General features: G+C 44.7%; 1 protein-coding gene across 3 annotated transcripts; it reads left to right on the top strand.

Annotated features, from left to right (window-relative positions):
• Nucleotides 1–30,859: 30,859 nt before the first annotated feature.
• LOC132821418 (phospholipid scramblase 2-like) lies at nucleotides 30,860–122,901 on the top strand. 3 transcript variants are annotated; one of them, XM_060834003.1, is made up of 9 exons: nucleotides 30,860–30,956; nucleotides 87,028–87,071; nucleotides 92,424–92,773; nucleotides 99,374–99,416; nucleotides 101,656–101,876; nucleotides 104,032–104,193; nucleotides 109,547–109,708; nucleotides 121,992–122,050; nucleotides 122,520–122,901. In XM_060834003.1, the coding sequence occupies exons 2-8, from the start codon at nucleotides 87,059–87,061 to the stop codon at nucleotides 122,019–122,021; spliced, it is 981 nt and encodes a 326-aa protein (XP_060689986.1). In that variant the 5' UTR covers nucleotides 30,860–30,956; nucleotides 87,028–87,058; the 3' UTR covers nucleotides 122,022–122,050; nucleotides 122,520–122,901. The 3 variants fall into 3 exon arrangements, with proteins under 3 accessions (XP_060689986.1, XP_060689985.1, XP_060689984.1); XM_060834002.1 differs by having other exon boundaries at nucleotides 122,252–122,901; XM_060834001.1 differs by having other exon boundaries at nucleotides 122,156–122,901.
• Nucleotides 122,902–144,179: the final 21,278 nt, after the last annotated feature.

Here is a 144,179-nt window from a genome sequence, read left to right as displayed (position 1 = left end):
CACCAGTTCCCCAGCCACACATTCAAGTCCATTACCTCCCTGTTCCTGTCCTCACCAGCCCGAGGAACTGGAAGCAAACTGGTCATTGTTGAGGGGGTAGTCGGAGAAGGGGTCTTTGAGTTGGTGCCTGGCTTCAGTGGTGTAGAGGTCAGTGTGCCAAACCAGTGAAATAATATCTCTGGCTCCCCCCAACCCAGCAGAGAAAATAATATCTCCAGTACCCCGGGCTATACAACTAGTCTACAGGAAAACAACACATACAGACCAAATACTGAACTACAGTAGCAATCATCCCAACACCCACAAACGAAGCTGCACTAGAACATTATGTCAATGAGCCACCACACACTGCAGCACAGAGGAACTACACAGAGCAGAGGAAAATCACCTATACAGTGTATTCAAAAAGAATGGGTACCCAATGAACACAGTCCACCGATTTCTCAGCAACAAACCCAAACAAGCAGACAAAACACATCCTGAAAACCTAGCCATTCTCCCCTACATCAAAGACATCTCAGAAATAACTGCCAGACTACTCAGACCCCTTGGCATCATGGTAGCCCACAAACCCACCAACACACTAATGAACCTGAAAGACTCTCTGTAGACAACAAGCAAAACTAATGTCATTTATAAAATACCTTGCAAGAACTGAAACAAACACTACTTTGGACAAACAGCAGAAAACCAGCCACCAGGATACATGAACATCAACTAGCCACAAAAAGACATGACCCCCTCTCACAAGTATCCTTACATACGGATGAGGGAGGACACCACTTTGACTGGGACAACACATCCACCCTCGAAAAAGTCAAACAGAGACATGCACGAGAATTCCTAGAAGCATGGCATTCCAAACAGAATGCTATCAACAAACACATTGACTTGGATCCCACTGAGAAAAAGAATGGGAAATGACATCACCATATGGAATGATGTCACCACAGGAAATGACATCACCAACCCAAGGAAATTCAAACACAGAAATGGAAAGTGGGCTACACCACCTGTGCTTCATCTGGAGGCTCACTGAAGATGGTACCTAGTATGGTGACGAAGCATCTGAAAATGAAACGTCCAGCTCAGCGAGAAAACCTACATCCCAGTACTAGCCTACAACTCAAGACAGATTGAAACTGATAGAGATAAGAAATACTGACAGGAAGAAACAAGAATTACCTGCAACAGCGAAGGGACAACAGGCCCCACCTGATATTTCTGAAGATGACATTCTCCAAAAATTAAAGGAATACATTGAGCAACAATTTGACCTCATGAAACCATTGACAGAGATCAGTAAGCGGTTATGTAAACTCCGCAGGACAATGGAAACTCCGCAGGACAATGGAAACTCCACAGGACAATGGTCGCTGGAAGATACTAAATGAGGGAGACATTGGTAGTCATCACCTAGCACCCACGAAACCTGCCTTTGTCGTAGAATTAAAACCCGACCTAACATAGACGTTAAAGGTTATGATCCCCATTTGGGAGGTCGGTTGTAAAACGTATGGTGAAACCATTCAAGAGGCTAAACGCTTAGAATGGAATATGGAATCGAACCGTGCGGATTGTAGCAACAACACCAGTCTTGGCAGATAGACGCCCGGGGAAATGTCACGACAGTGGGCAAAATGGACACTGGGTAAAGACCTGCAGGGTTAAGTAGAAAGCTACAGATGGTCATAAGGCTGCTCTGAGACTGGAATCCTACCCATCCGGGGACTCTGCGATTGACTGGGTGTTACTGGAACACATCAAGGCCATGTCTCCCGATCAGCAGAAGGTACTTCACGATATATTGACTTTTGGACCCTGATGCTGAATTGATGTTTACCTTTGATTGACAGACATAATCTGCCCCTTGGTGGTGAGCAGAGGACTGCAATTGGAGTAGGGGGGAAGGGATTAACTCTTAAGCAAACAAAACCGTTGCCAATACGAGTAGGACCACGTGAAATTCTGGCATCAGTGTGGATTGGACCCCCACAACAGCCTTTATTGGGCATGGATGTCTTAACCCAGACAAACTCGTCATTGTATTTTGAGAACAGTAATGTTGTATGATCAATACAACATCTGAGGAAAGAGGAGGAGCAAGATCTGATTTGGGCAAAGGACAAAAATGATTGTGACCTGTTACAGATGACACTGGTACCTTCCACAGGAGTTGCCCTAACCGAAACGCCATTAGTTCAGGCTTTATTGTTGGTATCTTGCCTGTTTTGAAGTGATTAGAACAAGTAAGGTGGTCACTCGACTTAATGGAACAGATTCGACAAAGAAATGAGGTCTTAGAAAAGTCAAGTCATGACAGGAGAAAACAAAATGAGCTCAAAAGCCAATTGGAGGCTGAGAAATTGAAATGCACCAAAAAAGCCAGGAAGAACAAGAGGAAATCTGCCCCCAGGAAAAGAGTCCCAAATGCTCAACCAACCCCGTCCTGACTCTACCATCCCGGAGACTGGTGGAAGACCACTCTGCCCCTTGCTAAGCCAATTGGAAAGCAAGATATGGAAGAGAGAGAGAGAGAGCTAAATCCTCCCCCACTCCAGCGATGATGAGGGGCCCTGCTTAGCCCCCTTACTGACTGAGCAACATGAAACCTGCTCCCAGCAAAAAAAACTCAAAAATGGGGAGACAAATAGTCCAACAGGCTTAAAAAGACCTGATAGCAACTCGAAGGGCTGTGAAGGGAAAAGAAACAGAGAGAGAGAGAAGCTTTCAGTGCTGCATTTCGGAACTAAGTAGATGCCTGCCTTGAAGAAGTTTTCCTCCTCTCTCTACAAGAATCTCAGTGAGTCTACTCTGTAGGCACCCTGCCTCTATTCCTGATGAAGAGTTTTTGCCCGAAACGTCGACTTTCCTGCTCCTTGGATGCTGCCTGACCTGCTGTGCTTTTCCAGCACCACTCTAATCTAGATTCTGGTTTCCGGCATATGCAGTGCTGGTTTTTACCTCGTCGATTTTAACCCTACTGTGAATCCTCTTGCAAGGTTAACTCTTTGTGGTCTGGTTCAAATGCACCCTTGTTCATTGGTTGTTGAATGTCATCTCATGTAACATTGGTGTTTTTGTTCTCTGGAATTCGAGTCCTGGGAATGCTTTGCATTTAGTTTGAATTTTGGGAATCTGTGGTGACTTGAATGTGTGATATGAACCTGTATTAGGGTGGAACATGTTTGGTTAATGTAATGCCCCTTTAAGGAACCATCAGTGGCCAAGTAAAATAAAAATTAGCGATGAAATATTGATTTAAAAATTGGGTCATAAAGCTTGGTGAAACGTAATTCTTGGATTGGAAACTGTCACGTTTGGAATTCTATTTTCTGGCCAGAGTGAGTTTCCGAATATTGTTTTAACATGTGAGGAAATCTTTAATTCCAGATGATAAGATTTGCTCATTCAAATGTACTTTGGTGTGAAAGTTTAGATTAGATTACAATAGAGCACTATGATTAGATTAGATTACTTACAGTGTGGAAACAGGCCCTTCGGCCCAACAAGTCCACACCGACCCACCGAAGCACAACCCACCCATACCCCTACATTTACCCTAACACTACGGGCAATTTAGCATGGCCAATTCACCTGACCTGCACATCTTTGGACTGTGGGAGGAAACCGGAGCACCCAGAGGAAACCCACGCAGACACGGGGAGAACGTGCAAACTCCACACAGTCAGTCACCTGAGGCGGGAATTGAACCCAGGTCCCTGGCGCTGTGAGGCAGCAGCGCTAACCACTGTGCCACCGTGCCGCCTATAAGTGTCCAAGTAAGAGGAAAATTGGAATTTTGGAAATACAATTGTCTTTGGAAAACTTCTGATGAAACTGATATCAAAGAGTTTTTTTTATATAAAAGGAGAGTATAATTTAACAAAGAAGGCTCTTCCTTATAGCACACTTATTTCTCTACAGGGGGAAAAGAGATGGACCATCTAATTATGTCCAAAAGTTTTTACCCCACACCTTAAACTATCACTGATCAACCTATTCTGCTTGAAGTGGAATAAATGGGTGCTTCCTTTTTTAATTTCCAGTGACTAATAGATACCGAAAGGCTTCACTTCTGAACCTGTCTTCAGATTTCCAGTGTGTCAACACAGTGATGGATGAGGTATCCTCAACCTATCAAGCCATTCATTAACAACACCACCCAGCGCTGGAGAGCTACTGTGAAAAGCATTAAATGTATTGGCTATCAGAAATTTACTCCCTTTGAGGGAGTAAACATAATTTTGAATTTGGACAAATTTGCGTAGCTCCTTGAAAGTGGAGTCATAGGGAGATAGGACAGTGAAGAAGGCGTTTGGTATGCTTTCCTTTATTGGTCAGAGTATTGAGTACAGGAGTTGGGAGGTCATGTTGCAGCTGTACAGGACATTGGTTAGGCCACCTTTGGAATATTGCGTGTAATTCTGGTCTCCTTTCTATCGGAAAGATATTGTGAAACTTGCAAGGTTTCAGAAAAGATTTACAAGGATGTTGCCAGGTTTGGAGGACTTGAGCTATAGGGAGAGGTTGAACAGGTTGGGACTGTTTTCCCTGGAGACCCGGAGACTGAGGGGTGACGTTATGGAGGTTTATAAAATCATGAGGGGCATGGATAGGATAAATAGACAACTTTTTCATGCAGAGGTGGTATATGTATGGAATGAGCTGCCAGAAGAAGTGGTGGAGGCTGGTACAATTGCAACATTTAAGAGGCATCTGGATGGGTATATGAATAGGAAGCGTTTGGAGGAATATGGGCCGGGTGTTGGCAGGTGGGACTAGATTGGTTTGGGATATCTGGTCGGCATGGTCGAGTTGGACTGAAGGGTCTGTTTCTGTGCTGTACATCTCTATGACTTTATGTCAAAAATCTAGAATAAATTATAAAGTAACTATAAAAAGTGTGGGTCATCTTAGAGAAAGAATGAACAAAGAATATTTTGGCTGAAGCAAGCAGAAATGTTGGACTTTTGTTTTAAAGTGTTATAAGATGATTTCTGCGAATTCCAAATCTCTGGAATTAAATAGGTGGTAATAGTTAAATTGCAAAATTGGCTGAGTTGAAGTAATTCAGGAAGGAGAGTAGTGGTAGAAGAAAAACAAATCAAAATAATGGGCTGAAATGGCAATTGAAGTTAACATGCGTTTTAGTGAAAAGAAAGTTCAGATGAGAGTACTCAGCTGATGGCTTTCTCCTGGTGATGTTTGTGTCCTTGTCATTCCTTTCAAGAGAATTGAATTTGATAATCAATATGAGGCATTGGGACTATAGGTGGAGAGATGTGTTGTTTTCTACAATAAGTGGAGTCTCACAGATCTTTTGATAAGATCATGCGAGAGTCAGGAATGCATGATCTGGTCTTGGGGAGGATACCGATCTAAGTCTGTCATAGCGATTGTTACCTCGGAAGTAACAAACATGAGGGAATGCTGGGTAAAAAAATTGCACTGAGAGTGGGTTTCAGATACGTGCATCCTCTTGACAAACAGATTAGTGTGGTTTGGAAGAGCACAAAAGATTAGCTTAAATGATAAGACACTGACACGTAATTCATAGAGAAACTGGCTTTCTAACAGCGATAGTAAGCTGGAGGGAAAGGGCTGAAAAATGATGACATACAGATATCTTGACAAAAATAAAAGAGGGGAAGCATAAGCTGAAGATAAAGCCTAATGAACGCACTGTAATTTGTTTGAGCTGTATTGTTTGAGACGTTTGTGGGCGGCATGGTGGCACAATGGTTAGCACTGCTGCCTCACAGCGCCTGAGACCCGGGTTCAATTCCCGAATCAGGCGACTGACTGTGTGGAGTTTGCACGTTCTCCCTGTGTCTGCGTGGGTTTCCATCGGGTGCTCCGGTTTCCTCCCACAGTCCAAAGATGTGTGGGTCAGGTGAATTGGCCATGCTAAATTGTCCGTAGTGTTAGGTAAGGGGTAATATGTAGGGGTATGGGTGGGTTGCGCTTTGGCGGGTCGGTGTGGACTTGTTGGGCCGAAGAGCCTGTTTCCACACTGTAAGTAATCTAATCTAATGCACATTGTAGACATGATGGGACACTTGCACATGGAGGTAATGACCACTCAATCACCCAATCATTGTAAAATCAGCAAGGTGGGAAATATATTGAGGAAGCATTCTCAAGATGGATACAGATTTAGAATCCTTGAACAAACAACCAGTCACTGGACATGAAACTTGAGAAGAATCATTACAACAGGCCAAGATGGGGATGTTAATTGCATTACTAACTAAGTGTATTTTGTGTGTTTGCTTGCCAATTTCCTGCATCAAAAGGGAAGGACTTATTATAGAATGTGAACTTAATGAAACACCTTTTTGTATAATTCTTGCACTTATTCTGTTTTTCTTGTTTATGTTGTTTGAATGTTGTGTTCAGCAAATGCAGAAGCCTAAAGTTCCATGTTGTGGGAAAAAGATCTGCCACCCTCCTCACCCACAGCATAACCACATAAAAAAACACAGAAGCTGGCCTGCAGAACACAGAAATCACACTTGCCAACACATACAGAAACTACCCAGAGTGCCCCCAGTCTTGGTCAAAGAGGCGAACATAGCAACCAAACATGGCCAAGCTCCTCCCAGACCAGACAATACACTTCCTAAAACAGCTTTCACAATCAACTCCCGGCCCAGTTTAGCACTGCAGTCCCAACGCCCTATTTCCCATTAAACAAAACAGCAAACCGAGAGACCCCAGAAGTCTTCACTCCCAGGAGGAACACAATGGACAGACCTGGATGGGAGGAGAAGGAACATTTACACATATTTGCGTGGATGGGAAATACAATGAAGAATCCTCTAGAAGACATTCTCACCCACTGACAGAGATGGCTGGAATCTCCTGTTGAAGGGCTTTTGCCCGAAACGTCGATTTTCCTGCTCCTCAGATGCTGCCTGACCTGCTGTGCTTTTCCAGCATCACATCCTTGACTCTAATCTCCAGCATCTGCTGTCCTCACTTTTGTCTGGTATCTCCTGTTTCAATTACAAATGAATTTGTAATTAACTTCTATTCAGCTTATTCTTGTTTGAATCTCTTTACAATTTTCCCCATTGTACTATAACTGCTTCACAATGACCACTGTTGTGTTGTAACCCTACAAAGCATGCCAGCACCTTTTGTTCTGGGAAGCACATTCTGGCCATCTGTGCAGAGAATCAGTTCTGTGTCAGCCTGGTCAGTTTCTCTTCTGCGTGATCGCTTTGTTAATTAAACTGCTTGTCAATTTCACCGCGATCCTCGTTTGTGATCTCCGATCCATTGGGCTCAATTTCACTGACTGCTCTGCAGCATTCTAGGTGACCTATATACTATTATTAGGCCACCTTGCTTGTGTGATTCTGTTTGGGAAGATGCAAAATGGGGATTTGTGGAGTATATTTAAAATTGTGTGATTAAACCACAGCATACAAAGTTTGTGTTTACAAATGCTGTTGCAAAGAACTGACTTGTGAGTTTGGTGGAGACTAAGGAGATCGGTTTGAAGCAGATTTGAGAGTAGTGATGTTGCCTAGCTCTTAGATTAGATTACATTAGATTACTTACAGTGTGGAAACAGACCCTTCGGCCCAACAAGTCCACACCGACCCGCCGAAGCGCACCCACCCAGACCCATTCCCCTACATCTACCCCTTCACCTAACACTACGGGCAATTTAGCATGGCCAATTCACCTAACCTGCACATTTTTGGATTGTGGGAGGAAACCAGAGCACCCGGGGAAACCTACGCAGACACGGGGAGAATGTGCAAGTTGAATCCAGGTCTCTTGTGGTTAAGATGTGGGGAACAATTTGCATCAAGTTATTGGAGGATGGACTGTGAAGATATCATGGAGTAGATTAACAGAAGGTACTGACCATAGTTTGCAGTTTCTGGGAGGATATTAAAAATGTACAAAAGGTATGAAAAATGCTGTTACCACCGAGTTCTCAACTGGCAATCATGCTGTCTCCATACAAGAAGAAATATAGCTGGATATTTGAAATGATCATGGACCTGCTCCTCGTTTCTTAGGAACCCAACAGCGATGTTCTGTTCTGTTCAAGGAAATCTAACAAAAGTTTTACACTTGGTCCAATTTGTTTCGTGAAAACTTCACTGTCGTGAAGATATTAGCTTTTCTGAATTCGAGCATTCGTTTTGAACAACTTAGTTTAGATCAGTGCACATTTCTTCTCTATATGTAAAGAAAATGTCTTACAGAGGGCCTGATGATTAATAGTGATGGAAAGTGTTTTAAGAGGTAGTAGAGCAAAGTCATAGAGAGAGCCACAGAGTGATGCAGCTTGGAAACAGGTGCTTCAGCCCACCATGTCTATGCCAACCTACAACCACCAAAGTACACTAATCCCATTTACCTGCACTTAATCCATAGCCTTCCACACCCTGACATTCCAAATGCTCATCCAGGTGCTTCCTAAATGTTGCAACAGTACCTGCCATCATTATTCTCCCAGACAGCATATTCTATATTTCTAAAGCCCTCTAAAACATTTACTTCTCACCTTAACCTTCTGATCGCTGGTCTTAAACATATCTGCCTTGGGGAAGAGCTACTCAACATCTACATTATCTTATACTGTCCTTCAGAATGTTTTCCAGTTACTTCCCCACCACTGACGTCAGGCGATCTAGTCGGCAATTACCTGGCCTATCTCTGCTGCCCTTCTTGAACAAGGCGCGGAGGATCCAATGTTGGACTGGTGATGGACAAAGTTAAAAAAATCACACAACACCAGGTTACAGTTCAACAGGTTTATTTGGAAGCACTAGCTTTCGGTGCGCTGCTCCTTCATCAGGTGGTTGTGGAGAATAAGACCATAATACACAGATTTTATAGCATAAGATTACAATGTCATGCAACTGAAATGATCTATGGAACAAATCTGGATTGTCATTAAGTCTTTCATCTTTTAGAACGGGTTGCAGGTTTCGGTTCATTAATATGTAAACCCCAGAACTTCTTTTAAGTCACCTTCTCGAGATAAGTTAAGGTTTTATAACAAAAGGTGACATCTCAGTTCAGACAATGCATTAAAGGTGTGAGTTAGAGCCTGGCTGGAACCCAATCTTGAGCCAGACTGGTTCTATTTCCAAAGTGACTGCCTGCAGGTTTTGCATTTTTTGAGCAAAATAAATGTATCTGCAAATACAAACCTTAAGTTAGCTCGAGAAGGTGACCGAAAGGAAGTTCTGGGATTTACATATTAATGGACCAAAATCTGCAACCCATTCTAAAAGATGGAAGTCTTAACCACATTCCAGGTTTGTTCATTAATCATTTCAGTTGCATGACATTGTCATCTTTTGCGATAAATTCGGAGTCTTATGGTCTTATTCTCCACAACCACCTGATGAAGGAGCAGCGCTCCAAAAGTGAGTGCTTCCAAATAACCTGGTGTTTTGTGATTTTTAACGTCACATTAGCTAATCTCCAGTAATCTGGCCCTTCAGTTGTGGCCAGCAAGGTATTAAATATCTCCACCAGGACACCAGCAATCTCCTCACTTACCTCCTACAGCAGCCTGGGATATATCTCACCAGGACCTGGGGATTTATGTACCTTTATGCCCACTGAAAAGTCTAACACCTCCTCCTCATTAATCTTAACATGTTCTGAAACCTTGCCATCCCACTTGAAATCTCCAGTTACAATCTCTTTCTCCTTTGTGAATACAGATGAGAAGTATTCACTTAAGATCTCACCCAGTCCACTGGTTCCATGCAAAGGTTGCCCCTTCAGTCTCTAATAGATCCCACACTTTTCTGAGGAAAAGTCACTGGACCTGAGACGTTACCTCCGATTTCTCTCCACAGCCTCTACAAGATCTGCTGAGCTTTCCAGCTTTTCCAGTTTCTGCTTTTGTTTCAAGTCCCATTCTTTCCCTAGTAGCCCTCTTACTTTAGAGTCATAAAGATGTACAGCACGGAAACAGACCCTTCAGTCCAACCTGTCCATGCCGACCAGATATCCCAACCCAATCTAGTCCCACCTGCCAGCACCTGGCCCATATCCCTCCAAACCTTTCCTATTCATATACCCATCCAAATGCCTCTTAAATGTTGCAATTGTTTGGACGGCACGGTGGCACAGTGGTTAGCACTGCTGCCTCACAGCACCAGAGACCCGGGTTCAGTTCCCATCTCAGGCGATTGACTGTGTGGAGTTTGCACATTCTCCCCGGGTCTGCGTGAGTTTCCTCCAGGTACTCCGGTTTCCTCCCACAGTCCAAAGATGTGCAGGTCAGGTGAATTGGCCATGCTAAATTGCCTGTAGTGTTAGGTAAGGGGTAAATGTAGGGGTATGGGTGGGTGGCGGGTCGGTGTGGACTTGTTGGGCCAAAGGGCCTGTTTCCACACTGTAAGTAATCTAATCTAAGCCTCCACCACTTCCTCTGGCAGCTCAGTCCATACACGTACCACCCTCTGAGTGAAAAAGTTGCCCCTTAGGTCTCTTTTTCCCCTCTCACACTAAACCTATGTCCTCTAGTTCTGGACTCCCTCACCCCAGGGCAAAGATTTTGTCTATTTATCCTATCCGTGCCCCTCATAATTTTGTAAACCTCTATAAGGTCACCCCTCAGCCTCTGACGCTCCAGGGAAAACAGCCCCAACCTGGTCAGCCTCTCCTTATAGCTCAAACCCTCCAACCCTGGCAACATCCTTGTAAATCTTTTCTGAACCCTTTCAAGTTTCTCAACATCTTTCCGATCGGAAGGAGACCAGAATTGCACTCAATATTCCAACAGTGGCCTAACCAGAAGCTTCAGCATTTCCTTGATCCCATCTGCCAAAGATATTGCATGGCCTCCTTTGCCTTCCAAAATTGCTTTTTCAACAACCTCCTACAATCTCTGTACTCCTGAAGGCCCTTCCCTGTTTTTAAGGGGGATCTTATAGAAACAGATAAAATTATGAAGAGAATAAATAAGATAGAAATAGAGAGGATGTTTCCAGTGGCAGATGAAGGGGGTACCGCCTCAGAATTAGAGGGAGCAGATTTAGGACTGAATTGAGAAGGAAATTCTTCACCCAGAGGGTTGTGAATCTGTGGAACTCTCTGCCCAGTGAACTAGTTGACGCTACTTCAGTAAATGTTTTTAAAGCTAAGATAGATTTTTTTTTGAATAGTAGAGGAATTAAGGGTTATGGTGAGAGGGTGGGTAAGTGGAGCTAAGGCCACAAGAAGATCAGCCATGAGCTTATTAAAGGGCAGAGCAGGCTCTAGGGCCAGTTGGCCTACTCCTGCTCCTAGTTCTTATCTTAAATTAGATTAGATTATTTACAATGAGGAAACAGGCCCTTCGGCCCAACAAGTCCACACCGACCCACCGAAGCGTAACCCACCCAGACCCATTCCCCAACATTTACCCCTTCACCTAACACTCCGGACAATTCAACATGGCCAATTCACCTAACCTGCACATGTTTGGACTGTGGGATGAAACTGGAGCACCTGGAGGAAACCCACGCAGACCCGGGGAGAATGTGCAAACTGAGGCAGGAATTGAACCCGGATCTCTGGCGCTGTGAGGCAGCAGTGCTAACCACTGTGCCACCGTGCCACGGACAATGTTCTTATGTAAGGTGCTATACCTGACATATGCTTCCTTCTTTTATTTTACCAGAGTCTGGAAATCCCTTGACCAAGTTCTCGGGGCTTACCATGCTTTCTCTTCACTCTTGAGGAATATTCTGGCTGTGAATTCTAACATAACAAATGTAGATGAATCTCCAGCTAGCTGCTCCCACTGTGGGCACTCTTCCTACATTTATGATCATGCTTTAAACTTCCATGTCCCTTACAAACAGAGCTTTGTGAAAAGATTAGATTAGACTTACAGTGTGGAAACAGGCCCTTCGGCCCAACAAGTCCACACCGACCCGCCGAAGCGCAACCCACCCATACCCCTACATTTACCCCTTACCTAACACTACGGGCAATTTTAGCTTGGCCAATTCACCTGACCCGCACATCTTTGGACTGTGGGAGGAAACCGGAGCACCCGGAGGAAACCCACGCAGACACGGGGAGAACGTGCAAACTCCACACAGTCAGTCGCCTGAGTCGGGAATTGAACCCGGGTCTACAGGCGCTGTGAGGCAGCAATGCTAACCACTGTGCCACCGTGCCGCCCTATAAAGATGTTGCCTCATAGTCACTTAGCAATGCAGTAAACACTGACAATCACAATCTGTACCAATGTAGTGTCTTCAGTATTGTCATGATGTGGAAGAGCTGGTGTTGGACTGGGGTGGACAAAGTAAAAAGTCACACAACACCAGGTTATTGTCCAACAGGTTTATTTGGAAACACTAGCTCTTTCATCAGGTAACTAGTCATGAAGGAGCAGTGCTCCGAAGGTTCGTGCTTCCAAATAAACCCTTTGGACTATAACCTGGTGTTGTGTGGTTTTCAACTTCAGTAATGTCAAACAGCCCAAGACACACAACAGGTGGGTGAACAAAAAGGGGTTGTTGGAGGTCAAATAATTGAAGTTTGGAACAAGCTTCCAGTAGAATCCGCCAATCCCAAAAATCAAAACACCTTTTCCTTCTAAGCTGGTCGTGGAAATTCCATGATGACCTTCATCTTGGCGGACTTTGGGTCAACCTTCCATGAACGATGCTATGTCCCAAGAACATCATGGTTGCCTTTGTGAATTCTGTTTTCTTTAAGTTTATTACCAGTGTTGTTTCTCTTACAGCTCTGCCAACTGTATCATGTGATCTTTCCATGACTCACTAAAGATCACTACATCATCCAGATGGACTGCACAGTTTGTTAACCCAGCCACAACTTTGTACATGAGTCTTTGGGTGTGTTCTTCATTCCAAAAGGCATCCTTTTGAGTTTATATATCTCATTAGGGGTTACAAACGCAGAAACTTCTTTCGCTTTCCCTGATAAAGGTACCTGCCAATAACCATGCAGTAAGTCCAATGTTGTGATGCAACTTCCGTAGCCAATTTTGAGGGTGGGGTGGGGTGGGGTGAAGGTAGCTAAGCGTGTGATAGGTAGGTGGTGGTGGTGGTGGGGGGGGGGGTGATGGCGATAGGTCAGAGAGGAGGGTGGGACTGAAAAATGGAAGGAAGATAGACAGGTAGGACAGGTCAAAAGGGCAGTGCTGAGTTAATGGGTTGGATCTAGGTTGAGGTGGGGGGTGAGGAGAAATGAGGAAACTGTTCAAATCCACATTGATCCTGTGTGGCTGCAGGGTCCCAAAGTGGAAAATGAGGCATTTTTCCTCCAGACATTAGGTGGTAAGGTATTTGTGATGGAGGAGGCCCAGGACCTGCATGTCCTTGGTGGAGTGGGTAAGGGAGTTGAAGAGTTTGGCCATTGATCATTGGAGTTGATTAGTACATGTGTCCCAGAGATGTTCTCTGAAATGCTCCGCAAGTTTATACCCTGTCTTCCCAATGTAGAGGAGACCACATTGAGAGCAATGAACACAGTAGGTGACGTGTGTGGAAGTACAAGTAAATCTCTGATGGATGTGGGTGGATCCTTAGGGACCTTGGACAGAGGTGAAGGGGAGGTGTGGATGCAAGTTTTGCAATTCTTGTGGTGGCAGGGGAAGGTGCCAGGAGTGCAGGGTGGGTTGGTGAGTGTCGTGGATCTAACAAAGGAGTTGCAGAGGGAATGATCTCTGTGGAATGCAGATAGCGGTGGGGAGGGGAGGGGGGGTCTGTTTGTAAGTGGCAGAAATGGTGGTGGCTGATGCAATGCATCCAGAGGTTGGTGGGATGGAAGGTGAGGACTGGGAGGGTGTTTGTCCTTGTTGCAGTTGGAGGGGTGGGGTTCGAGGATAGAATTGGAGGAAGTGGAGGAGATGAGCTGAAGGGCATCGTTGACCACATTTAAGAGGCATTTGGATGGGTATATGAATAGGAAGGGTTCGGAGGGATATGGGCCGGGTGCTGGCAGGTGGGACTAGATTGGGTTGGGATATCTGGTCGGCATGGATGGGTTGGAGCGAAGGGTCTGTTTCCGTGCTATACATCTCTATGACTCTGACTCTATGACCACATGAGAGGGGAAATTGCAGTCTTTGAAGAAGTCCATCTGCTGTGTTCTTGGGTGGAATTGGGAGCAAATGCAGATGAGGAATTTGGACTAAGGGATAGCATTGTTCACAGGAGGCCGGGAGGGAGGAGGTGTAGTCCAGGTAGCTGTAGCAGTTAGTGGGTTTGAAGTATATGCCTGTGGTGAGTTGGTCACCAGAAATGAAGAGGTCCAGAAAGAGAAAGGAAGTGTCCATGATGGTCCAGGTGAACTTGATGTCAGGGTTGAAGGTGTTTGTAAAGTTGACAAACTGTTCAACCTCCTCGTGGGAGCACGAGGTGATGTTGATACAGTCATCGATGTAGCAGAGGAAAAGGTGGGTAGTGGTGCCAGTGCAACTGCGGAAGATGGACTGTTCCACATAAGCGACAAAGGGACAGGCACAGCTGGGGCCCATGTGGGTACCCATGGCTACCACTTTGGTCTGGAGAAAGTGGGAGGATTTGAAAGAGAAATGGTTGTGGATGAGGACAAGTTCAGCCAAACGAATGAGAGCGTCAGTGGAAGGATACTGGTTGGGTTGGCGTGAGAGGAAGAAATGGAGGGCTTGGAAGCCTTCGTCATGGCAGATGGATGTGCACAGCAACTGGATGCCCATGGCAAAGATGAAGCGTTGGGGGTCAGGGAAATGAAAGTCAAGGAGGAGGTGGAGGGTGTGAGTGGTGTATGAATGTATGTGTAGATATCCTGGAACCAAGGAGGACAGGGCAGTGTCAAGGTACGCAAGATAAGTTCAGTGGGCTAGGAGCATGCTGGGAGAATGGGTTGACTGGGGCAGTCAGGTTTGTGGATTTTGGGTACAATAAACTTTCCCCACAGAGGTAAAATCTTTATAGAGGTCAGGTACTAACTCCATACCCCATCTCCTCCCTAGGCTGTGAACTATCGTGCAGCTCCTCGATTTTTCTTGGGGTTTTCTTTACTACTTTCACTAATGCCACTAGCTTAGCCTCTTTTACCACATCTTTTTCCACAGTGCCGTTCTTTAATGACCAGCATTGTGACTTTACATGTCCCACTTTACCACAGTGGAAGCACCTGAGGCCTTTCACCTCCTGTCCACCCTCTTGGGTTTCTTTTTAACCTGTGGTAAGTTCTTACTAGTGCGCTCTAATCTTTGTTTTGTAGTGTAGGATCTCCCCTCCTCCCAATTTCTACCCCCCCACAGGTTCAAATTCTTGCCAGAAGCTAAGCTTTCCCTTATGCACCAATACATATTCATCTGCCATCTGTGCTGCTCTCCTCTCTTCTTGAACTTTCTGTTCATCCACGTGAATTCTTAGCATCTCTGGAAGTGGGTTTTTAAACTCCTCCAGCAGGATAATCTCTTACAGCCTCATAGGTTTTATCTAATTTTAAGACCTGCACACATCAATCAAAATTACTATGTTTAATTCTTTCAAACTCAGCATAAGTCTGACCTGGTTTCCTCTTTATGTTTCTGAACCACTGTCTATATGCTTCTGGTACCAATTCGTAAACACTTAAAATAGTTTGTTTGACATCTACATAATCTCTTTCCCCTTCATCTGACAGCTCTGAAAATACCTCACTCGCTCTGCCGACCAGCTTAGTCTGAACTAGCATTACCCACAAGTCCTCTGTCCACTCCATCCTGTTAATTTGACTTTCCTGACTAACTCACAACTTCTCAAATTCATATTCTCTCTCATTTTCTCTTTTTTCTCTCTTTTTTTCTCTCCCACTCTTCTCTCTCTCAGCTCAACTAAGAGCTTTCCCTTTTTCCTCCTTCTGTCTTTCTTTCTCCTTCTTTTATCTCGTTCTGTCTCTCTCTTTCTTCTCTCTCTCTTTCTCATTCTCTTCTCTCTTGTTTCTTTATCTTCTAACTCCATTCTCCTCAATTGTAATTGAAGTTTTTTCTAACTCTACTGCATGGAAGGTGCTGGCTATGAAGAGAGCTAGCGTAGGTTAGGTTTGTATTCATTAGAAAGAAGGAGATTGAGGGGGGACCTGATTGAGGTCTATAAAATCATGAAGGGTATAGACAGGGTGGATAAAGGTAAGCTTTTACCCAAGGTAAAGGATTCAATAATGAGAGGTCATGCTTTCAAGGTGAGAGGTGAAAGGTTTAAAGGGGATACACACGGCAAGTACTTCACACAGAGGGTGGTGGGTGTTTGGAACGCGTTGCCAGCAGAGGTGGTAGAGGCAGGCACGGTTGATTCATTTAAGATGCGTCTGGACAGATGCATGAGTAGGTGGGGAGCAGAGGGATACAGGTGCTTAGGAATTGAGCAACAGGTTTAGGCAATGGATTTGGATTGACTCAGGCTAGGAAGGCCGAATGGCCTGTTCCTAGGCTGTAAATGTTCTTTGTCCTCTTTGTTCTTTGTTCTCACTTGTCTGTTTTTCTGACACACCTAAGTGCTTGACTAACTCCCTTACAATTTCAGCTTTCCTTTTGTCCCTGGTTAGACCCAACTCTAACCTCTTTGCTAATTCTAAAAGTGTGGCCTTTTTCTATCTTTCTAAACTTTCTTGGCAAATTTGGGAATCATCTTCAAACCCCACAACCTCTTTAGCAATCTTCAGAGCCATTGCTCTCACTTTTAATTTAACCAACCACAACTAACCGAATTAAAAACATGTCTCACCCACATTTTATTTATTTAAAGATCAAAGGCAGTAATCAGCAATTGTTTAAATCTGCTGGAGTCTTTCCTACCCCAAATTTCTCAAATCTCAGACTGGATCTGTCTAAACCTGTCCAAATCACGGAACCGAACCCCCGCGGCGGTGAACCCTTCTGTTAATTAACCAAACCCCCAGTCAAGCTCACCACGTCTTATAATCCGTTAATGTATGAATGACAGAGAACTCCAAAATTACCCTATTTAAAGAAAAAAAATAATTACTTCCTTAACTGTAAAAGTGAACATTAAACAACAATTATTTACAACTATAAGCCATCTTTCTCTTAATTGCGTGTTACCTGCCCACAACTCGATAACAATATGCTGTTCCCATAAAACCCATAGTAAAATTATACCAAGTTAATTTCAAATCCACACAGTGGCTGCTGTCTCCGGTGTTACCTCCTTCTTTCAGTTATAGATCTCCCTGGGTTGTCTTCGGTCTTTTGCTGCAAAGGTGTTTCATATGAAAAAGATACCTTTGATAGAGTGTGTGTTGAATGATAATCTCTCATGATGGCAGTTTACTCTACTGGGTGGCACAGTGGCTCAGTGGTTAGCACCGCTGCCTCACAGTGTCAGGGCCCCGGGCTCGATTCCTGCCTCAGGCAACTGTGTGGAGTTTGCACATTCTCACCGTGTCTGCGTGGATTTCCTTTGGGTGCTCCGGTTTCCTCTCACAATCCAAAAATGTGCAGGTTAGGTGAATTGGCCAGACTAAATTCTCCATAGTGTTCAGGGATGTATAGGTTAGGTACATTGGTTTGAGGTAAATGTAGAGTAATAGATTTGGGGAATGGATCTGGGTGGATTTGTTGGGCCAAAGGACTTATTTTTACACTGTAGGGATTCTTTCATTCTAGTCTACTCTTTGTCTAACATCCCAACACCTACTTCTTTGTACCCCAAATATTAGATCATGTCATTGGTTTGATGTTGGCAAAATAATAAATTCAAAATTGATTGGGTTTTAGTATCCAGGGTAATAATTCAAACTGAATTGTTAGATTTAGCTTGTTGTCAAAATAACTCAGATATCTATTTCACAGCCCAATGTTACACATTTTCAATTTTCCAGTACACTCTGGGACTGCTAGCTAGTCATAATACAGATGCTTGTAAGCTCTCAGTGCAAAACAGCACTCACTCTCTCAAAGGTACACACCTGCTGCTTCATAACAGAGGCCATTCAGCCCATCATGTCTGCACTGACCTTCCAAAGAGCAGCCCTTCCAGACTCGCATCCAGTCGCTGGAACCCCACATTTACCACATCCAACCCAACTAGCTTACACATCCCTAAGCACCATGGGTAATTTACCATGGGCAATCCACCCTAACCTGCACACCTTTGGACTGTGGGAGGAAACCAGAGCATCTGGAGAATGTGCAAATGAACCCGGGTCCCTGGTGCTGTAAGGCAGTGTTGCTAAATACTGTGCCACTATGCCAGCCTTCTCTGAGGCTTCTCCCAAACAATAGCAAGTAACAATATGGTACAGCCATAAAAATATCAAACGAGTTCACTCACCTTGTCATGACCAACAACACATAGTTAATTCCACTCCTCTGCCCTCTCCCTGTGTTCTTGTTTTGTTGTTCTGGACAGAGTAAATGTAGGAAGGATGATCCCCAAGACCAGGAAATTCAGACTCTGCTGTGGGGTAGGGGGTGCTTACAGTTTAAGGAAACAGGGTAAGCCATTTTGGACTGAGATTTTGTCACCCAGAGAGTGTGAGTCTGTGGAATTCTCTGCCACTGAAAGCCATTTGAGACCAAAATACTGAATTCACTGAAGAAAGAATTAGATACAATTCTTCGAGTTAAAAGGATTGAAATCAGAAACTGGGTTTGGAGCCGGCTGAAACTGAACAGAAAATACTGGTGAAACAGGTCTGACAGCATCAGGGGAGAGAGAAAGGGATTTAACGTTTCAAATCCAGTGATTCTCCATCAGAACTGATGGGCCCTGGGAAAAAAGTGGCATGTACGGAAAAGATAGGGCTGGCCGCTGTAGGGGAAAGCTGAGTGGAGAGATGGAGACAGAACCCAGAGAGACGGAGGAGAGATTGATCTGAACAGGGTAGGCAGACAAAGGGATTTACCTGGGAGGTGTGTTTGGGCCCTTGCATATTGAGGAGGGAGTTTATCGATTTTGCTTGCCTCCCCCGCCTCCCCCGTCAACATATCTGTTTCCATTTCTGGGGATAGCTGGGCGCAAAGGTCCAAACATACCGTTCATGTGAAACAGCTCTTCACCTGCGTTTCACACAGTCTGGTCGGCTGTATTCAGTGTGGTCTCCTCCACACTGGGGAAGTGAAGTGTAGACTGGATGACCACTTCACAGAACATCTACATTCTGCCTGCAAGACAGACCCTGAGATTCCAGTTCCTGTCACTTTAACCCCCCCCCACCCTGTTCTCTGGCCAACATCTCCATCTCAGGCTTGCTGCAGTGCTCCAGCGAAGCTCAGCGCAGGCTGGAAGAACAGCACCTCATTTTCCGCTTGGACACCCTTCAGCACCTCGATATCAAGTTCAATAACTTTAGGGCTTCAGCTCTCCCATGTCCTTAACCCAAACCCCTCACACCAGGCCTTGTTCTCACACAGTCTGCTATTATACCCTACACATTGTTAGCCACTAACAGTCTCCATTAATAGCTATTCACCTTCCTAGCCAGATGGTTGTCCACTCTTTTGCCTGTCCAACTGTTCTTCTCTCTCTTTGAGTTCTAACTATCTACCATTTAGTCCTTACCTCATCCCCCCACCTTAATTTCTGTGAATGAACCAAAACTTTCCTGGCCAGCATCAGTTCTGAGGAAAGGCCACTCAACCTCATACCTGAACTCCGCTTTCTCTCCACAGATGCTGCAGGACCTGCTGAGCTTTTCCAACAATTTCTGTTTTTGTTCCAGTTCTTCAGCATCTTCGGTTCTTTGTTTTATTCTGAGTTGGCTGATCAGCCATGATCGTGATCAACGGCGAGGTAGGCTTGAAGGGCCGAACGGCCTACTTAGAGTCATAGAGATGTACAGCATGGAAACAGATCCTTCGGTCCTACCCGTCCATGTTGACCAGATATCCCAATCCAATCTAGTCCCACCTGCCAACACCCGTCCCATATCCCTCCAAACCCTTCCTATTCATATACCCATCCAAATGCCTCTTAACTGCTGCAATTGTACCAGCCTCCACCTAGCCGTATCCAATTCTGTTTTGAAATTGATATGTGAACCACCAAAGCGTTCTCAGACAGTGCATCATGGATCCTGTACTCTGTGTAAAAGACAATTTTTGTTCCTAATCCGTTGTTCCGTTGTCAATCATCTTGAATCATCAGGAGAAGAAACCTCCTTAGCAACTAGATGCCATTATTCTTATTTATATGACACTGAAGTCCCTTTGTTAGATGCCCATCCATTTTTTAATTAGTATTATTATCATGGTTCTGTTCGCTGAGCTGGGAGTTTTTGTTGCAAACGTTTCGTCCCCTTTCTAGGTGACATCTTCAGTGCTTGGGAGCCTCCTGTGAAGCGCTTCTGTGCTGATTCCTCCGGCATTTATACTGGTTTGAATCTGCCGCTTTCGGTTGTCAGTTGCTGTCCACTGCAGTGGCCGGTATACAGGGTCTAGGTCGATGTGTCTGTTGATAGAATTCGTGGATGAGAGCCATGCCTCTAGGAATTCCCTGGCTGTTCTCTGAATATATTCTCTGAATATATACCCCAATATAACGGCCACTGCAGCGGACAGCAACTGACAACTGGAAGAGGCAGATACAAACCAGTATAAATGCCAGAGGAATCAGCACAGAAGCGCTTCACAGGAGGCTCCCAAGCACTGAGGATGTCACCTAGACAGAGGACGAAACGTTTGCAACACAAATTCCCAGCTCGGCGAACAGAACCACAACAACGAGCACCCGAGCTACAAATCTTCTCACAAACTTTGAGTATTATTATCAATGTAACAGCTGGAATGTCATAAAAACCATATTAATTTGCCAATTGATGACTGAAATCTGGACAACATCTATGACTCAAGAGAGTGGTGCTGGAAAAGCACAGCAGGCCAGGCAGCATCTGAGAAGCAGGAAAATTAACATTTCAGGCTAGAACACTTCATCAGGAATGAGTCTGGGAGCCTTGGGTGGGAGAGATAAATGGGAGGAGGGTGGGGCTGGGGGAAAGGTAACTGAGAGTACGATACATGGATGTGAAGGTGGGGGTAAAGGTGATAGATCGGAAGGGAGGGTGAAGCGGAGAGGTGGGAAGGAAGATGGACAGGTAGGATAGGTCATGAGGGAAGTGTTGAGTTGGAAGGTTGGAACTGGGATAAGGTTGGGAGAAGGGAAATGAGGAAACTAGTGAGTTCCACATTGATGCCCTGGGGTTGGAAGGTCCCGATGCAGAAGATGAGGCGTTCTTCCTCCAGGTGTCAGGTGGAGAGGGAGTGGTGGTGGAGGAGGCCCAGGACCTGCATGTCCTTGGCAGAGTGGGAGGGGAAGTTAAAGTGTTTGGCCACAGGGCGGTAGGGTTGATTGGTGTTGGTGTCCTGGAAATATTCTCTGGAGTGCTCTGCATGTAGGTGTTCCTGTCTCCCCAGTGTAGAGGAGACTGCATTGGGAGCAACGGAGACAGGACAGTCACTTTCTCGCACTGCGCCTCAGAGAACATCTCCAGGACACCTGCACCAACCAACTCCACCATCCCGTGACTGAACACTTTCAACTCTCCCTCCAACTCTGCCGAGGACATGCAGGTCCTGGGCCTCCTCCATCATCACTCCCTTACCATCCGACACCTGGAGAAAGAACTCCTCATCTTCAGCTTCAGAACACTTCAACCCCATGACATCAATGCGGACTTCACCAGTTTCCAAATTACCCCTCCCCTCACCTTATCCCATTCTCATCCTTCCAGCTCAACACTGCCCTCATGACCTGTCCCACCTGTCCATCTTCCTTCTCACCTATCTGCCCCACCCTCTTCTCTGACCTATCATCATTACTGCCAACTCCATCCATCTATTGCACTCTCAGCTACCTTCTCCCCAGTCCCCACCCTCATATATCTCACTATCCCTGAGGCTCTCAGCCTCATTCCTGATGAAGGGCTTTTGCCTGAAACGTCAATTCTCCTGCTCCTCGGATGCTGCCTGACCTGTTGTGCTTTTCCAACACCACACTAATCTCCAGCATCTGCAGACCATACTTTCAACCAACATGATTCATTTGTTCCTGATACATCCATGCGTCAGTAAGAATATTATATCTGAACTGATAATTTCCCCACACCCGGGAGCTGATGAAACTTTTCAAGCGATCCAGCTCACGTGCACATCATCGCTGATGCCACACGCTCAGTGACTTCTGCCACCCCTACTGTTGAGTCCACCACCACTTCCGCCCCCACCAATGCCACTCATCTGCATTCTGCTGACACGCCCCCCCCCCCACAGATTCCACTGTCACTATCCCCAACCCCCAGAACCCCGAGGGGAACGCTACCCCGCTCATGACTCCACCCCCATTCCCCCCCACCGTCACACCCACTCCAGTTACTGGCTCCGACCCCACTCCCAGCTCCACACCCACACCAGATCCCAGCTCCCAGCCCTGCCGAGTTTTCACCTTTCCTCCAGACCTTCCCCTCACTGAGGACGAACGATCAGTCCTCACCAAATGACTCACCTTCATCCCCCTCCGTCCACGCATCAATGAATTTAATACACGCCTTGACGTGGTACAATTCTTCCATTGTCTCCGCCTCCGAGCTTACTTTCACAATCAGGATTCCCGCCCACCTTCTGAGGACCCCTTCGCCCACCTCCAACACACTGCATCCACCTGGACACCCCGCGCTGGCCTATTACCTGCTCTCGACCTCTTCATTTCCAACTGCCGCTGGGACATTAACCACCTCAACCTGTCTACCCCCCCTCCCCCACTCCAACCTCTCACCCTCACAACGCGCAGCCCTCCAATCCTCTGCTCCAGTCCCAACCTCACCATCAAACCAGCAGATAAAGGGGGCGCAGTGGTAGTCTGGCGCACTGACCTCTACACCGCTGAAGCCAAACGCCAACTCGAGGACACCTCTTCCTACTGCCTCCTAGACCATGACCCCACCCCCCATCACCAAACCATCATCTCCCAGACCATACAGAACCTCATCACCTCAGGAGATCTCCCACCCACAACTTCCAACCTCATAGTCCGGGAACCCTGCACTGCCCGGTTCTACCTCCTTCCCAAGATCCACAAGCCTGACCACCCTGGCCGACCCATTGTCTCAGCATGCTCCTGCCCCACTGAACTCATCTCCACCTACCTTGATACTGTGCTATCCCCTCTAGTCCAGGAAATCCCCACATATATTCGAGACACCACCCCCCATCCTCCACCTCTTCCAAGACTTCCGTTTTTCCGGCCCCCAATGCCTCATCTTCACCATGGATATCCAATCCCTCTACACCTCCATCCGCCATGACCAGGGCCTCCAAGCCCTCCATTTGTTCCTCTCCAGACGTCCCCAACAGTACCCTTCCACCAACACTCTCATTTGTTTGGCTGAACTGGTCCTCACCCTTAACAATTTCTCGTTCGAATTCTCCCACTTCCTCCAGACCAAAGGGGTAGACATGGGCACACGTATGGGCCCCAGCTATGCCTGTCTCTTTGTTGGCTACATAGAACAGTTGATCTTCCGTAATTACACCGGCACCACTCCCCACCTCTTCCTCCGCTACATTGATGACTGCATTGGCGCCACGTCATGCTCCTGCGAGGAGGTTGAGCAATTCATCAACTTCACCAACACATTCCACCCTGACCTTAAATTTACCTGGACCATCTCTGACACCTCCCTCCCCTTCCTGGACCTCTCCATCTCCATTAATGACGACCGACTTGACACTGACAATTTTTACAAACCCACCGACTCCCACAGCTACTTGGATTACACCTCTTCCCACCCTATCTCTTGCAAAAATGCCATCCCATATTCCCAATTCCTCCGCCTCGGCCGTATCTGCTCCCAGGAGGACCAGTTCCACCACAGAACACACCAGATTGTCTCCTTCTTTAGAAACTGCAATTTCCCTTCCCACGTGGTTAAAGATGCCCTACAATGCATCTTCTCCACATCCCGCACCTCCGCCCTCAGACCACACCCCTCCAACCGTAACAAGGACAGAACGCCCCTGGTGCTCACCTTCCACCCTACCAACCTTCGCATAAACCAAATCATCCACCGACATTTCCCCCACCTCCAAAAAGACCCCACCACCAGGGATATATTTCCCTCCCCACCCCTTTCTACCTTCCGCAAACACCGTTCCCTCTGTGACTACCTGGTCAGGTCCACGCCCCCCTACAACCCACCCTCCTATCCTGGCACCTTACCCTGCCACTGCAGGAACTGTAAAACCTGTGCCCACACCTCCTCCCTCACCTCCATCCAAGGCCCTTAAGGAGCCTTCCACATCCATCAAAGTTTTACCTGAACATCCACTAATATCATTTATTGTATCCGTTGCTCCCGATGCGGTCTCCTCTACATTGGGGAGACTGGGCACCTCCTAGTAGAGTGCTTTAGGGAACATCTCCGGAATACCCGCACCAATCAACCACACCGCCCTGTGGCCCAACATTTCAACTCCCCCTCCCACTCTGCCAAGGACATGGAGGTCCTGGGCCTCCTTCACCGCCGCTCCCTCACCACCAGATGCCTGGAGGAAGAACGCCTCATCTTCCGCCTCGGAACACTTCAACCCCAGGGCATCAATGTGGACTTCAACAGCTTCCTCATTTCCCTTCCCCCACCTCACCCAAGTTCCAAACTTGGTATTGTGTGATTTTTAACTTTTTCCCTTTAATAAAGTCTTAAGCATGACCATGTGTCATTATTATACCACAGTCAATCTCCGCAGGATCAGCCTTGAAGTCCTGCAAAAATTATTAATAATATTAATGGAAAAATGCAATTAATACTCACCAAGTTAGGTGGACTCTGCAGAAATATGAACAATAAGACATTTCATAACCTGTGACCTTACAACAGAGATAGAAAATGAGCTGATTGAAAAATCATGAAGGGCATGGATAGGATAAATAGACAAGGTCTTTTCTCTGGGGTGGGCGAGTCCAGAACTAGAGGGCATTAGGTTTAGGGTGAGAGGGTAATGATATAAAAGAGACCTAAGGGGCAATATTTTCACACAGAGAGTGTTGCATGTTGTGAATGAGCTGCCAGAGGAAGTGGTCGAAGCTGGTACAAAAGGAATCTGGATGGCTTTATGAATAGGATAGGTTTGGAGAGATATAGAGACAGCGAGGACTGCAGATACTGGAGATTAGAGTTGAGAGTGTGTTGCTGGAAAAGCACGGCAGGTCAGGCAGCATCCGAGGAGCAGGAAACTCGACGTTTCAGGCAAAAGCCCTCCTTCAGGAAGGCAGGAGCTCTTCAACCTGATGAAGGACGTTGGCCTCAACGTCGATTTTCCTGCATTTCGGATGCTACCTGACCTGCTTTTTCAGCATCACTCTAACCTAGACCAACAGCACTATCATAGTCAACATCTGGGTGGCACCGAAACTCAGTGGTTAGCACCGCTGCCTCACAGCGCCAGGGATCCAGGTTCGAATCCAGCCTTGGGTGACTGTCTGTGTGGAGTTTGTATAGTCTCCATGTGGTTGCGTGGGCTTTTCCTGGGTGCTCCGGTTTCCTCCCACAATCAAAGATGTTCAGGTTAGGTGGATTGGCCGTGCTAAATTCCTGAATTATTAGGTGCATTAGTCAGAGGGAAATGGGTCTGGGTGGGTTACTCTTTGGAGGGTTGGTGTCGACTGGTTGGGCTGAAGGGCCTTTTTCCACACTGTAGGGAATCTAATCTAATCTACTGTTCAAAATAGTTAGGATTTGAAACTGTGGGAACTATGAGACACCTCATCAGAGCAGGAGGTGGAGATTACAGTGGGTCAGGCAGTATTCACAAAGAGAGAGAGAGAGAGCAGCTTAAATCTAGATGATGCTTCAGCATAGCTCCAGCTCCTGCCCTGACTGATTTGTGTTTATTCACAGGCTGTGTGGATCGCTGTTCAGGTCAGTATTTATTGCCCATCCCTAATTGCCCAGGGGGCAGTTAAGACTCAACCACATTGCTTTGGGTCTGGAGTCACATGTAGGCCAGACCAGGTAAGAATGGCAGATTTTCTTCCCTAAAGGATATCAGTGAACCAAATGGGCTTCCCCCTACCCCGCCAACAATTCATTCTCATCATTCTTATTGATTTTCATTGAATTCTAGTTCCAAGTTGGGGTTCAAACCCAGGTCCCCAAAACTACAACACTACCCAAGGCCTGATCATTAATTGTAAATCTCCTACTTCCATTTGTTGTACCAAATTAGATTACTTACAGTGTGGAAACAGGCCCTTCAGCCCAACAAGTCCACACCAACCCGCAACCCACCTATTCCCCTACATTTACCCCTTTACCTAACACTACGGGCAATTCACCTGACCCGCACATCTTTGGACTGTGGGAGGAAACCAGAGCACCCAGAGGAAACCCACGCAGACACGGGGAGAATGTGCAAACTCCACACAGTCTGTCACCTGAATTGGGAATTGAACCTGGGTCTCTGGCGCTGTGAGGCAGCAGTGCTAACCACTGTGCCACCCATATAAATTGCAAGACATTGTACTTCTCCAGATTGAACTCTACCTTCCTTATTTCAGCCCATTGACCCATTTGATATAGTGGAGATGTTCAGCTGAGACAAACTATTGAAACAGGTCTCCCAATTACCCAACACGGAGCACTACAATGAAGCAAGTAGTTAGCATATTTCCCCTGAACCCTTCAAGAACTGATGGGTGATACTGTGATGCAAAAGTCCTTGAAGGAACCACTTGTGGATTGTTTATCACCAAGGTTTGTGGAGATGATGGCTGTTACCTGATGCTTATGCATTTACTAGCTTTAGAGGGGACTGAAAGGAAATCGATCTGCTAAGGGAGGACCCTGGGCTGATGTTTCTGAGGGTAAGATTTTAAATCCCACTGTAGTGGGTGGTCATACTTGAGTTTAATATGACGCTAGCCTAATGGTATCTAGGGAACCAATATTTTAAAAATCCGCAAGAACAGCAGATGCTGGAAATCGGAAACAAAACAGGAATTGCTGGAAAATCTCAGCAGGTCTGGAAGCATCTATGGAGAAAAATTGGAGTTAACATCGTGAGTCTGAAGAAGGGTCACTGGAACTGAAATGTTTACTCCGACGTCTCTGCACAGACGCTGCCAGACCTACTGAGATTTTCCAGCAACTTCTGCTTTTATTTCAGGAAACCAAAGTTGTTTGCTGTTAGAAAAAAAACTTTTAATTGATGAATACCCATTAGGGAAAGGAAATTTCCAGCCTTATTTGGTCTGGGGTGTGTGGGACTTGATTTATTATTGTCACATTTACTGAGGTACAGTGAAATGTGTTGTTTTATGTGGTATACAGGCAGGTCACACCATACATAAATACATCAAGATGGTAGAATGCAGAATATAGTGTTACAGCTACAGAGAAGGTGCAGAGGAAGAACAGATACCTACCCTGGTTGGCTCTTACCTATGCATGATTTGGAGGTGATGGTGTTGGACTGGGGTGTACAAAGTTAAAAATCACACAACACTCGGTTATAGTCCAACAGGTCATAAGAGTCATAGCATGGAAACAGATCCTTCAGTCTAACTTGTCCATGCCGACCAGATATCCCAACCCAATCTAGTCCCACCTGCCAGCACCTGGGCCATATCCCTCCAAACCCTTCCTATTTATATACCCATCCAAATGCCTCTTAAATGTTGCAATTGTACCAGCCTCCACCACATCCTCTGTCAGCTCATTCCATACACACACCATCCTCTGTGTGAAAAAAGTTACCCCTTAAGTCTCTTTTATATCTTTCCCCTCAGAAGCTCTAGCTTTTGGAGTGCTGGACTATAACCTGGTGTTGTGTGATTTTAACTTATCCGTGCAGAAGGAGAAGTGCAGTAAATATTGGCTCTTATCTGCGCAGGTGGGGTTGGGACTAATTACTGGCCAAGGTTCACATCTAATGTTAAAACATTGTCAGCAACTTGAGAAACATCTGCTTAGAGCCAACCAGTGGTATGCTTGTACACAACTAGACTAATGACTGAAATCAGAAAAGATCAATTATGTCCCATAAACCACTATCAAATGTTCATGTCAGCTAAAGACAGTTATTGAAGCAAAGATCTTGCTGACAGTGTGGGGGTGCTGTCCTTGAAATCTCCGAATGACTTGCTGCTGCAAATATCTCCAGACTGTCAGAAATTCCTTGCAGAGTGTAGTAGAGGCAGATAGCGGACATTTCCAATGTTTCCCACTGTACAGAGTCCCCAGCTGTGACTGACATGAGACTTTGCTGCTCTCGTGTTGTGGCTTATTTGAACCATTGCTGGAATATTCCTGGATTCAGCCTGAGAATAGTGAGCAAATGTCATCAAAATCGAAATAGGAAGAAATCTTAGGGCTCTTAGGACTGATGGTGGCATTTATTGATTTCATGGTGTTCTATTGAAAATGATAATTGCGGCCTTGCAATGACCATACTGACTATCCGAACATTTGTCTGGCTCAAAGGTTTATAATAATTCTTTTCATATTCTGGATACATGTCCAAATCTATCTTTGCATGGAAACCTCATTTGAATGCTTCTCTGCCACTTCAGTGATGTTTTATATTATTCTTTAAGTTTCTAGTTCCAGATTTTATGTTCCTCCCTCATCAACTTTCCCCTCGATGTCAGGAATATCTTTTGTCTGTTTCTATCCCTTTTTAATTCTCACTTTTAACCTCTGTCCATTTTGACCAAAATACTATGTTTCAGTTCAACAACTTAATGAAGAACTTGGAGCCTCAATCCCAAACTATCATTACTCTCTAGATATGCCTATTCTGAGTTTACCTCCTGCAGGTCATGCAATTACTACAGTGCAGAAGGAGGCCAATTAGGCCAATTGTGCCTGAAAAAGCTGCATTACCGAGTGCTAATCTCCTGCCTTTTGCCCATGTTCCCTGCAAACCTATTTCTATCCAAATAACTACTGCCCTCTTGACTGTCTCAGTTGAACCTGCCTCCACTACAATTCTAGGCAGTGCTTTCCAGGGTTTAGAAAGACTTAGATTAGATTTTTTTTAGATTAGATTAGACTTACAATGTGGAAACAGGCCCTTCAGCCCAACAAGTCCACACCGATCCGCCGAAGCGCAACCCACCCATACCCCTACATTTACCCCTTACCTAACACTACAGGCAATTTTAGCTTGGCCGATTCACCTGACCCGCACATCTTTGTGACTGTGGGAGGAAACCAGAGCACCCGGAGGAAACCCACGCAGACACGGGGAGAACGTGCAAACTCCACACAGTCAGTCGCCTGAGTCGGGAATTGAACCCGGGTCTACAGGCGCTGTGAGACAGCAGTGCTAACTGCTGTGCCACCGTGCCGCCCAAGGATTTACAAGGATGTTGCCAGAGTTGGAGGGTTTTAGCTATCGGGAGAGTCTGAATAGGCTGGGGCTGTTATCCCCGGAGCATTGGAGGCTGAGGGGTGACCTTGTAGAGGTTTATAAAATCATGAGGAGCATGGATAGGATAAATAGTCAGGTTGGGTGAGTCTAAAACTAGAGGGCAGAGGTTTAAGGTGAGAGAGGAAAGATTTAAAGGGGACCTGAGGGGCAACCTGATAACGCAGAGGGTGGTGTGTGTATGGAATGAGCTGCCAGAGGAAGTGGTGGAGGCTGGTACAATTACAACATTTAAGAGGCATCTGGGTGGGTATATGAAGAGGAAAGGTTTAGAGGGATATGGGCCTAATGCTGGCAAATGGGACTAGATTAATTTAGGATATCTGGGTGGCATGAATGAGTTGACCAAAGGGTCTGTTTCTGCACTGTACATCTCCATGACTGAGTAATGGGGAAGAAGGAGCCTGTTTAGCCCATCCAGCCCAACTCGCAATGGCTCTATTAGCAAGTCTGACTGCCTTGTCCAGTCCCAATCTCCAGCTTTCCCCCACAAATCCTTGCATGCTATCACTATCCAAAGTGGCTCAGTGGTTAGTACTGAGCCACAGCGCGAGGGACCTGGGTTTGATTCACCACCGGGTGAATGTCTGTGTGGAGCCTGCATGTTCTCCCTGGCTCTGTGTGGGCGTTCTCCCAGAATAACAAAGCTGAGCAGGCTGGGTGGATCAGCCAGGGGAAATGCAGGGTGACAGGGATGAGATGGGTCTGGCTCGAATACCCTTCAGAGGGTTGGAGTGGACTCAATGGGCTGAAAGGCTTGCTTTCACACTGTAGCCTGGTCCTCAATGGCTCTACTAGCTCATCTGACTCTAATATCCAGGAAATTTAGGAGCAGAAATTCAGCAAATTTCTCAATCCATTCCCAATCCTCCAGCTTTTTTTCTCCATATCCTCGCCCATCATTAACTGTCCACAGAAAGTTAAAAATCACACAACACCGAGGTTATAGTCCAACAGGTTTAATTGGAAGCACTAGCTTTCGGAGCGTCGCTCCTTCATCAGGTGTTCTGAAAGCTAGTGTGCTTCCAATTAAACCTGTTGGACTATAACCTGGTGTTGTGTGATTTTTAATTTTGTACACCCCAGCCCAACACCGGCATCTCCAAATCATGTCCTCAGAAAAGCTGCCTAAAATCCTGTTGCATGTAAAAGAAAACTCCTACACCGTCCCCTCCTTGTTTCATCAGTTTAAATCTATTTCTTCTGCCATCTCCTTCCTTACATCAATGATATGCACAGTCAGGACATCTTTCAGCTTGCATTACACACAGGCTCATTATCGTTCACTTAAATAATTGCTGCTCGCTAACCATTTGGCGACTGGGTGTACAGTGTTACTGAAGGCAAAAGAAACCTGACACCGGAAATTTGAGGCTGGTGTGTGATTTCTAGATCTCCTTGTTAATTTCGCCAAACCCTCGTCTCTAGGCAGCGCTGAGGTTTGACAAGGACCGCCCCTAGGAATTATCTTTAACAATACTGGCAAGTGGCACTAGGAGTTCAGTCAGGGCAGTGCGGATTGGGAAACGTTACTCCTAAGACAGGGGGATTTCCTCCAGAGACAACGTCTGCGTCTCCACAGCAGGTCAGTGTGTGGGTTTTAACACCTCCTTCAACTCTCGTATTTAAAAAAAAATATAGGATTCAGTGACGTTCTGTAATATGTGTGTCTGCACAGAGACAACCTGCGTTTCCTGCATAATTGATCACTTGCTATAATGGAGGCATCCTGGTGAATTTAGTTCTGTCGGTATGGGGGTCCATTCAACCTGTTCAGAGATGCCCCGACCCCAGCCTCTAGAGCAGGGCACTTGCTGAACCCAGGACTCCTAGCTCAGAGGTATGGGCACCACCTGGGAATGTGGGTTTGGGAGTACACACGCAGCTCAGGCAGAATCTGGTTTTAGGGAGAGTGGGTTCAAGGGGCTAAATGGTCATCCTGTTGTGATGTGGAGGTGCTGGTGTTGAACTGGGGTGGACAAAGTCAGAAGTCACATGACACCAGATTATAGTTCAATGAGTGGGCAGCGCTTTGAAAGCTTGTGATTTCAAACAAACCTGTTGGACTGTACTGTGGTGTAGTGTGACTTGATCCTATTCTGTTCATCGTAATAGAAAGCCATTCCCCCCTCCCCCCCCATTGAAATGTAAAGTCTGCATTGAAATGTTGAGGTTGTTATTCAGAAGGGCTTTTGCCTGAAATGTTGATTTTCCTGCTCCTCGGATGCTGCCTGACCTGCTGTACTTTTCCAGCAACACTCTAATCTTGAATCTAATCTTCAGCATCTGCAGTACCTACATAGAACATAGAACATAGAAAAATACAGCGCAGTACAGGCCCTTCGGCCCTCGATGTTGTGCTGACCAAAGTCTACCTAACCTACACTAGCCCAATAACCTCCATATGCTTATCCAATGCCCGCTTAAATGACCATAAAGAGGGAGAGTCCACCACTGCTACTGGCAGGGCATTCCATGAACTCACAACCCGCTATTTATTGCCTATTATTTATAAATCTTACGGTGTGGAGAATTCTGTGATTTTAATTTATAATTCACTTTTCCTTCTACCCTTGATTATTTTTACACTGTCCGCTCTGGTATACCCACTCACTGGGTACTCCCTCTGTTATACTTGTCGTTGAGGGCCGAAGGGCCTGTTCTGCGCTGTGTTGTTCTCTACTTGTTGGAAGTTGCTTGTTCACTTACATGCATTTCACACTCTCGCCTTTCCAATTTTATAAAATAACGACAGGGTATAGATAGATTTAATGGTGGTTGTCCTTTCCTATGAATGGGGAATTTCAAGACCAGGAGGCACATTTTTAAGGTAAGGGGCGAGAGATTGAAAAGAAGGGAGGGGCATTTTTTTTTGACACAGAGGGTGGTTCACGTGTGGAGTGACCATCCTGAGGAAGTAGTGGATGTGGGTACAATTATGATGTTTAAAAGCCATTTGGATAAGTACATACAAAGGATAGGTTTGGAGGGGTATGGGCCAGGAGCAGGCAGGTGGGACTAGGTTAGTTTGGGATTATGTTTGGCATGGACTGGTTGGATCACAGGGTCTGTTTCCATGCTGTATGACTATGACTCCAAGATACTGTTCTCTTTAAGCAAGTTTTCTAACCTACTGCTTTGCTGTTTATGTTTACTGTCTTCTGCTGTGTCTCTCTCCCAGGCTGATTTGTCACATGAGGTTTGCAATCAAAACGCTGAATGTTGTGCTGTTAGGAGTCTTGCCTTTTTCCAAAGACAGTGAGCTGTTCATAAAAAGCAGTTAATTGTTCACACCGAAGCCTTCAGGTAGCAGCTGACCTGTCTATACTTCGGTTCTTCCCAATGATAGCTATACGTGTGAAGTGAATGTCATAGGTGTTCACTAAGACAGAGCTAAATACTTGTAGTAGAGATCGCTTCTGACTTCAAACCTTTTCCTGTAATCGTGTATTCAGTGCCTCCGTGCATTGACTTCCACTCTACAATAAATTACAGCTGGGGGTAAAAAATGAGGTCTGCAGATGCTGGAGATCACAGTTGAAAATGTGTTGCTGGTTAAAGCACAGCAGTTCAGGCAGCATCCAAGGAATAGGAAATTCGACGTTTCGGGCATAAGCCCTTCATCAGGAATGCAGCACTGCTGCCTCACACACCAGCGACCCAGGTTCGATTCCAGCCTTGGGTGACTGTGTGGAGTTTGCACATAAATTACAGCTGTTCATTTTCTGTGTTCATGTGGTAAAAATGAGAGAGAAGCCAATTCCTTTATCTATTTCTCAATGAATACGGCAAACATGAAGCTGTAGGTATTGTGAAATTCGGCATCTAGCCGTGCCATACTCATCCCCTGACCTTTCCTGTTTTAATGGGCTGTATCATAAGACAGTGTTTACTTCATTGGAAATCAATTGCCTATTTGCTTGTCAGAGCAGTCCATGAACTCTTTATATAGCAATGTAAATAAGAGTTGGGTGAGTAAAAAGAGATCCATATATTGTTTGATTACATAAAGCCAAGTTTACTCACATCCTGTTTGAAGAGGTTTATGGTTTTATACAGTTTGAGTTCTAAAAGGTAAAAGGTCACAATTTCAATGGCTTGATGGATGGATACGTCTCTTTAATTTCAACAATAACCATTTTGTGCATTTCGCAATAATCCTGACAAGGCCACAAACCTGATCTTTTTAAAATGAAAACAACAATTGCTGAGATCACAGCAGGTCAGACAGCATCCACAGAGGGAGCAAGCTAACCTTTTGAGTTTAGACGACTCTTCAACAGAATTGACTTCACTCGAAACATTGCTCTCTCTTCATGGGTGCTACGTGACCCACTGTGATCTCCAGCATTTGTCGTTATCAGTACAGATTCCAGCCTCTGCAATAATTTGCTCTGATTAAACTGAATACAGAGTGGGTTTTGGATGTTTCCCTCATGTCACTAAGGTCGAGACTCTAGAAAGGAGAAGTTACCAGTAGCACGAAGTTTGGAAAATCCCAGATACACCCCAACACTTTCAGAACTGGATGCCAACCCCCATGCCAAGTGTAATTAAATTCAACTCAATTAATATAGATTACTATCTGTTACTATCTATGCTACTTAACTCTGTGATCTGCTTGTATTGCTTGCAAGATAAAGCTTTTCACTGTCTCGTTACACGTGACAATAAATTTAATTCAATTCAATTCAATATGCTGGACAGAGTGGTACTGATGTAGGGGTAAAAAATGAGGTCTGCAGATGCTGGAGATCACAGTTGAAAATGTGTTGCTGGTTAAAGCACAGCAGGTTAGGCAGCATCCAAGGAACAGGAAATTCGACGTTTCGGGCATAAGCCCTTCATCAAAAAGGGCTTATGCCCGAAACGTTGAATTTCCTATTCCTTGTATGCTGCCTGACCTGCTGTGCTTTAACCAGCAACACATTTTCAACTGGTACTGATGTAGCCCTATTCCTTACATAGCCAAAACTTCAGTGCAGTACCTAACAATTATTTTCACACACATTTCAGGGTAGGAATTGTCAGAAAGATCTATTGGTGCGCAATTTTGTATTGAAGCTAGTCTTTGTAATAAAAGCAAAATACTGTGGAAGCTGCCAATCTGAAAGGAACACAGACAGCCTTTGATTTTCAGACATGCAAAAAAAAATTACAAATTTTTTTTGTAAAAAACTGTAGCTGCTGGAAATCTGAAATAGGAACAGAAATTGCGAGAGATACTCAGCGGGTCAGGCAGCATTGTCTCTCTCTCTCTCTCTCTCCCCCTAACAATGTTTCATGTCCCAGTATGACTCTTCTTCAGAAGCTGCACTTAATAAAGCTGCAACGTGGATCGTCCGGAACCCATGGTGCTAAAGAGAATTCAAAATGTTAACACTACAGACGCTACTAGACCTGCTGAGTTTCTCCAGCATTCTGTGTGTTTGTTATATTTTTCAACATTATGTTCCTCCCGCACCCCCCCCCCACTTTCCTATTCACTGCCTAATTTATTTGCTGACTTCTGTTATTATAGAGTCATAGAGATGTACAGCACAGAAACAGACCCTTCAGTCCAACCCGTCCATGCTGACCAGATATCCCAACCTAATCTAGTCCCACCCTCCAACACCTGGCCCATATCCCTCCAAACCCTTCCTATTCATATACCCATCCAAATGCCTCTTAAATGTTGTAATTGTACCAGCCTCCACCACATCCTCTGGCAGCTCATTCCATACCCGTACCACCCTCTGTGTGAAAAAGTTGCCCCGTAAGTCTCTTTCATATCTTTCCCCACTCACCCTAAACCTATGCCCTCTAATTCTGGATTCCTTGACCCAGGGGAAAGACTTTGCCTACTTACCCTTATCCATGCCCCTCATAATTTTGTAAACCCCTATAAGGTCACCCCTCAGCCTCCGATGCTCCAGGGAAAACAGCCCCAGCCTGTTAAGCCTCTCCCTGTAGCTCAAATATTACTTTACTGCTACTTGTCTGCACTTTTAACTTCTCCTTCCTCAGCACCTGCCTAAGGAACCGACTGATCCCACACGGACTCCGAACTACATTCCAACCAACAAAATTTGGATGAATTCAGATTTCTCCAGCTTCCTCATTTCCCCTCCCCCCACCTTGTCTCAGTCGGTTCCCTCAACTCAGCACCACCCTCCTAACCTGCAATCCTCTTCCTGACCTCTCCGCCCCCACCCCACTCCGGCCTATCACCCTCACCTTGACCTCCTTCCACCTTTCCCACCTCCATCGCCCCTCCCCCTAGTCCCTCCTCCCTACCTTTTATCTCAGCCTGCTTGGCTCTCTCTCTCTTATTCCTGATGAAGGGCTTATGCTCGAAACGTCGAATTCTCTATTCCTGAGATGCTGCCTAACCTGCTGTGCTTTGACCAGCAACACATTTGCAGCTGTGATCTCCAGCATCTGCAGACCTCATTTTTTACTCTTTGCACTTTTAACTTGAATATTTAGCCTCGTGGAAGTTTTTGATCTAAGTCACACTGGTGCTGACATGTTTGCTGACATGTCACTTTTGCAAAATACTGTTATTCCCGTGAAAAAAAATGTCAGAAATCTGAAATGAAAATTGAAATTCCACAGGGATCCATACTGGGAGCTGTGCTATTTGTGCTGTACATAAATGACTAGGATGGTTTGATCTTGATTTATTATTATCAGATGTGCCTGAGCACTGAGGGTGTCACCGAGACAGGGGATGAAACGTCTGCAACACAAATTCCCAGCTCGGCGAACAGAACCACAACAATGAGCACCCGAGCTACAAATCTTCTCCCAAACCTTGTACAGTGAAAAGTTTTGTTTTAGATGCACTACAGCTAATCGTAACATTAGAAAGACACAGAGATCATGGGGTGATTGAGCAGAGCAAGAAATACAAATTCCAAGTTACAAAGAAGGTGTACAAAAAAGCAAAATCAACGCAGGTGAAAATGTAGGTGGGTGGGTTAGCAAGTTTGCAGACAACACAAAGATTGGTGGAGTTGTGGATAGTATAGAAGGTTGTCAAAGGGTACAGCGGGATATGGATCAGTTGCAGATATGGGCAGAGAAATTGCAGATGGAGTTTAATCTGGGTCAGTGTGAGAGGCTGAACTTTGGGAGATCAAATTATAAGAAAGAGTATATAGTTGATTCTGGATCAGTGGTGCTGGAAGAGCACAGCAGTTCAGGCAGCATCCAACAAGCAGCGAAATCGACGTTTCGGGCAAAAGCCCTTCATCAGGTATAAAGGCAGTGAGCCTGAAGCGTGGAGAGATAAGCTAGAGGGGGGTGGGGGTGGGAAGAGAGTAGCATAGAGTAGAATGGGTGAGTGGGGGAGGGGATGAAGGTGATAGGTCGGGGAGGAGAGGGTGGAGTGGATAGGTGGAAAAGGAGATAGGCAGGTTGGACAAGTCCAGACAAGTCATGGGGACAGTGCTGAGCTGGAAGTTTGAAACTAGGATGAGGTGGGGGAAGGGAAATGAGGAAGCTGTTGAAGTCCACATTGATGCCCTGGGGTTGAAGTGTTCCGAGTGGCAGAGTTGAGGGGTGACTTGATAGAAGTCTGTCAAATTATGAGATGCATAGATAGGGTTGACGGTCAGAAACCTTTTCCCAGAATTAAAATCTAGGGGAATTGCATTTAAGGTGAAAGGGGGAAAGTTCAAAGGAGATGTGAGGGGCAGGTTTTTTACCCAGAAAGTGGTAGGAGAGTGGAATGCGCTGCCGAAGTGGTGGTGAAGGCAGATATGATCGGGGTGTTTCAGGCAATTTTAGGTAAGCACATGAATATGGAAAGAATGGAGGGATAAGGGCAAGGGATTCGTTTAATTTGGCGTCATGTTTGGCACAACACCGTGGGCCAAAGGCCTGATCCTGTGCTGTACTGTTCGATGTTGAAATAGAAATTGCCAGTGAAGCTCAACAGATCTGGCAGCATCTGTGGAGAGAGAAATAGAATTAATGTTTTGAGTCCAGTGACCCTTCATCAGAACACTGGATCTGAAATATTAACTCCGTTTCTTTCTTCACAGATGCTGCCAGACTAAGAGCCAGTCTCAGACTAGGATAGGTGATGATCTGGTGGTATTACCATTAGACTAGTAATCTGTAGACTCATGTAATGTTCTGGGGGGACCTGGGTTTGAATCCCACCGTAGCAGATGGTGGAATTTGAATTTAGCTGAAAATGTGTTGCTGGTCAAAGCACAGCAGGCCAGGCAGCATCTCAGGAATAGGAAATTCGACGTTTCGAGCATAAGCCATTTGAACTTTCCCCCTTTCACCTTAAATGCAATTCCCCTAGATTTTAATTCTGGGAAAAGGTTTCTGACCGTCAACCCTATCTATGCATCTCATAATTTGACAGACTTCTATCAAGTCACCCCTCAACTCTGCCACTCAGAACACTTCAACCCCAGGGCATCAATGTGGACTTCAACAGCTTCCTCATTTCCCTTCCCCCATTTCACCCTAGTTTCAAACTTCCAGCTCAGCACTGTCCCCATGACTTGTCCGACCTGCCTAGCTCCTTTTCCACCTATCCACTCCACCCTCTCCTCCCTGACCTATCACCTTCATCTCCTCCCCCACTCACCCATTGTACTCTACGCTACTTTCTCCCCACCCCCACACTCCCCTAGCTTATCTCTCCACGCTTCAGGCTCACTGCCTTTATTCCTGATGAAGGGCTTATGCTCGAAACGTCGAATTTCCTATTCCTGAGATGCTGCCTGGCCTGCTGTGCTTTGACCAGCAACACATTTTCAGCTGTGTATCTCCAGCATCTGCAGACCTCATTTTTTAATCGAATTTGAATTTAGTAAAAGATTCAAATGGTGACCATGAAAACCATTAGTAATTGTCAGGAAAACCCCTTCTGGTTCACTAATATCATTTAGGGAAGAAATTGCCATCTTTTACTTGGTCTGGATTACATATTACCCCAGACCCACAGCAATGTTGACGCTCAATTGCCTTCTGGACAATGAGGGATGGGCAATGGCTGGTCCAGCATACAGGGGCACCCACATTCTGTGTATGAATGAAGAAAAACTAAATTTTTCCAATGATACTATACGAGAAGAATCATCGATAAACGCAGGCCATTCAGCCCATACTAATCCTCCGAAGGGCACCCCCACCTACATATTCCACAACTAATCCATCCAGCTTGCACATCATGGGCAATTTTGGCATGGCCAATCCACCTAACCTGCACATCTTTAGACTGTGGGAGAAACCCACACAGACATAGAACATAGAACATAGAAGGATACAGCGCAGTACAGGCCCTTCGGCCCTCGATGTTGCGCCGACCGAATCCTACCTAATCTATACTAGCCCAATAACTTCCAAATGCCTATCCAATGCCCGCTTAAATGACCATAAAGAAGGAGAGTTCACCACTGATACGGGCAGGGCATTCCATGAACTCACAACCCGCTGTGTGAAGAATCTACCCCTAACATCTGTCCTATACCTACCACCCCTTAATTTAAAGCTATGTCCCCTAGTAACACCTGACTCCATTAGCGGTAAAAGGTTCTTAATATCTACCCTATCTAAACCCCTAATCATCTTATACACTTCTATCAGATCTCCCCTAAACCTTCTCTTCTCCAATGAGAACAGCCCCAAGTGCCTCAGCCTTTCCTCATAAGATTTTCCTACCATTCCAGGCAACATCCTGGTAAACCTCCTCTGCACTCGTTCTAAAGCTTCCACATCCTTCCTATAGTATGGCGACCAAAACTGCACACAATACTCCAGATGAGGCCTCACCAGAGTCTTATACAACTGCAACATGACCTCAGGACTCTGGAACTCAATTCCTCTGCCAATAAAGCCCAGTACACCATATGCCTTCCTCACAGCACTATTTACCTGGGTGGCAACTTTCAGAGATCTGTGTACATGGACACCAAGATCCCTCTGCTCATCCACACTACCAAGTAGCCTACCATTAGCCCAGTAATCCATCATCTTGTTATTCCTACCAAAGTGAACGACTTCGCACTTAGCTACATTGAATTCCATTTGCCACATTTCCGCCCAGCTCTGCAACTTATCTATATCCCGCTGTAACCTACCACTTCCTTCCTCACTATCCACAACTCCACCGACTTTTGTGTCATCCGCAAACTTGCTTACATGGGGAGAATGTGTAAACTCCCAACAGATAGTTGCCCAAAGCTGGAATCAAACGTGTATTCCTAGCTCTATGAGGTAGCAGTGCTAACCACTGAGCCACCGTGCCCCCCAGGTGTGATTGTTTCACTGGTGCTGTATGAGGACACTATAATGGAGCAGTAAGCCTGTGAACTTAAGGTGGAAAAAAGTGTGACTTCTGAAAGACCTCATATCCTATCTGAGAGTAAACTAGAGCTTAATTCTGTTTAAAATAGCTGGTGTCACCTGCCCTGACTAAAGTTAGGTTCTCACAAATGGGCAGAAATTAACCCTCAAACTATTTCACAAATCTGCAGACTTTCAGAAGCCCCATTGCTGCTTATGCACCTCAAGTTAAGCCATATTCAGCTCATTTGTAATTGGAAGTACATTTTAAATAAAAAGCAAAATAATGCAGATTGACGGAAACCTAAAATAAAACAGAAACGACTCTGTTGGTCAGAAAGAAGAAAGAAGCAGAATTAGTGTTTTTGGACTGTGATTTTGCACAGAATTTAGGTTAATTCCGAAGCAAATTGTTTCAAACATCCTGCAACATAATATCTAACCAGAAGTTTTAATGTTTGCTACTGAAGAAAGGAAAGGCACAGACGGGGCAAGGCGATCACTCTCTAGAAGAGCAGAGATCACGGTATTGTTTGTGGTTTTTGATGGAAGCATTCTTTTTACCTTTTTTTTATTTACCCCCACCCTACTACCTAACTGCGGTAGTGCTTATTTCTTTCACCAGCACCTATGTTGTGTGTGTGCAGGTGTGAGACACAGTAAAGTGGAATCATTTCTCTCTGCAGGCAGTGCATAGCTAATTGAAGCAATTATGGTGCCTGTATTAGGCCCTTTACCCGAATCAACTGGCATTTCCCAGTCAGTAGGTGGGTCTCAGTGGTGGTTGAAAAGAGAGACCATCATCTGAGAATAACTTAACCACCCCACCCACCTCTCAATGTTGGCAAACAGCTGGCTCCCTCTCCTCACTGACTGACAGGTCATTTTCATTGTAAATCGTTGAGAAACTGTGTCCATTTGGGATGCTCGCACTGTTTCCTCATTCCAGATCTGTACTGTCATACTATTTCAACATTGATAAGAGCGATCATTGCAAAGATATTATGGAGATGCACTAAGAATAGTGTTCATCTGATTGTGTGGCACTACCCCTGTGCTAAATCTAATCGATTTAGATCACTTACAGTGTGGAAACAGGCCCTTCAGCCCAACAAGTCCACACCGACCCGCCGAAGCGCAACCCACCCATACCCTGACATTTACCACTTACTTAACACTACGGGCAATTTAGTATGGCCAATTCACCTGACCTGCACATTTTTGGATTGTGGGAGGAAACCCACACAGACACGGGGAGAATATGCAAACTCCACACAGTCTGTCGCCTGAGTCGGGAATTGAACCCGGGTCTCCAGCACTGTGAGGCAGCAGTGCTAACCACTGTGCCACCATGCCGCCCACTAAGACATTTAGCACAAAGCCAGAAGACTTTAGGGAGTAGGTTCATGGTTCCTTGAAAGTGGAGTCACAGGTAGACAGGGTGGTGAAAGCAGCGTTTGGTATGCTTTCCTTTTTTGGTCAGAACATTGAATATAGCAGTTGAGAGATCATGTTGCAGCTGTTCAGGAAACTGGTGAGACCACTTTTGGAATATTGCATGCAATTCTGGTCTCCCTGCTATAGGAAGGATGTTGGGAAACTAGAAAGGGTTCAGAAAAGATTTACAAAGATTGGCAAGATTGGAGGATTTGAGCAAAAGGGAGAGGTTGAATGGGCTGGGGCTGTTTTCCCTGGAGCATCAGAGGCTGAGGGGTGACCTTATAAAGGTTTATAAAATCATGAGGGGCATGGATAGGGTGAATAGGCAAGTTCTTTTTCCTGGGGTGGAGCAAGTGCAAACTGGTGGGCATAGGTTGAAGGTAAGAGGGAAAAGATATAAAAGGGACCTAGGGGGCAAAGTTTTCACGCAGAGGGTGGTGCATGTATGGAATGAGCTGCCAGAGAAAATGGTGAAAGTTGGTACAAATACAACATTTAAAAGGAACCTGGCTGGGTATAAAATAGGAAAGGTTTAGAAGGATATGGGGCAAATGCTCGCAAATGGCACTAGATTAATTTGGGATATCTAGTCAGCATGGAGTAGTTGGTCGGAAAGGTCTGTTTCTATGCTGTATATCTCAATAACTCTGACTCTAAGTCACCCGACCTCAGGTTATCGTCCAACAAGACGATTTGAAATCACAAGCCTTTCGGTGCATTGCTCTTTTGTCAGATGAAGATTTAGAACAGATACGGCAACTCAATCCTGGGCATATATAAGGCTGTGGACCCATCAGCAGCAGAACTGTATGTGACCACTGTCTGTAACCTCATGTCTGGACATACCCCTCACTCTATCGTTACTGTCAAGTCAAGTGAGTAAACTCCCTTCAAAGCGAATGGAGTGCAATTCACCAGGAACAGCACAGTGCATAAGTGAAAATGAGATGCCAACCTCTCAAAACTACAGTACAGGACAACACGAACAGCACTTAATGGAAAAAAGCACTCCAAGGCCAACAGATCACATATTTTTAAAAATATTTTTGATTTGATTTAGATTTAATTGTCACGTTCACTCGAGTACAGGAGTACAGTGGAAAGTGTTGACTCACATGGCACCATCTTGGGTACAAAGATACCTATGTGCAAAAAAATTCTGGTACAAAGTAATAAAAGAAACAAAGAAGGTAAAGCATTACCTTCATAGAATATGTAGAAAAATAAAGAAATAGTTAATATTAAAGTCCTTAATATAAACTACAAAAATGAAGGAATAAAATTAAAAGTTCAACAGTTTTTGAGTCCTTCGTTTACCTCGCGCTCCAGGAGACCCCAGCTGCCTCAAAGAACAATAATAAACAATATAGTACAGGAGCAGGCCCTTCGGCCCTCCAAGCCTGCACCAACACACCTTGCCACCACAGACACTGAGGGACCACCCTCACTGCTCACTCTGCCCGTGCAGCACTGCAATACCATCGCTGAAGCTGCCCTTTCCACAATCTCCCCCTGCAGTCTCTGAAGAGAGAGAACCTTTCAGGACCTTGACCATTTATGAGAATTGGAAAATAATAGCATCTCTAACTATTCATTTTCTCTAAACCGATTACGTCTCTTGAACTTCGGAGAATCTCCTATGAAATATTAGGGGTTAAAATCACTTCCCAGAGTAGTTTGAACAAAATGTAAAATGGAATGTCTCTCCTTTGGCTTAATATCAGTTTCTTTTGGATATCCCTACTGTGAGGCATCCTCACAATGTCTCCCTACCTTGAGAGAGGCTATGTAAATGCACTTTGTTGTTAAACCGATGGTGTCTGTCATGTGCAATAGAGAAATGTGCCTCACAGGGAGGGACAGACAATGCAGCAAGGTTTAGAAAGAAAACTGGTCAGAATTCTGGCTGAGAGAGAGGTTTTCAGGAGGATTAGTTAGCAGATGGGTTAGTATCCAATTTCCCCAAATTGCAGAACCTGGATCATATGCTGACAGAATTCCTTTCAGTTTGATTTTCTCCCTGATGTCTATCTAAAGCAATTTACCACCATCTCTCTCTCTCTCTCTTCTGCCTTCATGTCTCTGATACATATAAATATAAGGCAAAATAAAAACACACACAAGTGATGCAAACCAGACAATGCTCAAAACACTGAGCAGATCAGAGCAAATACATTTAGTGTTTCAAGCATGCATCATTCTGAGGAACTAAATTAAACTGAATTGAATTAGCTTTATTGTCACGTACTCAAATGAGTACAATGGGAAGTTTATATGTCACCATTTACAGTGCCATCTTCAGTACAAAGCTACCCATGTAACTAAAGATGCTGTATAAGGTTATAGAAAACACAAAAATGAAAAGTCTAGCATTCCAGCAATAAAAGTTCAGAACAATGGTTTTCCAACCCAGAACACAATGGCACCTAACCCCCCGAACCACAACAAGCCAAATCTAGACCAAGCTTAATTCAGGATTACAAAGTCTCAGTTTACAAATGTCCAATTTACAAACACTCGTTTTGTTTTACACATTCACAGGATGGGGCTGTCCAGAGGGCAGTTAAAAGTCAACCACATTGCTATGGGTCCGGAGTCACATGCAGGCCAGAATGGCAGTGTCCTTCCCCAAAGAGCATTAGTGAACCAGGTGGCAATGGATTCATGGTCACCATTAGATTCATAATTTCAGATATTTATTAAGTTCAAATTTCACCATATGATGCAGCAGGATTCAAACCCGGGTCCCCGGAATGTTATCTGGATCTCTGGATTAACAATCCAGCGATAATACCACAGGCCATCACCTCCCCTTGCATATTTATGAACTCTATCCCAACAAGGGCATTATTTAAAATATTCAATTTCCCATACTTATGAACAGGTGCTTTCTATTGTCCTGCATTAAGTTCTGTCTTACGTACAAATTAACAGGTAAACAGATTCCAGAATGGAACCTGGAGGCTCTCTGTACACCTAAATGTGAATATCCTTCTATTTGCAATTACTGCATGACAAGGAACTAGACATTACGGGAGAAATTCAACAGGTCTGGCAGCAACTGTGGAGAGAGAAAACCAGGGTGAACATGCAGTTCTGAAGACGAGTCATACAGGCTGGAATTGAACCCAGGTCCCTGGCGCTTTGAGGCTGCAATGCTAACCACTGAGCCACCATGCCATCCATAAACCTTTTATGGAGGTTTATAAAATCATGAGAAGCATGGATAGGACAAGGTTTTTTTCCCTGGGGTGGGGAAGTCCAGAACTCTAGGGCATAGGTTTAGGGTGAGAGGGGGAAGATTTGAAAGGGACCTAAGGGGCGGCATTTTCATGCAGAGGGTGGTGAATGCATGGAATAAGCAGCCAGAGGAAGTGGTGGAGGCTGGTACAATTACAGCATTTTAAAGGCATCTGGATGGGTATATAAATAAGAAGGCTATAGAAGGATATGGGCCAAGTGCTAGCAAATGGGCCTAGATTAGGTTTGGATATCTGGTCGGCATGGACGAGCTAGACCGAAGGGTCTGGTTCTGTATTGTACAGCTCGATGACTCCATGTCCACTGACTGCCCTTAGTCCGGCCTTAAAATTAACCTTCATTTGTTTTTCTCTATTGAAGCTGACAGAGAGGCCACTCTAATTTCACAAAAGGCTCAGTTCATTCCAGCATGTTACACAAGCTGATGTAATTAACTGTCTACCTCTCTCAAACTGCCTACTTATCATGATGTATGAGTTATAGGGAGAGGCTGAACAGGCTGGGGTTGTTTTCCCTGGAGCACTGGTGGCTGAGGGGTGACCTTATAGAGGTTTAGAAAATCATAGAGTCATAGAGATGTGCAGCATGGACACAGACCCTTCGGTCCAACCCGTCCATGCCGACCAGATATCCCAACCCAATCTAGTCCCATCTGCCAGCACCCGGCCCATATCCCTCCAAACCCTTCCTATTCATATACCCATCCAAATGCCTCTGAAATGTTGCAATTGTACCAGCCTCCACCACTTCCTCTGGCAGCTCATCCCATACATGCACCACTGTCTGCATGAAAAAGTTGCCCCTTAGGTCTCTTTTATCTCTTTTCCCCCCTCATCCTAAACCTATGCCCTCTAGTTCTGGACTCCCTGACCCCAGGGAAAAAGACTTTGTCTATTTAACCTATCCATGCCTCTCATAATTTTGTAAACCTCTATAAGGTCATTCCTCAGCCTCCGATGTTCCAGGGAAAACAGCTCCAGCCTGTTAAGCCCCTCCCTGTAGCTCAAATCCTCCAACCCTGGCATCATCCTTATAAATCTTTTCTGAACCCTTTCAAGTTTCACAGCGTCTTTCCGATAGGAAGGAGACCAGAATTGCATGCAATATTCCAACAGCAGCCTAACCAATGTCCTGTACAGCTGCAACATGACCTCCCAAGTCCTGTACTCAATACTCTGACCAATAAAGGAAAGCATACCAAACACCTTCTTCACTATCCTATCTACCTGCGACTCCACTTTCAAGAAGCTATGATCCTGCACTCCAAGGTCTCTTTGTTCAGTAACACTCCCTAGGACCTTACCATTAAGTGTATAAGTCCTGCTAAGATTTGCTTTCCCAAAATGCAGCACCTCGCATTTATCCGAATTAAACTCCATCTGCCACTTCTCAGCCCATTGGCCCATCTGATACAGATCCTATTGTAATCTGAGATAACCCTCTTCGCTGTCCACTACACCTCCAATTTTGGTGTCTTCTGCAAACTTACTAACTGTACCTCTTATGCTCACATCCAAATCATTTATATAAATGACAAAAAGTAGAGGGCCCAGCACCAATCCTTGTGACACTCCACTGGTCACAGGACTCCAGTCTGAAAAACAACCCTCAGGAGGGGCATGGATAGGATAAATAGACAAAGTGTCTTCTCTGGGGTGCAGGAGTCCAGAACTAGAGGGCATAGGTTTAGGGTGAGAGTGGAAAGATATAAAAGAGACCTAAGGGGTAACATTTTCACACAGAGGGTGGTATGTGTACGGAATGAGCTGCCAGAGGAAGTGGAGGAGGCTGGTACAATTGCAACCTTTTAAAGGCATCTGGATGGGTATGTGAATAGGAAGGGTTTGGAGGGATATGGGCTGGGTGCTAGCAGGTGGGACTAGATTGGGTTGGGATATCTACTCGGTATGGATGGGTTGGACCGAAGGGTCTGTGTCTGTGCTGGACATCTCTATGACTCGATGATGTGTGGAGCAGGTGAAACTTGAATCCAGGATACCCAGCTTAGTTACAACCACAACAGCACGTAGTAGCTAATCTTATTTTTTTTAACTAGTTGTGCACACAGTAGAGTGGCTGTAACCAGCCAGCGTGGAGTGAGTGCCCGAACTGAGGAAATTCTAATTTTTAAAAAAATTTTTTTCTTTTTTTCATTTTTTTCTTCCCTAAACAAGGAGAAGACAAAGAAACTGTCCTCCTCAATAACAGCAGCCAGCACAGAGGAGGTTCCATAGACTGAGGGGATTCTAAATCTCCTGGTTAGTTTTTTGTCATCCCCTGTTTATATTATTATTTTTGGTTATTATTTTTTCTTTTTCTTTTTACCCCAACACTACCGCCTTACTGCAGTAGCGTTTATATATTCCCCAGCACCCATGTTGTGTGTGTGCAGGTGTGAGACACAGTGAAAGACACAAGGTGCACAAACCTTTATTCAATTTCCACCACCAGGAAGAAAGGAAACATCCGAGTGGCCAGTGACAGCTAAGCCTACTCTAACAAAGCACTGATTAACCAATTAATTAGTTCTGAAATCACAATCACTTCTCTCATCAACAGATACAAGTGGCAATTGGCTCAATATCTGATGAATGTTTTTTTCTTTTAGTTGGAGCTAAATTGTTTACCGTGGAACTGGAAGAATTCCATACTTTAAATATTTAACACCTTAAATGGGCAGTTACATCTAATTTATGTACAACTTCCACCCTAACCAAATTTCCTTCTAGTATCAATTTTCAGAGTTAAAAATCACATGACACCAGGTTGTAGTCCGACAGGTTTATTTGGAAGCACTAGCTTTCGGAGCGCCGCTCCTTCATTAGGTATTTGTGAGGCAGGAACATAAGACACAGAGTTTATAGTAAAAGGTAACAGTGTCATGTAACTGAAATGATATATTGAACAAACCCAGATTGCTGTTAAGTCTTTCATCTTTGAGAATGGGTTGCAGGTTTCAGTTTATTGATATGTAAATCCCAGAACTTCTTTTAAATCACATTCTCGAAATAACAAGGTTTTATAAAACAAGGTGACATCTCAGCTCAGACAATGCATTAAAGGTGTGAGGTTAGTGCCTGCCTGTATCCCAATCTTGAGTCAGATTGGTTCTATTTCTAAAGCGGAATTTATAAAATATTACATGGACTGACTGCCTGCAGGCTGTATACTTTTTGAGCATCATATCTGTTTTCAATTGTAATGATGTAGAGGTGCTGGTGTTGGACTGGGTGGACAAGGTCACATGACACCAGATGTCATTTCACTTGATGTAGGGGCATTTCTCTTGATGAAAGCTTGTGATTTCCAATAAATCTATTGGATTATAACCTGGTGTCATGTGACTTCTGACAATTGTGGTAAAAATAACAACTTATTCAGTAATCTCCTTTAGGGAAGGAAATCTGACACCCTCACAATGTCTGGTCTGTTTGTGATTCTCAGCAACACGGTTAATTAACTCTTTACTGTCTTCTGAGCCACTCAGTATCACAGCAAGAAGGGATGGGTAATAAATGCCAGCCTCGCCAGTGATAATCACATCCCAAGAAATGATTTTTAAAACTATCCCTGATGATAAGAAGTTGTGTTTCCCACTTGAAACAAAAATGAATTACCCAATAATTAAAATTGACATAATTAACAATGTAAAACAACAAAAGTACTAAAGGTTAAAAAAACCCAACAATTTAAGTGCTTTCCAATTAAGAAGAATGAGTTTTTAGGGACTTGAAATCAAACTTGTTACAATATATGTCAGGGGCAGGTGGGTCTTGAACCCAGACCTTTTGACCCAGAGGTAGGTTTTACAAGATATTGATCCAAGTTATGTGCTAAAATCCACAACAAGTTTCAAACCTCTATCTTTCTATGTTAGAGACAAGCGGGGAGTTAAATTCCATGGACACAGGGATGACACTACGTACGCTGACTGCAGATAGCCCACAACTTGCTGCTGTTTAAATTCTTTTGGTATCCAGCCATTGCTCACCAGACTGTGGGTTGACTGGACACCTGTGTAGGTATTTCTTAATCACCCCGTTTCGATATGTTATGTCACACACTTGGAGCAATTGGGTTTTTAACCCGGGTCTTCTGTCTGAGAGCTGAAAATGTGTTGCTGGTTAAAGCACAGCAGGTTAGGCAGCATCCAAGGAACAGGAAATTCGACGTTTCGGGCCAGAGCCCTTCTCTTCTGTCTGAGAGATAGGCATGCGGCCATGAATAAAACAGGGCTCGATTGGTTAAAACTAGCCTGAACCTTTTCAAATTTGCATTGCGTTTGGAAAAGTCGGATGAATCTGGGCTGTGAAGCATTGACTAATAACAGGACATGGAAGAGTGGGCTTGCAGGTTTCCAGTCACTGTACTTGAGACCCTGGAGAGAGTAGAAAGGACACAGTGCAAACTGCAGGAACAACATCTCATCTTCAGACTAGGCAGTTTACAGTCTTCGAGACTTAATATTGAGTGCAACACCTTCAGATTGTAAACTCATTCCGATTCCTTCCCCTTTCTTTCAGCTTTACTTGTTGCATTCTTTATCACGATGTCCTCCCCTCTTTCCAGTCCGCAGTTAGACACACCATTGTTCTACTATTCTCAGATTCCGATCTCTTAATCTGCACACTATCAGCATCTTTTCTCCCCCAGCTATTGTATAAATGCTGCTCCCTTCACATTTCACGTCAACTCTAGTGAAGAGCTGTCTGGACCCAATGGTAACTCCCTCTCTCTCTTTCCATGGACGCTGCCTGACCCACTGTGATCTCCACCCTTTGTTGTTTTCAATGAGATTTTTCATATCTGGAGTGGATGAGGTCTCCCGGACTCATGCCTAGATGATAGTGGGAGCAGATAACTGAGGAGCTCAATGCCAGAAACTCTTGAGGACCCAGGTGCAGATCAGCAAGGCTTTCAGTGGCCCTGACAGAAATGATCAAGATCAAATATCATATCCTACCAACACTAACCCCAGAGACTACTCAATTTGCAATACAGCAATCACTCACCTGCCAGCATTTTCTATTGATCAGTACTCACACCTGACAATCACATGCTTTCCCACTCTCTGACACACATAGCGCTGTTGTAAGGTTTGCATCGACATGTCACAGCTTGAACATTTTTTGAACTAGGCCAGCATTTATTGTCCATCCCTAATTACCCAGAGGGCAGTGTAGAGCCAACCACATTGCTGTCACATGTAGGCCAGACCAGGTAAGGATGGAATTTCCTTCCCTAAAGGGCATTAGTGAACCAGATGGGTTTTTCCAACAATTGACAATAGTTTCATGATCATCATTTAGATGCTTTAATTCCAGACTTTATGTTAAAATTAGGGATTGGCAACAATTGCTGACCTAGCCAGCTCCACCCATGTCCTGTCAATGAATAAACTACAATTTTTAAAAAATCCATCCAATGCCTTTTGAATGCCTCAGTTGAAGCTGCCTCCATCACCTTCTGATCTTTTTCTCTCTTATGAGCAGGAACAGCTTCTCCCAATATCCTCTGTCATGCCTGGTCATGATTTTGAAAACCTCTATCAAATCTCCTCTCAGCTCTCTTGTCAATAAGAACAATCTATCTTCCTCACTGAAGTTTTCTAGAATATTCCTGCAATCTGCTTCTGCCCCGTCTTCAATGCATCCACATCTTTCCTGTAAGGCAGCCCTGACAACTCTACACAATACTCCAGCTGAGCTCAAACGAACGTGTTCACCTTGAAATCGCTTTTTAATTATAATGTAGGGCTCAGTTATTATGCAGTGCCCAGGAATGTTATGCTCACAGCCCTGCGCCAACAGAATGTTTGCGTTCCTGTTGAAGCTGCGTATTTGCTCTACCTGCTTTTCCTTGGCAAGAGATTGAAATGTAGTTCGTTCTCATTGAGTGGAGATCTGATTGAAAAATTCAAGTCATTCTAAATATCTTCAACAGCACAATTGATTCAATCTTTTATCACTACAGTCACTTTCACAGCCATAGGCAATGTGCTCCTTATCCCACACTTCGGTTGTAGTTGCGTCTATAGCAGGTAATATATTTTAATTCAAGAATCCTTACTGGCATCTGGTCATGTTCTAAGGTATGCTCCAAGGGCAATGCTGATTGGTGCTTGCAAGTGACATTCACTGGTATCACGCAATGACCATCTCCAACAAGATTGAATCTAACCATTGCCCCTTGATATTCAATGGCATCTCCATCTCTGAATCCCCTCCTATCAACAATTCAGGGGCTTACCATTGATCAGAAACTCAACTTCACTCACCATATAAATCAAACAGCTACAAGAGCATGCCAGAGGCCTGGAATCCTGCAGCGAGTAACTCACCTCCTGACTCCACAAGGCCTGTCCATTATCTGCAATGCACAAGTCAGGAGTGGGCTGGAATACTCCCAATTTCCCTGGATGAGTGCAGCCCCCAATAACACTCCAGCAGCTCAACACCACCCAGGACAAAGTAGGGAGCTTGATTGGCACCGCATCCACAAACATCCACTCCCTGTACCACCAACACTCAGTAGCAGCCTTGTGTCCTATCTGCACTGCAGAAGATCATTGAAGCGCTTTAGACAGCACCTTCCAAACCCAGTAAATATATAGGAAACCACTTCCTTCCAAGCCACTCACAATCCTAGCTTGAAAATATATCACTGTTCCTTCAGTGGCACTGGTTAAACAGCTTGGAATTCCCTTCCTTGGAGTACCATGGCTGAATCTGCATCTCAAGTACGCCAGTGAATCAAAAAGACAGCTCACCGCCTTCTCCTGGCATTTTAATACTGGCCCATGTCCCATGAATTAGTAACATAGAAGTCTGCTGGTTTGTGATGTGTTACGACCAGTTGTTGAGGTGTGATTCTAATTCCCTCCCAGTCAACCCCAATAATTTTTTTTCTTTGTGTAGCTATCACACTTCAGTTGAACTTAGTTAACAAGATCAGAAATGATCCAATTTCAAGGTGAGGCAACTGGAGTTTTATTAGCAATTAAATCTGATTTGATTTGATTTACTGTAGGGACATAAATTCAGTGAAAAGTTTTGTTTTGTGAGCAGTATAGGTGGATCATAATAAACAAGGACATAGAGACCATAGGGCGCTGAGACAGAGCGAGGCACACAGGGTTACACTGCACAGAAGGTGCACAAAATCAAGATCAACATGAGCAAGATCAGCATAATTTGAAGTTAGACAGCCCCACCCACAGCATCCAACCTCATAATTCAGTAACCCCAGGGATAGTCAGTGAGGATGGAGGGGAGTGGGGACGGTCAGTGAGGATGGAGGGGAGTGGGGACGGTCAGTGAGGATGGAGGGGAGTGGGGACGGTCAGTGAGGATGGAGGGGAATGGGGACGGTCAGTAAGGATGGAGGGGAGTGGGGACGGTCAGTGAGGATGGAGGGGAATGGGGACGGTCAGTGAGGATGGAGGGGAGTGGGGACGGTCAGTGAGGATGGAGGGGAGTGGGGATGGTCAGTGAGGATGGAGGGGAATGGGGACGGTCAGTAAGGATGGAGGGGAGTGGGGACGGTCAGTGAGGATGGAGGGGAATGGGGATGGTCAGTGAGGATGGAGGGGAGCGGAGACGGTCAGTGAGGATGGAGGGGAATGGGGACGGTCAGTGAGGATGGAGGGGAATGGGGACGGTCAGTGAGGATGGAGGGGAATGGGGACGGTCAGTGAGGATGGAGGGGAGTGGGGACGGTCAGTGAGGATGGAGGGGAGTGGGGATGGTCAGTAAGGATGGAGGGGAGTGGAGACGGTCAGTGAGGATGGAGGGGAGTGGAGACGGTCAGTGAGGATGGAGGGGAGTGGGGACGGTCAGTGAGGATGGAGGGGAGCGGAGACGGTCAGTGAGGATGGAGGGGAATGGGGACGGTCAGTAAGGATGGAGGGGAGTGGAGACGGTCAGTGAGGATGGAGGGGAGTGGGGACGGTCAGTGAGGATGGAGGATGGAGGGGAGTGGGGACGGTCAGTGAGGATGGAGGGGAGCGGGGATGGTCAGTAAGGATGGAGGGGAGTGGGGACGGTCAGTGAGGATGGAGGATGGAGGGGAGTGGGGATGGTCAGTGAGGATGGAGGGGAGCGGGGATGGTCAGTAAGGATGGAGGGGAGTGGGGACGGTCAGTGAGGATGGCGGGGAATGGGGACGGTCAGTAAGGATGGAGGGGAGTGGGGACAGTCAGTGAGGATGGAGGGGAGTGGGGACGGTCAGTGAGGATGGAGGATGGAGGGGAGTGGGGACGGTCAGTGAGGATGGAGGGGAATGGGGACGGTCAGTGAGGATGGAGGATGGAGGGGAGTGGGGACGGTCAGTGAGGATGGAGGGGAGTGGGGACAGTCAGTGAGGATGGAGGGGAGTGGGGACGGTCAGTGAGGATGGAGGATGGAGGGGAGTGGGGACGGTCAGTGAGGATGGAGGGGAGCGGGGATGGTCAGTAAGGATGGAGGGGAGTGGGGACGGTCAGTGAGGATGGAGGATGGAGGGGAGTGGGGATGGTCAGTGAGGATGGAGGGGAGCGGGGATGGTCAGTAAGGATGGAGGGGAGTGGGGACGGTCAGTGAGGATGGCGGGGAGCGGGGATGGTCAGTAAGGATGGAGGGGAGCAGGGACAGTCAGTGAGGATGGAGGGGAGTGGGGACGGTCAGTGAGGATGGAGGGGAGCAGGGACAGTCAGTGAGGATGGAGGGGAGTGGGGACGGTCAGTGAGGATGGAGGGGAGCGGGGATGGTCAGTAAGGATGGAGGGGAGCAGGGACAGTCAGTGAGGATGGAGGGGAGTGGGGACGGTCAGTGAGGATGGAGGGGAGCGGGGATGGTCAGTGAGGACGGAGGATGGAGGGGAGCGGGGACAGTCAGTGAGGATGGAGGGGAATGGGGACGGTCAATGAGGATGGAGGATGGAGGGGAGCGGGGACAGTCAGTGGGGCTGGAGGATGGAAAGGAGTGGGGACGGTCAGTGGGGCTGGAGGATGGAGGGGAGTGGGGACAGTCAGTGGGCTGGAGGATGGAGGGGAGTGGGGGCGGTCAGTGAGGATGGAGGATGCAGGGGATTGGGGTCACTTGTTGGCCTGGGGACCGGTGCGGGTGGTCAGCAATTTGCGAGCCTGGGCTGACCGTGTGTGGAAGCCCCTGCGCTGATCCACTGAAAGACTGTGATTTTATCTTCATTCTCATTTTTCTAACTTATTACTTACAGTTAATTATAGTATGTAATTTCTTTTTTCCTTTCCTTTTCCCTTCATTTCTCTATTTTGTACTAAAGGTCTGTGTGTAGTACTTTGTACGCAAGAGGACGCCATATGGGGCGATATTGTAAACTTTTCACTGCACTCCTGTATTTGAGTACATTTGACCATAAAGAATATTCTAATTCTAATGTTCAGTACAGTTGTCACAATTGTAATGAGACGTGTTACTCAGGGTTTTGTCCTGCACGGTTGGAGAGATAGCTGTCCTGACGGTTGCCTGACTCGAGGATTACTTTGCAAGTTCTTTTATTTACGTGATTGCACCTAATACTGTTTTCTGTGAGTGTATTTCTCACTGGCACAGGCCGTTCCATCCTCTCTTCACATTCTGTCACCCATGGCTGCTGGCGTGATGTCACACCAAGATTGCATCCATTCTCGTTAAGCTACAACTGGTTTGACTAAAAGTTCCTTTAGAATCTACTGTACCTTTCCTTATGAGCTTCGACAACATTAAGTTATTATAGAAAATAGCTGAAAATGTGTTGCTGGTTAAAGCACAGCAGGTTAGGCAGCATCCAAGGAACAGGAAATTCGACGTTTCGGGCCAGAGCCCTTCATCAGGAATGGAGAAAATACCAAGCCCTTTTATGATATTGCAGCAACAACTTGAAGAACTCAACAGTCCACTAAACTGAAAGGGATCATCTTCGGATGTGCAAGCACATATGCTTTCTGCTGCTGAATACCTTTCTTATGTTACACAAGATCAAGAGAAGTTGGGAGCTGGAGCACTGAGTTAGAAGGGTAGGCAATGACCTCGTGGTGTTTCCAGTTAACCGGGGGCCCTGGGTTTTAATCCCTTCATGGCAGATGGTGTAGTTGAACTCAGTAAACCCTGGAAGCAAGAGTTTAATGATAACTGTGAATCCATTGTCAATTGTCGGGAAAAACCCACCTGGTTCACTAACGTCCTTCAGGGAAGGAAGCTGCCATCCAAAATGGCAATGCTGGCCTGGCTTTATTGCTGTGCTCACTTCCACCAAGTGCTTACTAACATCCTCATCACAATGGCACCTGGTGTAATTCACTCCAAACATGGACACGTGTTGAGAGTTTTGTACATTGAACTCAAAACAGAGAAATAAAAGTGATTATATTAGACACAAACACAGAGAACCAAATATGGAGGGCCGAACGGCCTGTACTGTGCTGTAATGTTCTATGTGGAATGCTGGAGTAACTCAGCAAGCCGAACAGTTTCTGTGGAGAGAGAGACCAAGTTTAGGTTTTGACTCTTCAGATGATGACTGAGCTACACCAGCATTGTCTGTGTTCGTCTGCAAAAGACAATGCTGCCAACTCCAATTTTTGTCAAAGATCTCATCCTAATAAGTCCAACTCTTGTTTTTTGTATCATGATGTAAAAACTAACATTTATCTGGGAATGGGCAGTAAACTATCATTTAATGTAATGATTATCATTCTATATATATTTGGTGTATGTCAGAGATGTAACATTAAGATTCCATTTATTATTGTCAGCTACTGAGTAAGCTGGTTGTGTACCTATTGGGAATTGAGAAGTGTAACTTCAAAAAAATGCTTTTCTTAGTACTGATTCCATAATTTTTAGTATCTACCCTTTTAGTATCGCTAATACTGTAAATACATGCATTAATGATTTTGTGCATCATGGTTCATAATTGGGAATTTAAAAACATATTTTGATATTGACTGGGGCACAGCTTTGTTTTTAGTAATGTGTAATTTCTGTTTGTTTTTCAATGCTACAGCCGCGTGGTAGATTTGCACGCAATGGTGTTCATTGTTAGTAGGACCTTATTGAACTAAGATAATTTGCCTCAACAAAATCCTGAACGCAACGTTCCTGAAGAAGAGCTTATGCCTGAAACATTGATTCTCCTGCTCCTCGGATGCTGCCTGGCTTGCTGTGTTTTTCCAGCACCACACTTTTCAACTCTGGTACTCCAGCAGTCCACACTCTCTCCTCAACAAAATCTTGTCAATCTTGAGTCTAACCTTAAGTATCAAAATACACTTTCTGAGAAGTCATTGATCTCTATATAATTTTATGACCTGGAGACTGATCGCCCAACCAGATCAGATGTTTTACCTCTATATTCGCAACACAATAAAACTGAACCATCAAAGACTTCCAAATAGTTGCTCCAATGGTTCCCAACCAATTTTAAAAATAACCAATCTCAGACTTTGTCACAATTAATTCCAGACACTATGTCAAACAAAAGACTTAACTAATAATTATCTTTAACAGAAAGAAACTTAAACACTAAGGTAATCTAAAACATCTATTTTGTGTTCAGCCCCCATTTATACAAAAGTCAGACAGACAACAAACAGCACCAGAGACCTGGGTTTGAATCCACCCTCCGACAACTGTCTGTGGGAAGCTTGCACATTCTCCCAGTGTCTGCGTGAGTTTGTGCAGGTTAGGTGGGTTAGCTATGGAAAATGCAGGGTTACTTGGAGAGGGTAGGGGATTGGGTCTGGGTTGAATGTTCTACAGAGGATCGGTGTGGACTCAATGGGTTGAAAAACCTACTTCCACATGATAGGGATTCAATGAATAAGTCAATAAAAGAAAGTAGCAAAACTGGCCAGATCAGTTCAATGGTTTTCCCAATGTGTTATTTCACAAGCGTAAATGTGGACCCCTTGCTTACTTTTATGAAATGTTAATCAGAGTCACCCTCTCAGTTCACCCAAGCAAAGGCAGTATTGTTCATCACTCAGCTTTCTACTCTTTTAGTTTCCAAAAGTGGGCAGATTAGGCAGGGAGCATTCAAATCTATTTGCTCTCTTGTCAGCAGCCAAGCTCATCTCCACAGAAAGCATTGTTCCAGAAAACAAATTCAACCATGATTCAGCCCTGAAATATAATGACCATCTCCTCCTGAGGCCTCAATTACCATTTAACAACTGCTATCTGCTTGAACATAGTTTCTTCCAGACTTGCCGGAACCAATTCCTGGTACTGACCTTGTTGATGATCAACTTCTGCTTTCTGTTTAAACACAATACTCTCCCTGGGATCGATACATCTGTAGGAACCCTTTTCTTTAAATTAAGGCTCAGACTGCAATTAGCCTCATAAACAAACGAAAACTTATTTGGTCTGTTCTTTTCCTTTTATCATAAGTCATCTTCAGGTCCAAATTAAAATCGATAAAAGAATAAAACTAGTCAGGATTTTTAACAATTTAGGTATTTTGGGGTTCCCTTCAAAGATGGATATGTGTGCAATAAATTACAACCCCTATAAAGAAAGAACATAGTTCAATGTATATAACAACCCCCAGGGTAAGGGAGTCCAAAACTACAGGGCATAAGTTTAAAGTGAGAGAGAAAGATTTAAAAAGGACCTAAGGGGTAATTTTTTCCACTCAGAACGTGGTGCGTATATGGAATGAGCTGCCAGAAGAAGTGGTGGAGGCTGGTACGATTACAGCATTTAAAAGGCCTCTGGAATATGAAGTGTTTTAGGGGGATATGAGTCAAGTGCTGGCAAAAGGGACTAGATTAATCTGGAATATCTGGTCAGCATAGGCGAGTTGGACCGAAGGGTCTGTTTCCGTGCTATACAGTTCTATGTCTGTATAATTTCTATCTGACCTTCAATTGACCCAAAGAGCTTTATGTCCAATGCAGTAATTTAGACAAGGGTAGCTACTCTTGTAAGAAAAATGGCAGCCAATTTGCATATGAAAAGTTCCTAAAAAAAACAACAATTCAGGTATATCAAGGAAAGTTACTCGTGTTGTTGGTTGAGGAGTAAATACTGGTCAGAACACTATGGAAGTCTCAGAACAGTTCTTTGGGATATTGTGCGTTCACCTGAGGGGAGCAGGAATCTGTAATCAAATAATGTTATCTGTTCTGTTGTGGTGGCAGATATGGGCAAGGTGGGCTATAATTATATGAAGTGAGAATTGTTCAGTTGAGATTTAATCAAAGTGCTAACTATGGAAGGGTGGACAGTAAACAAGCACTTGGTGAGTTGTTACAAATACCATGTTTAGAATGTTCTTGTATAGTGCAGTATCCTTTTCAGATGCTGTTATTAAAGAAAAGCATTTGATAGGGAGTCAGAGAAACATTTGAAGGAGAGAAATATTAAAGTAGGTGGGAAGAGGAGAACAGGATTGTGGTAGATGGCCTTGACGTTAAGGCCATGAGGTTCTGAAATAACCTCCTGTACCTCGATAAATTTAAACCTAATTCTTACTCTTGGACCTATCTACTTGGTTCAGATAATCCCAGCTGGATCTATGGTATGTAAAGCTCAAGTTTAATGCTTCACTAAGGTCTATCAAATGAAACATTAGTATAGTTTGTAAGGTTTGGAGTGGCATCGTGGCTCAGTGATTAACACTGCTACCTCACAGCACCAGAGATCCAGGTTCAATCCCACCTTTGGGCGACTGTGTGGAGTTTACACATTCTCCACCATGTCTGCGTGGTTTTCTGCTGGGTTCTCCAGTTTCCCCTCACAGTCCAAAGGTGAACCATTTAGATGGATTGGCAATGCTAAATTACCCTGTGGAGAGCAGATGGGTTAATAATGGTAAATGTTGAATTATGGGGATAGGGTGGATGCTCTCCAGAGGGTTGGTACAGACGTAATGGGCCAAACAGCCTCAACCTGTGCTGCAGGGATTCTATGATTCATGTGATAACTCATTAAAGTATTGGAAATTTAAATACTAATACAGCAAATTGCTTTTGTTGCCATTTTCAATTCTATCTAAGAATGAAATATTGATTTAACTGTTCTTAATTCATATGTCATACTGCCCTAGTAGCTGTTGTCAGTATGTATCAGACATATAGGCCTGTGATATCATTTGTGGTTTTCTAAATGTTAATCTGTGTAAGATATACCACAAAGATTAGGTTTCTTATTGAGCCAGATATCTTGAAGATTATTAACAGGTGAAAATGTCACAGAGTTGCCCAAATCGTTATGGACTGGGCCAGACCACTCAGAACATTCTTAGGCAGGCAACTCAGATCATAACACTGCAATGTGTTTCAGTAAGTGTACAATGAGAATTACCCGGAGTAAGTTAGCTAGGTTGTCTATTAGGCATTAAAACAGACAGAAATTTATTCACAAAATTGCACAATGAAACACAGAACAGAATAAGGGACCCCTACAGAACTCCGTCTATCCAAACTGCGCGCTTCCAAATATGCACAATAAGCAAGCTCCCTTAAAACACAGTGCAAATGGGACAGAGGCTTACTAGTTAAAGTTAGAAGGGCAGGAAAAGAGAGAGAGAGAGAGAGAGTTTCCACACAGCTCATTGTTGAACTCCTAACTAGGTCTGGACTGAACTGCTCCGTCCTCTCCCCTTTCCTTATACAGGCCCCTTCTAAAACATGACCACTTTGGCCTGAAGTCTTACCCGTTTACATTTAAACAAACAGGCCTCTCTATACCCTTTAATCTCTGTACCAGGCCTGTCTAATTGGAGCCGGGAACGTTTTGTTACCCCTCTGGAAAAAAAACCAAGCACACAGTACCCTTGAGAAAAGGAACAGCTTTTAGGAAAAAGGAAACCAGCTTTGTGAAAAAATGTTAGTGCTTATTGATGTTCCCGTACATTACATACTGATTACTGATTGGCTACGCTGAATCCATCCACAAAAAGTGACTGAAAATTGGGCAGGCACCTTTTATACCAGAGTGTCACGTGCTGTGGTGTCATGTGGTTGTTTTAAATGCACAAGCCTGTTTGGCCTGGATGTTTTTGAGGGAAGATCCATCCCTCCTGCATACCCTGAAGCAAACCAAAACAAAGATCTGCAGATGTTGGTAATCTGAAACGAAAATTGCTGGAAAAAGCTCAGCAGGTCTGGTAGCATCTGTGGAGAGAGACCCTTCTTCAGACCACCTGGTTATATATTGTCTAGCTTAGTTGGCTGGACAGGTCGTTTGCAAAGCTGAGCAATACCAACAGCCTGGTTCAATTCCCACCCCCTCCTGAGGGTACCATAAAGGAGTCTCCCTTCGCTTGAGGTTAATCACTGCCAGTCCTCTGTCTCGTACAATAGCAGCGCTATGGTCTGGTAAAACAATGGTGAAAATGTGTTGCTGGAAAAGCGCAGCAGGTCAGGCAACATCCAAGGAGCAGGAGAATCGATGTTTCGGGCAAAAGCCCTTCATCAGGAATTATGCCCAAAACATCGATTCTCCTGCTCCTTGGATGTTGCCTGACCTGCTGCGCTTTTCCAGCAACACATTTTCAGCTCTGATCTCCAGCATCTGCAGACCTCACTCTCTCCTCTGGTAAAACAATGGTGACTTTCCCTTTCAATATGTAATGAGATACCTAAAGGCATAGATCAGCACCAAGAATGACAAAAGGACTCAGGGGCAGAATGGAACTCTTTTGGCCCTCACATCGGATCATAAGTAGCTACGCTTACCCAGGACAATGTGTTGAGAGAGGAGATCACATTGGATGCCTAGGCAGTAATGAGGACTGCAGATGCTGGAGATTAGAGTCAAGAGTGTGGTGCTGAAAAAGCACAGCAGGTCAGGCTGCATCCGAGGAGTGGGAGAATCAACGTTTCGGGCAAACACCCGAACATCACTAGGACACCCGCACCAACCAACCCCACCGCCCTGTGGCCAAACACTTCAAATCCCCCTCCCTCTCTGCCGAGGGCATGTAGCACCAATGCCTGGAGGAAGGACGCCTCATCTTCTGAGTTGGGATCCTCCAACCCCATGACATCAATGGGGATTTCACCAGTATCCTCATTTCCCCTCCTCCCTCCTTATCCCAGTTCCAACCTTCCAGCTCAGCACCACCCTCATGACCTGTCCCTCCTGCACATCTTCCTTCCCACCTGTCCACTCCACCTTTGCTTCCAACCTATCATCTTTACCCCAACCTCCATCCACCTATGGCTCTCTCAGCTACCTTCTACCCTGCCACACCCCCTCCACCACCTCACCACCCCCTGAGGCTCCTAGCCACATTCCTGATGAAGGACTTTGGCCTGAAACGTCGATTTTCCTGCTCCCCGGATGCTGCGCGACCTGCTGTACTTTTCCAGCAACACACGTTTTGACTCTGACTCTCCAGTATCTGCGGTCCTCACTTTCTCCTGTCAATTTTATCCATCAGCTTAAGCAGACCATCCTGTCTGCTGACACGGCTAATTGCCTGGGGGAGTTTGAAGGGAATATTAACTTTCCTTGTGATAGCATTTTTAGCACATCAGCTGGACAGAGAGAGATTCAGGTGATTTCCAGAAAGATTTCAAAACTTGAAAATCTACAATTCTCAATTTTATCTGTATTTATTGTTTTCTGCTATGTGGTTATCACTAACAAAGCTATAATTAACTTCTCTGTCAAAATTATTTGGCTGTATTCACATCTGGCAAAGAGAGCATGGTTCTGCTGCTGATATGTTATTTTTAGTTTTGATCAGCGTGCAGATTAGATGAATTGGCTGTGCTAAATTTCCCATGGTGTTCAGGGATGTGTAGGTGAGGTGCATTAGTCAGGGGTTAATTTAGTCAGGGGTTAATGGGCCTGGATGGGTGACTCTTCAGTGGATCAGTGTGGACTTGTTGGGCCAAATGGCCTGTTTCCACACATGGGGATTCCATGAAGTTGTGTTGTAAGTCTATCCAACTACATGGGATAGCAAAGTTGTTGAAATGCTGGATTCTTCTGCTTCCTATTTGTGCAGATTGCCATCCCTCCACCTTACCAACAATGTGAGCTTATAACTTCAGCTGTGACAGCTATATAATGTCAGTAACTTAGCAAAAAGAGCTCAGAGCTCTAAATAGCTTCATAACTGGTTAGAGTGTGATGCTAATAACACCAGGGTTGTGGGTACAATCCCCGCACTGACCATGGGAAGGGCTGAGGTGGGCCAGCCAGCCTAGTTAGCAGTGCTGTGTCAGAGTTGGCGATTTTCTTGTGGGCAGCACGGTGGCACAGTGGTTAGCACCGCTGCCTCACAGCGCCAGGGACCCAGATTCAATTCCTGCCTTAGGCAACTGTCTGTGTGGAGTTTCACATTTTCCCTGGGTCTGCATGGGTTTCCTCCGGGTGCTCCAGTTTCCTCCCACAATCCAAAAATATGCAGGTTAGGTGAACTGGCCATGCTAAATTGCCCGTAGTGTTAGGTGTAGGGAAATGGGTCTGGGTGGGTTGCTCTTAGGAGGGTCAGTGTGGAGTTGTTGGGCTGAAGGGTCTGTTTCCACACTCTAAGTAATCTAATCTAATCTAAAGGAGTTCAGATGCTGAAAATCTGATAAAACAACAGAACCGTCTGGAGAAACTCAGCAGGTCTTGTAGCATCTGTGGAGAGAAAACAATTGGTTTGATTTGATTTGATTATTGTTACATGTCCCGAGATACAGTAAAAAGTATTATTCGCAAGCTATCCAGGCAAATCCTACCTTACATAAGTACATCAGGGTAATAGAGCAGAATATAGCATTATAGCCACAGAGAATGTAGAGAGAAAGATCAACTCTAATATGTGGAAGGTCTGTTCAAACGCCCGATACCAGCGAGGAAGAAGCTGTTCTTAAATCTGTTAGTGCATGTTTTCAAATATTTGTATCTTCTGTCTGATGGAAGAGACTGGACGAGAGTATAACCAGGGTAGGAGTGGTCTTTGATGTTGACTGCTTTCCCAAGGCAGTTGGTAGTGTCGACTGAGAGTAAATGGATGAAAGGCTAGTTTGTGTGATGCACTGGGCTGCGTTCACAACTCTCTGTAGTTTCTTGCTGTCTTGGGCAGAGCAGTTGACATACCATGCTGTGATGCATCCAGATAGGATGAATTCTATGGAGCATCTATAAAATTGGTAACAGTCATTGTGGACATGCTGAATTTCCTTAGCCTTCTGAGGAAGTCGAGGTGTTGGTGTGCTTTCTTGACCATCGATGGTGGATGGACCAGGTTAAGTTGTTGGTGATATTTACTCCTGGGAACCTGAGCTCTTTACCACCTCCACCTCAGCCCCATCGATACAGACAGAGGTGTGTCCTCCACTCCGCATCCTGAAGTCATTAAGCAGCTCCTTTTTGCTGGAGTTTAATTCAGATAAATGTGAGGTGCTGCATTTTAGGAGAGCAAATCTTAGCAGGACTTATACACTTAATAGTAAGGTCCTAGGGAGTGTTGCTGAACAAAGAGACCTTGGAGTGCAGGTTCATAGCTCCTTGAAAGTGGAATCACAGGTAGATAGGATAGTGAAGAAGGCATTTGGTATGCTTTCCTTTATTGGTCAGAGTATTGAGTACAGGAGTCGGGAGGTCATGTTGCAGCTGTACAAGACATTGGTTAGGCCACTGTTGGAATATTGTGTGTAAATCTGGTCACCTTCCTGTCGGAAAGATGTTGTGAAACTTTAAAGGGTTCAGAAAAGACTTACAAGAATGTTGCCAGGGTTGGAGGATTTGAGCTAAAGGGAGAGGTGGAATAAGCTAGGGCTGTTTTTCTTGAATAGGAAGAGCTTGGAGGGATATGGGTCGGGTGCTGGCAGGTGGGACTAGATTGGGTTGGGATATCTGGTCAGCATGGATGGGTTGGACCGAAGGGTCTGTTCCCATGTTGTACTATGACTCGATGACGTTGAAGGGAGAGATTGCTGTCTTTACACCCTTTAGAACAGTCACTGGACTGGGAACTTTAACTCTATCGTCTCTCTCCACAGATGCTGCCAGAAATGCTGAGTTTCTCCAGCGATTTCTGACTTTGATTCTGAAATGCTTCAAAAGAACCGAGTTAAGCAAAAATTGACTCTGGTCCATGATAGGTGTCCAAAACCCTGAAGAAAATTCTAAGTTTTGAGGAGGTTCTTGAGATAGGTGAAGAGCTAGAGGTTTCTGAACGGATTGTAACCAATACAGCTGAAGTTGCAGCATCTAATAATAAGGCAAAGGGCCACGTGGAAGCTCAGGATTCCAGAGCTCGGGAGGGGCACAAGAGATTTTAGCAGGATTGAGGTTTCACAGTGTCAGAGGAGGTGACAGATAATGAAGAGTTTTATTTTTATTCACTCTTGAGATAGGGACACCGTTGGCTAGGCCAGCACTTATTACCTGTCTCTAGTTGGCCTGAGCAGGTGGTAAGCACTTAGGTTCAAGAATTGCTGTGGTCCATGTGCTGTAGATGGATTGTTACAACCGAGGGGCTTGCTAAGCCATTTCGGAGGGCAGTTATGAGTCAACCACACTGCAGTGGGTCTGGAGTCACATGTTGGCCAGACCAGGTAAGGATGGCAGTTTCCTCTCCCTAAGGACTGGCGTGAGCCAGATGGGGTTTCCCTGTCACAGAAGCAGAAATTGCTGGAAAAGCTCAGCAGGGTCTGGCAGCATCTGTGGAGACAAATTGGAGTTAACGTTTCGGCTTGAGTGACCCTGCTTCAGAACTGGACGGAACGCAGCCCAGTCCCTCACGCAAACCAGCTTTCCTTCCAGTCTTGTTTCTGATTTACAGCATCTGCAGTGCTTTCGGTTTTTATTGGGTTTTCCCTGTCAACTTAGTGGTTTCATCGTCGTCTCTTTGAATTCTAGATTTTTATTGAATTCAAATTTCGACATCCAGAATTGGTGGGATTTGAAATTCGGGTTGCCAGAACATTCCGTAAGACATAGGAGCAGAAATTAGGCCATTCAGCCCATCTAGACTGCTTCCCTAGTTGTCTGGATTAATAGTTCTGCAATAATAACAACCAGTTCATCCTGACTGTCAGCATTAATGAATTAGTGTTATCATTGGCAGGTAATGAAGTGACTGAACAGCTGGTGGTGTCAGATAGAGTGTCAGTGGCAGAGGTTTGAGTGAACTCCAGCTTCTACAAGTGAGCCACAAGGTTTTATAAATGTTGATTCTGGAAGGAAAAAAAAATGATTCATGGAAGGACTCAGCAGATCAACTGAGGTGTGGTATTACGAATTCTTTATGATAGAGAAACTACCAGAAACTCAACTCCAAGTCAAACAAGCCGGAAGACGGAAGCAATGCCAAGGGCATTGGCACTGAAGGCAATTGTCTTGGTTTTCTCAATGGTCAGAGGCAATGCCAGGCTCAGGGCAGTGAAAGTATTGAGGAGATTGGATTGTTATGATGTGGAGGTGCTGGTGTTGGACTGGGATGGACAAATTTTTAAAAAAATCACACAACACCAGGTTACAGTCCATGCTGTACAAGCTTTCGGATTTAATAACAATGTAAGTTCAATACACCACATCAGTTACATGACACTTTTTGATCTTTTACTATAAATTCTGTGTCCGATGATCTTGCCCCACTAAGCTACCTGACAAAGGGGCAGCTCTCCACAAGCTAGTGTTTCCAAATAAACCTGATGGACTATAGCCTGGTATCATGTGATATTTAACATCGTCTGGTTGTTGTTGTAAGCAAACATATGGAAACAAATTACCTATCTTCTGGATGTAGGTTTGCTGGCTGAGCTGGAAGGTTCATTTTCAGATGTTTCATCGCCATTATGGGTAACATCATCAGTGAGCCTCAGCTGAAGCTCTGGTGTCAGTGACCAGCTTTCTATTTATGTGTTTAGGCTTCATCTAAACACAAATGCAAAGTGGGTCATTACACCAGAGCTTCACCTGAGGCTCACTGATAATGTTACCCAGTATGGTGACAAAACGTCTGAAAGTGAACCTTCCAGCTCAGCCAGCAAACGTACATCCAGAACCTCAACCTGAGCTCCAAATCTTCTCAAAACTGTATAACACCTATCTTCTGATAATCTCACCAAGAGGACAGAATCTAAATGAGAGACAGAAAGGGGCCAAAGCTGAGGACTTGAGAGACTTCAGAGGTAATGAAAAGAGAGATTGGCTGGGTATTTGAGAGGTAAGAACGGTTCATTACAAGATAGAGTTTCTCCCTTATACTCTTTATGGAAGAAGCTGGTGGCGTCTGTGTGCTTGATGAGAACACATGAGGCAAAACTTAATGTGATTTACATTTCACAGTTATATTTTGACTGGAACAGATGTATAGTTAAAACAATAGCAAAGTACTTCATAACTGCAAATGTATTGTAATACATCTAATTTGCTCTCAGGTATAAACTTGTGCTGAATTTTGCCCAGTATTCTGTTTACTTCAGCCCAGCTTATCAACACACCCATCTTACTCTCCCAGAATTACCTCTATTACTCCTAATTCTGCAGCCAATTTTGAAGCTTCTGACAAAATATTCCGAAACTCAATCTGTTCTGAAGAAGACTAGAAATATTAACTCTGCTTTCTCTCCACGGATGCTTCCTGACCTGCTGAGTACCTCCAGCAATTTCTCATTTTTGTCTCAGACCTTCAGCGCCCTCGGTTTTTATGTTTCAGTTTGAGGACAAGTTTTTGGTGTCAATTTTGTTTTGAAAACTAGCAAACAATTGTCCATTATACATAATAAAAATTGGCAAAGCACAAAGCAGGATTTTCTTTGACCTTTATGTTAGTAAGGAGCTTTGTATTGGATAATGCAGGTTCCTCACTGAAACTGATGAGTTTCATTTAGCTCTGAAACAGAGTGAAGGAATTCTGCTTATAATCACAAACACGAGTCAAACCACATCCCAGTTATTGACTGTTGGAATGAAAGACCAGGTGAAGTATTTCCTTGTGTTTGTATTTCCTCATACCAGCAATATTCAACATAACTCGTGGCATAATCTTTATATTGCCTCAATATCATTCCAAAAGTATAGAATGCAAAACCCACACACAAAGATCCCAGAGTGATTTATAAAGGCTCGATTGCATCTTAGTTTACATTTCTGTTGTGTGTGAGAAAGCGGTCATGATTGTGCTGTAATTTAAATATTGAGTCATAAATATTTTTATTAGAACTTAAAGTAAAACCTTGTCATTTCTCCAAGCTTACTAGTCACAGCATTTAACAGGTCGAAACACATTTTGTCTTTTCTAACAGCATTTCTTCCTTCTGTCAGTCGAAAGGTGCATTATTCCTCTCCAAAACCATTTCTCTCCCCTCTATAATACGGTGGCTCAGTGGTTATCACTGCTGTCTCACAGCACCAGGGACTCCGGTTCGATTCCAGCCTCAGGTGCCTGTGTAGAGTTTGCACATTCTCCCCGTGTCTATGTGGGTTTCCTCCCACAGCCCAGGTTAGATTGGATTGGCCAGGCTAAATTGCCCTATAGTGTTTAGGGGTGTGCAGGTTAGGTGGATTAACCATGTGAAGTACAGGGATGGGCGGGAGGAGGGGGGTGGGTCTGGTTGAGATGCTCTTTGGAGGGTCAGTGTGAATTCGATGGGCTGAATGGCCTGCTTCCATAGGGATTCTATGCTGTGATTTTATGAAAATGGACCAACAACCTGGTGGCAAGTTTAACCCAAGGGTCACCACCCCTCAGGCAAGGAGCAAGACTGAGAAGGCAGGAAGGTATAGGAACTGAACCCGTGCTGTTAGTATCAATCTGCACGGTAAACCAGCCATCTAAGACAACCGACTAGTTATGTTTCTGCTACAATGCAAATCTTTTGCTTGCTATTCCTCTTTTGATTTCCACACACCAATCACCTTAAGCTACTTTGATTATCTCCCAGGTAACCCTGAGCTTACTCTCACCGAGATGAAGAGCTGTTCTCCTTTCAACTACATCTGGCATCTCCTCAGAAGAAACGATTTGATTTTCAGTCCTAGTCTTCTCATGGGGCTGCTTAAAATTATTTTCCCTTCAATGAGCTGTTCCCATTTCAACCAAGAGAGGTTGGCACATTAGTCCTCATGCCACCATCAGGGCATCTGAACGTGGTGAACTGTGATGTTTAATTCTCCCTTGGATGTGTGCCCAGCATTTCTGCTATGCTAGCCTGATCAACAACTAAGACGACTTGCTTGGCCACATCACAGTGAGGGGATAATGGGAAACATCAATCACCTGTAGCAGAGTAGCTGGTGCTTGTAGGAGGGTGATTATACACTGCATAATCACCCAAGTTTTCATTTCTCCATTGAGATGTGTAACGTCCTTTGCTGCAATAAAAGATACAGGCAGGAGAACATTGTAAAATACACTTTGTCTTAAATTTACCTACTGTTCCCTCCTAAATGATTTTTTAAAAATTTGCATAACATAAAAGAATGTTTCCTTTTGGATTAATTTAAAAGGAATCACTTTTTAAAGCTTTTCCAGACTCACAGAGAGAGAGAGAGAGAGACACTACCGAATTAGGCCATTTGGCCCATCGTGACATTGTTGTAAATGCTGGCCCCTTTAACAGTGACACAGGAGGAACATATGCTAAATTGGGGCATACATTCAAGGGCTGGTTTCTCCAATAAGGGGCTTGGTTAGAAAGGGCAGAGCAGATTGGACCTTGTTAGCACTTCACAGTTTAATACAATCAATTGTTGAAGACAAACTAACTCCTAATTCCAGTTTATTGCTCTGGTAAATGGATAATTATCAAAATCATGTTTCACAAACTTGATTGGGTTTTTTGAGGACGTAACCAAAAAGATTGAGGGTAGAACAATAGATGTTATCTACGTGGACTTTTTCTTGTAAATATTTTTATTGAGAGAAAAGATTTTAAATTTTTTACAAAATAATATAGCAACCTTATATTATAACGACAATAACAGAAAACAATCTACTACGCTACTCCATAAACCATGAGGAGAGATAGAGAGGAAAGAAAACCTACAATTCAATAAATAACTAAGAAAAAAAAGTCAATTAAATCAAGGTAAATTAAGTTTCATTCAGTTAAATTACCTCACTCAGCACAATCCCACCAATGCTCCCCACCATCGGGAGCATCGGTAGACATACCCGTATTTGTTCAGGATTTTATCCCTCCCCCTTCCCCCTCCCTCTCCAGGGACCCCTGGACCACCAGACATGGCCTTCATGATGACACAAAGGCCCTGACCAATTTAGCTGACAAGTCTGCATCGATATAATTCAGAAAGGGCTGCCACATTCCATAAAACAGTTCCATTTTCTGGTGCACCACACTTGTAAGGAAATCCAGGGGGATGTGCTCCATAACTAATCCACACCAGCCTGAGAGTCCTGGGGGATTCTCCCAACAGCCAGCTCATTAGAATGTTCTTCCTTGCACAGAATACAAGAATATTCAACAGTTTCCTCCCATACACGTCCAAAGAGGGGAGATTTAGCAAGTGCAAGAGGAGGAACATCAGATCCACCTTAACCTCAGTTCCCAAGACCCCTTCCAAAACACTCACCATGGCACCCCAATACTTACAAAGCTTGTGGTATGACCACAAGCAATGAGTAACAGTGCCAACATCGATTTTACATTTGGAGCCCACTGGGGACACTCCTGTCTTAAATTTTACCAGCTGCTCCGGTGCCAGATGAGCCCTGTGGAGTACCTTCAGTTGTGAGGCTTGTGTCATGTTATAGATCGAAACCTTCCTTACATTCTCCCAAATATTCTCCCACACCTCTGGCGAGATTTCCACCCCCAATTTCCAAGTCCAGATTCCGCATAGCCGCTCAAATTCCTTTGAAACATTACCTCCTAACAAGTGATAGAGGGTGCTGACCGAGAGAGCGCCCGTAGACTGAGGCACTCTCCTCTCCGTACCCGACTTATTGGGACTAACCATCAATGTAGACTTTTTCAGTATAAAGCTGAAAATGTGTTGCTGGAAAGGCGCAGCAGGTCAGGCAGCACCCAAGGAGCAGGAGAATCGACGTTTCGGGCATGAGCCCTTGTTCAGGAAGAAGGGCTCATGCCCGAAACATCGACTCTCCTGCTCCTTGGATGCTGCCCGACCTGCTGCGCCTTTCCAGCACCACATTTTCAGCTCTGATCTCCAGCATCTGCAGTCCTCACTTTCTCCTACTTTCAGTCTAAAGTTCCTAACCTGAATGTAACGAAAGAGTTCCCTCCTAGATAACACCAAATTTCTGACCCAGCTGCTCGAAAGACATCATGACCTCCCCGTCAAATAAATCTCCCAAACAGGAGATTCCTCAAGCTCCCAGAGCTTAAAACCAGAGTCCAGTGACCCTGGCCGGAATCCTAACATTCCTGCTATGGAGGAAGTTTTTTTGTAAATTGCCCTCACCTTACTGCATCATTCTCTAGGCTTTAACCATGTTCAGGACAATCTGGTTTCTGCAATGGTCCGTAACAGTCTTCCTCGTGTTCCTTAAACAACAACCAACAACTGGAAGGCCTCTGTCCAGGCAAATTGATCGTGGCTTCTGCCAGGCCCAGTCAGCCACACAGGATAGCAAGGAACTCAATTGGTGTTTCTTAAAGTCCAGAAAATCCAAATCTCCCATCCCCTGTGGAAGCTGCAGTTTGGCAAGCTTAATAAGAGGCCACCTATGATGCCAGATGAAAGATCTAGACCAACTATAAAGCCTCCATAGTGATTGAGGAGAAAGTGAGGTCTGCAGATGCTGGAGATCAGAGCTGAAAATGTGTTGCTGGAAAAGCGCAGCAGGTCAGGCAGCATCCAAGGAGCAGGAGATTCGACGTTTCGGGCATAAGCCCTTCATCAGGAAGCCCTTTCCTGAAGAAGGGCTCATGCCCGAAACGTCGATTCTCCTGTTCCTTGGATGCTGCCTGACCTGCTGCACTTTTCCAGCAACACATTTTCAGCTCCGTAGTGCTTGCCCTAGCAGCATCGAAGGGAGCGAGGAAGAACATTCATTTTGACCAGATCTATTCTACCTAAACAGGATATTGGAAGATCCTCCCAACACCAAAGGTCCTGCAGTTAAAAAGAGAAGAACGTCATCTGTATAAGGGGTGATCTTATGCCTTCCTGACCCTACCTCCGGGTCAGTTATGTTGGGTTTCCTCTGGATGGCCCATGCCAGTGGCTCAATCACCAATAGTAAATAATAGCAGTGAGACAGGACACCCTTGTTGGCTGCCCCTGCCAATACTAAAATTATCCGACTGTATACCATTAGTGCGAACCACTGCTTTTGGGTCACTATATAACACTGCCATCCCCCTGGCAAAGACCCCTCTAGGACCAAACTGTTCCAGGAACTAAGAGGTACGACCACTCCACCTGGTCAAATGCTTTCTCTGCATCCAGGGAGACTACCAAGCCTGGGATTGCCCCTGGCTGGCACACCTGGACCATGTTTAATACTCTTCTAATATTATCAGTAGACCTGGAACTCTTAATAAAAGCTGTCTGTTCCTCCAGCAATGCAAAACCCTCTCCAACCTTAAGGCTGGTATTTTGGACAGAATTTTAAAATCCATGTTCAGTAACAATCCTCTAGGGCTTTTCCTTTCTTAAGAATAAGAAAAATATTTGCTTCTCTCTGAGAGAATGCGAGGCAGTGCTGATTGAATGAGTAGTTGTACGTATCCAACAGTGGCCCGGCCAGAGTGTCCATAAACTCCTTAGAAAACTCACTTTGAAATCAGTCTGGGCCAGGCACCTTACCACTCTGGAGCTGCCTCACCGCCTCCTGTATTTCCTGGATTGTCAGAGGGGCATTCAGAAAAGATGCCTGCTCTGAAGTTACACCTGGAAGGTCCAGGGTCTTAAAAAAGATTCCATCTTCATCAATCTGTCCTTACAGCCTTCCAACTGGTACAGCTCAGAATAGAACTTCCTAAATGCTGCATTAATCCTTTTGGCATCATAAGTGAGAGTCCCAGCACTCTCTCTAATGGATGAGATAGACTGGGGAGCATTCTTCTCTCTGACCAGGTACGCTAGACGTCTACCCGGTTTATCACCATACTTGAACAACCCCTGATTTGCAAAAGAGATTTCCCTGTTTGCTGTCTCGGTGAGCGCAGAATTCAGAGTAGCCCTGAGGGCTGTAATCTGCTGCAACTTGGTTACAGACGGTCTGTCACAGTATGCTGTCTCAGCTGCCTTAGGGCGAGCCTTGAGCTAACACTGCTGCTCTCCCCTCTGCCGCTCCCAGTACACCGAGTAAGAAATAATCAAACCGCCTTGGCAGTCTCCCAGAGCACCAACCAATTACTGGCTCGAAAGGTTTTAAATTCCCGCAAAAAAAAACGCTATAAACTTGCTATCTTTCAAGAGGAAAGGATCCATGTACCAATGCTGGTAGCCCGTCCTGTTACCACTGGCCTTGACCTCCATGTACACTGCTGCAGATTGGAAATGGCAATATTCCCTATTCTGCAAAACAGCATCAAATTCAATAAGGTCGATAGGACAAAAAAAACATGTCAATTCTGGTAAAGCACTTATGTAGGTTAGAGAAGAAGGTGAAATCTCTACCTTCAAGGGTGAAGACGTCTCCTCACATGCTGCAACCCCCATTCCCTCTTCAGATCCACCAACTGCCTGGATTGCGGGGATATACCTGCAAGGCCACTTGGCATCCTATCCACCTCAGGGTCAATAAGATGATTAAAGTCTCTCCCTATAATTGTATGACTTGCTCCAAGGACCATCAATCTGGAAAGCGCATCCGTTAAAAATTTGAGGGGATGTGCCGGGGGGTGCAATATAGATTCAAAATCCCATACTCCTCTCCATGTATCAAAGCTTTAAGAATTATAAACCGCCCATATTCATCCTTAATTTGGTCTCTCAGTTGAAATGGGAGATTCTGCCAGATGAGAATAGCAACTCCTCAACTTTTCGAATTAAAGGATGAGAAAAACGCCCATCCGAACCCTCCCTGCTCCAACTTCAAGTGCTCCTTATCAGTTAGATGTGTTTCTTGCAGCAAGGTTACATCGACCCTCTCTTTTCTAAGGCTTGACAGTATCTTTTTTCGCTTTAATTAGGGAATGACTTCTCTTAGCCTTCCAGGTGCACCATTTAAACGAATGGCTAGCCATGACTATCCGAAACAGTCCGTGAACCTCCCACCCCCGGGAGGAAGAACCTCACTCCTAGCACACTGAGTGAAAACACTGAACTGTTCATATAAACTTAAAAACACAACTTCCAAAACAACCAAATCAAAACTTCTAACAGCTGCTTCCACAACAGAACAGTATATAACACAAATAAAAGGAGACTCTCCCCCCTTGCCCACATGGGGCGCTCATACTACCCACTAACCCCTGCATGGCTCCTTCTCTCTCTCTCTCTCTCTCTGAAGCCATGCCCCAGACACCACAAAGTAAGAAAGAATTCTTATAACAGGAAAGTTAAAATTGGGCACTCAACCTGTCCCCTCCATACACTGTAACTCCTGGTAAAACAAAAACGTATCACCACCCCCAACCACCCACCACCCCACAATCCCATACCAGAAGACAAAAACAAAAGAAAATGATCAGGAATAAAGAACAAAGGACAACGGGAGAAGAGAGAGAAAAAGAACAAAAAAATTAATACTCCCTAAGTATATTAAAAAGAAGGCCCCTCCCACCCCCGAACAACCAGGTAAACCAGGCAAATTACAGAAAAAAACAAATTAAACATTATTGTCCATATTATTTAAGCCATTCAGTCTATTTTAAAACATCCAGGAAGCCCTTTGCCTTTTCCAGTGAGTCAAAATTGAACACAGACCCTCCGTGGCTGAAATGTAATATTGCCGGATATCTTACCGAAAACTGGATATTCAAGTCCTTCAGCCGCCTTTTTACCTCATCGAAGGCCTTCCTCTTATGAATCATAATGGCAAAGAGGTCTTGGAAAAGCATAATCCTTTGTATATCAGAGCCTGTGGATCCTTCCCCAGTGCTGTGGAGGCTTCCAGCATCATTTATACATCTCTGCAGTGCCGGAGTCACACTAGTACCGTGTGGGGTAGCTGGTCCGATCCGTGCCTGTGCACTGCGACCCCATGGGCCAGCTCGACACGCACCCGGCCTACCCCGACTTTCAGCTTCAAAAACCGCGGGAGCCATTGCTCCAAAAAGCTGACCAGCTGGCCTTCCTCCTCCCGTTTCAGAAGCCCTACCAAACGGGTGTTCTTCCAATGGCCTCGATTTTCGAGGTCATCGACCTGCTCCTCCAAGGCCCATACCTGCCGTTCCGGGGCCTGGACGTGACCGGTCGAGGATTCTGCTGCGGTTTTGGAGGCCGTGGTCCGCTGCGCCACCTCCCCAACATGCTGCCCGAGATGCTGGACCTCCTGGTCATGCTCCTGCAGCATGGCCAAGATCGGTCCAAACCTGACCTGCGTCTCCTCCATCACTGAATCGATCTTCTCTCAGAGTTTCACATACTTTAAAGCTGGCGTGTCCGTTGTTGCAGTGGGGGGGTGCCCTGCTTGCTGCAATCCTTGGGGTCCCTTCTCTTTGGTCATTTTTCTACTTTAAACTAACACTAAACAATTCTGGGGGTCAAAAAATAACTATTTCTACCCCATTGGGTAAATAAAGGGAGGGTGAGTGCACCACTTTGTCTGGGTTCTGGTGCAGACATTGGCAGGCCGACCTACCGGCTCGCCACCATCTTGAATCCCATCTACATGAACTTTAATAAAGACTTTGCCAAGATTCCACATGGTAGCCTGTGTAGTAAAGTTAGATCACATGGGATTCAGGGAGAGTTTACCAGTCAGATACAAAATTGGCTTGACAGTGGGCGACAGCGAGAGGTGGTGTGGAGGGTTGTTTTTTGGACTGGAGGCCTGTGACCAATCGTGTTCCACAGGGATCAGTGCTGGGTCCAATGCATAAACAGTTTAGATGAGAGTACAGGAGGCATAGACTCCCTTAAGTGTGAAAGCAGGCCATTCGGCCTAACAAGTCCACACTGACCCTTCAAAGAGTATCCCACCCAGACTCATTCCTCTACATTTACCCCTGACTAATGCCCCTAACCTACACATCCCTGAACACTATGGGCAATTTAGCATGGCCAATTCACCTAACCTGCACAACTTTGAATTGTGGGAGGAAACCCACACAGACATGGGGAGAATATGCAAACTCCACACAGAGAGTGACCGAGGCTGGAATCGAACCCAGGTCCCTGGTGCTGTGAGGCAGCAGTGCTAACCACTGAGCCACCGTGCTGCCTGTTTGGTTAATAGGTTTGCAGCTGACACTGAAATTGGTGGTATAGTGGACAGTGAAAAAGGTTATCAAAGATTACAAAGGGATCTTGATAAATTTTGGAACTGGGCTGAGGAGTGGCAGATGGAGTTTAATTTGGATAAATGGGAGGTGTGGCATTTTGGTTAAACGAACAAGGGCAGGACTTATACAGTTAATGGTAGAGTGTTGTTGATCAGAGAGACCTAGGCCTTCAGGTACATAGTTCTTTGAAATTTGCATCATTGGTAGACAGGGTGGTTAAGAAGGCAGTTAACACACTTGCTTTCATTGCACAGACCAGTGAGTATAGGAGTTGGGTGGTGATGTTGAGGTTGTACTAAACATTGGTGAGACCACCTTTGGACTACTGTGTACAGTTCTGGTCACCCTGCCATGGAAGTGATACTAATAAATTGGATAAGGTTCAGAAAAGGCTTACCAGAATGTTGCTGGAACTGAAGGGTTAGGGAGAGACTGGGATAGGATGAATTTATTTTCACTGGAACATAGGAGGTTGATAGATGACCTTATAGAGGGCTATAAGATCATGAGGGGTATGGACAGGGTAAATAGACAAGGTCTTTTCTCTGGGGTGGGGGAGTCCAAAACTAGAGGGCAAAGGTTTAGGGTGAGAGGGGCAAGATATAAAAGGGACCTAAGGGGCAACTGTTTCACACAGAGGGTGGTACGTATATGGAATGAGCTGCCAGAGGAAGTGGTGGAGACTAGTACAATTATAGCATTTAAGAGGCATCTGGGTGGGTATATAAGCAGAAGAGTTTAGAGGGATATGGGCCAAAGATCAGAGTGGTGCTGGAAAAGCACAGCAGGTCAGGCAGCATCCAAGGAGCAGGGAAATCGACATTTTGGGCAAAAGCCCTCCATCAGGAATAAAGATATGGGCCAAATGCAGGCAAACAGGGCCAGTTTAATTTAGGAAACTTGGCTTGGATAAGTTGGCCAGAATGGTCTGTTTCTGTGCTTTATGAACTCTATGATCTAAAACATTATATCTGTACTTGCTTTGTGAAATAATTAACTAGTTATTACTATTCTCTACCCTTTCCTTATGGCCTTAAAAACATTCCCCGTTCGAGAATTCAACTAGTTCCCTTTTGAAACTGGCTATGGAGTCTGCTTCCATCATCTACTTAGGGATTGTATTTCAGGTCATGACAACCTGCTGCATAATCATAAAAAAAGCAATTTATTTTTGCCGATTACTTTATGTAAATGGAGAGAGAATTTGCATGCGTGTGAGTTATGATTTGGATTTATGATTTGCAAAATATTAATATATAGGTGTAGCAAGTGATTTGGAAGGCAAATGGAATGAATGCTTTTTATTTCGGTTGGAATGGAATTTAAAAACAGAGTGTTGCTGAGACTCCATCTGTAACAGTGCCATCCCTCTGTCGTGAGGATGCTCACTGGTGAGTTCCCAATGTTCAATGAGCTGCTTCCGTCAGGACCATTGGCGACTCCTCAAAAATTGCATCATTTACAGCCAGAAGTGTAAAATGTCCAGGCTTGGGCTGACAGGTGGCAAGTATCATGCCAATCTGACAAGTGCCAGGCAAAAATCACCTCCATCAAGCAAGAACCTAACCATCTCCTTCTGACACTCTGCAGCATTACAGCCACAGAATCCCTCACTTTCCCTATTCTGCAGGGTTGCCATTGACCAGAACCTGAATGGAACCAGGTTTATAAACAATGTGGTGACAAGAGAAAGTGAGACATTGGGAATTATTCAGCAAGCATCTTACCTATTCTCTCCCCACAGCTGGTCCACTATCTACAAGGCACACAGTGGGAGTGGGATGAAAAACTCTCCACTTACCAGGATGAGTGCAGCTTTGTCAACATTCAAGCTCAAACACCATCCAGAACAAAGCAGTCCATTGGAATGGCAACCCATCTGTCACATTCATTTTCTCTCTACTGACACTCAGTAGCAGCATCAAGTACCATTTACCAGATGCACTGCAGCAACTCACCAAGGCTGTACCTCCCAAATCTGTGACTTTGATTACCCAAGAATGACAATGAGAGCAGAGACATGAGAACACTGTTGTCCATCTCTGAGAGACAACTCTTAGAGATGTATAGCATGAAAACAGACCCTTCAGTCTAATTCATCAATGCTGACCAGATATCCCAACCCAATCTAGTCTCACCTGCCAGCACAGGGCCCATATCCCTCCAAACCCTTCCTATTCATATACCCATCCAGATGCCTTTTAAATGTTGTAACTGTACCAGCCTCCACCACTTACTCTGGCAGCTCATTCTATACACTTACCACCCTCTGCATGAAAAAGTTGCCCCTTATGTCTCTTTTATATCTTTCTCCTCTCACCCTAAACCTATGCCCTCTTTTTCTGAACTCCCCCCTCCCCAGGGAAAAGACATTGTATATTTATCCTATCCATGCCCCTCATGATTTTTTAAACCTCTAAGATCATCCCTCAGCCTCCAACGCTCCAGGGAAAACAGCCCCAGCCTATTCAGCATCTCCCGATAACTCAAAACCTCGAACCCTGTAAACATCCTTGTAAATCTTTTCTGAACCCTTTCAGGTTTCACAGCACCTTTCCTATAGCAGGAAGACCAGAATTGCCTGCAATGTCCCAAATGTGGCCTAACCAATGTCCTGTACAGCCGCAAGATGACCGCCCAACTCCTGTACTCAATACTCTGACCAATAAAGGAAAGCAAACCAAACGCATTATTCACTATCCTATCTACCTGTGGCTCTACTTTGAGGATACAGCGGAGACACTTAGAGCTCTGTAGAACCATAATTCATTTATTAAGTACGTAAACAAATGTCACACACTTTTAACTACGAGACATATCTCTGTTGCTGTCTTTCACTACCCTGACTTCTGCAACTAAACCCAAATGTTATTACCTGGGGGGGGGTTTGCAGCTGGACAGGCTGAAACTGCTCGGCATCTTCACCACGCTCTCTGATGTAGGGTACTTCTTTCACAACATTAATCTTTGAAGTTTTCCTAAACAAAGGGATTTCTTCAGGCTTTTTATACACCAGTCTCTGTGCCGAGTATGTGTCTTACTTGCAATTATGCATGCACATGTCCAAGCCTACTCCTCCTTTGGACATATTCATGCGCGTGAATAATCCCAGATGTTTTGTCCAAATGTATGCCTTACCTGACAGAGCCAGCAGTTCCTGGTTTTCTGAGGTTTTAACTCTTAGCAGATCTGAGCGTACGTCTATTCACCAAAGCAGCCTATTCTTTGCCCTCTTACCAGTTTCCTGTTTGCTTCCTGTTAATCTTCAGCCTTATCCAGCAACACCAGCCCTGCATGTTCCCCTCCAATTCACTCACCGACCTTACTTGGAACAAGTCATTATCCCGGAACCCCCACCCTCACAGCATTTTGCTGTTCTGACATTGTACTGTACTGTACAAGCTCAGTACTGCCTTCCTGACAGCAATATATCATTGCAATTGCATGACACTGTGATCTTTTGCTATAAATTCTTCTTTTAAATTGTTTTATGATCCTGCCCCACTAGTTATCTGATGAAGGAGCAGCGCTCTGAAAGCTAGTGCTTCCAAATAAACCTGTTGGACCATAGCCTGGTGTTGTGTGATTTTTAACTTTGTCCACCCCAGTCCAATACTGGCTCCTCCACATAATAGCAATAAGTACAGAGGAATAAATGTTGACAGAGGCAAGATTTAATCAAAGGTCACCAGAAAATATGAGAAGTCAGCTACTTGGAGAAACTAGTGAAGCTGGTGGTGTTCTCCTTAGAACAGAGAAATCCAATAAAGAAACATTATAAATTAGGAGCAGGATTAAGCCATTCAAACCTTTTAACTTGTACCATGGTTCCTTTCTGATTGTGGTAATTGCAGTAGACTAGTGAATCCAGGCACCCCAAGCTAAGGTTCTGAGGGCATGGATTCAAATCTCACCATGGTAGCTGTACACCTTGAAATAGAGCAAAGGTTAACCCCATGTTGACCACTGTCAATTGTCAGGGAAATCCATCTGACCCACGAGAGATGGAGCTCTGCAATGTGAAGAAGGATTATTTCACCTGCAACGCTGACCCTGTTTTCTCTCTCCACAGATGTTGCCAGATCTGCTGAGTTTCTCCAACTATTCCTGTTCTTCTTTCAGATTTCCAGCGTATGCTATTCTTTTTTATCGTGTAATCTGCCATCCTTGCCTGGTGTGGCCTGCACGTGCCTCCAGACCCACTCTTAGCTGCCTTTCATGCAATAAGGAAAGGAAAGGGGAGTAAATATTGATCTGCCATTAGATTTAATTTACTAAATGTGTGTATTTAGAATCTGCTAGATTTGCTGGGGTCTCATGTTAGATCCGCTAGTGAAATTTGTGTTTTGCGACTGAAGCTTTTATGGAGATGGATGTGCAGTTTCCCCTGGCCATCCGTCTATATGTGGCCACAATAGACTGCATTGTTCTACCAGTCACAGCTGGTGTCTTTAGAAGGAAGTAGGATTTCTGAGTACAGCACACTTTCCTGAGTATAGGAAGTCTGCAGATGTGTTAACTGCCATTTTTCCAATTGTGGTCACCAAACCCCAAAACCCTCCAATGAAGAATATTCCAAATAACTTCACAATGTGGGTTCAAAATCTTTCATTGCATATGTTTTGAAACAAAATACAAGAGTATTAATTCCCCAATACAGTCAGTTCTGCAATAACGTGGCAATTCCATTCTCGGGCAATCCTGTGTTATAAGAAAATAGTATAATAGCAGCACCATTTAAACTAATGGGGCCGGAATCGCATTATACCCAACAAAAGCTTTAAAAGTTTGTGCTACAGAAACAGTGTCCCCAATCTGACAATCGTGTTACAGAGAACAAAATATGCTACGGTGGCTCAGTGGTTAGCACTGCTGCCTCACAGCGCCAGACCTGGGTTTGATTCCAGCCTCGCGGGACTGTCTGTGTGGAGTTTGCACATTCTCCCCGTGTCTGCGTCGGTTTCCTCCAGGTGCTCCGGTTTCCTCCCACAGTCCAAAGATGTGCCGGTCAGGTGAATTGGCCAGGCTGAAATTGCCCATAGTGTTAGGTGCATTAGTTAGAGGTAAATGTGGGGAATGAGTCTGGGTTGGTTACTCTTTGGAGGGTCGGTGTTGATTTGTTGGGCCAAAGAGTCTGTTTCCATACAGTAGGGAATTTTTACAAAATGTTCATTACAGCAGTATGGCTTGTAGTACCTGGTTGCATCTCTCACATGTATCTTTGGCATTCAAATCTGTACAGTATAGGACATGGCACACAAACATACCCTCCATTTAATACTCCCATCAGCAGCTTCAACTGAATACTGGTTAAAAAGTCATCAACCTAAACCATTAACTTCATTTCTCTTACCTCAGAAACTGCCGGACCTCCTGAATATTTTTTCTGCCTTTATTCCAGATCTCCAGTGTTTTTGCTTTCGTTCTGAGAGGGCAATTGAAAGGGTTAAGCCGTGGCACGTTTCTTTTTAACTTTATTCACTCAAGGGACCTGGAGGTTGCTGGCTGATCCAGCATTTGTTGCTTTTGAGAATTGCCAGCTAGGATATTTTGCAGCTCCTCTTGTGATGCATTATTGTTCTTGGTAAAGTACATTAAATCCATTTAATGCGAACTTCAGCTTCTCTCGTGAAAAGCTAATCTTCCAGAATATCGCACCGTGGTTTAAGTAAGTGATCGTGGGAATGTACAAGAAAACATTTACCTATTTGCTCCGGCTTTGCCATTTAGCAATCACATTGAAGTAGTTTATTCCAGTTGTGTGTACTGGAAGCAATTTAGCAAGTTGCATTGTACAGAACCACAGTAGTACAAATGATTGGGAAGCTTCAGAGCGTGTGTTTATTGTTTTTGAGTTTCAATCGTTGATCTGTGTTCTTACTGAGAAAACAGGATTGGGAAAGCTGCTGTTAAGGTATTGTCTCTCATCCATTCCCCAAGTGAAATGAGTCGTGCGAATCCTGAGATAGATTGCCCTATACATGCCCCACAGTCACCAAATAACCACCTAGTCCCACTAAGAGCGGACAAGCCAAATTGGTGCAAAAACAGAGAATACTGCTTTCTTTTATTGGTCAGAGTATTGAGTACAGGAGTTGGGGGGTCATGTTGCGGCTGTACAGGACATTGGTTAGGCCACTGTTGAATATTGTGTGCAATTCTGGTCTCCTTCCTATCGGAAAGATGTTGTGAAACTTGAAAGGGTTCAGAGAAGATGTTGCCAGGGTTGGAGGATTTGAGCTATAGGGAGAGACTGAACAGGCTGGGGCTGTTTTCCCTGGAGCGTCAGAGGCTGGGGGGGTGACCTTATAGAGGTTTATAAAACGATGACAGGCATGGATAGGATAAACAGACAAAGTCTTTTCCCTGGAGTGGGGCAGTGCAGAACTAAACGGCATAGGGTTAGGGGGAGAGGGGAAATTGGGCAGCACGGGTGGCACAGTGGTTAGCACTGCTGCCTCACAGCGCCAGAGACCCGGTTTCAATTCCCACCTCAGGTGACTGACTGTGTGGAGTTTGCACATTCTCCCCCTGTCTGCGTGGGTTTCCTCTGGGCGCTCCGGTTTCCTCCCACAGTCTTAAAACAAAAAGTGCAGGTTAGGTGAATTGACCATGCTTAATTGCCCGTAGTGTTAGGTGAAGGGGTAAATGCAGGGGAATGGGTCCGGGTGGATTGTGCTTCAGCGGGTCGGTTGTTGGGCCGAAGGGCCTGCTTCCATACTGTAAGTAATCTAATCTAATCTAAAAGAGACCTAAGGGGCAACTTTTTCACACAGAGGGTGGTACGTGGATGGAATGTGCTTCCAGAGGAAGTGGTGGAGGCTGGTACGATTGCAACATTTAAGAAACATTTGGATGTGTATATGAATAGGAGGGTTTGGAGGGGTATGTGTCAAGTGCTGGCTGGTGGGACTAGATTGGGTTGGGATATCTGGTCAGCATGGATGGATTGTTTCCGTGCTGTACATCTCTATGACTCTATGACTGGCAGCATCTGTGGAAAGAGGAACAGAATTAACATTTTGAATCTTTTAAAAAATTTATTCACTCACAGGATGTAGATAACTCTGGCTCACATAGAATTTATTGCCCATCCCTAATTGCCCAGAGGGCAGTTAAGCGTCAACCACATTGCTGTGGGTCTGGAATCACATGCAGGCCAGACCAGGGAAGGGTGGTAGTTTCCTTTCCTAGAGGGGATGAGTGAACCAGATGGGTTTTTCCCAACAATTGATCCATAACCATCATTAGACTCAATTCCAGTATCTGCCATGGCAGCATTTGAACCCAGGTTCCTGGGTCATGAGCTGAGTTTCTGGGTTAATACTCTCGTGATAATATCTCTGGGTTGTTACATCCCTTTTAATGACTCTGCTTCAGAACGCCATGTTTCAGATTTCTAGCATCTACAGTATTTTACTTTTAACTTGATAAGTTAGTTGGCAACAGCTGTCTAGTCTGTGTCTACTAACATCCAGGTATCACAGCCCTGTCCCCTCCCAGCTTGGGTCACCACTTACTGATTGCTTTTTTTTAAGAGTGAGATGCCTCTTTGACAGTGGGCACTACCCCAGCCCAAGATCATCTTGACAAGAGCGACCTAGTTTTAATCATGAGACAAGTATAACTGAGGACAAGGGGGAGAAAGGGAAGGCCACAGATGCTGGAGATCAGAGTCAAAAAGTTTGGTGCTGGAAAAGCACAGCCGGTCAGGCAGCATCCACGGAGCAGGAGAGTCAACATTTCAGGCATAAGCTCTTCATCGGGAATGGTGAAGACCTTATACTTGAAACGTCGATTCTCCTGCTCCTCGGATGCTGCCTGACCGGCTGTGCTTTTCCAGCACCACGCTTTCTAATGGAGGACAAGAATCGACTGTATTTTTTCATTCACTTTTGCAGGCGTAAGCTGACCCATCATTGAGGGGCTTGAAGGTTAATGTTGATTAATGGTAATGTTAATAGTGACCCTTATTCTCTAAGCTTCTTTAAAACTACACAAGACATTAGTCAGGCTGCAGCTGGGACACTGAACACTTTCAGGCCTTTTCGCTAAGAAAAGATATCCTGACATTAGAGGCAGTCCAGAGAAGGTTTACTAGGCTGATACTAGAAATGGAGGGACTATCTGATGAGAGGTTAAATAGGTTGGACTTCAACCCTTTGGAATTTTAGAAGAATTGAGAGATGACCTGATTGAAGCATGCAAGATTCCTTGGGGATTTGACAGAGTAGATGTGGAAAAGTTGTTTCACTTCATGGAAGAGTGTAAGACCATCCATCATCATCTCAGGATATGGAGTCAAACATCGAGGACAGAGATAAAGAGAAATGTCTTCTCTGAGGGTAGTGAATCTGTGGAAATCTTTTTACACAGAAGCTGTCGAGGCTAGGCCATTAAGTATATTCAAGGCGAAGGTAGACAGATTTTTAATCAGGAAGGGAATCAAGGGTTATTGGGAAAAGGTGGGAAGGTGGGCTTGAGGATTATCAGATAGGCCAGGATGTGATTGAATGGTGGAGCAGACTCAATGGGCTGAATGGCCTACTTCCGTTCCTGCATCTTATGGTCTGATTAAGCTGATGAAATGAGGAGGAATGTTCTTCAGTGCCATCAAGCCAACCTGCTTTCCGTCCCTTCTAACAAAGTGGGGTTTGGGGGGGAGGGCAGTATTGGGAGGAGTCAATGTTGTATACTGCACCTGGCTGTTAGCTACTCACTTATTGTGCAATTATGTCACACAGAATGGGTTAGCCTTTCCAAGTTGTGAGAAAAGGAATCATGGAATGGGCCCTCCGAGACTGAAGGGCACTGTGTCAGTAAATCGTCAACCTTGCATGAAAGGCATATCACTGGAGTTGAGGATTAAGTGATCAGCCATGATCTAATTGAATGGCTGAGCAGACAAAATGGACCGAATGGCCCATTTTGGCCCCACATCTTCTGATCTGATAGTCTTAAGTCACATGATGCTGTGAACTAGTATGACTCAGTCTTGGATGATGCAGAAGCACCCCTTTTTTTTTAGATTAGATTAGACTTACAGTGTGGAAACAGGCCCTTTGGCCCAACAAGTCCACACCGACCCGCCGAAGCGCAATCCACCCAAACCCCTACATTTACCCCTTACCTAACACTACGGGCAATTTAGCTTGGCCAATTCACCTGACCCGCACATCTTTGGACTGTGGGAGGAAACCGGAGCACCCGGAGGAAACCCACGCAGACACAGGGAGAACGTGCAAACTCCACACAGTCAGTCGCCTGAGTCGGGAATTGAACCCCGGTCTACAGGCGCTGTGAGGCAGCAGTGCTAACCACTGTGCCACCGTGCCGCCCTTTAGGGTGTAGGTTTGCTCGCTGAGCTGTAGGTTTGATATCCAGACGTTTCATTACCTGGTTAGGTAACATCATCAGTGGTGACCTCCAAGTGAAGTGAAGCTGTTGTCTCCTGCTTTCTATTTATATCTTTCTCCTGGATGGGGTTCCTGGGGTTTGTGGTGATGTCATTTCCTGTTCATTTTCTGAGGGGTTGATAGATGGTATCTAGATCTATGTGTTTGTTTATGGCGTTGTGGTTGGAGTGCTAGGCCTCTAGGAATTCTCTGGCATGTCTTTGCTTAGCCTGTCCCAGGATAGATGTGTTGTCCCAGTCGAAATGGTGGTTTCTTTTCATCCGTGTGTAGGGCTATGAGGGAGAGAGGGTTGTGTCTTTTTGTGGCTAGCTGGTGTTCATGTATCCTGGTGGCTAACTTTCTTCCTGTTTGTCCTACGTAGTGTTTGTGGCAGTCCTTGCATGGAATTTTGTAGATGACATTGGTTTTGTCCATGGGTTGTATTGGGTCTTTTAAGTTTGTTAGTTTTTGTTTGAGAGTGTTGGTGGGTTTGTGTGCTAGGATTCCAAGGGGTCTCAGTAGTCTGGCTGTCATTTCTGAAACTTCTTTGATGTATGGTAAGGTGGTTAGGGTTTCTGGCTGTGTTTGGTCTGCTTGTCGTGGTTTGTTCCTGAGGAATCTGCAGACTGTATCTTTTGAGTATCTGTTCTTCTTGAATATGTCGTATAGGTGGTTCTCCTCTGTTTTCCGAAGTTCGCCTGTGCTGCAGTGTGTGGTGGCCCGTTGGAATAGTGTTCTGATACAGCTTTGTTTGTGTGTGTTGGGATGGTTGCTGGTGTAGTTAAGTATTTGGTCAGTGTTTGTCGGTTTTCTGTATACTCAGGTTTGTAGTTCTCCGTTGTCCTTTCTTTCGACTGTGACGTCCAGGAATGCAAGTTTGCTGTCGGTTTCTTCCTCCTTGGTGAACTTTATGCCTGTGAGGGTGTTGTTGATGATTTTAAATGTCTCTTCTATCTTGTTTCATTTTGTGATGACAAAAGGTGTCATCTACGTAGCAAACCCAGATTTTTGGTTTGATGGTTGGGAGGGCTGTTTGTTCTAGCCTTTGCATTACCGCTTCTGCTATGAATCCTGATAGCGGAGATCCCATGGGTGTGCCGTTGGTTTGTTTGTAGATTATGTTGTTGAAAGTGAAGTGGATGGTGAGGCACAGGTCCACTAGCTTCATGATGTTTTCGTTGGTAATGTGATTGATGGTGGTTGGTGTGTGTGTGATGGTCTCTTCTAAAAGTGTGGTAAAGTTTCCTTTGCCAGGTCGATGTTGATGGAGGTGAACAGTGCTGTTACATCGAATGAGATCATTGTTTCGTCTTCCTCTATATTGGTGTTTTTGATGATTTTTAGGAATTCCTGGGTGGAGTGGATGGAGTCCTGTGACTCTTCTACTAGGTATTTCAGTCTTGCGTGTAGTTCTTTGGCCAGTCTGTAAGTTGGTGTTCTGGGTAGTGAGACTCTGGGTCTGAGTGGGGCTCCTAGTTTATGGATTTTTGGTAGTCCGTAGAATCGTGGGGTATTGGTCCCGTTAGGTTTCATTTTCTGGAATTCTGTCTTGTTTAATTGTCCAGAATTGTGTAATTTCTTTTTAGGGGATATGTAATTTTGTTTCCTAATTATGGGGTCGGGTCCAGCTCCACCTGTTGGTAGGTGTTGGTGTCTGCGAGTAGTGCATCAGTTTTTTTCTATGTAAGACATAGAGAATGACATCACCACAAACCCCAGGAACCCCACCCAGGAGAAAGATATAAATAGAAAGCAGGAGACAACAGCTTCGCTTCACTTGGAGATCGCCACTGATGATGTTACCTAGCCAGGTAATGAAATGTCTGGATATCAAACCTACAGCTCAGTGAGCAAACCTACACCCTAAACCTCAACCTGAGCTACAAACCTTCACAAACCGAAGAGAATTCCTAGAGGCCTGGCACACCATCCACAACGCCATAAACAAACACATAGATCTAGATGCCATCTATCAACCCCTCAGAAAACGAACAGGAAATGACATCACCACAAACCCCAGGAACCCCATCCAGGAGAAAGATATAAATAGAAAGCAGGAGACAACAGCTTCGCTTCACTTGGAGGTCCCCACTGATGATGTTACCTAGCCAGGTAATGAAACGTCTGGATATCAAACCTACAGCTCAGTGAGCAAACCTACACCCTAAATCTCAACCTGAGCTACAAACCTTGCAGAAGCATCCGTCTCCTTCATCCCATGGCTAAACACTCTGTCATTGGGGTCTGCCACTGCTTCTCTGCCAGCAGGAATCCTGTTTCTGGAGATTCCGTATCTGGAGGTTGTTCCAGGTCTCCACCATCCAACCGGGAAGCTCAGCTCCACACAGACAGCACATCACCACATTCTCATGACTGCTCAAAAAGGCCTTCTACTCCACGCCACGCCAGAGAGCCGTTTAACTCAAGGTCTAAAGGAAACATTTCAAAAACCAGATTAATTCCTGAAATGGTGAGGCTGAGGTAATGGGGGAGAGAGCTGGTCACTCGAGTTTAGAAAAACGCATGGGGAATTTTACTAAACTGAGGCAAGGTTAATGCAAGATGAACGTTCCCAATGACCAGGAAGTCCGGAACCAAAGGTCACATTTTAAAGATACAAGGGTCAGCCATTCAGCACTGAGATGAGGAGGTGGTTCTTCGGTGGGGAGCCCATAGAATTCTCTGCCATAAGCAACTGAGGCCAAAGTATTGCATTTGTCCTGAAAGCCTTCAGATATAATTCTTCAGAGTAAAGGGATCAAAGGGTATGGATGAAAAGAGGAACGGGGACTGAGTTGGATGATCAGCCGTGATCGCATTGAATGGCATAGCAGGCTCAAAGGGCCGAATGGCCTACTCTTGATCTGCTTTTCTGTGTTTGCTACAACTTTAAGGCTTCAACTCGTGTGTAAGTGGTCTTTGAAATGGATAATCGCAGAGACATCTGGGAGAAATGATAATCTTTCTCTGTTTCCTTTCTCTAGTTGATCCCTGTGAAAGAGAGTGCATTGACTGATGGCTGACTCAGGTAAGAAACAGAGATAAACTGAACTTGAATAGAATGCCAATTTGTTTGAAAAACAGAGAAATCCCAGTAGAATATATTGAACAACTTCAGCAATATCAGGGGAAAGAAAATAGTGTTTTGGATAAAGGCTTCTATCTTCAAAACAGATACCTTTCCATTGTGTAAATGTTCTAGGAGAAAGTGAGGACTGCAGATGCTGGAGATCAGAGCTGAAAATGTGTTGCTGGAAAAGCGCAGCAGGTCAGGCAGCATCCAAGGAGCAGGAGAATTGACATTTCGGGCATGAGCCCTTCTTCTGCTCCTTGGATGCTGCCTGACCTGCTGCGCTTTTCCAGCAACACATTTTCAGCATTGTGTAAATATATTTGGTAACTTGCTAATATGAATTGCATATTAAAGTTGATGGGGTAGAGATGCTTCCTGAATGGTATATGAGACTGGTCTGTTATTTGTCCTACCCTGTACACAGTTCCACTGAAGAAATCAGAACTCTCTGAATATCATATGGGGTATCAACACTGACAGTGATTGTGATGTCCCCATCATTATCATCCAAAACCAATCACTACCCCAATAATTATTTACAAAATTTGATATTATTTACATTCATTGTGCTGAATTTCAAAGAGATGCTGTGTTTTTAAAACAAAAAAAGTCTGGTGCAAATCAACTGTGAGCGTATGGAGTTTAGTCACTTTGGATTGAGAGAGCATCATGGGAAGGCTCAGCTCCGATTTCCAATAGCAACCGAGGATCTGGCATTTTTTTTATAGAAAGTAAAATGATTAACATTAATTTGGCTATGCAGTGCGATAGCAGCCACTGCTCCTGGGTTCAATCCACTCCATTTCCTTCCTGTTCCTTCTCAGTGCCTTTCTAGCAACCCTCCCTCGTCCTCTCAAGACACCTCCACCAATTGTGGTTTCATTCTCTCAATGACCAGCACAATCGCCCTTAAGAACAGGACACTCCAGCCCCTTGAGTCTGTTCTAGCATTCAGTGTCTGATCTATGGCCTCACTCCGTCGACCTGCTTTTGGCCGTATCTCTTTGCTTAACAAACATTTTTCATCTGACATCCCCCACTCTCCTGCCATTTCCCCTTAACCCTTGATTTCCTGACTGATCAAGAAGCTACCTTTCTCAGTCTTCAATATACACGCGGACTCTGGCCTACACTGCTCTCTGCAGCAAGGAGTTCCGAAGCCCCTCAACCCTCCGAGAGAAGAAATCTCTCCTCCTCGCAATCTTAAATTGGTGCCCCTTAATTCTGAGCCTATTCCCTCTGCTCCTGGACTCTCCCATGAGGCGGAACATGATGTGGAGGTGCTGGTGTGGAACTGGAGTGGACAAAGTCAGAAGTCACCAGGTTATAGTCTAACATGTTTATTTCAAATCATGTGCTTTTGGAGTGCTTCTCCTTTGTCATGTGTACTGAACGTTCGCATCCCTGTGCGCCATGGTCAAGTGACTTGACTGAACAATCCCATGTTTCCCCTCCAATGAGTTGAGTCCCAAACCTGTTGAGCCTATGCAGATAAAAACTTCCTGGGGAGGTACATAGAACATAGAAAAAATATAGGTGGTTTGACAATGGACCCAATTGTCCACCAGGATTTGTGTAAGTCCAGCAGCGCACACTTGGGCAGAGATCAGGAAGGGCAGGGGAGACTGAAGGGCAGGCAACAGGCTATATTGGCTCCTATCAACTCTGAAAGTATCTTGCGAACTTCACAAAAATTGGAGACCAGAGAGCTTAGGGCCTCTGGGTTTGTGATCATTGACCAGCTGAATGAAACACTGCCATCTGCTGATTAATGCTACAGAAATCATTAAACAGCTTCCTGACTCGGTATTAGACATTTTCACAGAGTTTAGAATCTCGACAGTGTGGAGACAGGCCTTTCGGCCCAACAAGTCCACACTGACCTTACAAACAGTAAAGTGCCCAGGCCAATTCCCTTATTACTCAACGTTTACCCCTGACTGATGTACCAAACCTACACATTCCTGAACATTTATGGACAATTTAGTGTGGCCAATTCACCTGACCTGCACGTCTTTGGATTGTGGGAGGCAACCCACATAGACACTGGGAGAATGTGCAAACTCCACACAGACAGTCGCCTGAGGCTGGAATTGAACCCAGGTCCCTGGCTCTGTGAGGCAGCAGTGCTAAACACCGAGTCACAGGTTTACTTACACTGATACTTCACTCCTTCCTGGTTCCCCCTGCTTTATTTCCTGCAAAATAAATCCTCTTAGTTAGCATCCTAAAACATGCACATTCCAGAGATTATCCCCAAACCAACAGTGGACAATGGAAATCTGAAACCGAAACAGGAGTAGCTGGAGAAATGGAGCAGGTCTGGTGACCCTTCTTTAGAACCTTATACAGATTCAACATAATTTCTCTTGAATTTGGAAACTAAAGAGTTGATCTTATGGAAGTCTTCAACATTTAACTGGAAACGAAAAGGGAGATGAAACTATTTCCACTGATTGAGAATTCTACAACAAGGTAATGAAGTATTAGTACTGAAAATGTGTTGCTGGTTAAAGCACAGCAGGTCAGCATCCAAGGAACAGGAAATTCAACGTTTCAGGCCAGAGCCCTTCATCAGGAAACTAAATGGAGTATTAGTACGCAAACAACAGTGAGTATTAGTACGCAAACGACAGTGAGTATCAGAGCCCACAGACACCGTGTGTATCAGAGCCCATGGACACCGTGTGTATCAAAGCCCACGGACACCGTGTGTGTCAGAGCCCACGGACACAGTGTGTATCAGAGCCCACAGACACCGTGTGTGTCAGAGCCCATAGACACCGTGTGTATCAGAGCCCACAGACACCGTATGTATCAGTGCCCACAGACACAGTGTGTATCAGTGCCCATGGACACCGTGTGTATCAGAGCCCATGGACACCGTGTGTATCAGAGCCCACGGACACCGTGTGTGTCAGAGCCCACAGACACAGTGTGTGTCAAAGCCCACAGACACAGTGAGTATCAGAGCCCACAGACACAGTGTGTATCAGTGCCCACAGACACCGTGTGTATCAGAGCCCACGGACACAGTGTGTGTCAAAGCCCACAGACACAGTGTGTATCAGAGCCCACGGACACTGTGTGTATCAGTGCCCACGGACACCGTGTGTATCAGAGCCCACGGACACAGTGTGTGTCAAAGCCCACAGACACAGTGTGTATCAGAGCCCACGGACACTGTGTGTATCAGTGCCCACGGACACCGTGTGTATCAGTGCCCACAGACACAGTGAGTATCAGAGCCCACAGACACAGTGTGTATCAGAGCCCACAGACACAGTGTGTGTCAAAGCCCACAGACACCGTGTGTGTCAGAGCCCATAGACACCGTGTGTATCAGAGCCCACAGACACCGTATGTATCAGTGCCCACAGACACAGTGTGTATCAGTGCCCATGGACACCGTGTGTATCAGAGCCCATGGACACCGTGTGTATCAGAGCCCACGGACACCGTGTGTGTCAGAGCCCACAGACACAGTGTGTGTCAAAGCCCACAGACACAGTGAGTATCAGAGCCCACAGACACAGTGTGTATCAGTGCCCACAGACACCGTGTGTATCAGAGCCCACGGACACAGTGTGTGTCAAAGCCCACAGACACAGTGTGTATCAGAGCCCACGGACACTGTGTGTATCAGTGCCCACGGACACCGTGTGTATCAGTGCCCACAGACACAGTGAGTATCAGAGCCCACAGACACAGTGTGTATCAGAGCCCACAGACACAGTGTGTGTCAAAGCCCACAGACACAGTGTGTATCAGTGCCCACAGACACCGTGTGTATCAGTGCCCACGGACACCGTGTGTATCAGTGCCCACGGACACCGTGTGTATCAGAGCCCACAGACACCGTGTGTATCAGAGCCCACAGACACAGTGTGTATCAGAGCCCACAGACACAGTGTGTATCAGTGCCCACGGACACAGTGTGTATCAGTGCCCACGGACACAGTGTGTATCAGAGCCCACAGACAGAGTGAGTGTGAGTGCCCACAGACAGAGTGAGTGTGAGTGCCCACAGGCACATTGATTATTTCCTGTGCACAGACTGAAGTTGGTGCATGGGAAACACTCAGCAGGTCTGCTCACTACAACTGGTGAGAACCGAGGTTAACACCTTGATGTGGAGCAGACCTGACTCCCTCAATGTTTTTAAGAATGTTGACCTGAACGTTTTCTGAATTTAAAAGGCTGATGGGGAGTGCTGTATTCCCGATGTGATGCGAGTTGGTCAAACTCTTCAACATTAAGCAAAACCCAGTTTATTTAAACACTATAGTTAAACTCCTCTTTCTTTTGGCTGTATTTTATAATGACTTAACTATTGGGAAAATTTATTTGATTAATCGATATACTTCCTCGTACTAATTAACGGTCCCAGTACATTAACATCCAATCCACATACCCCTTGGCAAAAAAGGTGAATTCAGACACAGATTCTCACATGCAGTTCTCTAATCCAGTCAGAATAAAACACCGAGAGAATTCAGAGAAAACAGCAGCTAGGAGGCATTTACTGAAGCTGCCGAATCTTTTGACACCCTAAACAGTTGCTAATGTTACTGACAAAACCAAAACCCAGAAATCCTGATCTGTGAGAGCTGGCCATAACATTCAGGAGATTTGGTTTTCAAAATTCCGCAGCCTCACAAGTTATTTACACAAGTCATCTTCAGTGGCTGGTTTTGCACCTCTGCCTTACAAATTCTCTTTTTAAAAAAAAAATCCAGGATAAAATAACCAGAAAGACATAGGAGCAGAAATTAGGCCACTCAGCCCATCGAGTCTGCTGCTCCGCCATACAGTCATGGCTGATAAGTTTCTCAATTCAGGATTAGTGGTGCTGGAAAAGCACAGCTGTTCTGGCAGTTCAGCTCTTGCCCGAAATGTCGATTTTCCTGCTCCTCGGATGCTGCCTGAACTGCTGTGCTTTTCCAGCACCACTAATCCAGAATTTCCAGCATCATTGTTTTTACCTGATAAGTTTCTCAACCCCATTCTCCCGCTCTCTCCCCGTAACTCTTCGATTCCCCCCGACGATCTAAGCCTATCTATCTCCGTCTGAAATATACTCATTGGCCTGGCCTCCACAGCCTTCTGCGTGGCAGTTCATCGTCACAGCTTCAAGTCAAGCATGACTTCTTCCAGGCAGCATTAACACAAATGCAGTGTCTGTTGGATTAGGAGGGCGGTTTGCTTGCTGTTTTCTGGCGAATAGGTGCTCGCACTATATGTGGTAAGGTTTGATTTGTAAAGACATTTATATATCTCGCTTGTTCATGCCTGTTTCGATTTTAGAAACCAATCCTGAGTCTTCTGAGGCCCCGCCGCCAGTTACTAAACCTCCTGAGCCACAGCCTCCTGTCGCTCAACCGCCTGGGGCACAGCCTGCTACCACCTTTCCAGCTGAAGCCTATCCGTATGGAGCCTACCCTCCTGGTGCTTTTCCACCTGGTGCATACCCTCCTAATGCCTACCCGCCAGGAGCCTACCCACCTGGGGCATACCTGCCTACTGCCCAGCAGCCTGTCATCCAAGCACCTGGGGTCTACGGCAATCAAGCTCCTCTTGGACCAGGAGGTATTCCATTGATGCCAATGCCAGCTGGGATCCCAAATTGCCCACCAGGTCTGGAGTATCTCACGCAGGTAAGTGGATGAGATCCTCTCAATCGTGTTGATCAAGCAGAAACCTTGAACAAACAGAGAGGATGTTGGAGAAACTCAGCAGGTCTGGCAGCATCTGAGGGGAGAGAAACAAAGTGAGTGGTTCGAGTCTGGTATGACTCTGCTTCAGAAACAGTCTGAAGATGGTGCTCTTAACAGAGGCGGGGAGATTTGAAGGAAACAGATGGTGTTGACACCCAATGCAAAAGACAAAAGGATTGCTAACTGCGATTGAAGAGAAATTATGCTTGCGTAAATCGAAATGTGAAAGGGAATATAGTGGCTCCTCTCTACTAAGAGCAAAGTAAATGAGACGCAAGCAAGACAGGATCATACAGGGTCGGGGAAGAGGGGACATGTATGAGAAAAGAAGGACAGGTAGACGTTCATGTGGTTGGGGTGTAACGCTGTGGAATCCAATGTTGCGATCTCAAAACTAAAGTACAGAAAATACAGTGCTGCTCCTCCAGCTTTCATAAGTCCATTTGATGGAGGAACAGAATAAGACCATTCAGCCCATCAAATCTGCTCCACCATTCGGTCATGACTAATATGTTTCTCAACTCTTTGTACCTGCCTTCCCCCCTTACAGCACGGAAACAGACCCTTTCTGTCCAACCAGCCCATGCCAAACATAATCCCAAACTAAACTAGTCCCACCTGCCTGCTCCTGGCCAATTTCCCTCCAAACTTTTCCTATTCATGTGTCCATCCAAATGCCTTTTAAACATTGTAATTATGCCCACATCCACCACTTGCTCAGGAAGCTCATTCCATACACAAACCAACCTCTGTGTTAAAAAAATTAATAAAAAAATTTGGCGGCACGGTGGCACAGTGGTTAGCACTGCTGCCTCACAGCGCCAGGGACCTGGGTTCAATTCCCGCCTCAGGCGACTGACTGTGTGGAGTTTGCATGTTCTCCCCATGTCTGCGTGGGTTTCCTCCGGGTGCTCCGGTTTCCTCCCACAGTGCAAAGATGTGCGGGTCAGGTGAATTGGCTAAATTGCCCGTAGTGTTAGGTAAGGGGTATATGTAGAGGTATGGGTGGGTTGTCGCTTCGCCGGGTCGGTGTGGACTTGTTGGGCCGAAGGGCCTGATTCCACACTGTAAGTAATCTAAAAAAAAGTCTTCAAGGGCAAGACAAGAAGATCTTGATCAGGTGGGCCAATGGGCTGAGAAGTAGCAGATGGAGTTTCATTCAGATAAATACGAGGTGCTGCATTTTGGGAAAGCAAATCTTAGCAGGACTTATACACTTAATGGTAAGGTCCTAGGGAGTGTTGCTGAGCAAAGAGACCTTGGAGTGCAGGTTCATTGCTCCTTGAAAGTGGAGTCTCAGGTAGATAGGATAGTGAAGAAGGCGTTTGGTATGCTTTTCTTTATTGGTCAGAGTATTGAGCACAGGAGTTGGGAGGTCATGTTGTGGCTGTACAGGACATTGGTTAGGCCACTGTCTGGTCTCCTTCCTATTAGAAAGATGTTGTAAAACTTGAAAGGGTTCAGAAAAGATTTACAAGGATGTTGCCAGGGTTGGAGGATCTGAGCTACAGGGAGAGGCTGAACAGGCTGGGGCTGTTTTCCCTGCAGCGTCAGAGGCTAAGGGGTGACCTTCTAGAGGTTTACAAAATTATGAGGGGCATGGATAGGATAAATAGCCAAAGTCTTTTCCCTAGGGTCGGGGAGTCCAGAACTAGAGGGCATAGGTTTAGGTGAGAGGGAAAAGATATAAAAGAGACCTAAGGGGCAACATTTACACGCAGAGGGTGGTACGTATATGGAATGAGCTGCCAGAGGATGTGGTGGAGGCTGGTACAATTGCAACATTTAAGAGGCATTTGAATGGGTATATGAATAGGAAGGGTTTGGAGGGATATGGGCCGGGTGCTGGCAGGTGGGACTAGATTGGTTTGAGATATCTGGTCGGCATGGACGGGTTGGACTGAAGAGTCTGTTTCCGTGCTGTACATCTCTATGACTCTGTCTTTTTAAAATATTTCTCCTTTCAACTTAAGAATGTGCCCCCTAGTTAGGATTTAGAATGTGCTGCTTGGGAGAATAGTGGAGGCGGATTCCGTAGAAGGTTGCAAAAAGAACTGGATAAATATTTGAAAGTAATGAATCTAGAGAGCTACGGACATGCGGGGGGGGGGGGGGGGGGGAGAGTGGGTCTAGCTTTCATAAGCTGGTACAAACACAGTGGGCCAACATGCCTCGTTCTACACTGTAACAGTCAATGTTTCCAATGATTATTTTCATGTTTGCCATTTAGGGAAGACAGGGCTCCTGTGAAGTCCCCACATACTGACAAAACTGCAATATAATGTCATTGAAAGTGTTGAAGGCAAGGGCTTGTAACATCCATCTTAGCCCTAAACATCGCAATTGTTTGGACACCCTTCATGATTGGAGTGTGGAAACTCAGCTGAAAATGTGTTGCTGGAAAAACGCAGCAGGTCAGGCAGCATCCAAGGAGCAGGAGATTCGACGTTTCGGGCATAAGCCCTTCTTCAGCCCATTCCTGAAGAAGGGCTCATGCCCGAAACGTCAATTCTCCTGCTCCTTGGATGCTGCCTGACCTGCTGCGTTTTTCCAGCAACGCATTTTCAGCTCTGATCTTCAGCATCTGCAGACTTCACTTTCTCCCCGTGTGGAAACTCAACCAATGCCGCTGTTCTGAGACCCCTCAAAAACTGAGGAATCCTGTACTATTTCTCCAATGTCATTTCTATAAAGGATTGTTTAAAATTGCACACAACATTTCAATTGTAGTTCATATAAGAAGCCAAATCTCATTTGCTGCCGTACGGCATTTTAAAACCATGCCCCTTCACCATTTTTTAAAGGTCTTTGCATCAGGCAGCATGAAGGCATGTTTCAATTTGCACTCACCATTAAACCCTGCCAGTTAGGACATGTTTTCATTCACTGGTCCTTTAGCCAAATACCTGCCATTCATATTGCTCTGTGACACCTTTCCCTGGTGTTCCTCTGTCTAATGTTGTAGTGCAGGGAGTAATCTACTTCAAATGAGTAACTTAACATCTGCATTATGTTTATCAGCAAAAGGGTGTTCCACTAAACTCCCTGACTATTTAACCTCACAGACAGTAATTATCAGGCTGTAGTTATCCTTAGCTGAAAACCCAACTCTTGGAAAACCAAATCTTTCAAGAAAAGTAATACCAACATCTTGTCTTTAATCACACCGTTAGCATTGCTGTAAGCCCCAAGATGCTTGAGAAAGGTATTCCAAGAGAAATTTGTAACCATACCAGAAGGCTCTATTTGGATAATCATAGAATTTGTACAGTGTGAAAGCAGGCCATTCAGTCATCTGCCCAAACCCACCCTATAACCTTTCATTTCCCATGGCTAATCCACCCTATCCTGGACACAATGGACAACTTAGCACGAACAATCCATCTAACCTGCACATCTTTAGACTGTGGGAGGAAACCCAAGCAGATACAGGGAGAACGTGCAGGCTCCACATAGACAGTTGCCCGAGTTTGGAATTGAACCCGGATCCCTGGCGCTGTGAAGCAGCAGTGCTAACCACTGAGCCAGAAGCAAGAAGCTTGATCAAAGAGGTGAAAGTATTAGAGGCTGTGGGAGGATGCTCTTACACTGAAATGGTAGTGCTCCAATCTCTGAACCAGGAGGTCCAGCTTCATGTCTCAACTATTTTCTATTGTGTCATAATATCTCCAAGCAGGTGTTGAGTGTCGAGAATATCAGTGTGAAATAGAAATAGCTTGGCATTCCAGGACTACTCTGCCATTCTATGGCTGGTGTCCAAACTGAGAGAAGGACAGAATTACAATCAGTTCTTAGAATCCCTACAGTGTGGAAACAGGCCCTTCAGCCCAACAAGGCCACACTGACCCTCTGAAAGGTCATACAGACCCCTAGGTTTAAGGAATGTCTTAAAGAAGAACGAGAATTTCAGGGAAAGGAAAGTAACTTCACGGAACAGTTGGAACTGAGGAACTCTCACAAACCAACACAGAAGGTTGCTCGTGTGTTTGACACATCTTCCAGACCTCATGTGCATTAGATATATCATCGCCATCTAGATTAACGTTAAACTCCAGCATGGCTATTTGAGGTTCCATAAGACTATCTGTAAGTAGGTAACTAGAGTATCTTCCTGTACGGATAGAGAGAGCACAGGACTCATCAGGGAACCATCAATCTGGTTAAATGGAATTCTTAGTTGTCTACAGGTGCTTGGTAGATTATTTTGCAGGGAAGATATCCAACTGAACAAATAAAAGTTCAGAGCTCACCCATGTCTGTCACAAAGCTGGTCCCTTTTTTCTAAAAGCTGTTCCTTTCCTCAAGGGTACTGTGCCCTTGGTTTTTTTTTCCAGAGGGGTAATAAAATGTTCCTGGCTCTGATTAGACTGGTTTGGTACAGAGATTATAGAGTATTGAGAGGCCTTTTGTTTATCTGTAAACAGATGAGACTTCAGGCTAAAGTGGTCATGTTTTAGAAGGGACCTGTATAATGAAAGGGGAGTGGTCAGCTCTCTAGCTGAGCAGTTCAGCCCACAACTAGTTAGTTCAGCTTTGTGGAAACAGGCTTTCTGTCTCTCTGTCTCTCTCTGTCTGTCTCTTTGTCTCTCTCACTCTCACTCTCTTGAGTGAGACATTGCAAAGTTACGGTCTGGATTGCCTACTCAAGAATGTTTAGAGTGGTCTGGCCCAGTCCATAACACACCATGGCTGAAAATGAAACAAGGAGCAATATTTGATTCTGATAAACACAGGCCATGCAAACACACAGCTGCAACACTGGCCCGTTTGCTGGGATCTGCCCGCTGGTACTTGTCAATGTTAGTTCAGCTTGCAAGCACAGTCGACAAACAATTTCTGTGGCAATGTACCCAGTACATTGGAAATCCCAGAAAGGCAGCTTTGAGGAATAAATGGGGGATTCACAGGAGAAAACAATCACTATGATTGTTGCAGTTCACAGCTGTTTAATGTCCACTTTATATTTGGAGACTTGGATTTGGTAGAACTGTGTGACTTTTTACAATGTTAAAGGTGCAATGCAAAGAAGATAGATCCCTGAAAGTTGCCACCCAGGTTGATGGTGCTATTAAGAAGGCATACGGTATACTATGTTTTATTGGTAGAGGGATTAAGTTCCGGAACCGCAATATCATGCTGCAACTATACAAAATGCTAGTGCAACCGAACTTTGAATGTTGTGTCTGGTCGCCATATTTCAGGAAGGATGTGGAAGCATTGGAAAAGGTGCAGAGGAGATTTACCAGGATGTTGCCTGGTCTGGAGGGAAGATCTTATGAAGAAAGGCTGAGAGACTTGGGTCTGTTCTCATTGGAAAGAAGAAGGCTAAGAGGGGATTAGATAGAGACATAAAAGATGATCAGAGGATTAGATAGGGTGGACAGTGAGAGTCTTTTTCCTAGGATGATGACGTCAACTTGTACAAGGGGGCATAACTACAAATTGAGGGGTGATAGATTTAAGACAGATATCAGAGACAGGTTCTTTCCTCAGAGCGATAAGGGCGTGGAATGCCCTGCCTGCTAAAGTAGTTAACTCAGCCACATTAGGGAGATTTAAACAATCCTTGGATGAGTATATGGATGATGATGTGATAGTGTAGGGGGATGAGCTGAGAATAGTTCATAGGTCGGCGCAACATCGAGGGCCAAAGGGCCTGTTCTGTGCTGTGCTGTTCTATGTTCTGACAAAATGTCTGCTATATTAACAGTTATTTGCTCAAACTTGTCCACAATTTTAGACCCGGCACATTAAATAATTAGCTGGAAACTGCAGTAAATATAATTCTAACTCTTGTATTGATAGGTATAGTTCCAATATCAACTATTCCAAATGATCCCAAATGGTCAAAATCACTGATTGAGGATGATCTGAATAAAATGATTGTTTGTTCTTTGTGTAAAAGTGAAGCACTGTGGAGGCTGGAAATCCAAACAAACACAGAGAATGCTGGAGAAACTCAGCAGATCTGGCAGCATCTGTGGTAGAAGAGAGAGACAGTGTTAACATTTCAAGTCCAGTGTGATTCTTCATTAGATACCCCTGAAGATCCTGAAGAAGATTCATGGTGGATTTGAAATTAGATTACCCACAGTGTGGAAACAGGCCCTTCGGCCCAACAAGTCCACATCGAGCCGCCGAAGCGCAACCCACCCATACCCCTACATTTACCCCTTATCTAGCAAGGCCGATTCACCTGACCTGCACACCTTTGTGACTGTGGGAGGAAACTGGAGCAAACCCACGCAGACACGGGGAGAATGTGCAAACTCCACACAGTCAGTCGCCTGAAGCGGGAAATGAACCCGGGTCTCTGGCTCTGTGAGACAGCAGTGCTAACCACCGTGCCACCGTGCAGCCCATTTCCACAAGTGGAAATGTTGACTCTGTTTCTGTCTCCACACATGCTGCCAGACCTGCTGAATTTCTCCAATATTCTCTGCAATTATTCGTCATCACTGCTCACCTTTTCATTTAGATTACAATTTCCTCTTGCATTTTCTTTATAAAGAAGATCTCAACTTTTTGTTTCTGTCACAGGTAGACCAGCTTCTGGTTCATCAGCAGGTGGAGCTGTTGGAAGGTATGTTGGGATAAAAGTCAAGGTATGAATTCAGCTCTGGATGAGGGTAATTCAGCTCAAGATAAACATCCTGCCTGATTTTCGTTTCATTTGCTGAACTCCAAATCCTGTTCAATTGATGGATGAGATTGTGTAACACAGCTTGAATTATTGCCATGTAGCTAGAACTACAAAATCTTTTAATGGAAAGTATTCTGATCAGTAAAAGCCATGATGCCATAATATTACCAGACTATAGAGGTGCTATCTCACTTACTGTGGGTGGTTTAACCTGAGGATTACCATGTCTCAGGGAAAGGGAAAGTTTGGGAATGAGAGAGCATTGTGGGAACCTCAGCTGGTGCAGGAATTGAACCCTTTGCGGTTCATGTCGCTCAACACTACAAACCAGCCATCTCGTGAACTGAGACGGCTTGAGTAAAAATGTCAGCCATGATTGAATAGCGGAGCAGAATCAATGGGCTGAATGGCCTTGTTCCGCTCCAATGCCTTCGCGCCTGAGGCCCCACAAGAACTCAGACAGATTGGGCAGTTGGGCAGATCTGTGAGAGAATTTAACCCTGAAAACTGGGGGGGTGATGCAGTTTGGAAGACATAACAAGACAAGGGAGTACTCAGTGAATGGCAGGACACTAGGAAGCTCAGAGGAATCTCGGGGTGTTTGTTCACAGAACCCTGAAGATGGCAGGACCACTTAATAGGGGAGTGAGGAAGACAGACAAGCTTTTGCCAGTCGTGGCATTGATTATAAGAGCTGTGAGGTTATGTTGGAGTTATACAGGACTTTGGTTAGACCACAAGTGGAGTACTGTGTGCAGTTCTGGTCACTGCACTGTAGGAAGGATGTGGTGACACTGGAGGGGCAGTAGAGGAGATTAAATAGGATGTTGCCTGGGATGGCGCGGTTGAGCTGTGAAGAGAAGCTGGATAAGCTTGGGTTGTTTTCATCAAAGTTGAAAAGTGTGGCATTGGAAAAGCACAGCTGGTCAGGCAGCATCCGAGCAGCAGGAGAGTCGATGTATTGGGCATAAGCTCTTCATCAGGAATGATGCTTGAAATGTCGATCCTCCTGCTCCTCAGATGCTGCCTGACCTGCTGTGCTTTTGACTGTTACATTTCAGCATCTGCGATTCTCACTTTCTCCATTGTTTTGTTCAGGCAGAGAGGGCTGATAGGGGACCTGACAGAGGTGTATAAGGTAATGAGGGATATGGTTTGAGTGTGTAGAAAGTTGCCATTCCCCTTAGTGGAAGGGTTAACAGCAAGGAGGCATCATTTTAAGGTGAAATGCAAGTAGCTTAATGGGGTTTGAGGGAAAATGTTTTCACTCAGAGGGTGGTGGGGGTCTGGAAGGCACGACTTGGGAGGGGTAGATGAGGTGGAAACCTCACAACCTTTAGAAAGTGCATTGATGAGTGCGCGAAGGGTCATAACATTCAACGCTATGGGCCAAGTGCAGGAAAGTGCAATGAATGTACATTTAGAATCAGTGCAGACTCAATGGGCTGAAGGGCCTTTTCTGTATTCTATTATTCTAATTATGGTGTCTCACCCAAGTAAACAGAGTCATGATTGTGAACTTTTTCCCTCTGCTCTGCATTGATTTAGATCAAACATTGCACGACACCAGGCAGGTATTGATGTGTTAAACTCTGTAGGCTTTTTAAACCATGTTTCCTACCTCATCTACCCCTCCCAGGCAGTGCCTTCCAAACCCCCATCACCCTCTGAGTGAAAACATTTTCCCTCAAACCCCCTTTTTAAGCCAGCTGTATTTCACCTTAAAATGTTGCCCCCTTGCTATCAATCCTCCCATTAAGGGGAAGCTGCTGATTTCTGTCCAGGAGAAAGTCAGGGCTGCAGATGTTGGAGATCAGAGTTGAGAGTATGGTGCTGGAAAGGCACAGCAGGTCAGGCAGCATCCGAGGAGCAGGAGAATCAACATTTCGGGCAAAAGCCCTTCATCAGGAATGAGCCTGTAGACAGCTTATACTCAAAACATCGACTCTCCTGCTCCTCGGATGCTGCCTCATCTGCTGTGCCTTTCCAGCGCATCCTCTCTGCTTTCTGTCCACCCTATCGATCAGCCTCCCAGTCCACTCTCTCTCTTTGTCCTGTACTATGGGCTTTGTGCTTTCTCCAAACTATACTCCTTATCTTTGGCCCAATCATGGGCATTAAAGTCAACAGCTTTTCTTTGCTAATCTCCCAATATTTCCACCATTATGCTTGCTTTTAGTCTTAACTGGATTTGAGTCCAACAACAAATATCAGATTAAGAACAGTCTTGGCCAACTGGTCTATTTTGCTGCTGAGGAAAATGACTTCTGCAATCGGAACTGCTGTGGGAACCTCCGTTCCTTTGACATGAAGATTCTTGACAATTTAGGACAGGAAGTGATTAATCTGTACCGCCCGTTGAGATGTGCTGGCTGCTGCTGTCCGTGTTGCTTACAGGAGGTGAGTGACTGGTCTTGGAGATGATTACTTCAGCTGTAATGTTCTGTATGATTGCTTGACCAACTTCCCTCCCACCTTAGATGTTCTTCTGCTTTTGTTGGCCTTATTTATTAACCTTTAGTGCCAGCCAGGTACTGAACTACTGTCGTCACAGTCTCTGCAGCTCATCCTCAAACCCCTTGTCCCATTAATCACAGAATCCCTTCAGGATTGATTGAGGCCATTTGGCCCATAAAGACTTTCCAAACAGCATTCCACCCAGACAAACACCACCCACCCTCCCAACCCTATCTCTATTCCCCATGGCTAACCCATCTATCCTGCACATCCCTGGACACTACGGCCAATTTCCCATGGCCAATCCACCCGAACCAGCACATTTCTAAACACCACCTTCTCAAAGCCATCTCTTTAATCAGGCTAAGGACTAAATCCATGGACTTTCCTACCACAGATGTCATCAACGTGGAGATGGGAAGGTGGCTGGCTCTCTCGCCCTCACTCTCTCTTATTCTGTCTCTCTCTCATTCTCTCTCTCTCTTATTCTCTCTCTCTCTCATTCTCTCTCTAACTCTCTCGCTCTCTCTCTTTCTCATTCTCTCACTCTCTCATTCTCTCTCTAACTCTCTCGCTCTTGCTCTCTCGGTCTCTCTCTCGCTCTCACTCTCTCGCTCTCATTCTCTTTTCCCTGCCTCTTTTTTTCTCTGTCTTGTCTTTGTCCCTTTCACTTGATTTCATCTGTGTCTCTGTCTCACTGTCTTCCTCTTTCCTTCTTTGTCTTTGTTTTTTTTTTAAATCCCCTTGTCTTTCACTCTCTTTTTCTTCGTCTCTCTGCTTTTCCCAATCTGTTTCATTCTCCATATTATTGACTTTCTGACTTCTGCTCTCTCTTTATATTCTTGTTTCTGTCCTTTCTGTTTTCCCCTATGTCTATGTCTCTCTTATCTTACTATTGTTCAAATTCGTGTTCATCTTTTTCTTCTTTTTGTCCTTCCCTCTCTCTCACTGTCTTTTTCTTGCTCTGTTTGTGGTACTCTTTATTTCTTTCTCCTTATCTTTCACTCTGCCTCTCTACCTTTGTCTTAGTCCCTCTGCCTCTCTGTATTAAAATAACTCCACAGAGGCTGGTATCCTGTCACCAAGTCACCCTTTATTTACAGATGGAGAGTCCTTGACACTGACCAACTCCCTCAGAGCCAGCTGTCAAAGTGAACAGAGCCTCTAACACTCCTGTTTATACCTGTCAGCCAGGGCTCCCTGTTAGACCAGGTTAACTGCCCCAATCAAGGAACTCATATTCTGAGGTCCACCTAGCTGACACTGTTTTGATCATTATACCTGTCGGTCTCCTTCTCTCTTTCTGTCTTTTTGTCTCCTGCTCCCTCTCTCTTGTTCTGTCCCTTTCTCTAACTTTCTGTATGACTCTGTCTCTCTCGTTAATCTTAAAATCTCTCAAATCTGAACTTTTTATCCTTGATTTTTCTAATTTGTTACTATGATTTTTGTACTTTTGAATTTCTGTAAGGGCTTCCAATTTCTTTATTTTTCTAATTTTGATGTCCTAAGAGTTTATACATAAGAATCTATATCTAAGTACCTAGATACTGAAGGTATGCTGTAAGTGGAGACTTTTAAGTTTTTCAGTGTACTCCTGTGAGTATGTGACAATAAAGCTAATCCACTTCAACTCAATTCAAATTGGTGCTCTTCTCTTTTCTCTCTCTCTCTCTCTCTCTTATCTCTCTCTCATATCTCTCCCTTTATCTCGCTCTTATATCTCTCTCTTTATTTCTCTCTCTCTCTTTATCACGCTCTCTCTCTCTTTATCTCTTTCTCTCTCTCTCTCTCTCTTATCTCTCTCTCATATCTCTCCCTTTATCTCGCTCTTATATCTCTCTCTTTATTTCTCTCTCTCTCTTTATCACGCTCTCTCTCTCTTTATCTCTTTCTCTCTCTCTCTCTCTTACCTTCAACTTTCTGTTGTTTGGAAGTAAAAAGTAAAGATTACCATTCAGAATTAAAACAAGTTCTATTCTTAATTTATTGATGTATCTTTCTCATCTTCACTGGCTTTAATTCCTGACCTCTTCCAGTGAAGATTGTCGATGACCATCTTGTGAGGATTAAATTTTTCTATTATACAATTTCTTCACAGCTGGAAGTGAGGGCACCACCAGGTGAGCCAATTGGATATGTTATCCAAACATGGGACATATGTCTGCCAAAATTCACCATTCAAAATGAGAAGAAGGAGCCTGTTTTGAAGATTGTTGGTCCTTGCTGTATCTGCAACTGCTGTAGTGATATTGATTTTAAGGTACCCTTCTTATATCTTATCAAAATCTTCAGCTTCCTGTTAGGTTTGTCAATTGTCAACCGTTCTGTAGAGGTAGGAGAAGAAGATTCCCTACAGTGTGAAAACAGGCCATTCGACCCAATAAGTCCACACCGACCCTACCCTATATTTCCCTCTGACTGATGCACCTAACCTCACATCCTGAACACTGTGGGACAATTTAGCAAGGCCAAGTCACCTGACCTTCACATCTTTAGAGGAAACCAGAGTACCCAGCGGAAACCCACGCAGACACTAGGAGAATGTGCCAACTCCACACAGACAGTCACCCAAGGCCGGAATCAAACCTGGGTTCCTGGTGCTGTGAGGCAGCCGCCACTGGGCCACCATGCCGCCCCACTCACAGAATCCCAACAATGTGGAAATAGGCCATTTGGCCCAACAAATCCATGCCAGCTCTCCAAAGAGCATCCCACCCTGATTTACCTCACTACCCTATGTTGCTCATGGCTACGTATCCCCGGACACTGTAGACAATTTAGCATGGCCCATCTACCTAACCTGCACATCTTTAGACTATGAGAGGAAACCAGAGCACCTGGAGGAGAATGTGCAAACTCCAGATGTGATGGTCCTGCTTCACCTAGCCCACAGGAAAGCTCTTAATAGTTCTTGTGACAAGCACTTGTAAATGATTTACATCAACATTTTCTTTTTGCAGTTTGTTCTGTATTAGTTTTAGAAAATTAACCTGGAGAAGAAGCAGAGGTATGAAGAGGAATGCATTTTAGTGGGAGTGAATATGAATCAACTTGAATTAGAATTATTCTGGAACGGAAAAGGACAGACCAAAATTAAATTACGTTAAATTACAGACCAAAATTACATTGAAGAAACCCGTGCTTGCATTCAATCAGACATTGTCAGCACAGAAATAGGTCCATTGACCTCCTGAGACCGCTCTGCCATTCAATAAGACCACAGCTAAAATGAACACCAAAAGTGCTGGAGAAACTCAGCAGGTCTCTCAGTATCTGTGGAAACAGAACCAAAGTTAATGTTCCAGCTCCAGATTTGAAGAAGAATCATAGTGGACTTAACGTTATCTCTCTCTCTCTCCTCTCCCCTTGTGCTTGCTCTCTCGCTCTCTCTCTCTCTCTCTCCCTCCCCCCGCCCCTTCTCCTCGCTCCCCTCATGTGCTAGCTCTCGCTCTCTCTCTCTCCTACCCCCCCACCCACGCGCTAGCTCTCTCTCTCTCTCTATAGCTCTCTCTCTCTCTCTCTGTGGCTCTTCCTCCCCCCCTCTCTCTTCCTCTCTTTCTCTCTCTCTCTCTCTCTCTTCCCCCCACCCCTCACACGGTAGCTCTTTCTCTCTCTCTCTCTCTCCACCCCCCTACAAATTTTTCTGTGTTTCTCCAGTGAATGTGTTTGTTTCAGATTTCCAGAATCTGCAGTCCTTTGCATTTATTTAAGATCACGGTATGATCTGCTTTCTCTGCACTCCCCTGGACCTCTGATCAACCTTTGCTTATCAAAAAACCATCTAACACTGCCTCAGTCATATTCAGTGATCTGTTTTCACTCCATTTTGAGGAAGAACGTTTCAAATTTGCAAAGCTGCTGTATGGTTTAGCAGAAATGGGACAGAAACGTTATTTAGAAGTAAATCAAATATGGGCACAATTCTTGATAATTGTTTTCGGTCTGTCTTTGTGAACGAAGGATGAAGTGGATAATACAGTTAATGTGAAGTGTTGCACAGCATAAACAGAGTGAGAGAAGGACTATTGATTAGTTGAGTGTTTTTTTGCAAGTAATCACCAGTTCTAGGCGAGAGGTACGGTGCCAGAGGACTGGAAAAATGATAAGGATATAACACCATTCAAAAAGGCAGGAGAGGTACACCAATTAATTACAAACCCGTTAGCCTCACCTCAGTGGTGATCAAATTATTAGAATAAATGGCAGAGGAAGTATTGATCATCACTTAGAAAGGAACACTTAATCGAGTAGAGTTAGCAGGCATTTGTGAAGGGACTATTGTGCCTAATTTTGTTTGATAATTTTAACGAGGTAATGAGGAAGGTCATTAAAGGTAACACATTCAATGTAGTACAGGATCGAATTTAACACCTTAGAGATATTGTGAGTGATGTGAGAGGCACAATGGATACTAACTCTTGTTTTCCCTCTGAAATGAAAGAGGGATCAGATTTCAAGTTAGATATCTTGGCGTTAAGATTGGCTAATCTATTCCATGGCCATTATTTTATATTCTAATCAACATATTCAGAGATAAAATTGCACAAGGGTATAAATTATATTTTAGTTTGTTTCAATCAACTAAAAGTGAGTACCATTTGATATTGATCACCGCATGCTAAGGACAGATCTGTTCAGCTTTTCCGTGTAGCGGTTAGAGTCATAGAGATGTACAACACAGAAGCAAACGCTTTGGTCCAACTCAGCCAGATATCCTCAATTAGATATATGGTCCCTACAGTGTGGAAACAGGCCATTCAGCCCAACAAGTCCACACCGACCCTCCAAAGTAATCCACCCAGACCTTTTTAGATTAGATTACTTACAGTGTAGAAACAGGCCCTTCGGCCCAACAAGTCCACACCAACCCGCCGAAGCGCAACCCACCCATACCCCTTACCTAACACTACGGGCAATTTAGCATGGCCAATTCACCTGACCCGCACATCTTTAGACTGTGGGAGGAAACCGGAGCACCCGGAGGAAACCCACGCAGACACGGGGAGAATGTGCAAACTCCACACAGTCAGTCGCCTGAGTCGGGAATTGAACCCGGGTCTCAGGCGCTGTGAGGCAGCAGTGCTAACCACTGTGCCACCGTGCCGCCTACAATATTCCCCGTATTTACTCCTGACTAATGCACCTAACACTGTGGACAATTTAGCATGGCCAATTCGCCTGACCTGCACATCTTTAGATTGTGGGAGGAAACCCACACAGACATGGGGAGGAGGAGCAAATGCCACACAGACAACCGCCCGAGGCAGAGATTGAACCCAGGTCCCTGGCGCTGTGAGGCAACAGTGCTAACCACAGAGTCACCGTGCCACCCCAATTAATCTAATCTTTGCCAGCACTTGGCCCATATCCATCCAAACCCTTCCTATTCATATACCCATCCAGGTGCCTTTTAAATGTTGCAATTGTACCAGTCTTCACCACTTCCTCTGGCAGCACATTCCATACACATACCACCCTCCGTGTGAAAAAGTTGCCCCTTAGGTCCCTTTAAATCCAACCCCTCTCATCCTTAACTTATACCCTCTACTTTTGGACTCCCCCAACCTAGGGAAAAGGCCTTGTCTATTTACCCTACCCATGCCCCTCATGATTTTATTAGCCTCTATAAGGTCACCTCTCAGCCTCCAGCGCTCCAGGAAAAATGGTCCCAGCCTGTTCAGCCTCTCCCTATAGCTCAAGCCCCTCAACCCTGGCGACATCCTTGTACATCTTTTCTGAACCCTTTCAAATTTCACAACATCTTTCCTGTAGCAGGGAGACCAGAATTACATGCATGTTCCAAAAATGCATAACCAGCGTCCTGTACAGCCGCAACATGACCTCCCATCTCCTATACTCAATGCTCTGACCAATAAAGGCAAGTGTACCAAACACCTTCTTCACTATCTTGTCTACCTTCCATTTTGAAGGAACTATGAACTTAAGGTCTCTTTGTTCAGCAACGCTCCCTAGGACCTTACCATTAAATATATAAGTCCTGTTCTGGTTTGCCTTTCCAAAATACAGCACCTCACATTTATCTAAATTAAACTTCATTTGACACTCCATTGGTCCATCTGATGAAGATCCCATTGTACTCGGAGATAGCTGTCCACTACTTCTCCAATTTTGGTGTTATCTGCAAACTTACTAACCTTACCTCCTATTTTCACATGCAAATCATAGAACATAAAGCAGTCCAGCACTGTACAGGCCCTTCTGCTTCTGATGTTGTGCCGACCTTTTATCCTACTCTTAGATCATACTAACCTACATTTTACTATCACCCATGTGCCTATCTAAGAGTCGCTTAAATGTCCCTAATGTATCTGACTCTACTACCACTGCTGGCAGTCCATTCCACACACCCACCACTCTCTGTGTAAAGAACCTACCTCTGACATCTTCACCAATCACCTTAAGATTATGTCCCCTCATGATAGCCATTTCCACCCTGGGAAAAAGTCTCTATCTATGCCTCTCATCATCCTGTACACCTTTATTAAGCCACCTCTCATTGTTCTTCACTCCAATGAGAAAAACCCTAGCTCCCTCAACCTTGCTTCATAAGACATGCCCTCCAGTCTAGGCAGCATCCTGGTAAATCTCTTCGGCACCCTCTCTAAAGCTTTCACATCTTTCCTATAATGAAGCGACCAGAACTGAACACAAAATCATTTACATAAATGATGAAAAGCAAAGGACAAAGCATTCTGCAAGCCAAAATTGACATGAGAGTGTAATGGATTCACAGTACCTTACTGCTGTTTGTATATCAAGCATACTTCGTCTCATTCAGTTACATAGACACCTGATGATGTGGAAGCAGGCCATTTGGCCCATCGAATCCACACTGACCTTCTGAAGAACAGCCCACTCAGACCTACCCCCCTACCCAATCACTGTAACCCCATATTTCCCATGGCCAATCCACCTAACCTGCACATCATAGACAACTTAACACGGCCAATCCATATAACCTGCCCATCTTTTGGTCTGTGGGAGGAAACCAGAGCACCCAGAGGAAACCCATGCAGATACGAGGAGAATGTGAAAGCTCTACACAGGTAGTCATTCGAGGATGGAATTGAACCTGGGTCCCTAGTGCTGTGAGGCAGCAGCACGCACCACTGAGCCACTAGAATGAGCCTGTATTTCGTGGCATTTAGTAGAATGAGAGGTGACCTTACCTTGGAAGCCTTGACAGGGCAGCTGTTAGAATGGAATGCCTTGAACTAGCAGTAATGATCTGAGGAAGAAATTTTAGATTGAGATGATGAGAGATTATTCACCCACATGCTGATGAGTCATTCCCTATCCTCAATGGTTGGTGATGCTGAGTCATTGGGTATCTTCAAGAGTGGGACTGATGGATGTTTGAAACTTAAGCCAGTCAAAGGACATGGGAATTGAACAGAAATGTAAAGTTCAGGTAAAAGAGCACCTTTTGTCTTTTGATTGTCCAAGGACACTCGAGGTGTTGAGTGACTCCTACCCTTAGTTCTTAGTCAGCACACAGAAATGCTGCGAGGTAATTGCCCCTGTAAGGGGTCAGTCACATGTTTAAGGCAAGTCCAATAGATTCAAACTTAATGATTATTATCTTGTTCCAGGTTACAAATCTTGATGAAAGTGAAACAGTTGGGAAAATCTCAAAGCAGTGGACCGGACTCACAAGAGAGGCTTTCACGGATGCCACTAACTTTGGGATCCAGTTCCCCATGGATTTGGATGTTAAGATGAAAGCAGTAATGCTGGGTGCCTGCTTTCTGATTGTAAGTATTATAAAGTCATTGAGTCGTAGAGATGTACAGTGCGGAAACAAACCATTCGGTCCAACTCGTCCATGCTGGTCAGATATCCCAACCCAAACTGGTCCCACCTGCCAGCACTCAGCCCATATCCCTCCAAACTCTTCCTATTCATATACCCATCCAAATGCCTTTTAAATGTTGCAATTGTACCAGCCTCCACTTCCTCTGGTAGCTCATTCCATACATGTACCACCCTCTGCGTGAAAAAGTTAATTGTATCAGAAATGCAGCGTGTTGTATTCGACCCATTCCATACAAACTGGGTTCATCAGTATCCTTGGGAGCACTTCGCTAATACTGAATTACGTAGTCACACCCTCCAGTGTTCAGATTACTGAGTTTTGACCATATCCACATGCTATCATAGCTGATACTGCCTACAAGAACTTCACCAAATTCTGCCCTGTCTTAATTCATCCATCACTGAAGCCTTCATTCCTGCTTTTATTACCCTAGACTTGTGCATTACAGCACACGGCTCCACTCAGGTCCTGCCTTCCAGCCTCCAAAACCTTCAGCTGATCCCAATCTCTGCTATGTGTTTTTGAACGTGCAGCGAGTGCTGTTCACCCAGTGCTCCACAGCTCACTGATCGATTTGGCTCCCAACTGAGCAATGCATGATTTTGAAATTTTTGGCTTCGTGTTCAAATTCCTCCAAACCCTCTTTCATCAGCACGGTGGCTCAGTGGTTAGCATTGCTCTTCACTGAGCTAAGGACCTGGCTGTGATTCCACCCTCTTTGATTAGATTAGATTAGATTCCCTACAGTGTGGAACCAGGCCATTTGGCCCAACAAGTCCACACCCATCCTCCGAAGAGTAACCCACCCAGTCCCATTTCCCTCTGACTAATGCACCTAATACTATGGGCAATTTAGCCTGGCCAATTCACCTAACACTGTGGGCAATTTAAGCATGGCCAATTCACCCGACTTGCACATCTTTGGACTGTGGGAGGAAACCGGAGTGCCCGGAGGAAACCCACGCAGACACGGGGAGAAAGTGCAAACTCCACTCAGACAGTCGCCCAAGGCTGGAATTGAACCTTGGACCCTGGCGCTGTGAGGCGGCAGTGCTAACCACTGAGTCATCGTGCCACCCTTCTCCCTGTGCCTGTGTGGGTTTCCTCCGGATACTCTGGTTTCCTCCCACATTCCAAAGATGTGCAGGTTAGAGTGGATTGGCTATGCTAAATTGCCTATAGTGTTCAGGGATATACAGGCTTGCTGAATTAGTGGTAGAAAGTGCTGGGTTATAGGGTAGGAGGAGGATTCTGGGTGGAATGCCCTTCTGAGGGTTGGTGTGGAATTAATGGGCCAAATGGCCTGCTCCCACACTGTAGGGATTCTATGATCCTTATTGCTGCAACATCCTCCTATCCAGCAACCTGCCAAACCTGGGCTCTTGTTCATTCCAATGTCTTGAATTGTCAAGAGTTAAAACCTGAAATTCCTTTCACCTGTACAGCTCCCCGTCCTCCTTAAGGACCTTCCTTCAAACCCATCTTGTGGTCAGGTATCTCCTGATCTGAAACAAAACACAAAGGGTGGCACGGTGGCTCAGTGGTTAGCACTGCTGCCTCTCAATGCCAGGGTCCGAGGTACGATTCCAGCCTTGGGGTGACTGTCTGTCTGTGTGGAGTTTGTACATTCTCCCTGTATCTGTGTGGGTTTCCTCTGGTTTCCTCCCATTATCCAAAGATGTGCAGGCCGGGTGAATTGGCCATGCAAAATTGCTCATAGTACTAGGTGCATTAGTCAGGTGGGGGGGTTACTCTCCGGAGGGTCGGTGTGGACTTGTTGGGCCGAAGGGCCTGTTTCCACACTGTAGGGAATCTAATCTAACTGCCGATGCTGGAGACAAACACAGAAATTGCTGGAAAAACTTGGCAGCATCAGTGCAGAGGAAGCAGAGTTAACATTTCGGGTTGGGTGACCCTACATCAGGACACTGAACCAGAAATGTTAACTCTGCTTTCTCTTCGCAGATGTTGCCAGACCTGTTGAGTTCTTGCAACAGTTTCTGTTTTCATCTCCTGATCTGGCTTGGTGTCAAATTTTACTTGACAACTCTGCTGTGAAGTACCTTGGGGAATATTATCCTGTCAGAAGTAATGCGTAAATATGAATTGTTTCTGATTGTTTGTTTGAAGCCAAGAAAATGTTTTATTCTGCATTTAACACCCAGAATAGGGACTGGGTGGTCTTTACAATAGTTTTAGATCTGAGAGGGAACATTGATCATTTTGAACTGCTGTGTGAGATTATTTTTCAACAATCCATTAAACCATGAATAATGGAACTGCATTATTCTTCACCATGTACACAATCAGACCTGCTGCTACCATGAAATGGGATTCTGACTAGATTCCCTAGCAGCTGTCAGTGGGGTAGCATTTATATGATGCATTTGTCCCAAACTCTCAAAGAGTAAAGTCTGATTATGGTGTAATTACAACCATTTACTGTTGATTGCAATGCCTGGTAGAATGCTACGGTGCTGAATGGATGCCCCAAGCTCGGTCAGAAAACTCGATTTATGCCCCACTCAGGAACGAGAGATCTCAACTGATAACACAGCAGAGCACCATGGCTGCTTTTTTTTTACACCCATTTCTTCATGTAATGTGAGTGCCACTCAGCATTTATTGCCCATCCCTGAACAACGATTGACAGAGGTCTCCATTAGCCTCATTCCTTTACGGTAAGACTTAAACTAAAGCCTAGTACCTTATAAACTTGTAAAGTTATACAACACGGTGGCTCAGTGGTTAGCACTGCTGCCTCACAGTGCCAGGGATCCGGGTTCGATTCCACCCTCAGGCGACTGTCTGTGTGGAGTTTGCACGTTCTCCCCGTGTCTGTGTGGGTTTCCTCCGGGTGCTCCGGTTTCCTCCCACAGTCCAAAGATGTGCAGGTCAGGTGAATTGGTCATGGTCAGTTGCCCACAGTGTTAGGTGCATTAGTCAGAGGTAAATATGGGAAATGGATCTAGGTGGGTTACTCTTGAAGGGTTGGTATGGATTTATTGGGCCAAATTGCCTGCCTCCACACTATAGAGAATCTAATCTATACAGAGCAGGCATCCCCATCTGTATTATTATGACACAGAAACAGACCTTTCAGTGCAACTCGTCCATGTCAACCAGATATCCTAAACTAATCTAGTCCCATTTGCCAGCACTTGGCCCATATCCCTCTAAACACTTCCTCTTCATATGCCCATCCAGATGCTTTTTAAACATTGTAGCTGTACCAGCCTCCACCACTTCCTCTGGCAACTCATTCCATACACGTACCACCCTCTGCATGAAAAAGCTGACCCTTAGGTCCCTTTTAAATCTTTCTCCTCTCACCATAAACCTTTGCCCTTTAGTTTTAGGCTCCCCTCCCAGGGAAAACATCCTGGTCTATTCACCCTATCCATATCTTTCATGATTTTATAAACATCTCTGTATAAGGTCACCCCTCAGCCTCCGATGCTCCAGGGAAAATAATTCCAGCCCATTCAGTCTCTCCCTAAAAACCCAAACCCTCCAACCCTGGTATCATCCTTGTAAATGTTTTTTAAACCCTTTTCAAGTTCAACAACATCCTTCCTACAGCCGGGAGACTAGAATTTAATGCAGTATCCCAAAAGTGGCCTACCATAACATGACCTCCCAACTCCGATCCACCTTCAAAGCACTATGAACCTACACTCTAAGGTGTCTTTGTTCAGCAACACTTCCTTCTTAGCACAATGGCATATTATGCATTGTCCTATTTTGAAAAGAAAAAACATTAATGGTTTTCTTTAAATGAACTTGACAATGTTTGTGTCCTGGCAAAAGACCTCAGGCGACTGACTGTGTGGAGTTTGCACATTCTCCCCGTGTCTGCGTGGGTTTCCTCCGGGTGCTCCGGTTTCCTCCCACAGTCCAAAAACTGTGCAGGTTAGGTAAATTGACCACGCTAAATTGCCCGGAGTGTTAGGTGAAGGGGTAAATGTAGGGGAATGGGTCTGGGTGGGTTGCGCTTCGGCAGGTCAGTGTGGACTTGCTGGGCCGAAGGGCCTGTTTCCACATTGTAAGTAATGTAAGTAATCTAATCTAAAAAAGACCTCAGCAACAGTGGGGTCAACACCTACACATCGACTTCCTGCTTTTTCTCTTGATGCTCTGCACCCTGGGAGTAAAGTACTTTCAGATATGCTACCTAGCTAAAGGCACCATATCATTGCAAGTTACTGCCCCGGGGAAAACGTCAGACGGACCCAACTTCATTCTTCTCTGCTCAGTGCAGCGTATTGTGTAAAAGTACAGAGGTGGGAAGAACAGAAGAGATTATGTTACAAAAGCAATCCGCTTGAGTCCAGCCTCAATCTGCCTTTCATTATTATAATGATATGATTTTCTGAAATGAGTGTCAGCATGCATCATTAAAGGATGACCTTGTTAATGGACCTGAAACAGGGAGCATGCCCTGTCGATAGGAAACGTGGTTGTAAATAGAAAGCATTGTCAGCTTAAATCAGCCACTGACTTGTTTGATTAGAGTCTTGTTAATCTAATGGAAGACAGGTTTTTATCACCAGATAGAGTGGCACAGTGTTAACGCAGCTCCTTGTCAGTGCCAGGGACTCGGTTTCAATTCCACCTTTGGGTAACTGTGTGGAGTGTGCACGTCATCCCTGTGTCTGTGTAGGTTTCCTCCAGGCGCTCTGGTTTCTTACCATAGTTGAAAAATGTGTTACTTGAAAAGCGCAGCAGGTCAGGCAGCATCCAAGGAGCAGGAGAATCGACGTTTCGGGCATGAGCCCTTCTTCAGGGATTCCTGAAGAAGGGATCATGCCCGAAACGTCGATTCTCCTGTTCCTTGGATGCTGCCTGACCTGCTGCGCTTTTCCAGCAACACATTTTTCAGCTCTGATCTCCAGCATCTGCAGTCCTCACTTTCTTCCCTTAGTCCAAAGATGTGTAGGTTAGGTGTATTGGCCATGGGAAATGCAGAGTTACAGGGTGGTCTGTATTGAATGCTCTTCAGAGGGTTGTTGTGGGCACGATGGGCTGAATGGCCTGATTCAATGAATGTCAGTTGGAGTTGTACAACAAGTGAATTCAGAGGGCATCTTATTTTACAAATTATTTCTGTTTGTTAATCTTGTTCCTGCTCAAAGCTAACATTCCAGCTATGTTTATATAATGGATGTGACATCATTGAATGGCATTTCGTTTCTGGTGAGATTCATTTGTGACATTGGAATGTAGTCCCATATTGCACGGACATTGCTCATTTTTTTAAAGAAATTAATCCATAACGTCCGCAACAAAAAACTATGGAATGTGCAGTAAGTTAAGTAGTAAAATGTTTTAATGTTCACACTCCACTGGGTCAAGCTGTTCCAGTCCAATTACCTACTTGGAAAGGCGGAGAATCACCCAGGTCTGCCCAGTCCATACAAAGCATGAGAACTCCAAAGTCACCAATTATTGCCCATCAGTTTACTCTCAATCAGCAGCCAAGTGATGGAAGTGGTTGTTAATACTGATGTCATGAGGTACAGTGGTACAGTCGCACTGCTGCCTCACAGCGCCAGAGACCCAGGTTCAATTCCCACCTCAGGCGACTGACTGTGTGGAGTTTGCACATTCTCCCCGTGTCTGCGTTGGTTTCCTCCAGGTGCTCCGGTTTCCTCCCACAGTCTAAAGATGTGCAGGTCAGGTGAATTGGCCATGCTAAATTGCCTGTAGTGTTAGGTAAGGGGTAAATGTAGGGGTATGGGTGGGTTGCGCTTCGGCGGGTCAGTGTGGACTTGTTGGGCCGAAGGGCCAGTTTCCACATTGTAAATAATCTAATCTAATCTTACATAACAGTAACCTGCTCACTGATGCTCAATTTCAGTCCTATTCCCCGACCCTCCCCACCAATCCACTCAGCTCCTCAAATTATTTCAACCTTGGTCAAATCATGGCCAAAAGAACTGGTCTTGGAAAAGTGATAGTGTTTTTCTTTAATGTCAAGGCAGTATTTCACGCAATGTGACATTAAGGAGCTCTATAAAGACTGGAGTCAATCAGAATCAGGAGAACAGCCTCAGATTTCTAAGAGTCATATCTTGTACATAGAAAAATGCACCACATCCACAAATATCCACTCCCTCCACCATCAACACTCAGCAGCAGCAGTGTGATGAAGGATTTTTGCCGAAACATTGATTTTCCTGTTCCTCAGGTGCTGCCTGACCTGCTGTGCTTTTCCAGCACCACCCTGATCTTGACTCTGATCTCCAGCATCTGCAGTCCTCACTTTTACATACCATCTACAAGAGCCACTGCAGAAATTCATCAAAGGTCCTTATACAGCACCTTCCAAACCCACGACCACTGGTCAAGAGGAGCAGATATATGGAAATACCACCACCTGCAAGACCCCTCCAAACTACTCACCATCCTGACTTGGAAATATATATCGCCGTTCCTTCACTGTCACTGGGGCAAAAGTCTAGAATTCTCTCCCTCACAGTATAATACTGAATCTATTCCCCAGTCAGTGATTTTCCCTGCACTTGTATCATGTGTAGTTTGTAATGTTACTCTTCTACTGGTCTCACTGTGGGGCTGCTTCTCAATCCACACTTATATGCTCTCCCACTCACCCCTCACACTGCAGCAACCATTTACTTAAGCAACTTCATTTCCCCTTCTGCCCCGAATTCCCAGTTACACTCACTCACCTTCTGTCTCTCACCGGTTATGTCTCCATCACACTTGTCACGTCTCCCTGGGATAGCATGCTGGATCTCAAGCCCCACTATTCCCAGAATCATCACAAAAGTTAAAGACTCTTAAAACTGTGAAAAATTCCCCAAATTACTCGTCTTTCAGACCCACGTTGACAGAAAGCAGGGGCTAGTTCCTTATCACATAAACAGATTAAAAAATAGGAGCAATAATAGGCCATTCAGCCCTTCAAGTCTGGCCCACCATTCAATATGATCATCCAAACCAGTCCCCCATTCTCACTTTCTCCCCATATTCTTAGATCCCTGTATCCCCGAGTGCTACATCCAACTCAATTCTTAAAATCTTACAATGTTTTGGCATCGGTAACTCTCTGGTAGTGACTTCCACAGGAGCACCGTTCTGCGGGTAGAGAGGTTGTTCCTTATCTCAGCCTAAATGGTTTACCCCTTACCCTTACCCCTCTCTCAAGGGAATAGGCACTTATAGTCATAGAGATGTACAGCACAGAAACTGACCCCTCGGTCCAACTTGTCCACGCCGACCAGATATCCAAACCCAATCAACTCCCACCTGCAAGCACCTGGCCCATATCCCTCCTAACCCTTCCTTCCTATTTAACTTCTACTTCAGCCGTTGTCCTGGGAGTGATTTAAATGCCTCTCTTAACCATTTTTAAATGCTTTAATTAACAGTTACCTCTTTTTTTCTATAACAAGCGCAAGCCCACATTGGGTCTTTCCAGGAGATCTTAATGATGGTGAAGTGTGCTCATGTTACTGATTTCCTCATCTTTGATATACTTGACCAACAGTCTGTATAAAATGTGCTGTATTAATCCTCCTGAAATCAAAAGCCATGACCCTGTGTCAGCAAAGGTTCTGTAAAGAACATCTACTGTGTGCTTCAACCTCCGCATGGCCAGTGGTGAACAACAGAAACATTGAAATATCTTGATTATACTGAGAATTCATCAGTATTGTTTATAGCGGAGAATTGCTTCAGTTTATAACCTAGGAGCAGGAGAAGGCAATTCAGCCCCTTGGGCCTAGTCCACTATTTAATACGATCATGGCTGATCTCACTTCAGCCTCAGCTCTTTAAGGGCGGCACAGTGGCACAGCAGTTAGCACTGCTGCCTCACAGCGCCTGAGACCCGGGTTCAATTCCCGACTCAGGGACTGTGTGGAGTTTGCATGTTCTCCCTGTGTCTGCGTGGATTTCCTCCGGGTGCTCCGGTTTCCTCCCACAGCCCAAAGATGTGTAGGTCAGGTGAATTGGCCATGCTAAATTGCCTGTAGTGTTAGGTAAGGGGTAAATGTAGGGGTATGGGTGGGTTTCGCTTCGGCGGGTCGGTGTGGACTTGTTAGGCCGAAGGGCCTGTTTGCACACTGTAAGTAATCTAATCTAATCTTCTTTCCTGCCCACGCTCCATAACCCTTCAACCCATCACTATTTAATGTTCTGTCCTTAAATTTATCCAATTTCCCAGCACTGACCACACTCTGGGGCAGTGAGTTCCAAAGATTGAAGACCTTTTGAGAGAAGCAATTTTCTCCTCAGCTCTGTTTTAAACCTACGCACCACCGCCTTCTCCGCCCCCCCCCCCCCCCCACCACCACCACCACCACCAGCAGCTGAAAACGATGAGCTCAAATTATGGCTTTGATATACAGGAGGACGAAAAGGTAAAGTCACCGTAGTCCTGCCATTGGACAGCTCCTGTGGCAAAGGGAGAAAATTGGTGATGGATTAACTTGAGAGTCACCACCCCTCAGTCAAATAGAGAAGTTAAGGAAGAGAGTTCTTTGTGGTAACCTCAGCCAGTGCAGGAACTGAACCCACGCTGTTGGCATCTCTAGGCATTGCATCCTGGCCCTTGAGCAAACTGAGTTAGCCGATCCCCTCCAGAGAAAGCATTGGAACAAATCATCAAAACAACAGTGCATAATCTCCCCATCGAAATCCATTTTCTGTCCCCAGCCATTGGTGTTATTCACAGACAGAGCTCATGAACAATGCATCCAGCTGTGAGTGCTATCATTTGAATTGAATTTATTGTCACATATACCAAGGCACAGTGAAAAGCTTTGTCTTGCGAGCAATATAGGCAGATCACAGAGTTGAGTAGCATAAACAGTATATAATAGGTAAACAGCAGCAAAAACAAAACCACACGGACAGGTGAATGTTAGTTTGACAGTCCATTCAGTATTTTAACACCGGTCGGGTAGAAACTGTTACAAAACCAGCTGGTGTGTGTGTTCAGGCTTCTGTACCTTCTCCCCGATGGTAGAGGTTGTAGAAAAACATTGCCAGGGTGGGATGGATCTTTGAGAATGCTGGCGGCCTTTCCTTGACAGTGGGCCTGGTAGATGGATTCTATAGATGGGAGGTTGGCTTTTGTGATTGTCTGGGCCGAGTTCACCACTCTGTGTAACTGTCTCCGATCTGGAATGGTACAGTTGCCATACCAGGTAGTGATACATCCAGACAGAATGCTCTCGATGGCCCACCTATAAAAGTTGGTAAGGGTATTTCCTGTCATGCCAAATTTCCTCTGCTGCCTGAGGAAGAAGAGACATTGGGCCTTTGTAACCAGTGCGTCTACATGAAGAGTCCAAGAAAGCTTGTGGATGACCACTCCCAGGAGCTTGACACTCTCCTATCATTTCCATTTAGAATGATAGTGTTTGTTGCCATTTGATGTATGGACCAAGAATGAGTGGGCAGACACCTGAGGTATCAGCCATGTTTGGCACTGGGACTATTAATTGTTGAGACCTGGGCTAAACATAACCATTGAGGAACACTCTGAAGGTCATATCCAGCTCACATAAGGGAGAATATAATGCCCTGCAAACCTTGGATTGTCTTGGCAAGGAGTTCAGTGTATGGAAGTGGAATTGGCAGGTAAGGTACCTGATGGAGTGCCAGTTGCCTTCCCACCACCTGTACACCCTTTGGCCCATTCCCACAAGCCCACCAACTAACTCCAGTGTGAAGGGTACAGACTGAAGTGGTGGTTGGGGTCGGGTGTGGGTGTCTACTTATTGGGGTGCCCTGCAATGCCACCCAACGCACTCGCCCCTTTGGGCCTACCATGTCTCCTGCTATCCCATCATGCACCACTGCCTCTGGTAGAGTTGCTGGAAGTGTTAGTCACTATCTGATTGGCCGGATGATAGCCAGGTAAGTTGCTGACTGATTGGGATCTTAATGTATCCTGCCACAAGTGGAGTTGGCACTGGCTGATGGAAGGTGCCACTGTTATACCCATTAAATTCAGCTCCAAGTCATACAATATGCCCCATTTGCCTGGAATGAGCGCAGCTCCAACAACACTCGAAGCTTGACCCCATCCAGGACAAAGCAGCCTGCTTGATTGACACCATATCCATAAGCATCCACTCCCTCAGCAGTACATACTGTCTGCAATTTGGACTGCAGACTTTCACAGCATCTTCCAAATTCACAACCTCTTCCAACAAGAAAGATTAAAGCAGCAGATACAAGGGAACACCACCCTCTGCAAGTTCCCTTCCATGTCACTCACCATCCTGACTTAGAAATATATCGCCATTCCTTCGGTGTCTCTGGATCGAAATCCTGGATCGTCCTCCCTACAGCCGGATCCACCTACAGCAGGTGGACTGCAGCAGTTCAAGAAGACAGCTCCTCCCACCCCCCCACCTTCTCAAGGGGCAACTAGGAACAGGCAATAAATGCAGTCACCATTTCTTACGTCCCAAGAATGAAAGTTGAAATAACAAAAAAAAACAGTTGTTTCCAAGGCTCTGAAGGGCCGAAATGCAGCCATGAGGTGGATGTTTATGAAAATGCTGCATTTTGTTTTTCCACTTAGGCCACTTTTGGAATATTACATACAATTCTGGTCTCCTTCCTAACGGCAAGATGTTATGAAATTTGAAAGGGTTCAGAGATTTACAAGATGTTCCAGGGTTGGAGGGTTTGAGCTACAGGGAGAGACTGAAGAGGCTAGGTCCATTTTCCATGGACCGTTGGAGGCTGAGGGGTGACCTTGTAGAGGTTTATAAAATGATGAGGGGCATGGATAGGGTGAGTAGACAAGGTATTTTCCCTAGGATGGGGGAATTTGAGCTAGAGGGAATAGGTTTAGGGTGAGAGGGAAAAGGTATAAAAGAGACCTAAGGGGCAACGTTTTCACACAGAGGGTGGTACGTGTATGGAATGACCTGCCAGAGAATGTGATGGAGATTGGTACAATTGCAACATTTAAAAGGCATTTGGATAGGTATATGAATAGGAAGGGTTTGGAGGGATATGGGCCGGGTGCTGGCAAGTGGGACTAGAATCGGTTGGGATATCTGGTCGGCATGGACATGTTGGACTGAAGGGTATGTTTCTGTGCCGTACATCTCTATGACTCTATCATTAGGGCCAATCAATCAGCTGTTGAAACATCTGACCAAAAAGCTCATTTTAATTCTGGTGCAATTCCCTTCTTGGCGATCCCATCTCTCGGGATTCTTTCACCCACTGGTATAAACAGCCATCGTGCTGCTGGAAGTCCATTTTCTACACTTGGCAGCCTTCCCAGAATGTTATGAACAATGCGCCTGAACAAACATTGACATCTCAATGAGAGCTGCCATTGAAATGTTGTGTGCAATTAGCCCAGATGGGTAATTCTCAGCAATAGCAGGCTGAGAAAACACTGGGTTGATAATGCGTTCAGCATGGGTTTGAACCTTGTTCTGTGCTGATGTACTATTCAGCTGCGGTGGAGTATTAATTTACCGTCCCTGCTAAACTGGAATCTTGGAAGTTTGTTGAACTTCCATGCTGGAACATTTCAGAATGAAGCCCACGATGGAACAATTGAAAGCTTGCACCAAGCCACATTACTGCAAAAACGTCATGCCACCAACTTCACAGTGTCTCAAGGAACGGCATTTTCTTTAGACACTGGCAACGCTGGCTGGACCGACATTTGTTGCCCATCCCTAGTTGCCGTAGAGAAGGTGGTGGTGATGATGATGAGCTGCCTTCTTGAACCGCTGCACTCCATATTCTGTAAGTTGACCCACAATGCTGTGAGGGAGGGTATTCCAGAACTCTGACCCAGCAACAGTGAAGGAACAGCATTCTACAGAATGAAGCTCAATTATAAATAGGTGGTTAGAAAAGATTGAAGTTTATAAATGCAGCAATAAATCTCACACTTCAAACACGAACCTCCATTCAATTCTGGAAACTTTGTCATAAAATATTTTATTTGAAATGAAATGGTCAAAATTGAAGTATGTAGTTGTTTGTTGATTTTATATTCAGAGTTCTTATTCAATTTCCTTTGGTTAATGAGGGATGTCAAAATCTTATTTGGATGTATGAGCACTTCCAACAGATTAAATCGATATATATCCCAATACAAATGACCACACCTGCTTTTCAAGCGAACTTCTACAGTCCGTTTGCTTAGAAATATTCAGGAATTCAAGTGTTTGCATTTAATCAGGATCACCTTGTTTTTTTTTCAGGATTATGTGTTCTTTGAGAAAAATAACTGAACAAGGATCTAACTATGGAGCCGTGTCTTGTAAGTAGATATGAACAGAGTTACTGCTCTGTCCTATTTGTGACATCTGAATTACGTCGGTCCTAAAACAACTGTACTACAGGGTTTCTTTCTGATTCTGCACAGAGATTGAAACCAATAAGGGATCGAGGAAGGGACATCTTTAACTCTTCCACCTTCACTCAAGATGTGCTAATGATGGGTCTCCTTCATGGTTTTTAGAATGCCAATTATGAAAGCATGTTACAGATGTGCTGACCTTCTTGAACCGACCAGACCTCCAAAGGCTGTGATGTCTTTGATGCTGAAAACCGTACTAATTTTAGAGGCAGTGCAAATCCCTGGGATGCAACATCTTTTCGGCTCAAAGCACAACCAGTTTTCCTGTTTGTGAACTGAAATGGACTTAAGTTAGTAAAAGTGAGTAAGCTGCATAATAATGGATTGCTATCCCCTTTGACATGTTGTTCCCACTATGTGCACTTTACAGGCAATGCTCCACAGCAGGAATGAGAAAGCTAAAAACATATCCTGGAAAGTTTGACAAGCTTATCTGTGTCAGAAAACCAGATGGTGTACCCAAGGCAGAACTCTCCCTTTCCAGCTATTCCAAACAAAAAAAGAAGGAAGTGTCATTTAGGGAAGCAATTTGTAATAGAATATAACATATATATTTGAATGATATAATTCATTTTAGAGTACAGTATATTTTCAAACAAAAATATATAATGCCTGCACAGTGATCAATTGTGCAAATGTGGTTTATGAACAGAAGTCTTTCATTTACTACAGATGGATTAACAGACCTGTGTGAAAAACTGACTTTCTGTACTGAATATTCCTCTATTACGACAAGATGATAATAAATCAATAAATATGGTACTTGTGTTTTTATTATGGCCGTTATGTTTTTAGAGAAACTCGGTGGCCCTCTATAAGATCTTCATTCAGTGGCAAATTTGTGTCGAGGGTTGCTTTCATATTTATGGAGTTACTAACGTGGTTAATGTGCATCTCAACGTCAAAACAATTCCTATTTAATGTGTGTTCTCCAAACATCCTCCCTAAGCAGGAACTGCAAATATTAGCCATTTTTCATTGCCAAAAACTGATGGAACTATCGTAGATACCCCATATCCGCAGATTTGGTTTCTGCGGTTTCGGTTAACGCGGTCCGAAAATTTTACACGGAACATTCCAGAAATAATTCCAGGAGGCTACTGGTGAAGTAAATTTCCCACTTGAATGATAGGGTTTGCTACTATCTGCAGTTTTGGGCATCCGCTGTAGGTCTTGGAACATACCACCTGCGATATGAAGGGGACACCTGTACTGTGGTTAACACTACCTTATTTGAGTAAATATTGCATCAAGTAGCATTAGCAAAACTGGAGACAATAGGAATCGGGAGCAAATTCTCCATTGGTTAGGGTCAGATCTGGTACATAGCAAATGGGTTGTGGTTATTAGAGGTAAGTCACCTCAGTTTCAGGAGTCACTCAGGGTAGCATACTTAGAGTCATAGAGATGTACAGCATAGAAACAGACCCTTTGGTCCAACTCGTCCATGCCGACCAGATATCCCAACCTAATCTAGTCCCATCTGCCTTCACCTGGTCCATATCCCTCCATACCCTTCTTATTAATATACCCATCCAAATGCCTCTTAAATGTTGCAATTGTATCAGCCTCCACCACTTCCTCTGGCAGCTCATTCCATACACGTACCACCTTCTGCAGGAAAACGTTGCCCCTTAGGTCTCTTTTATATTTTTCCCCTCTCACCCTAAATCTATGCTCTCTAGTTCTGGCCTCCCCCACACCAGGGAAAATACTTTGACTATTTACCCTATCCATGCCCCTCATAATTTTATAAACCTCCACAAGGTCACCCCTCAGCCTCCGACGCTCCAGAGAAAACAGCCCCAGCCTGTTCAGTCTCTCCCTGTAGCTCAGATCCTCCAACTCTGGCAACATCCTTGTAAATCTTTTCTGAACCCTTTCAAGTTTCACAACATCTTTCCGATAGGAAGGAGACCAGAATTGCACGCAATAATCCAACAGTGGCCTAACCAATGTCTTGTACAGCCACAACATGACCTCCTAACTCCTGTACTCAATACTGACTGATAAAAGAAAGCATACCAAACATCTTCTTCACTATCCTTTCTCCCTGCGACTCCACTTTCAAGGAGCTATGAAGAAGCATTCTAAGGTCTCTTTGTTCAGCAACACTCACTCGGACCTGACCATTAAGTGTATAAGTCCTGCTAAGATTTGCTTTCCCAAAATGCAGCACATTGCATTTATCTGAATTAAACTCCATCTGCCACTTCTCAGCCCATTGGCCCATCTAGTCCAGATCCTGTTGTAATCTGAGGTAACCTTCTTCACTGTCCACTACACCTCCAATTTTGGTGTCATCTGCAAACTTACTAACTGTACCTCTTATGCTCACATCCAAATAATTTATATAAATGATGAAAAGTAGTGGACCCAGCACCGATCCTTGTGGCACTCCACTGGTCACAGGCCTCCAGTCTGAAAAATAACCCTCCACCACCACCCTCTGTTTTCAGACATAATTTAGCATGTTTAAAGCCATGCTGACTATCCCTAATCAGTCCTTGCCTTTCCAAATACATGTACATCCTGTCCCTCAGGATTCCCTCCAACAACTTGCCCACCACCGAGGTCAGGCTCACTGGTCTATAGTTCCCTGGCTTGTCTTGACCACTCTTCTAAACAATGGCACCACGTTTGCCAACCTCCAGTCTTCCGGCACCTCACCTGTGACTGTCGATGATACAAATATCTCAGCAAGAGGCCCAGCAATCACTTCTCTAGCTTCCCACAGAGTTCCAGGTTACACCTGATCAGGTCCTGAGGATTTATCAATTTTTATATGTTTCAAGACATCCAGCACTTCCTCCTCTGTAATATGGAGATTTTTCAAGATGTTGCCATCTATTTCCCTACGTTCTATATCTTCCATGTCTTTTTCCACAGTAAATACTGATGCAAAATACTTGTTTCGTATCTGCCCCATCTCCTGCTGCTCCACACCAAGGCCGCCTTGCTGATCTTTGAGGGGCACTATTCTCTCCCGTATTATCCTTTTGTACTTACCCAAACAAACACAGAATGTTACAGAAATTCAGCAGATCTGGCAGGGCGAAAAGTTTTGAGTCTGATATGACTTCTTTAGAACTACATCTACCGTATTTTGTTTTTATCCAAGTGTACTTGTCCAACCATCTTCAGCTGCTTAATCAATAACCGTTCCTCCATCATAAGCTGAGAAGTGGGGACGTTCGCCAATGATTGCACATTTTTTTAATATTCATTCATGGGATGAGGGTGTCGTTGGTTAGAATTGCATTTATTGCCCATCCCTAATTGCTCAGAGTGCATTAAGAGCCAACCATCCTGCTGGGAGTCTGTAGTCATACATAGGCCAGACCAGGTAAGGTACATGAGTGAACTAGATGGGTTTTTCCAACAATCGATAGTGAATTCATGGTCATCATTAGAGTCTTACCTCCACCTGTCTGGATTAATAGTATGGCAATAATATCACTGGGCCATCGCTGCCATTTATGATTCCTCAGGTACTGAAGCTGTCCATGTTCAAATACAACAAGATCTCAGCAACATCCAGGCTTGGACTAACAAGTGATGAGTAACATTTGCACCACCCAAGTGCCAGACAGTGACCATCACCAACAAGAAAATATAACTGTTTCCTTTGACATTCAATGGCTGAACCATCACTGAATCCCATGCCATCAACAACCCAGGGTTTACCATTCACTAAAATCTGATTGGATTAACCATATAAGTACTATGAGTATGAGGTCAGGTCACAGCTGATCATGTTTAGATCTAATTTATTTTAATATATACAAAAACAGAAACTTGCACAATACATTTAAATATAATACCATCAACAGAAAAGTCAATCAGAATCAGATCCAAATTAGATAGATTCAAAGTTTATTAAAAGTTACAGGGAATTTCTGACATTACTACCTTTCAAATCTCTTCTATATTTAGGCACCAGTTCAAGGAACAAGACTAGTCTTTCAGGTAACGAGACCTTGCAGATTAGAAACAATATACATCAACTTATTGCACTGTGGAATCAACTTACATGTGTACTGCAAGTTCAAAAGAGCAAGCCATCTTCTACTACTGTTCAGACACTTTGATGGAATTTTAATTCTATAATATAGTGATTGGAATCAACTAGGTCTCATTGACTATGAGATCCTTGATTGTGGTTATCCATAAGACCATAAGACAAAGGAGTGGAAGTAAGGCCATTCGGCCCATCGAGTCAACCTGAGCCAATCAGAAAAGCCCTGCTTACCAAATAACCAGGAAAGAAAAAAATATAACCAGGAAATGAGAATCTCTTCAAAAAATATCACCAGGTATAGAGAATCTCCTTAAAATATATATATAACTAGGACATTTGAATCTCCTCAGAAAGAAAAAAAGAAATGTGCACCCAGGGGATTCGAATCTCCTCAGTTGAGGACTGACTCCAAGCTGGGGGGAAAAGTTCTCTCAACTGGAAACATTGCTTCCATTTTTTGTGTTTTTTGTCTTGTTTTGGGGGGGAAAAAAGCAGGACATGCAAATCTCCTCAAAAAATATTGTAACCAGGAGCTGAGAATCTCCTCAGTTCAGGGACTGACTCTGAGCTGGCTGGTCACAAACAGTGTGCTGTAGACAAGTAAATAAAGGGTTACTTGGTGATGATACTGGCCTCTGTGCAGTTACTTCACATTAAAAATATGGAATTCTGAGTCTAATGATGAATGTGAAACCATTGTCAATTGTCAGAATTCACATCAGGAATTCACTAATGTCCTTTTGGAAAAGAAACTGCCTTCTTCACCCAGTCTGTCCTACATGTGAGTCCACATCCACAGTAATGTGGTTCTCTTAACTGCCCTCTGGGCAATTAGGGATGGACAATGATGCCTCATCCCACTAACAAAATTTTAAAAAGCCTAGTTTGGCATGTAGGATCTAACCATTTCTTACATACAGTTGGGATAATAATTGTTCAGTCTTAGTTTTGATTGTTGCAAGATTCGTTTGCTTCCATGAGGTTTCAAATCGTGTGTTTGTGCTGGATATGACCGCCTCCTGAAGGAAGTGATGTTACTTCCAAACAACCCTGCAATCATGCACACGGTCGAATAAAAACTCGGAATTCGTGATTATGTAAATCCGCTTTCCCTTCCCCTTTACGAGTTTGGATAGCGCTGGAAATTCTACAATCTGGCTTAAAGTAACATTTAAAATATTGACCTGGGACCAAACGATGTTCAGTGATCAATTTGTTTAAAAGTGTACATTCTTAGGCAGTCAGTGGGTCTCAGGAATCCCTGATCTACTGTGCTCCCTGTATGTCGACTGTTGTGGAAATTAAATCGACTCAACTCAACTGTCAGCAAGAGCAATGAGAAAGCTTTATTTTTAACCCTCTGCATGCAGGACCACTTCACTTGGCAAAAATGCCTCGTGTAAGGGTAATGATCAAAATTCACAATTGTTATCACGCGCTCAGGGACAAGGGTTGGGAAACATGCGAGTTCTTACTTTTTCATTTCCTTGCCGTGGACATAACTGTCTTTATGTTTTCCTTAGCTCTTTGGCTGTATTTGACTGCTGGCAAGGCCAGGTTAAATGTCTACATAGTTCAGCAAAGACAAACTGTCTCCTCGACTGCAGAACTCAGCAAAGTGTTCGCAAAGCTCAGCACAGTATTATACTTAGAAAAGCATTCTCTTTCAGATATCACAGTAAATGATAAATTTGTTAATTTTCCATTGCATTGACAAAGTGTGAAATGCGTCTGCTTTGGTGTGAGAGCTGGCAATTTAAAAACATTGAGAATATCTACAATTGTAACAAAGTGTTTTAGCTTTCGAGTCACACTGTCACTTGTATTCTGTATCTTAAATCTTTAAATCCCCAGCCCTGTAGTTTAGCTTTTAGATTTCAGCTTTCTCCAAAATTCTCAGTTTTTCTTTTTTAACTTTGAAATTCAAATCACTTAAAATGTCTATTTCTAAATCTAAATCCAGACTGAAAATAAATTCCTCACCGTCTCTTGAGATTTGCGGCAGAAACCAGAATTCTCTTCAACTTCGCAGCACGTTTTTTAACTCCATCACAATGCAGAATGCATTGTCATTGCTCTGAAAAAAAATCCCCTTGTTTCACAGACAGGGGGTAAGGAAGAAAAAATGGAGGGAGGTTAGATACACTGAGCAGAAAATGTTTAAAACTACATACAAACTATACCAGAAGGGGTTAAAACATTGTTTACATCAACACTGTCCTGCAAACCAAAATAGCTACAAAGGCTGCTTGTCAACCTGAATTTCTGTCTCACTCGGATCAGAAGGAAAGAAACCATTTCGATCCAGTGATACTGACTTATCACTGTCTTTCCTAATCTCTGGTGAGTATTCAAAAACCTCATGGTCTTTCTCATCTGCAAATTTCCTTTACAATTATCAGTAATTCTGTCACATCATGAGTCGTTTACCCTGGTCTCTTTAGTTCAGTTATAATCGCACAGTCAAAGCATATTCTTTAATGTTATTCTGCATAACCGTATCCAATCCAATATCCGTTCTGTAATATCATGTGACTGTGCTCAGCCACAACTGACAAAGAAATGCATCATGAGATTTTATTCAGAGCGAAGCCTTTATACCTGGAGGACTGGGGTACAAGGATGAAGAGGTTATGCGGCATTAAACCCTGATTAGACCCCACTTAGAGTACTCTGAGCAGGTTCGAAAAGTATGGCGCTGGAAAAGCACAGGAGGTCGGGCAGCATCTGCGGAGTAGGAGAGTCGATGTTCTGAATTCATGATGAAGGGCTTGTGCCCAAACTGTCGATTCTGCTGCTCCCCGGATGTTGCCTGACCTGCTGTGCTTTTCCAGCAACACTCTTTTTGACTCTGACTCTCCAGCGTCTGCAGTCCTCACTTTCTCCTGGTACTCTGAGCAGATCTGAACACTACACCTTAGAAAGGACAGATTGACCTTGGAGAGAGTAGAACATAGCTTTGCGAGAATGGTGCTGAATCATGAGAGCAGATTTAGACACATTTTCTCCACAAACTGGAAGGTTAAGGGGTGATCGAATTAAAATCGTCAAGATATTAACAGGAAAAGACAAGATAGATATAGATAAACTATTTACAGTACATTGCTAGAACTAGGGGCATAGTCTGAGAATTAGGGCCAGACCATTAAGGAGAGATGTTAGGAAGTCCTTTCACGCACAAAGGGTGGGAGAGTTTTGGAACTCTCTTCTACAATTGGCAGTGGATGCTGGATCAATTGTTAATCTTAAATGTAAAAGAAAAAGATTTTGGTTAAACCAAGGTTTTAAGGGGTATGGGCCAAAGGATGGTATATAGAGTTAGGCCACACTTTAGCCATAATCTCAATGAATGCTGGAACAAGCGTGAGGGACTGAATGGCCTCTACCTGTTCCTAAGCTCCTGTGAAGATAATATCCTGAGTTACAACTACAAGACCCAAGGGGCCCTGTTTAGTTTATTTCTATTCAATGTTTCAATTTCCACAACTGAATAAGTCAGATCTGGTTTCCTGCTAATGTCTTAACCCTTGTACCAATGTTCCTTTAACTGTTTTAGAAGGAAAGAATCTATTGACTTACTGTAACCGTTGTAGTGAAGCTAACTTTGTAATGCTAAGGATTTTCTGAGGCATGGCAGTCTCACACAGAATGACATTCCACCCTTTTGTTTTTATAAAATGAGGGAACGTCACATTTCTGACCCAAGATTTGGATCCAGTCAAATCGCCGAGCTGTGATTCCTATCTGACAGTTTCTTCAGAGAGGAGAACTGTCGAGAGGAAGGTAACCCAAGCCGTCGATTTTCCCAGCAGTCAGCTACTGTATTCAAGAATCTAAAGGTTCAGAATCACAGGCAGCTGCTGTCAAAGGAGAACTGCAGGAGGTAGGGGTGAGGCTAGGGAGCTGGGAGTTAGGCTTGGGTAAGGTGCCAGGTTAACAGGGCACTAACTGCACAGGATCCCAGGGCATCAGGAAAGTAGGGCGCCAGGTGTATGGGGCAGTGAGCGAGGTATGTTTGGTCAATCTGCCAGGTGAACAGGGAGCCACAGTGCCAGGTATGTAGAGGGCAGTGTGCCAGGTGGGGAGGGCCAGTGTGCCACATGTTGGAGGTAGTGTGCCAGGTGGATAAGGAGGCACCAGGTGGGTAGGGATAGTGTGCTAGTTGTGTAGGAAGGCACAGCACCAAGTGGGTAGGGGTAGTGTGCTAGGTGGGTAGGGGGAACAGTGCCAGATAGGGAGGCGGCAGTGAATCAGGTATCTAGGAGGCAGTGTGCCATCTAGGAAGGGGGCAAGTTGCCTGATGGGTAAGAGGCACTGAGCCAATTATGTAGGGGACAGGGTGCCAGGTGGGCAGGATGTCAGGACCAGGCAGTAGGGGCCAGGAAGTATAAAACCAGGTGAGTATGTTTCCAAGTATGTAGGAGTATGGGTGCAATGGATAATGTGCCAGGTTGGTAGATTGCCAGTGTGCAAGGTGGTGGGAGAGGGGGTGTGAGTGGTCATGTGAGTGAAACCTTCTGTTAATTAAACCAAACACCCAGAAAAGCTCACCTCACCTTGTAATCTGTTAAAATATGAGTGACAGAGAACTCCCAAATTCCACTATTTAAAGAAAATGATATTGATTTATTGTTTAACTCTAAATGTGAACATTAAACAACTACTCACAACTCTAAGCCCCCTTTCCCTTAACTGCTTGTTATCTGCCTCCAACTCTATAACAATATACTGTTCCAATAAACATGTATTAAAATGACATCAGCTTAATTTCAAAAGCACACAGCGGCTGTTGTCATCAGTGTCTGTCTCCCTCTGGTTGTAAATAATAGACAATAGACAATAGATCTCCCTGGGTCATCGTCTATCTTTTGTTGCAAAGGTGTTCCATATGAAAAAATTACAGAGAGTGCTTTGAATGGCAGTCTCTCTCAATGGAAGTTACTCTCTGTGTAACTTTCAAAACGCCTGCTTCTTTTAACTCCAAACATTGGATCATCGCATTGGTAGTTTGGCAAAAACAATGAACTCAAAATCAATTGTGTTGTAGTATCCTTGGGCATAATTTAAACTCATTGGTTAAATTTGAATTGTTATCAAAATAGCAACCAACTCAGGTATCTCGTTAATAGCCAAATGTTACATATTTTCAATTTTCCAGTCCATTCTGAGACTGCTAGTCTGTCATATGACAGGTGCCTGCAAGCATTCAGTGCAAAACAGCGTTCACTCTCTCTTAAAGGTACAGTACACACCTTCAACTTCAAAGTACCCTCCCCCCACCAAGAAAAAAAGAACAATCATAATGAAACGATGGCTTCTTTTTTTCTAATTCTTAGGTAGGACATTAATCTAATTTCATATTAATTTCTGCACACACACATATAAAACATTGGTGTGGGCGGCACGGTGGCACAGTAGTTAGCACTGCTGCCTCACAGCACCCGAGACCCGGGTTCAATTCCCGACTCAGGCGACTGACTGTGTGGAGTTTGCACGTTCTCCCCGTGTCTGCGTGGGTTTCTTCCGGGTGCTCCGGTTTCCTCCCACAGTCCAAAGATGTGCGGGTCAGGTGAATTGGCCATGCTAAATTGCCCATAATGTTAGGTGAGGGGTAATATGTAGGGGTATGGGTGGGTTGCGCTTTGGCGGGTCGGTGTGGACTTGTTGGGCCGAAGGGCCTGTTTCCACACTGTAAGTAATCTAATGTAATTGGTATCGGTTCAATCTTACCTATACTTTATCCCTCAAATCCGAGGTAATGTATTTGCTATCATATTTTTGCGACCCAGAACATGTTCAAATTGTAAATTAGAAGTCTGTAACATGACACTCCAGTGAAATAATCTCATATTCTTGTCTTTAAATCATTCAAAGAATGTAAGGGAATTGTGATCCATGTACACAACTGTCTCCAACACATTATTTGCCACATAAACATTAAAATGTTGTAAGGCCAGTACCAAACTCATTGTTCCTTTTCGATGGTAGAGTCATTTCTCTGGTGGGTGTTGAGTTTCTTTGAAAAGTGGCCAATTGGCTGTTCAATTCCATCATCATCATCCTGTAGCAGTACAGCTCCAATTCCTGTATCGCTAGTATCGATTGCAACTTTGAAGGGTTTCAAAAATTTTGATTTTGCTAAAACTGGTGCGGTGGTTAATACTGCTATTGTTCTGTTCACCAAACTTCTGTGTAATTCTTAAGTAAATCCATTAGTGGTGCCACTACACTCCTTCACAGTTTGTAGCAAACTTACAGTAGAATCAGCTTAGTCCAAAACAAAGCACCTCTTTTTTTGGGGTTGGTCATGGAAATTCCTCAATGGCCTTTGTATTCTGTGGGTTCAAACTTTCATGACCGATGTTATGTGTCAAGAATGTCACCTCTGCTTTCGCCAGTTCAATTTTGTTGAAGTTTATTACCAGTTTTGCTTCTCTTAATCATTCAAGGAGCTCTGCCAACTGTACCATTTGATCTTTACATGATTCACTGAAGATCACTACATCATCCAGATATTCTGCACAGTTTGTTAACCCAGCTACAACTCTGTTCATGAGTCTTTGGAATGTGGTGGGTGCATTTTTCATTCCAAAAGGCATCACTTTGAGTTGATATAGCCCATTAGGGGTTACAAACGCAGAAAATTATTTTGCTTTCCCTGATAAAGGTACCTGCCAATAAACATGCAGTGAGTCCAACGTTGTGATGTAACTGGCTTGTCCAATTTTCTCTATACAGTCCTCCAATCTTGGTATTGGGTATGAGTCTGATTTTGTTGTGGCATTGATGTACCAATAGTCCACACAAAATCATTGAGTCCCATCTGGTTTTGGAACAACACGATCGGTGAACTCCACTCATTCTGACTTGGTTCAATGATATCTTCATTCAGCATCGCATCCATCTCTTCTGGCCCTGTGTGGCTTCGAAAGGATTAAGTCGATAGGAGTGGTGTTTTATTGGAACTGCATTCCCTACTATGTCCACATACTGCTGCAACAAACTTTTCAACTGCATTCTTTGCTCCTGAGACAGATAGTTCACTAACTTATTCCACTCCTCAAGAGTTTTCGCATTGTTTAATGTATTTTGAGGCACATCAAACTCCACAACATCTGGATTTGATTCCTCACTCTGTGGAGGAGTAACTAACACTTGTTCTCTAGTTCCTTCTCTCTATTATAATAAGGTTTCAATGTATTCACATGACATACCTGATGCAGCTTTTTTTCTTATCTGGTATCTTTATTAGATAGTTTACCTGATTCAACTTTTTTCTCAATTTTATAATGGTTACTAAACCTGGCTTTGAAGGGATCTCCTGCTACTGATAACTACTAAAACGTCACCCCCATGGTAAAACTTATGAATTTTAGTGTTCTTTATCTGCCACCTGCTTCATTCTATGCTGTGCCCTCTAGAGGTGCTGTTTAGCTAACTCACCTACCCGATTTCATCTCTCCCTCACTTCAGATACATTATCCAAGTGTGGGATCTCCAACTTCAGTCCCGTCAATTTTTCTTCAATTTATTTCAAAGGTCCTCTCATGTCATGCCCGAATATTAACTCAAAGGGAGTGAACTGAGTAGATTTGCTTGGGACATCTCCAATGAATAACAATACGAATAGGATACCTTTACCTCAATCATTCGGGTAATCCTGACAGTACTCTCTGAACATGGTCTTCAGGGTCTGATGCCCCCTTTGCAGTGGTCCCTGGGATTCAGAATGATACTCACTTCATTTAACGTGCTCTATGCCTAAGCTATCCATGACTTTTTTAAACAGCCTAGCAGTTAAGTTTGACCCTTGATCTGATTGAGTCTCTTGAGGTAGCCCATACCATGAGGAGAAAGCTACTAACTCCTCTCCTACCCTTTTGACCCTAATACTCCGTAATGGAGTTGCCCCGGAAATCTGGGAGACACATCCATCATGGTTAACAAACATTGGTTCACACTTTTAGTTTTCGGGCGAAACCTACACAATTAATCATAACCCGCATGAAACATTCTTCAAATGTGGGAGTTAGCAACAAAGCTGCTGGCTTTATTCCCGCTGGTGGCTTCCCTACCATTTGGCATGCATGACACGTATGGCAAGATTTAACCGCCACCTTGTGCATTCCAGGCGGATAGAAATACTTTTCTACCTTAACCTGATACAGCTCCTGTCTGTATGGTACCAGCAACACAATCTGGTGCACTTCGGCCCATTTCTCCTCTGCATTAACCTGCCATGGTCTCCATTTTCATCTTAGGATTCCATCTTTAAGATAATAAACCTCAAGAATATATTCTGACTCCTTTTTTGAGTATGTATCTATATATACATATCCTTTATTGTCTCGTCTTTCTATCGTGAGTTCGTTAGCCTTTCAGGACTACACACTTCTGTCTGACCCGCTGCCTGTTCATATTTTTCCTGCATCATTACATCAAATAGGATTTCCGCTAACTGAACCTCAACTCCTTCATCTTTCTCTTTAGTTTTTGCTTCATGCTGTGACTTATGATACTGGGATCATGTTAATACACAGTCTGGAAAAAATACAGGGTATTTTTCTTTTAATTCCTCAGTTTCTTGGTCTTCCTTGGGCTTCTCCACAACACAGAGTGTCACTTCCACCTTGGATCCTGTTAAGTTGTTCCCAAGAACAAAATGTATTCCTGGAACTGTTACTCTGTCAATCACTCCCACTGTTAATTCTCCAGTCTTGAGTTGGCACTCCAACCTGATCTTGTATGGGAGAATGCTAAATTCCTGTCCATCTATCCCACAAATCACCACACACTCAGGAAACAGATCAAAAAAGTACATATTCACTCATCCCTTACTATCTGTGACTGGTTAGATCCTGAATCTCTCAAAATTGTAACTTCTTGTCTTTCTCCCCCTATTCTTTTTGGAAGAAATGACATCACCACAGGAAATGACATCACCAACCGAAGGAACCTAAACACATAAATAGAAATTGGGTCATAACACCAGCACTTCACCAGAGGCTCACTGATGATGATACCTGGTATGGTAATGAAACATCTGAAAATGAGCCTTCCAGTGAGCAAACCTACATCCAGAACCTCAACCTGAACTACAAATCTTTTTCAAATTCTGAAGTTCAAATTATCTCTCCCGTTCTCTTTCTTTCACTTTCTTTCTGTCTTTCTCTCACTTTCTTTCTCTTTGTCTTTCTTTCTCTTTACCTTCCCCCTTTCTTCTCTCCCTCTTTGCTCAGCTAAGAACCTTCTCTCTCTTTCTTTTTCCTCTCTCTCTCTGTCTCTCTTTTCTTCTCTCATGGCTTTTCTTCCCCTTTCTTTATCTTCTAAATCCATTTTCCTCAACTGTAATTTAAGTTGCTCTAACTCTACTGCACTTGTCTGTTTCTCTGACACACCTAAGTGCTTGACTAACTCCCTTACAAATGCAGCTTTCCTTTTGTCCCTGGTTAGACCCAATTCTAACCTCTTTGCTAATTCTAAAGGTATGGCCTTTCTCATTCTTTCTAAATTTTCTTGGAAAATTTTGGAATCATCTTCAAACCCCAAAACCTCCTTCGCAATTTTAAGAGCCATTTGGCTCACTTTTAATTTAACCAACCACAAGTCGCCAAAATTAAACAAATTGTGTCACCTATCTAGGATACTAATGGACAAGTGTTTAAATCTGCTGGGATCTTTCATGCACAAATCTGTTCAAATCTGTCCATATATCTGACTGGATCTGTCTAAACCTGGGCATAATACCCCAAACTGTTATGACACGGGGGTGAGCCCTTCTGTTAATTAAAGTAAACCCACAGAAAAACTCACTTCATAATCTGTTAAAGAGTGAGTGACAGAGAATTCCCAAATTCTACTATTCAAAGAAAAAATATCAATTTATTATTTAACTCTAAAAGTGAACATTAAACAACAACTATTTACAACTCTAAGCCTCCTTTCTCTTAACTGCTTGTTATCTGCTTCCAAATCTATAATAATATACTGTTCCGATAAACACGTATTTAATTTCCATCAACGTAATTTCAAAACCATCCAGCAGCTGTTGTCATTGTTGTTTGTCTCCCTCTGGTTGAAGATCTCCCTGGATTATCTTCTGTCTTTTGTTGCAAAGATGTTCCATATGAAAAAGGGACCTTTGACAGAGAGTGTTTTCAATGGCAGTCTCTCTCGAAGGCAGTTACTCTCTGTCTGACTTTCAAACTGCCTGCCTCTTTCATCCTAACATCAGATTGTCTCATTGGTTCAATGTTAACAAAACAATAAATTCAAAATCGTTTTAGTATTGTGGGGCATACTTTAAATTTATTGGTTAAATTCGAATTGTTGTCAAAATAGCAACCAATTCAGGTATCTGTTTCACAGCCAAATGTTATATATTTTCAATGTTCCAGTACATTCTGAGATTGCTAGCTCATCATATAGCTTTGTAGGAAGTGATAGCTGAGCCTCCCACTGAGATATTTGTATCATCAATAGTCACAGGTGAGGTGCCGGAAGACTGGAGGTTGCTGAACATGGTGCAACTATTTAAGAAAGGTGGTAAGAACAAACCAAGGTCCAACTCATCCAACCCGACCAGATATCCCAACTCAATCTAGTCCCACCTGCCAGCACCCGGCCCATATCCTTCCAAACCCTTCCTATTCATATACCCATCCAAACGCCTTTTAAATGTTGCAATTGTATCAGCCTCCACCACTTCCTCTGGCAGCTCATTCCATATATGTATCACCCTCTGTATGAGAAAGTTGTCCCTTAGGTCTCTTTTATATCTTTCCCGTCTCACCCTAAACCTATGCCATCTAGTTCTGGACTCCCCGACCCCAGGGAAAAGACTTTATCTGTTTATCCTAACCATGTCGCTCATAATTTTGTAAACCTCCATAAGGTCACCCCTCAGCCTCCGACGCTCCAGGGAAAACAGCCCCAGCCTGTTCAGCCTCTCCCTTTAGCTCAAATCCTCCAACCCTGGCAACATCCTTATAAATCTTTTCTGAACCCTTTCAAGTTTCACAACATCTTTTCGATAGGAAGGAGACCAGAATTGCATGCAATATTCCAACAGTGGCCTAACCTATGTCCTGTACAGCCACAACATGACCTCCCAACTCCTGTTCTCAATACTCTGACCAATAAAGGAAAGCATGCCAAACGCCTTCTTCACTATCCTATCTACCTGCGACTCCACTTTCAAGGAGCTATGAACTGCATTCCAAGGTCTCTGTGTTCAGCAGCACTCCCTAGGATCTTACCATTAATTGTATGCGTATTTGAGGACCTTACTTCCACCATGATCACGTGCTGAGATTTGCTTTCCCAAAATGCAGCACCTCGCATTTATCTGAATTAAACACCATCTGCCACTACTCTGCCCATTGGTCCATCTGATCAAGATTCCATTTTAATCTGAGGCAACCTTCTTTGTTCTCCACTACACCCCCAATTTTAGTCTCATCTGCAAACTTACTAACTATACCTATTATACCTATTATGCTCACATCCAAATCATCTATATAAATGATGAAAAGTAGAGAACCCAGCACCAATCCTTGTGCCACTCCACTGGTCACAGGCCTCCAGTCTGAAAAACAACCCTCCACCACCACCCTCTGTCTTCTACCTTTGAGCCAGTTCTATATCCAAATGGCTAGTTCTCCCTGTATTCCATGAGATCTAACCTTGCTAACCAGTCTCCCATGGGGAACCTTGTCGAACGCCTTACTGAAGTCCATATAGATCACATCTACTGCTCTGCCCTCATCAATCCTCTTTGTTACTTCATCAAAAAACTCAATCAAGTTTGTGAGACATGATTTCCCATGCACAAAGCCATGTTGACTATCCCTAATCAGTCCTTGCCTTTCCAAATACAAGTACATCCTGTTCCTCAGGATTTCCTCCAACAACTTGCCCACCACTGACGTCAGGCTCACTGGTCTATAGTTCCCTGGCTTGTCCTTACCACCCTTCTTAAACAGTGGTACCACGTTAACCAATCTCCAGTCTTTCGGCACTTTATCTGTGACTATCGATGATACAAATATCTCAGCAAGAGGCCCAGCAATCACTTCCCTAGCTTCCCACTGAGTTCTCAATATCGAATGCAATAACTTTAGGGTTTGAGGCATGTTCTCCCATGTCCTTGCCCCAACCCCCACACACCAGGCCTTGTCATCACATGTTACCACACATAACCCATTGTCAGCCACTAACAGTCCCCATCAGCAACTACTCATTCTCCCACTCTGACCTTTACCATTTCTTTGTCTGTCCAATTGCTTTTCTCTCTCTTTGGGCTCTATCTCCACCTACCATTTACTCCTTAACCCCTCCACCCATCCCATCTTCCGCATAAATGACAATTTCCACACTACCATCAGTTCTGAAGAAGAGTCAGTGGATCCAAAGCATTGATTCTATTTTCTCTCCACAGATGCTGCCAGACTTGCTGAGTTTTTTCAAGCAATTTTGTTCCTGATTTCCAGCATCCAACCTTCTTCTGTGTTTTTGTCTAAGAGTTATTTGATAGAACTTTGACAATAGTTTTCATCATTTGCTGATACCTTCGAGCAGATTTTTACTGTTTTTTAAGGACTGGGGACATCGGGACAATGTCAGCAGTATGTCACTGATGTAGATGAACCGCAATGACAAGCTACTAGACCATACAAATCCGCAAGCCAGTCAGGGACCCTCAAGCCTTCTTCACCATTCAATAAAATCATGGGTGATTGCAGTCTCAAATCTGCGTTCCTGTCTTCCCTGTTACCCTTTCTATCCCTTGCTTAACAAGAATTTGTCTCCCTCTATCTTAAAAATATTTGAGAACCCTACTTCCACCATGATCACATGAAGAGTTCTGAAAGCTCACAACCTTCTAAGAGAAAAAAACCATTGTTTCATCTCAATTTAAATGGACCGCTTTTAAACAGTGTCACAGTTTTAAATTCTCCCATTAGACCAACATCCTCTTTCTGACAAGACTCTTCGAGATCTTTTATGTCAACTTTTACACTTTTAAGCTCTCGTGTATACAAGGCTAGCCTATCCAACCTTTTCCTTATTAGACAACTGTCCATTCATGTATTTGTCTGGTAAACCTTCCCTGAACTATCTCCAATACTGGGTAAAAACAATGACTGCAGATGCTGGAAACCAGATTCTGGATCAGTGGTGCTGGAAGAGCACAGCAGTTCAGGCAGCATCCAACGAGCAGTGAAATCAACATTTCGGGCAAAAGCCCTATCTCCAATACAGTTACATCCTTCCTTCAATAAGGTGACCAACATGAAGCACCGTACTCCAGATGTGGTCTCACCAACGCCCTGAAGTATTACCTTCCTACTTTTACATTCTATTCCTCTCATGACAAAAGATAGCATTCCATTAACTTACATAATTACTTGCTGGACCTGCACACTAAGCTATTGTGATTCATGCACTCGGACACCGAGATCCCTCTCCCGCTCAGAGTTGCGAAAGCTCAAAACCATTTAAATTGCATGCACCGTTTTTATTCTTCCTACCAAAATGGACAATTTCACATTTCATTGAGGGCTCCTTTGCACACCCGCAGATGGAAGACACCACTGTGATTTACTCAGTGCTCTGCCTGATACAATGGCTTCTGCTCTCCCTTCCATATGCTTGTTGTCCACAGCTCTGATAATTCCAGTGATTGGAATTTTCCTCAATTTCTCTGTCCCTACCATTTCTTGATTTATTGCTGCCGCTGGGCTCTTTTCTGAATCTTCTAAAGTGAAGACTGATGTAAAACACCCATTCAATTTGTCAGCCATTTCCTTATTTTCCATTTTTAATCCTGCAGTCTTTCTTTCACTTTATCACTTGGGGATTTCTTTGAAACTTATAACACGACTAGACACTACAAATGCAAAAGGGTGTTCCTGATAACCTGGGAGTCTAGAACCAGGGGTCACAGTCAAAGGATTTGGAGTGAGCCATTTAGGACTGGGATGAGGAAGGTTTATCCTTTACCAGAGAGTGGGAAGACCCTGTGGCATTCTCTGTGTGGCCATAGGAAGTGGTTAAGACCAAAACATTGAATAATTTCAAGAAGGAATGAGATATAGTTCTGATGATCAACCATGAGCGTATTGAATGATAGAATAGGCTCAAAGGGCTGAATGGCCTACTCCTGTTTTCTCTGTTTCTACCTTTCGACGAGATCAACACTCACTTTGTTCACTCTATTCATCTTTAAACGTTAAGAGAAAGATTTTATATTTCTGGCTAGCATTTTCTTATACTCTGATTTTTCCCTCTTTATGATTTTTTTGTGATTCTTTGCCTTTTTAAAATATTCCATCCAGTCTGCTGATCTGCCACCATAATGATGTGCTTTTCTTGAAGTTTGACTATGTCTTTAACATTTATAGTTAACCACAGACAGTGGTTCAGTCTCTTGGAATTTTTCTTAGTCTTTGGAATGTAACTACTCAGTGAATTCTGAGATATCCCCTGAAATACCTGGCAGTGCATCTCTATTGACCTATCCCTTAACCTAATTTGCCAGCTCACCTTAGCCAGTTCTGCTTGCACACCCTCATATGTTCCTTTAACAAAATGTTTTCAAAATGTCTCAGACCCACTTCTCCCTCAAACTGAATGTAAAATTAAATCATTTTATGATTGCTACTACTTCGAGGTGGTTTGCACGATAAGAACATTAATTAATGCCACATTAGTGGGGCCAGTGTAGCCTGCTCCTTGATCAGCTCCAAAACATACTACCCTGAATTCATCCTATGGAGTCCTCATCTCTGTTGCCTTTTTCTTTGACCCTGCATCCACATTTTGATTTAGAAAAAATCATAGAACATAGAACAGAGAACTTGGAACTCTATGACTTTGTGACTCTATTATAGCGCAGTACAGGCCTTTTGGCCCTCCATGTTGTGCCAACCTTTGGATCCAATCTGAAGTCTACCTATCCTATACCATTCCATTTTCATCCATATGTTTATTCAATGACCATTTAAATGCCCTTAAAGTTGGCGAGTCTATGACTGCTGCAGGTCAGGCAGCAGCCGAGGAGCAGGTGAATCGATGCTGCGGGCAAAACCCTTCATCAGGAATGAGGCTTGTGGGCCAAGGGGCTGAGAGATAAATGGGAGGAGGTTTGGAGCTGGGGGAAGGTAGCGGAGAGTGCGATAGGTAGATGGAGGGAGGGGGGGTAAAGGTGATAGGTCAGAGAGGATAGGTCGGAAGGAAGATTGGCAGGTAGGACAGGTCATGGGGATGGTGCTGAGTTAGAAGTTGGAACTAGGATAAGGTGAGTGGGAGGGGAAATGAGGAAACTAGTGAAGTCCACATTGGTGCCATGGGGTTGAAGGGTCCCAAGGTGGAATGTGAGGCGTTCTTCCTCCAGGTGTCAACTGGTGAGGGAGTGATGATGGAGGAGGTCCAGGACCTACATGTCCTCTGCAGAGTGGGAGGGGGAGTTGAAGTGTTCGGCCACAGGGTGGTGTGGTTGATTGGTGCGGGTGTCCTGGAGATGTTCCCTGAAGCACTCTGCAAGTAGGTGTCCAGTCTTCCCAATGTAGAGGAGACTGCATCAGGAGCAACAGAAAAATAAATGACGCTTGGAAGTGCAGGTGGAGCTTTGATGGATGTGGAAGGCTCCTTTGGAGCCTTGGATGGAGGAGACGAAGGAGGTGTGGGTGCAGGCTTTGCAATTCCTGCGATGGCAGGGGAAGGTGCCAGGAGGGGAGGGTGGGATGGTGGGGGGCATGGACCTGACAAGAGAGTCGCAGAGGGAATGGTCTTTATGGAAAGCGGATACCGGTGGGGTGGGGAATATATCCCTGGTGATGGGTTATGTTTGTAGGTGGCGGAAATGGTTGAGGATGATGCGATGCATCCAGAGGTTGGTAGGGTGGAAGGTGAGGAGCGGGTGGTTCTGTCCTTGTTGCGGTTGGACAGGTAGGGTTCGAGGGTGGTTACTCGCTCTCAATCTCTATTTCAAATTGCCACAGGGACATTGACCACCTCAACCTGTCCACCCCCTCTCACCCACTCCAACCTCTCAACCTCACAATGAGGAGCCCTCCACTCCCTGTGCTCCAACCCCAATCTCAACAGCAAACCATCCTACAAAGGGGGGACGCCGTGATAGTTTGGTGCACCGATCTCTACACTGCTGAAGCCAGGCGCCAACTCAAGGACACCTCCTCCTACCGCCCCCTCGACCACGACCCCACCTCCCATCACCAAACTGTCATCTCTCCCAAACCATACACAACCTCATCACCTCAGGGGATCTCCCACACAACAGCTTCCAACCTCATAGTTCGGGAACCCCACACTGCCCGCTCCTACCCAAGATCCACAAGCCTGGCTACCACGGCCAACCCATCATCTCAGCCTGCTCCTGCCCCACCGAATTCATCTCCAGCTACCTCGATACTGTCCTATCTCCCCGGTCCAGGAACTCCACACATACATCCAGGACACCACCTATGCCCTCCGCCTCCTCCAAGACTTTTGTTACCCCGGCCCTCAATGCCGCATCATCACCATGGACATCCAGTCCCTCTGCACTTCCATCCACCATAACGAAGGCCTCCAAACCCTCCATTTCTTCCTCTCCTGACGTCCCCACCAGTACCCCTCTGCTGTCATTCTCATTTTTCTGTCTGAACTGGTCCTCACATAGAACATAGAAAAGTACAGCACAGAACTGGCCCTTCAGCCCACAAAGTTGTGCTGAGGATTATTCCTAATCTAAAATAAAATAATCTAACCTTCGCACCCCTCAATTCACTGCTATCCATGTGCATGTCGAGCAGCTGCTTAAATGTCCCTAATGACTCTGCTTCCACCAACACCTCTGGCAATGCATTCCATGCATTCACAACTCTCTTTGTAAAGAACCTACCTCTGACATCTCCTCTTAACCTTCCTCCTAATATCTTCAAACTATGACCCCTCGTGCCAGTCAGTTCTGCCCTGGGGAAAAGTCTCTGGCCATTGACTCTGTCCATGCCTCTTATTATCTTGTATACCTTGATCAGGTCACCTCTCTTCCCCCTTATCTCCCGAGAGAAAAGTCCCAGCTTAATCAACCTCTCTTCGTAAGACACACCCTCCAGTCACCTTCAATAATTTCTCCTTCGAATCCTCCCACTTCCTCCAGACCAAAGGGGTAGCCGTGGGCACCCGTATAGGCCCCAGCTATGCCTGTCTCTTTGTCGGTTACATGGAACAGTCCATCTTCCGTAGTTAGACCGACACCACTCCCCACCTCTTCCTCCGCTACATTGATGACTGCATTGATGCCACCTCGTGCTCCCACGAGGAGGTTGAGCAATTCATCAACTTCACCAACACATTCCACCCCAACCTCAAATTCACCTGGACCATCTCTGACACGTCCCTCCCTGTCCTGGACGTCTCCATCTCCATCAACAATGACCGACTCAACACGGACATCTTCTACAAACCCACCGACTCCCACAGCTACCTGGATTACACCTCCTCCCACCATGCATCCTGTAAAAATGCAATCCCTTATTCCCAATTCCTCTGCCTCCATCACATCTGCTCCCAAGAGGACCAGTTCTACCATTGAACACACCAGATGGCCTCCTTCTTAAACACCACAATTTCCTCTCCTACATTGTCAATTGATGCCCTCCAGCACATCCCACACCTCTGCCCTCAAACCCCACCCCTCCAACTAGAACAAGGCCAGAACCACTCCTGGTCCTGACCTTCCAACCCACTGACTTCCACATAAATTGCATCATCCTCCACTATTTCAATCACTTACAAACATAACCTACCACCAGGGATATATTTCCCTCCCCACCCCTATCCACTTTCTGTAAAGACCATTCCCTCTGCGACTCTCTTGTCTGATCCACGCCCCCCACCATCCCACCCTCCCCTCTCAGCACCCTCCCCTGCTACCACAGGAATTGCAAAACTTGCGCCCACACCTCCACTCTCACCTCCGTTGAAAGCCCCAAAGGAGCCTTC

The sequence above is a fragment of the Hemiscyllium ocellatum genome, chromosome 13 (genome assembly GCF_020745735.1).
Source record: "Hemiscyllium ocellatum isolate sHemOce1 chromosome 13, sHemOce1.pat.X.cur, whole genome shotgun sequence".
NCBI classification, from domain to species: domain Eukaryota; kingdom Metazoa; phylum Chordata; class Chondrichthyes; order Orectolobiformes; family Hemiscylliidae; genus Hemiscyllium; species Hemiscyllium ocellatum.
This window is presented reverse-complemented; position numbering and strand designations above follow the sequence as displayed.

What these genes read in the sequence shown, in the direction of transcription:
- LOC132821418 (XM_060834003.1), top strand. An exon ending in GTCTGGAGTATCTCACGCAG is followed by an intron (nt 92,774 to 99,373) that starts GTAAGTGGATGA and finishes TTTCTGTCACAG; the next exon opens with GTAGACCAGCTTCTGGTTCA. An exon ending in GCAGGTGGAGCTGTTGGAAG is followed by an intron (nt 99,417 to 101,655) that starts GTATGTTGGGAT and finishes GCTTGCTTTTAG; the next exon opens with TCTTAACTGGATTTGAGTCC.